This window comes from Dendrobates tinctorius, unplaced genomic scaffold (genome assembly GCF_039654945.1).
Source record: "Dendrobates tinctorius isolate UK_male_01 unplaced genomic scaffold, ASM3965494v1 ptg000070l, whole genome shotgun sequence".
Lineage (NCBI taxonomy): Eukaryota > Metazoa > Chordata > Amphibia > Anura > Dendrobatidae > Dendrobates > Dendrobates tinctorius.
Window position 1 is genome coordinate 7,976,771 of NW_027361738.1, and position 144,179 is coordinate 8,120,949.

A 144,179-nucleotide genomic window follows, 5' to 3' on the forward strand; every position below is an offset into this window, starting at 1 on the left:
ATCTCCAATTGCTACCGCAATTACAGCCGCTGCGGAGATGCCGCTCCACAATCCCCTTCCGTCAGTGGGCACGAGGCCTCAGGCTTTATCCAGACAAGCTGGATTTACAGGCGTATTCCGTGCTGTGTTTCCTGCCTGAAACCCGCCCTTTCATGTCTATGGTGCGGGTTACGGGCGGATTCCGGCCGGGGCCGGAAAACGCCCCACCGGAAAATAGCTTCAAAGCTATTTTCCGGCGGATCCCGGAAGGAATGGGAATGGGCAAGAGGGAAACCTCCTGAAAAATGCCTGCAAACCACGCCAAATACGCTCGGTTTAGGCCATAGCAGGGCATGGCCACGCCCATAGCAGAGCTTGGCCACGTCCCCTATTTGCAGAAGCGTTTTGCCAAAGCGCTTGCAAAGTGCTTAAAAAGTGCTTGGAAGCAGCAGGCAAAACGCATCTGCAAATCATGGCGTATCTCACCTGAGCTCCGGAGTTCAGCCCGACCTGTCCACGGATCTGCAGGACTGAACTACGAGAGCCGAGGAATCAGCCGGCGATGGCAGTTCAGTCCGTGCATGCCGCAGACAGGCGAGGCTGAACTCCGGGGCAGCATCCAGGACAGGTATGGCCAGTACAATGCTGCATATTTGGAATTAGTGTTGGCCGGTCCGATCACTGAAGATCGTAATTTATTACGATTTTCAGGCTGATCGTTATTTTAAATTACGATCCGATTTGTAGCCAGATCATGATGATGATCTGAAATAGAAATCGGAATCCTCCGTAATCTGAAAACACTGTCCGGGCATACACTCCCGAACAGTGTGCGCATATATATATATATACACACACACACACACACACACTATACAGGTGTACAGCGTGTGTGCATATTTAGCTTTAGTAAATGGCTCCAGGCTGCGCTGTTAAAAAATAAACAAACCCAGTTACTCACCTCTTTCTCCAGTGTCCAGTACTGGCTCCGGCTCCTAGCCCAGCAGTGCAGGGAATCCCGAAATCCAGGCGGCGCATCGCCGCCTCTGTGCCTGCCGTACTATAACTACAGTGGAGAGTGATCCCAGGACCGCTCACTAGATGGTCCTGGGAAAGCACCACATCACGTCACAGAACAGCCCGGCACATGTGCAGAGGTGGTGATGCACAACCCAGAATGCATAGCATTGGGATTTCGGAATTCCCTGCACCGCCGGAGACAGCGCTGGACACCGGAGAGAGAGTTGAATAACTGGGTTTGTTTATTTTTTAACAGCGCAGCTTGGGGCCATTATATATATGCAAGAAAGCTGGAAGAAGAGTGGCTCAACTGAGATTGTTGCTGAGGACTCAGTGTGCTGCTAGAGCAGGGGTTGGCTTCCGCCCGTACTTAACATGCATCCATGAAGAAAGACCTCCGCGCTCCTGAAGTCCTATACAAATCCTTTATTGCATTTCAAAGTTCCAAAAGTGCCAGACCACCATCACCCACCCACATATATGCATATATATACACACTGTTCGGGCGTACAGTGTGCATATATATATATATATATATCTACATCTAGCTCTGGAGATTGGATCTGAATTAATTCCAATCTTTCGGTATGATCAGCCCGATCTGATCCTATCTTTCCAGTGATCGGCCAACACTAGTTGGAATCAGTAGGCCTCACTACATTATATTACCCTCAAAGTTTCCCTTGAAGGCAAAAATCACATAGTATTTTATATCAGCACCTTATAGTGTAGCATTTTTCACATTTGTGCAAAATAAACTTTGCAATAATTATGCATAATGGAATTGTTTTAATACAATGTTAAATGGTTAAGTAGCTTACCAGAGTCATGCAGAAGGAACTGCTGCTGGACACCATCAATACTGATCTCCTGGAACTCGAGGGGGATAACAAGTTGATCAAGGGTTTGAGGTAACCTTGGGATATTGCCAAGTTGCCTTGCTAATCGTATTGTCCTCTTCAGTGATGCTTTCCTTGGGAGAAGTGCTGCAACATTAGAATGGGCTCCTGAAACGACGTCTGTGAGAATCTGTTGTGGTGTCTCCTGTGTTGTCCTTGCCCTGGTCACAGCCTCATTAACAAGTCGGATTGCTTCAGGTCTTGCAGCTTGTGCTGCGTGATTGTGAAGATTGACTACTTTCACAACTTCGCCAGATTCTTCATTGGTCCAAACACGTCCCTTGCAAGTCGACCGTTTTTCACATACCCAGATGGAATGAACATCGTCAGCGGTTCGTTTGGAAAATAAGTAAATGTGATTCTCATGGACCAACTTGCTCCTTCCACGTTTGGACAGAACTGAATTCATAGTTGTAGAAAGTGAATTGCTGTGGAAGCTGACTGATTTTTTGTGGCAGTACACTTCTCTCTTTGTGGAGATTTCAGACACTGCTATATTCTGATATACAGATGGAATAAAAGCTAGTCTAATGTAACTTGCAGGACATGTGACCATGCTACTTGTTACATCTGCAACAAAACTTGCAACAAAGCAGGTCAGTGCTGGGTCAGGTAAAAGTTCAAAATTGTTTAGATTTTAGGCCTCTTGCACACTACAATTTTAGAGTGGTTTCACACTTGTGTTTGTGGCCGCCAGAGGTCGATCCGCTCTGGATCTGACATCCAGCTGACCCCAGGGCAATGCTGGCTGAATGCTGGCATTCCGCTTGCATTGCCCATAGAAGTGAACGGCTGGGTTCCGCGATCTGCAGACGCCCGTTCGCTTTCGTAATGCCGCATTCCGCTATCAGTGTCAGAACAAAAAGAAGAGCATTTTCTTCTTTTCGTTCCGCTGCAGGTTAGCGGAATGCGGCATTACAGAAGCGAACGGGCGGCCTGTAGTGCATATGTAGCGGAAGTGTGAAAGCACCCTTATGCTGCCACTGTTTTAGAACTCCAAAGCACGTGCTTTACTGGCATTTTTCAGATGGCTTTTGTGAGCGCTCTCGGTAATGACCCATAAGATACAGGCTATTGTTGAACGCTAAATGCTCAAAAATAGCTCCTGTAATAAAATAAAAAGAGCTGGCCGAAACAACACCTCGCTTTTCTAGCCATTGACTTATCTACTATATAATTGTCTAAGGGTAACTTTCGTCTTTCTGTCTGTAACGTTTTATTCGTATATTCATTGGTCGCGGCGTCTGTCTGTCATGTAAATCCAAGTCGCTGATTGGTCTTGGCAAAACGCCCACGACCAATCAGCGACGGTCACAGTCTGCCATAAAAATGGCCGCTGCTTCACTGCCCTGCACTCACCGCTGACCGCTCACACAGGGTTAATGCCAGCGTTAACGGATCGTGGTGTACCGCACTCCGTTAACGCTGCTATTAACCCTGTGTGAGCGGCGAACTGCTGGGGGCGAAACATCCGGGGGCAAACTGCTGGGGGCGAAACATCCGGGGGCGAACTGCTGGGGGCGAAACATCCGGGGGCGAACTGCTGGGGGTGAATCATCCGGGGGCGAAACATCCGGGGGCGAACTGCTGGGGGCGAAACATCCGGGGGCGAACTGCTGGGGGCGAAACATCCGGGTACGAACTGCTGGGGGCGAACTGCTGGGGGCGAAACATCCAGGGGTGAACTGCTGGAGGCGAACTGCTGGGGGCGAAACATCCGGGGGCGAACTGCTGGGGGCGAAACATCCGGGGGCGAACTGCTGGGGGCGAAACATCCGGGGGCGAACTGCTGGGGGCAAAACAACCGGGGGCGAACTGCTGGGGGCGAAACATTCGGGGGCGAAACATCCGGGGGCGAAACATCCGGGGGCGAACTGCTGGGGGCGAAACATCCGGGGGCGAACTGCTGGGGGCGAAACATCTGGGGGCGAAATATCCGGGGGTGAACTGCTGGGGGCGAAACATCCAGGGGCGAACTGCTGGGGGCGAAACATCCGGGGGCGAACTGCTGGGGGCGAAACATCCGGAGGCGAAACATCCGGGGGCGAACTGCTGGGGGCGAAATGTGCGGGGGCGAAATGTGCGGGGGCGAAACAACCTGGGGGCGAAATGCTGGGGGCGAAATATTCGGGGGCGAAGTGTACCTGGGGCGAACTGCTGGGGGCGAACTGCTGGGGGCGAAATGCTGGGGGTGAACTGCTGGGGGCGAAACTTCCTAAAACCGTTATATGTATGTAGTAAGTATGTAGTATGTATGTATGTATGTTGTATGTATGTAGTAAGTATGTAGTATGTAGCATGTATGTATGTTGTATGAATGAAGTATATATGTAGTATGTATGTTGTATGAATGTAATATATATGTAGTATGTATGTATTATGTAGTATGTATGTATGTTGTATGAATGTAGTATATATGTAGTATGTATGTAGTATGTAGTATGTATGTTGTATGAATGTAGTATATATGTAGTATGTATGTATTATGTAGTATGTATGCTGTATGAATGTAGTATATATGTAGTACGTATGTAGTATGTATGTATGTTGTATGAATGTAGTATATATGAAGTATGTATGTATGTTGTATGAATGTAGTATATATGTAGTATGTATGTAGTATGTATGTTTTTTTTTGTTTGTTTGTTTTTTTACATTCAACACATTAGCCGGTTGATGGGACTACTACTGTCCCATAGAGTTGAGCGAAACGGGTCGAAAAATTTCAAAAAGTCGGGTTTCATGAAACGAAACCCGACCCTAGGATGAGGTCGGCCACGAGGTCGGCGACTTACGCGCCAAAGTCGTGTTTCAAAAGTTTGTTTTGCGCTCTTTTTCAGCCAATCAGGATCCACGGACACTGTGGGCAACGTGATGACATAGGCACGGGTCACCACCATCTTTCAGAAGGGAATGCAAGTGATTGGCTTGCTTTGGGGGGCGTCACAGGGGGTATAAAAGGGCGTGCACGCCGACCGCCATGTTACTCATGCTGATCTCAGAATAGGGAGAGCTGCTGCTGATGATGATTTTGTAGGGAGAGCGTTAGGCAGGGAAGAAGACACCAAAAACTGCTTCTGCTGTTAGCGATTTTGCCTGTACAACACACCAGTCACTGTGTGTGCAGTGCAAGGGGAGGCTATATAGTGGTGTATCAGTGGTGTTGGTTGTTGGGCTGCCTTCTAAGGCTTCCTGAAATTCCTGCATTGCTGTTTACCCACTGCTCCGCAAACTGCTTTTTTAAAAGCAATCCCAATTTTTTTTTTTGTCCTGCTGAGAAGAAAAAAAAACTGCTTCTGCTGCTAGCGATTTTGCCTGTACAACACATCAGTCACTGTGTGTGCAGTGCAAGGGGAGGCTATATAGTGGTGTATCAGTGGTGTTGGTTGTTGGGCTGCCTTCTAAGGCTTCCTGACATTCCTGCATTGCTGTTTACCCACTGCTCCGCAAACTGCTTTTTTAAAAGCAATCCCAATTTTTTTTTTTGTCCTGCTGAGAAGAAAATAAAACTGCTTCTGCTGCTAGCGATTTTGCCTGTACAACACATCAGTCACTGTGTGTGCAGCGCAAGGGGAGGCTATATAGTGGTGTATCAGTGGTGTTGGTTGTTGGGCTGCCTTCTAAGGCTTCCTGACATTCCTGCATTGCTGTTTACCCACTGCTCCGCAAACTGCTTTTTTAAAAGCAATCCCAATTTTTTTTTTTTGTCCTGCTGAGGTACTGAGCGTGCATTTTTTCACACCATACAGCGGTGTACGCTCCTCACACAGTACTGTGTAACGGCTGTTATCACAGCCACAGTGAAGCTATCAGTGTGTCACTCTGTGAGAATAAAACGAGGACATGTTCCGTTCTTACAGACCTGCACTCTAGGGAGATTCCTATTCTGCCCAATTCTACATACACCTTGTAGTTTGTGATACACTAGCCAATTTCTGCCTGTGACATAGCGCTGTGATATTCAGTGGGCCTCACACAATCCATAAGTGTCCAGTGTCCACAAGTGTGTGCAGAAATTCAAAATCTCCCATATCCTCTAGTCACTTTGGTCACGGCTGTGCCATCGAGCCTGTCACATAGCGCTCAGATATTCATTGGGCCTCACACAATCCAAAAGTGTCCAGTGTCCACAAGTGTCTGCTGAAATTCAAAATCTCCCTTATCCTCTAGTCACTTTTGTCACAGCTGTGCCATCGAGCCTGTGACATAGCGCTCAGATATCAGTGGGCCTCACACAATCCAAAAGTGTCCAGTGTCCACAAGTGTCTGCTGAAATTCAAAATCTCCTTTATCCTCTAGTCACTTTTGTCACAGCTGTGCCATCAAGCCTGTGACATAGTGCTCAGATATCAGTGGGCCTCACACAATCCAAAAGTGTCCAGTGTCCACAAGTGTCTGCTGAAATTCAAAATCTCCCTTATCCTCTAGTCACTTTGGTCACAGCTGTGCCATCGAGCCTGTCACATAGCGCTCAGATATCAGTGGGCCTCACACAATCCAAAAGTGTCCAGTGTCCACAAGTGTCTGCAGAAATTCAAAATCTCCCTTATCCTCTCGTCACTTTTGTCACAGCTGTGCCATCGAGCCTGTCACATAGCGCTCAGATATTCATTGGGCCTCACACAATCCAAAAGTGTCCAGTGTCCACAAGTGTCTGCTGAAATTCAAAATCTCCCTTATCCTCTAGTCACTTTGGTCACAGCTGTGCCATCGAGCCTGTGACATAGCGCTCAGATATCAGTGGGCCTCACACAATCCAAAAGTGTCCAGTGTCCACAAGTGTCTGCAGAAATTCAAAATCTCCCTTATCCTCTAGTCACTTTTGTCACAGCTGTGCCATCGAGCCTGTCACATAGCGCTCAGATATTCATTGGGCCTCACACAATCCAAAAGTGTCCAGTGTCCACAAGTGTCTGCTGAAATTCAAAATCTCACTTATCCTCTAGTCACTTTTGTCACAGCTGTGCCATCGAGCCTGTGACATAGCGCTCAGATATCAGTGGGCCTCACACAATCCAAAAGTGTCCAGTGTCCACAAGTGTGTGCAGAAATTCAAAATCTCCCTTATCCTCTAGTCACTTTGGTCACAGCTGTGCCATCGAGCCTGTGACAGAGCGCTCACATATTCAGTGGGCCTCACACAATCCAAAAGTGTCCAGTGTCCACAAGTGTGTGCAGAAATTCAAAATCTCCCTTATCCTCTAGTCACTTTGGTCACAGCTGTGCCATCGAGCCTGTGACAGAGCGCTCAGATATTCAGTGGGCCTCACACAATCCAAAAGTGTCCAGTGTCCACAAGTGTGTGCAGAAATTCAAAATCTCCCTTATCCTCTAGTCACTTTGGTCACAGCTGTGCCATCGAGCCTGTGACAGAGCGCTCAGATATTCAGTGGGCCTCACACAATCCAAAAGTGTCCAGTGTCCACAAGTGTCTGCAGAAACTCAAAATCTCCCCTGTCCTATAGACACCTTGTACCTTGTTTTACATTACTATATAGTTTGTTGGATTTTGTCTACATTTCTACCAAAAATGAGGAATGCTGGTGGAAGAGGCCGTGGAATTGGGCGGGGGTTGGCAGCTGGTAATGATGGTGTTGGTGGTGGATCTGATGGTAGTGGCAAGAGCAAAATAGGACCGAATGCAGGAGGTGTTGAGCCTGCGTCATCGTCTGGCTACATAAGGCCTCGAACGCTTAGTTTTCTAGGAGTTGGCAAACCGCTTTTAAAGCCAGAGCATCAGGAAAAAGTTTTGTCTTACATTTCTGACTCAGCCTCCAGCTCTATCGCCTCCTCTTCTTCAGTTGTAAAAAGTAAAAGCACTGAGTCGTCATTGGAGGCTCATGTTCATGAACCACACCTTTCCTTGTGTCCTTCACCCCAACCAAGATTGAAGGATGACGCAGGCCATACTACTGATTACTCCATGGAGCTGTTTTCACATACCATGCCTGGATTATCAAGTGAAATGGTGAATTACCCAGGCCAAGATGAATCTGACATGGAGTGCACTGATGCACAGCCGCTGATGGATGATTCTGCTGGTACATTCACTCAGAGCACTACATTGTCCTCGCAGTGTACAGAGCCAGATTCTGACCCTGATGAGACTCAGGTGCCCCTTCCCGCACACTATACCACCATACACGGTGACACAGAGGAAGGTGCACATGACATTGAAGAGGAGGTGATGGATGACCCAGTTGTTGACCCAGATTGGCATCCATTGGGGGAAGAGGGTGCTGCTTCCAATAGCTCAGATGAGGAGCATCCACAGCCGACATCGACATCGCAACAGCTGTTATCTGGCAGGCCCAGAGCACTCCAAAGACAGGTTCCAAACATCAAAAGAGTTGCTGGACAGCTTGTCCAGAGGGTCAAAAGATCACAGTGTGCTAGGCCGCAAAATGTCTGCCAAAGTAGGAAGAGTGCAGTGTGGCACTTTTTTGAACAAAATCCTCATGATCAGGCCAAGGTTATCTGTAAGAAGTGCGCAAAGACCTTTAGCCGAGGGAAAAATCTGAAAAATTTGAATACCAGTTGCATGCTTAGACATTTAACCAGCATGCACTTGCAAGCGTGGACACAACACCAAACCTCAAGTGCCACATGTGCAACTGATCACAACGAAGGTAGTCATCAACGCTACATTGTTTCCCCCACTGTAAGCCCACCGGTTAGCACAGCAGCAAATGTTGAGGTGTCGTTGCAAGGCCACAGCAGTCAGGGAATCCCACTGTTATATCAACGAAAGACTGATTCTAGGCCATCAGAAAGAACACCAACTCCATCACCATCATCAACCCTCTCTCAGTCCGCCCTGTCCACCGCTACTTCCACCATATGCAGCTCTCAAGTCCAGCTCACCCTCCCAGACACTATGAGTAGGTCAAGAAAGTACTCAGTCTCTCATCCGCGTACACTGGGTTTGAACGCCCACATTGCCAAACTAATCTCGTTTGAGATGATGCCCTTTCGGTTGGTGGAAAGCGCAGCTCTCCGCGAACTCATGGCCTATGCAGTACCACGCTATGACCTACCCAGTCGCCACTACTTCTCTCGAAAAGCCATCCCAGCCCTCCACCATCATGTGAAAGACCACATTGTCCATGCACTCAAGCAGTCAGTGAGCGGAAAGGTGCACCTCACAACTGATGCATGGCCAGGGCCGTTACGTGTCCATCACTGCGCACTGGGTTAATGTGGTGGATGCAGGGTCCACAGGGGACAGCGGTGGTGGGACAGTTCTGCCTAGCCCACGGTATAGGAAACAGTTGGCTGAAGGCGTTCGACCCTCCTCCTCCTCCTCCTCCAGAAGCGAAAGCTCGTCCACAGAGCGCAGTCGTACGAGCACTCCATCTGCAGCTGCCACTGTTGCACACGAGGTGTCCCCCTATCGAGCAGCTAGTGGAAAGCGTCAGCAGGCAGTGTTGCAGATGATGTGTTTGGGCGACAGACACACCGCCGAGGTGCTGGCCGAGTACTTTCATTGACAAACTGAGTCAAGGCTGGGCAGTGTACATCTTGAGGCAGGCAAGGTAGTTAGTGATAACGGGCGTAATTTTGTGGCAGCCATAGCCCTTTCAAAACTCAGCCACATACCTTGCTTGGCTCACACCTTGAACCTTGGTGGTGCAGTGCTTCCTCAAAAATTATCCGGAGTTAACAGCCGTGCTCCAGAAGGTGCGAAGACTGTGCGCGCACATCCGCCGGTCGCCTGTACACTCCGTTCGTATGCAGAAGCTGCAGCGATTGCTCCACCTTCCCAACCACCGCCTCATTATCGACATTGCAACAAGGTGGAACTCCACCCTGCACATGGTGGAGCGGCTGTGCGAGCAGAGGCAGGCCATAATGCATTTGTGGGAGGATACACGGCCAGGCACTTTGAGAGCAGACATGAAGTTGACCGGTGTGCAGTGGTCGAAGCTGAAAGACCTCTGTAAAGTCCTTCAGTGTTTTGAGGAATGCACACGGCTGGTAAGTGCAGACGACGCCATCCTAAGCATGAGCATCCCACTTATGCGTCTGCTCATGCAAACTTTGACGCACCTTAAGGAGCAGGCTTCTGCAGCCAATGTTGATGAGGAGGAAGAGGAGGAGGGAATCCTTGATGACATTCAGCCATTGTCTGCTCAGGGACCTCTCCTGGACGAGGTGGAGGAAGAAGAGGAGGAGGAGGAGGATGATGGGGATGATTACTTAGGGGAGGAGGATGCATCTCGTGGGGCAAGTGAAAATGTTGGCGTGGCAAGGTCTGGTACAGGGTTTGTGCGTGACTGGAGGGATGTGGATTTGCCAGAAAGTGCTCCTCCAACCAGCACTCGCAGAGCATCATTGACACCGGGAACATTGGCCCACATGTCAGATTATGCCTTGCAGATCCTAAAAAGGGACCCCCGCATTGCCAAAATGATGAACGATGATGACTACTGGTTGGCCAGCATCCTGGATCCACGCTATAAAGGCAAATTACAAAACATCATGCCACAGGAGAACCTTGACCTAATATTGGCTAATAAACAAGCAACTCTGGTAAATCGGTTGCTTGAGGCATTCCCAGCACACAGCAGCGGTGATGGTTCTCACACGAGCCGTACGGGCCGGGGGCAGCTTGGCAGAGGTGTTCGTGGTGCACACAGCAGAAGTGGCGTTGGAGACAGGGGTTTCATGACAATGTTGTGGACTGATTTTTCAAGTACCGCTCACACAACTGGTAATACTGCATCGATGGAAAGTGACAGGAGACAGCAGTTGTCAACTATGGTTACAAACTACTTTTCCTCCCATATCGATGTTCTCCCACACAGGTCATTCCCCTTTGACTATTGGGCCGCTAAACTGGACACCTGGCCTGAATTGGCACAATATGCCTTACAGGAGCTCGCTTGCCCAGCTGCAAGTGTGCTATCGGAAAGAGTCTTCAGTGCAGCTGGATCAATCCTGACAGAAAAAAGGACCCGTCTGTCAACCCAAAATGTGGATGATCTAACCTTCATTAAAATGAACCACGCATGGGTTTCCAAGGATTTTGTCCCACCTTCCCCTGATGACACATAGGGTGACAGAAAAATGGCTTGCTTTGGTCCACCTCTTCCTGGGACTTGACCTATTTCACCTTTTGCATCAGCTGAATGTCCAACATCAACATATGCCACTTTCTAAAACTCCCTAACTGTGCTGCCCCCCCCCATGGCCGGGGTCACCACCTAGCGCATGACACCGTGCGAGTGCCGTTGCCCTGGACAGGTGGGTAGGCCGACTCTTGGGCGCGGGCACTGGCACAGGGTCCTTCATAGTGCAATCAAGTGTCTCTGACGGTGGTGGTGCACACCCGCCGTCAGACACACTGCCATACTATGAGGGGCCCAGTGCCAGTACCGACGCCCACGAGTGGGCCCCCCTTGCTTGGGCAGGGCCCCAGCATTTGCAATCTTTACCTCTCCCTGCTCCTCCGCTGTGTAGTCTGGGCCGTCAAATCCATACTGTGCCTGACACCGTCTGAGCCTGCCTCCTGATGTATAGACATATATTTTGACTGTGTACGCTATCCATACATGTTATCCGGGGAAACGGTACCCTTTCTAACCTTTGTGCAATCACGTGCAATCCATACTGGGCCTAACACCGTCTGAGCCTGCCTCCTGATGTATAGACATATATTTTGAATGTGTACGCTATCCATACATGTTATCTGGGGATGCGGTACCCTTTCTAACCTTTGTGCAATCACGTGCAATCCATACTGGGCCTAACACCGTCTGAGCCTGCCTCCTGATGTATAGACATATATTTTGAATGTGTACGCTATCCATACATGTTATCCGGGGATACGGTACCCTTTCTAACCTTTGTGCAATCACGTGCAATCCATACTGGGCCTAACACCGTCTGAGCCTGCCTCCTGATGTATAGACATATATTTTGAATGTGTACGCTATCCATACATGTTATCCGGGGATACGGTACCCTTTCTAACCTTTGTGCAATCACGTGCAATCCATACTGGGTCTAACACCGTTTGAGCCTGCCTCCTGATGTATAGACATATATTTTGAATGTGTACGCTATCCATACATGTTATCTGGGGATACGGTACCCTTTCTCACCTTTGTGCAATCACGTGTAATCCATACTGGGCGTGAGAACGGCTGGCGAGCTGTTAAGCAAGCTACAGCACCTGTGGTTTGCACACGTAAGTTTTTCATTTTTTCAGGAATGACGGTTAGGCATAATTCCGGAACTTCCGTTGACCTGCACTTACTGGGAAATCATTGTTCGCGGGTAATAATTGTAATCAGTGATCCCCATCACTAACGTTGTTCAGCGGGTTATCTGCACCTGTAAGCGACAAACGCTGGCCTTTTCAGTGTAGCGCACATGCAGCCACGGACATGTAAGGGCATGACACACCAGTTATTGGCCAATCTCATGTGCCAGAGCCTCACGTGTCCCTCTAGTAAGCCGGACTTGGACCGCGGGGCATGACGGAGTCTCGTTCGTTAACGGAATTAAGCTTGCAATGTGTGCATCTGTTCTGTAGCTGGCATGGTTGAGGTTTCCCAGGTGGAGTCGAATTTAACCGTAGGCTCCACTCCTGGTGGTGCCCTTCTGGACATTCCTTTAAGGTTCAGCTTTGCAACCATACTGCCCACGTAAAACAAACACTTTGCCTTCATGAACGCTGTTTGGAGGGTCATGACTCGTGGGAATAACGCCGCCCAATCAGTTAACCTGCTAGAGAGATCGTTCGTTGCTCCCAAGCATGACATCACACTCCCTAGGAAGAAGGTAATGCCACTGTGGCGACCGTACTCCTGGGGGCGACACAAGTGCACTGATGCCCAGCCACTGCTCGATGAATCTGCTGGTACATTGACCCAGACCACTACATTCCCCTCGCACGCTACACGACCTGAATCTGACCCTGATGAAACTCAGGTTACCCTTCCCATATACAGTTCCATCTTACACGGTGACAAAGAGGAAGCTGCAGATGAAAGTGCAGGTTCGGCCCACCCGCCATCAGACACACCACCGTACTATCAGGGGCCCTGTGCCAGTGCCGTCGCCAACGAGTGGGCCCCCCCTGCTTGCTCAGGATCACAGCACTTGCAAAGTTGAAATACTGTGCAGTGAGATGGAAGATGGGGACGACGAGGAGTCCAGACAAGTACAGGGATTCCCTAGCGAGGAGACTTATTTGATTGTTTTCAATGTTGGGACAGCAATTTTTGGGGAGCACTATACTCTGGAGAATGATAGATGGGGCCCACCATACACTGGAACATTCCAAAGGTGGACATCAGACACTGGAGCAGCATTTACAGGGCCCATTATACACTAGAGCATTAGAAATGGGGCCCATTATGTTTGGAGCATTATTTGGGCCCATAAGACAGTGGAGCTTGATCCATGGGGACCAACATATACTGTAGCATTATGTGGAGCTCATCATATACTGTTTCAAACATTATATGGGACCAATGATTCTGTATGGAGAAATAGATGGGCCTCGTCATGAGATGTAAAAAGTGAAGCATTTTTCATTGTACTATACCGCTATTTCTCTGCCGTATCGGAGCATGATGAGTTGTGGTATGTGTTAAAGGGGCGCTCTTTCGCCCAGGGCACATGAAAACCTGCAGCGAGCCCTCCCCCCCCCCACAACTTTAGCCAAATAACCCCCATTTTTCAGTGCGTAACTTGTATTATGAAGTTAATTAAGGTTGACAAGCTTAAGTAAGAAGAATTGATGCTTTTGGCATTCAAATGGGCACTGTAGGTGTGTTTCCTGTCCTCCTCTCACTGCCGACTTTTATTCACCATTGACTTACATTGGGTTTCGTGTTTTGGGACGACCCCGACTTTTCCCTATAATCGGCGGATCTTGCTCGACCCGACTTTTGGAAAAGTCGGGTTTCACGAAACGAAACTCGACCCTAAAAAACCAAAAGTCGCTCAACTCTACTGTCCCATCATTGGCTAATGTGTCAATCGCTGTCATTGTAGCAGGCATAGCCCGATGGAACTTGTAGTCCCATCGGACGATGCCTGCACACACACACAACCCCTGGCAGCCCGCACAGACCCCCGGCAGGCCCGTACAGACCCCCGGCAGCCCGCACAGACCTCCGGCAGCCCGCACAGACCCCCGGCAGGCCTGCACAGACCCCCAGCAGGCCCGCACAGACCCCCGGCAGGTCCGTACAGACCCCTGGCAGCCCGCACAGATTCCCGGCAGGCCCGCACAGACCCGCTGCAGCCCGCAAAGACCCCCGGCAGGCCCGTACAGACCCCCGGCAGGCCCGCACAGACCCCCGGCAGGCCCGCACAGACCGCGCATCATGATGACATCATTTCAGCAGCCCGCACAGACCCCCGGCAGGTCCGTACAGACCCCCGGCAGCCCGCACAGATCCCCAGCAGGCCCGCACAGACCCCTAGCAGCCCGCACAGACCCCCGGCAGACCCGTACAGACCCCCGGCAGGCTCGCACAGACCCACAGCAGGCCCGCACAGACCGCGCATCATGATGACATCATTTCAGCAGCCAATCACAGCCATGCCATTAGTTAACATGGCTAACACAACTGGCTGATAGCTTATGGGAACTTCCGATTCCGGTATTCGATATTGTAAAAATATCGGTACTCGGTATCGGAATTCCAATACCGCGAATATCAGCCGATACCCGATATTTGTGGTATCGAAATGCTCAACACTACAGGTGACTTTACACTTAGTGTTCATCACAGCGAGCACTTTAGGAACTGAATGTTAATCCCACAGAAATCCTTTAATCCCTATAACTAATATATTTTTCATAGATTATCAAGATCTAGTGAGTAAATTCCAAAAATAACTGTCTTCCCTCTTAGCCTACATTTTCTCGTGCGAGTAGTTTTACCGTCTTGAAATTTACTTAGCAGAATTCTTAATACTTCCTAAACATCCCTCAAAAACCACAAAAGTGCAAATGTTGATACAGTAGCTAATTATGCTAAATGATTCTCCCCCAGAAAAAACGAGTGAATAGAAAGCTTCCAGTTAGCAAGTGATGACCACCGAGTAATCCCTTAATCTCCAGTTTGTTTTTAGATGTCTTTACAGTATGCTAACGATTTTATAATCTAAGACGTAATAACTAAACCAGCAAACAGCGAACTGCTCCGTCTCTTGGCATTACATTTTATATGCTCATTTGCTGAAATAAATAACCATTCATTAAATAGTATAAAATGTTTATATGATTTTGTTTTTTCAAAATAACGTAAAATCTACAGAATAGCCGTCCTGAAATGTAATAATTATTTAATTTTCTCTATTAAAAAACAAATTTTCAATTTAAATTTTACAAATATTTTGATACTGTTGTTTTGTACTCACTATGGCACCCCCTTGAGTTATTTTAATTTCCTCAAAGAACATCTAATTTATTATATAATTTCTGGTGGACACATATGTACAGTAGCCAGAGGTGTAGCTAAAGTTTTAGCTTAGGGGAGATGAAACATCTGAGTGAAATCCTAAACAGGTAACCATGTTTACAACTATGGTGGTGCACCCTAATCGTGGGTATAAGGGAACCTGAGCAGATGACCGCGCTGTTACTGAAAATAGATCACTATACGAAGGCCAACACTGATATTACCTCCATAATGTGACCCTTCAGTGCTAGATACCAGTCTGTCAGAAAACCTAAGAGATACAGTACAGTTACAGGGGACTCACAGGTGCCAAGACTCATCTGCAGAGTTTTCAACAAAGACACATACGACTTCTTAAATTTTGAGCACTGTCCCCATTTATTCCAACCCTGCACAAACACCTCAATTTGTGTAGATGTCAGCCCAATAGTCACCCTAATTTTGAGCCACAGCTGCTATATTTTTCTATCTTACGGGAATTATCTGAAACAGAAAACAGTGCTCCTCTTAGTGTCCAACTTAATAATGCCCACCACTGTGCCCCTTACAAAGTAAAATGCATCGTTTGTGCCCTCTATATTGTAACATTTCCCCTTAGAAAATATTAGTACTCTAGAAAACAGTGCCCACAATTTGCCTTTAGAAAGTAGTAATGCCCTATGTGCACCTTTGATGGCCCTGAGTATCCCTATAACAAAAATACTTCTTAAGTGCACACTTAATATGTAAAAATGTCAACTTTATCCAAAAGCTCCTCTTTACACAGCATGATGAGCCCACAGCTCTCCTTTATATGGTCTGATGTCCCCACAACTTTCTATACACAGTATGATGTCCCCACAGATCCCCTATACTCAGCATGATGTCCTCTCAGCTTATCTATACATTGCCTGATGTTTCCACAGCTCCCCTATACACAGTATGATGTCCCCGCAGCTCACCTATACATACATGGCATGATGTTCCCACAGCTCCCCTATACACAGCATGATGTCCGCACAGCTCCCCTATGCACAGTATGATGTCCCCACAGCTCACCTATACATACATGGCATGATGTTCCCACAGCTCCCCTATACACAGCATGATGTCCGCACAGCTCCCCTATGCACAGTATGATGTTCCCAGAGCTCCCCTGTACACAGTATGATGTCCCCACATCTCACCTATACATAGTATGATGTTCTCACAGCTTCACAATAAATACAGTATGATGTCCCCACATCTCACCTATGCATAGTATGATGTTCTCATAGCTCCCCAATATACAGTATGATGTCCCCACAGCTCCGCTATACACAATATGATGTCCCTGCAACTCCACTTTACACAGTATGATGTCCTTCCAGCTACCCTATACACAGTATAATGCACGTCACACTGTATGATGGCCCCCACAGTAGAGCCACAGTGAATGATGGACCTCAAACTGTATGATGGCCACAACAATAGTACCCACCTGTATAATGACCCACCCATTAGTCCCCTGATGTCAGCGTTGCAGACAAAAACAGACATTAAGAATCAGAACAGCATCATAGAATGAGCGTTGAACCCAGGGATTTTAAGTAAAGCATGGTTTCTTTAAAACAAACTGCAGCTGGAATAAGAGGTTTCTGATTATGGAAAGCCCCCTTTAATGGACAAATCTAAATATTTTATTGATTTCCATAGCTTTTTTTTCACTTTAAAAAAATTAAATTCTTTGTGTGAACTCAGACATAAATATAACATTAGTAGTTATTGTTGTTCTTACACAGTTTTTAAATAGCTGGAAGTAAGCGGGTTTACAAATCCCATATTTCCTTGTAAGAACCGAGTAGACATTGTGTTGTAAGGAAATCTACATATTGTATTTTGGCTCTCTCATACTCTCCAACATTTCTAAATCTGAAATATGTACAACCTGTCAAATAATATAAACTAGGAATGTCACACATGTTTTCCTGAGCTGTCTATACCAACTGTAAGTGTTCTCATAGCATGCCATGCATACTGCCATAATGGGGTAATTTAACAGTATGCCTGCTACAGATGGGGTATTTTCAGTGTTGTATTTGCGCTACAGATGAAGACCTATAGATTGAAGACCAAATGTTTTCATTATTTCTCATTCCAGAATACATGGGAAATTTCCAAATTAGGCAACAGAATGCACTCCACATTGGGAGGATACAGACAGGGCTGTCACTAGGAATTTCGGGGCCCCATACTGGCAAAATTTTCAGGGCCCCCTTGAGACTCCGTCCAGGCTCCACCCCAGCCCCGCCTCCACCCCTCAAACTGTCCACACTCACACTGCTCTCTCTTGGAAAAACTCTACTTTTCACCAATCACACATTAACAGTTCCCATCACCAGATTACACATATAGCCAGCAGATTTTATTTTGGCCAAAAGATTTTTTTAAGCCGCCATCATGACAAGTTAGACTCTTTTGGCCGGGCCCTACTCTACTCTAACATATTAAACATTTGTTAAAATATCCAATACAATTTAGGTATATTTTTATTCATTTTTCAATTTTTAATGTGACCAATAATACCATATACAAGGAACAAATACCGCCACACCATGTCCAGACCACTTATTACCACCACAGTGACCGAACAATATCACATACAAGGGACAAATACCACCACACCATGACCTGACCACATATTACCACCACATAGTGACCAAATAATAGCACATACAAGGAACAAATATCACCACACCATGGCTGGACAACATTTTACCACCACATAATGACTGAATACTACAATACTGATCATTAATAAAAAACACAATACTAATATCACCATAAGTGCCATTATATACAGGAGATCTGTACTTAGTATGCAGTGTCTGCGTACAGGTAATAGTGATTACCAGTGACATTGTACACAGAAGCTCTGTATCAGTGTACAGGTAATACAGTTATCAACGATGACATCATACACAGGATTTCTGTATATATTGTACAAGTTATGCAGTGATCAATGACATTATACACAGAAGCTCTGTATATAGTGTCAGTGTAAAGGTAATACAGTGATCACCGGTGACATTGTACACAAGACTGCTGTATATAGTATACATTGTATAGTGTCAGTATACAGGTGACACACTGACTCACCAGTGACGTCTCTAGGTGAAGTCCTTCTTCTTCGCTTTTTATCGTCACCCATCACAGACCATCATCACTTCTTCCAGCCAGGGCTTGTCTCTGCAGGAATAACAGTTATCTACAGCACCACTTGCAGAACACATTATTTCATTTTATCCCAACTTCTAAACTACACCAGATGAAGAAAAAAAGGTGACATAGTGTCGCTCTGCACAGTAACAGGACCGGCTCCCCCATTTAAAACAGTATCCTCAAAAAATAAAATAAATACGTCACTGCAGTAATAATATCCCTTAATTAGCCCCTATGGTAATAATATCCCCCATCCTGGCCCCCATGTGTCTCATTCCTGGCTCCAGCCATATGTTCTCCCATCTTGGCCTCATATGTTCTCCCACCCTGCCCTCATGAGTATCCATTCTGCCCCCATGTGATGTCCCATCCTGCCCCATATGATCTTCTCATCCTGCCCCATCTGCCCCATGATCCTGCCCCATCTGCCCCATGATCTTGCCCCATCTCCCCCATAATCCTTCCCCATCTGCCCCATGATCCTACCCCATCTGTCTCCATCGTATTCATCCTGCCCCATGATCCTACACCATGTGTCTCCATCCTGCCCCATGTCTCCATCCTGCCCCATGATCCTGCACCATGTGTCTCCATCCTGCCCCATGATTCTGCCTCATCTGTCTCCATCCTGCCCTATGATCCTGCACCATCTGTCTCCATCCTGCCCAATATTCCTGCCCCATCTGTCTCCATCCTGCACCATATTCCTGCCCCATGTGTCTCCCTCCTGCCCCATGTCTCCATCCTGCCCCCTGTGTCTCAATCCTGCCCCTGTGTCTCCATCCTGCCCTTGTCTCTCCCATCCTGCCCCTGTGTCTCCCATCCTACCCTGTGTCTCCCATCCTACCCTGTGTCTCCATTCCACCCCTGTGTCTCCACGTCAGCTGCCAGCCTCTGATTGGCTGGTGGCTTTTAACTATTGCCGTGCAGGCCCGCACGGCAATAGACATTAACTGAACCTGCGTTTCGGAAGCAGGTTCAGTTTCTGCACCGGCAGAAGCCTGCCGCTGGGGCCCGATGATCAGAAGAGAGGGGGCCCAATGCTGCTCATCGGGCCCCATACGCCAGTCAGGGCAGTAATGCCCTGATGGCGGCCCTGGATACAGAAAAGAGGAGTATAAGCCTTTCCATTATACATTCTTATCATTATCATCCATCCATCCAATCCATGATTGTATTAGTCAAGAAAGCATTAAAGACTGTATCAAACTTTCCTATGTGATCTCGATGCTTTTCAACTTTTCCCATAAAGGAAAAAAATTATAGTATTACATTACTTGAAATGATATTACAAACCGAAATTACTTCCCTACCATAGAAGCAAAAATTAAAACAGAATTTTATAAACTTTTGGCTAATTTTAATCTCTTCCTGAAAAAAAGAATCACTTTTAGGGAATGTTCACGTGAGTGCCCTGTTGCATGGATTCTATGTGTTACCTAAGCATTGTCCAACAGGCTCCCATGGGGAACAAATGTGCAAAAGTATTCTCACTCACAATACTTCCATACATATTGAGAGAAATTCATCATGAGAGAATGTTTGAAGTAAGTTTTGCTTGCAGTTGCATTGTTTTTTATCTGCATCAAATTTATCAACATATTACACAATGTTTGATAAATTTGGCCCAACTTTAGAAACAGTTCTAGAGATGTTACTCCATTTTTTACATATATTCCCTACTAGTCTGAAATTTTTTGCTGAGATTTTTCATAAATTTTGCATAAAGGGGTTGTCCACCCTTGGGGACATTTTTGTATTTGGAACTAAAAGTCACTTTTGCTATTGGATTTCATTCAAAATTTTGCACCCTTTGGCTTTTATAGTTTTTTTTGCATCCCAGCATATTCAACTTTGTTGTGGCCTGTGGTCATAAATCAGCTCAGAGTAGCGAAAATAAAAAACTCTAAAACTCCGTGTCAGACCATAATAGCAGATTGGCTGATCGATTCTCAGTTAACTTATTCTGCAGCCAGCAATAGACAGTGCGAACCAGAGACTATAGAAATCAAAAGATGCAAAATTTTTAATTGAACCCAACTGAAACAAATATTTTTAGCCCCAATTGCATGTTTTTAGTAAGAAAAGAAATTATACCCAAATATGGATTACCCTATTTAGCCTATTTATCTAGCTAACCACATCCACTTTCCCATCCACTATTCAGTGTGACATGGAGCAAAGGAATATGGGAAAAAGTCACAACATATTGCTTTAAAAGAAGGTGTAAACGAATGTCAAGCCTTGCACATTTATCAAAGTTGCATCATAGTATAGCTCTTGACCAAATGAAGCTATAGTATGGCTTGGTACCATAGTAAATGGATTTACATGCACCCCAAGGTTATAACGGCAGCTAGCATCGAAGGTAATCCCATTTTCTAATGTGTAGCAATGAAGGCATAAAACAATGTACATTTATGTACTAATTTGTATATTTATAAACCCTGCGTTCATATAAAGATCCTGTCTTTTAATTAAAAAGGGGACAGCGATTGACTTTACAATTTATAAACAATGATGTGTTTATTCTCACACGGGCATTCCAGCGAGAAGCGAGCCTGCGAAAAACACTATAAAATAAAATAGAAAGTCAAAACAAAATGTTGAGCTAACTATCTAAAAGTTTTAAGAGGTAATAATTGAACGTTTTTTTGCTTCATGAAAATGTTGTGAAATAAAACACACCTGACTCTGGCGGGAGGACTGAATAGCTCTATTACTTGTTCCATATTTAAGTGGGATCGTTTGTGAAAACACATGTACATCTGGTCTGAAAAAATAAAACACAACCACTTTGTGGATTGCATAACAGAATTTATGGCTTTAAGATTAGCACCGTATCGGAAAATGAACCTCATGTTACCTGAAACACTCCGTTCAATTTAATTTGCCTCTGTAGTATCATGTTGTGGAGGCCGCATAAAACCAGCAAGCGAGGACGAGGGTCATAAAATGATAACAAGAAATACAAATACAGATTCATTTGAAAGAGTTTGGAATTTTTTTTATTTTTTAACTCATGAATCATGACAATTTTAGAGTGGTAGTCACGTTGATCATTTTAGATCGCTCCTACAACTAGAATAAAGAAATTTCCGGAAATAGCATGAGTTTAAAGCGAACCTCTCAGCAGGATTTTGCAAAGTAAACTACAGACATTGTCATGTTGCCGCTGTTATACTGATTAAAATGATACATAGGGTGAAGAAATCCACCTTGTAGTTCTTGTGTAATCAGGGTTAGAAGTTTTCAGTTAATGAATCATAGAATCATGGAATGATAGAATTGGAAGGGACCTCATCATCTGGTCCAACCCCCTGCTCAAACCAGGATTCACTAAATCATCCCAGACATCTGCCAGCCTCTGAAGACTTCCATGGAAGGAGAACTCAGGGAAAAATGTAAAGTATGATACATGATGCACCCCCGATGCACCCCTTCTGAGGAAGAGATTCTCAAAATGCGCGTCAAGGGGTACATTGCAGCAGTCTGGACCCTGGGTAATTATGTGCACTTTATAAACAATATACATCTTGTACCTTTTTTGCTGGTATTATTATTCACTATGTTCTATCTTATGATCAGCTCTGGTATGCAAAAGACCTTTCTGTTCTCTTGGCTCCTCATTAAATTTTGATTTTCATATATCATACTTTGCATTTTTCCTATGAATTTCTTGGAGTCTTTTTACTGAGACAAAAATAACCGAGTGTAGTCCTGTTGGATTTGTTTATGTCCTTATTTTCATTATGCATTTCTCCCTGGTCTATTTGAACATTGTGCTCTCATTTATTCATTCAGGGACTTACAATTTCTGGACAAAATTCATGCTTCTGCTCAATGTTAGCTTGTTTTAAACATAGTTTAATAAAATTACATTTTACATGAATTTGTTGGAGGACTTTTTTCTGTAGGTTCCTTCTGTTCTCACGGTCCTCCTTGTTTATATTTAGGGGCAATCTTTTTGTGCATGTGCAGGAGTGTCCAGACTTTTGACTGGTTCTATATTTATAGTAAATATTGTTAGTTATTTCGATACCACATACGTGAACTATTTTATTAATATAAGGCTTTATTGTAATTTTCTTTTTTGATCCCTTAGTGACAGAGCCAATTTACAGCGATATTATGTGCGATCACATCAGAGGAGAGAAAAATTAAATGACACATCGGACTTTTTTGCTTTTTGGGGTTGCCGTTATACTGTTAATAACGGCAATCACAACACCGGGGTCAGTAAAAACCGATCCCAATCATGTTCTCTGGGGTCTCGGCCACTCTGGCAGCCGAGACCCCAGAGAAATTCTGACTCTGGGGGGTGCTATACACTTTTTCCACAGCGCCGTGAATTCATAGCACTGGGGTTTAAGTACTCTTATCTACCGCCATTAAAAGGCATAGCGGCGGTCTTTAAGGGGTTAAATGAACCTATCAGGAAAAATTTCTACATTAAACTAAAGGTATTGTAAGGTTTTACTCACTCGGCTGCAGGTTGAGGTAAGCACAGGAAGCGGTTTTCATACAATGTTCCATCAGGTTTATTCGCTCCATAAATCTGCTTAAGTTTAAGCAAACAAAAGATAGCCTTCTGTGGCACAAAATTAAAACAAACAGAAAAACAAACAGTTCATATAGCACTGCAGGTCCTTCCGCTCAGGTCAGTGTCTTAGCAAGCACACACTGGAGGTCTCCACACCTCCAGTCACAGACCATGTGCCATACAACAGCCTCCATTATATAAGCTGGAACCACACCCAGATGGATAGCTAGACCTGCCCATCTCTCATAGCTACCTGCAACCCGGTCCTAGGTGCACTAAACGAGCCTCTCAGTGCTTACGTGCACTAAAGAAAATACTCTGGGTTACATCACATACATCCCATCCACTATGCGGCGATTAGCCTCTTTACATACAGTATCTCCCCCTCTGCCTAAAGCCGTGCGGTTCTACTACCAGACAAGGGATTCTTGAGAGGGAATCGGCATTACCAAGTAGCTTCCCTGCTCTATGTTCTACATGGAAGTTGAATTCTTGCAGGGCTAAGAATCAGTGGCTGACCCTAGCATTTTTACCATTTGCTTCCCCCATCTGAGTAGGGCATGGTTGGATACCAATCTAAACTTACGTCCTACCAGATAGTACCGTAATGTGTCCGCTGCCCACTTTTTGGCCAAGCTCACCTTTATGTCCGAATAATTCCCCTCACATGAGGAAAGCTTTCTACTCAGGTAGAGAACAGGGTGCTCCTCCTCGTGTATCTCCTGAGAAAGGACTGCTCCTAAACCAACATTGAGGGGTCTGTTTGGAGTACAAACTTTTTATTAAAGTCGGGGGCCACCAAAACCGGCTGTTTACACAGAGCTCCTTTCATTTATTGAAATGCCGTCTCTGCCTCTTCAGACCATTTGACCATTACTTATTTCGTCCATTTAAAGAGGTCAGTCAGGGGCGTGTCCATCATGGTGAAGTTCGAGATGAACCTCCTGTAGTATCCCACGATCCCCAGTAGGCTCTAACTTGCTTTTTTGACAGTGGTCTCGGTCATGTTTGTATTGCCTCCACTTTACTGAATTGGGGTTTTATCTCGCCTCTCCACACTACATATCCCAGATATTTTGCTTTTTCTTTCCCCAAGGCACACTTCTGGTTGATTTAAAATCCTGCCTTCCTTAGAGCATCAAATACCACCTGGACCTTTTCCAGATGACTCTCCCAATCCATCCTGAAGACTACAATATAGTCCAGGTATTGCTTATGGGGTGAAAGAATTCTATCCACAGCTCTCTGGAAGGTTGCCGGGGCACCCTGCAGTCCAAACGGCATCCAGATATACTGGAAGCATCCGTCCAGTGTAGAAAACGCAGTCTTATCCTTGGCTCCCTGTGCCATGGGGATCTGCCAATAGCCCTTCATCAAATCCAAGGTGGTTATATACCTTGTAGGCCAAGTCTCTCAATCAACTCATCAACGCGTGGCATGGGATATGCGTCGACCTTGGAGACCTCATTCAACTTCCGATAGTCATTGCAGAACCTCCATTCCCCATCCGGCTTTGGGACCAGGACAGTTGGGCTTGACCAACCATTCTTAGATTCCTCAATGATGCCAAGTTTCCACATACGCTCCACCTAGTTGGGAATCACTTCTCGACAGGCCTCTGGAATCTGATAAGGTTTCACGTTTACACACACATGTGGCTCCATCAGAACTTTGTGTTCTACAACCTTTATGCACCCCGGCAATTCCGAGAACAGGTCCCTGTTCTTCTGGAGCAACTCCCGGCACTGCTGTGTTTTGGACCTTCGATAGCGTCTCTGCTATGGCGACATCTCCAACCTCTCCTTCTGACTGGCCCAGCAAACATGGAGTTTCAGCTGTCTCTCTGTCTTGCTATGGCTTGATGAGGTTCACATGGTAGACCTGCTATGGTTTCCGTCTTCCTGGTTGATGAATTCTATAGTTTACATCACCAAGCTTCTCCACCACCGCATACGGCCCTTGCCATGTGGCAAAAAACTTGCTTTTCTCAGTAGGAATTAGCACAAGGACTCGGTCTCCTGGATTGAAATGCCTTACTCTGGCTGACCGGTTGTAGACCCTGGCCTGAGCTTCTTGTGTCTGGAGGAGATGTCCTTTTACAATGGGCATCACCTTTGCAATCCTCTGCTGCATCAGTGGCACGCGTTCGATGACACTTCTGTGGGGCGTGACCTCGGCTTCCCAGGTTTCTTTGGCTATATCCAGGAGACCTTGCAGATGTGGGTCATACAGGAGTTCGAATGACGGGAGCCCTGTAGAGGCCTGTGGAACCTCATGGATGGAGAACAACAGATATGGTAAGAGACAGTCCCAGTCTCTACCGTCCTTTTCTATGGCTTTCCTCAGCATGCTCTTCAGCATTTTATTAAACCATTCAACAAGGATATCTGTCTGAGGATGGTACAAATATGCAAATAAAGTCCATGGAGCCTCATTTAAGAGTCTCAAACACAGGACTAGCCAGATCTTCCTCCAGGGAAGGACCCAGCCAAGGGGTGGCTCCTTTCAGAAACCACCATTGCCACCATATTAAGTGGCCCTTTAAGTCAATATCCAGCTCTTTACGAGTTTACAGATATGACAAGGGAAATACCAAGGCCAGGTATCCATCCACAGACAGCTGTTTCGGGGTGTTGCCCCTCATCAGTGTGGAGTAGGATTCTGGCTAGGTGGGAGCTATGCCTAGTAGACCAACATCACGAAACAATCACTGACCTCAGGGAGACCAGTCAAAGAAAACACTGCAGCAGCCGGCAAAGGCGCTCAATCAGTGAAATCCTAGGTGCAATGCTCCCTGGGAAATACGAATATGCAAATAAAGTCCAAGGAGCCTCATTTAAGGGTCTCAAACACAGGACTAGCCAGATCTTCCTCCAGGGAAGGACACAGCCAAGGGGTGGCTCCTTTCGGAATCCACCATTACCACCATATTAAGTGGCCCTTTAAGTCAATATCCAGCTCTTTACGAGTTTACAGATATGACAAGGGAAATACCAAGGCCAAGTATCCTGCCACAGGATGGTACAATGAAGTCCACAACTGGGAGATTGGCAGGATCTTGCATAACTCCCTCATCGCCTTACTCATAAAAGGTGTTCCCTGGTGGGTCAGGATCTCCTTTGGCAAACCTGTCCGGGAAAAAAAAAGGACCAACTCGCAGGCTATAGTCTTTGCAGAGGAGTTTCTCAGGGGAATTGCCTTAGGATAGCATGTGGCATACTCCAGGATGACCAATATGTATTGATACCCACGAGCAGATTTCACCAGGGGGCCGACCAGGTATATAGCAATTCTCTCAAACGGTACTTCAATAATGGGCAATGGCATGAGGGGACTTCGAAAGTGAGAGGAGAGGTCGGTTAACTTCCACGTAGGGTAGGACCTGAAATGATTTACAATTTCCCAGTGACACCCAGGCCAATAGAACCAATGCACGATCCATTCATGCATTTTTTCCACTCCTAGATGTCTTCCCAAGATGTGTGAATGGGCCATATCCAACACCTTCCGTTTATAGGGGCCCGGCACTATTAGCTGTTCCACCAGCTCCTCCCTCACTTTCGTGACCTGATACAACTCCGCACTCATCATAAAATAGGGAACTTGTGTCAGCCCCCGACTCCTGTGCAACCCCATTTATGACAGTGACATTATTAAAGGCTTCGCTTAGAGTTAGGTCCCTATGTTGAGCAAACCCCAAATTCTCATTGGTTACCCTTAACTCCGGAATGTCAGTGTCACAATCCATGTTTGGATCTGTGGCAGATCTGGGCTCACATATAACCTTTTTTTTTTCCTTCAAGCCTCTGGCTTAATGTTAGTTTTTACCCCCGGTGGCCGCCAGTATTACTACAACCTAGTTGCTGCTAATGGGTTTTGCCTCCGGTGGCCGCTGGGGTTACTACACGTTAAATTGTCCAGCAGGTGTTAACCCTCCCCTCCTTCCTATAAAAGGGTGTCAGGTGCTCTGAATCACTGTTGGAGATAATGATCATTTCCTAACCAACCTTGGAGGAGAGAAGAGCTATTGGGAGCAGTGCTTTGCAGCTCATCCAGAGCTTTGGTGTTTCAGCTGTTCAGTTGGAAGCTGTATCCGGGTGCCGTACTCTGTTGCCTCAGGAGCATTAGCAACAGAGAAAGCTAAGTTGTTTGTTTTCCCTGTTTGTTGTTTTCCCTAATGTTGTATTAGTACAGCGGTGGGACCAGTGTGCCCACTAGCCAGTTCTCTAGTAAGGGATAGGTGCGGGGCTAGTGAGGGATTCAGGTATCCTGGTCGGCGACAGGTGAAGAGCCTGTATAGGGAACGTTAGAAGTATTCAGGGACACAGCCTCAGGAGAGTGCAGGAGGTGTCCACATCCCTGTTCCCTATTGTAGGGCCCACCGTTGTAACTGTGTCCCCAGCGTTCCCTTGTTTGTCTTGTTGTTTTAGTTACCGACCTGCTGGTCGCGTCACACAGGGCAAGTCACTTCATGACAGTCAGATTCAGGGGACATTTCTTCCTCAATCCCCACAAGGACACAAAAGGGAAACCCATCTGCCTCTGGATGTAGTGATACCTTACTAGGGTTCACTCGTTCTCTATTCGTGCCAGCAAACTTAGAACCCTTCCCCCACAGATCCCAAAATAAACAAAAGCCCTGGACTATAGTCATAGGGTGAAACAAGTCCCGAACAACGCTGACCTCATGGGACTCAGTACCGTGGGCCATTTCAATGTCCACTTTTGTCAAAGCATAGTCCTTAGCATCACCATGAATGCACCGCACGCGTGCTTTTTTCCCCGGGATCAGATGGAGCGGAAGGGTGGCCCTCACAAGGGTCACTAAACTCCAGGAGTTTAGCAGTGGCGTTACTGCCCACCCGTTCACCATCACTGGACACGCTTGAGGCCCTTACTGGGTGGACAGTTCATACTACAGGCTGGATACGCATAATATGAACATCAGCGTCCTATGCTGCAGTCCTTCTGGTCAGGGGACAATGGGCGGCTATCTGGCCTGGGATGTGCCACCTCCAGCAAACAATATCACCCATAGGGACTTTGGGCACCACCTCCCCATCCCTTTGGACCTTGGACGCCCCACCCCCTTTTGGGCCTCTGCTCCCTATTGGGAATCCCCAGTATGGAGTGGGCTGCCTTCCCACGGAACCTTCAACTTCCTGGTATCTTTTGAACAGTCCGACCAGTTCATAGGCATTTCGGGGATCACCCTGGGCAACCCAAGTCTGTATGGGTCTCGGCAGGGAGTGCACAAACCGGTCCATCACCACTTGCTCTACCATCTGCGCAGGTGTAGAGGATTCCGGCTGCAGCCACTTCTTGACCAGGTGCAACAGGTCAAACATTTGGGAGAGATGTGGTTTGTCCCGGTGATATGCCCAGCAGTGAACTCGCTGTGCCCTGAGAGTCATTGTCACCTCCAAGCACTCAAGAATATGTTTTTAACTTGCCATACTCTTTGGCATCCTGCAGAGGTAAATCATAGAACACTTTCTGGGGTTCTCCCGTTAAGTATGGCGTCAGTAGCTCTGCCCACTGCTCTGGCGGGAGTTTCTCCCTCTCGGTGACCCTTTCAAACACCATCAGGAAGGCCTCAACATCATCCCCGGGAGTCATTTTCTGCAAAGCGCATCCTACCGCCATTTGGACGTGGACATCATCAGCCGAACGTGAGGTTGGGACCATCGTCCTGCCCTGGATGGCAGTTGCCAGAGGCTGCATCTGCTGCTGCTCCTGCTGGCTCTGCTGGATCTGCTGTAATAACAGCATGTTGGTCTCTTGTTGTTGCTGCTGCAACTGGACCAAGTGTTTCAGCAGGTTCTCCATTTTGTCTGGCGATGCTTGCTGGCTTGCAACAGAATTAACCCAGGACATGTAGTCCTTCCTGCAGCAGTCACACGTCTCTGCTGAAACGCTGCCCACATGTCTATCACCACTTGTAAGGCTTTACTCACTCGGCTGCGGGTTGAGGTAAGCACAGGAAGCTGTTTTCTTAAAATGTTCCATCAGTTTATTCGCTCCATAAACCTGCTAAGTTTAAGCGAACAAAAGCTATGTTAGGGACGGCAGAACGCACTAAATAATAAATAATAGAAAGTGCGTTCACCGCCCGGGGTCCACCGTGCAGAGGTGTTACACTGCTGCTATGTAATGGCAGACGCACAATATGGCGGTATTGCGCACTCGGATTGAACGTCACCCGGAGTGCGCTGGATGGACTCTGTTAATTCACAGAGACGCCAAGGCGTTAAACACAAATGTTGAGCCTGTTGAACTCACAGGTCTCAGCAGAATGCACGCACGGTATATGGTCACAGGACTCGGGCCCAAGACACAGGGTCAGCGTCCCTCTAGACGTTGTTTGTTTTTCTTATTGTGCTTCATTTTGTTCTATCAATCTGGATAAAGAGTCCAGTTGATGGATCAAAAAACGTTGCAATTATGAATAAAATCAACCTTTTCATGAAGATATCATTTGAAGCCATGAATGTCAGCACTGCCAGCTAACAACCGACATTTTTTCATTTTTCATTTTCTATGAAGATTACACTCACACACAGATTTGAAATTATGAGGGTCATCTGAATAGAACTTGCAGAAATCCATGTTGTGATACAGTTCTAATAGTTTTTCTGTGTGGATTTTCAGCTTTGTGATTATAACCTTAGAGTTTGAGATCCCTGGTCAAACTCAAATACACAAAGGGCCAAAATTAAAAGCTTGGAAAAAGTCACAGGTCAATATTGATATTTATTTAAAAATATGTCTACAATTGATGAAATTTTTCCTTATCAAATATAACGATGAACTTTTTCATATGGAAACAAACTTAATGGGGTTGCCCCACGAACAAAGTACATTTTAATTAATATATCTTAGAATAAAATATTGGAATAACATAATATACTATATGTTATGTTAGAACAGTAAAAAGCATATGGCCCACTGACCTAATTTAAATATGTAATAACAAAATATAAAAAACCTTGAATAATACAGATAATAAAGTATGATGCCAAAAAAGTACCCCCAAACAGGGTATGATACCCCCACAGTGATTTCCTCCTTAGTACTCTCCACACGCACGGTATGATGATCTTACTGTAACCCAGTTCATTAACACCCCTGATAAACAATGGTGACCCCATCACAGTATGATTCTCTAACTGTAATCACCACAAAGCCCTTCATACAGTATAATGGCCACAATAGTGCTCCATACAGTATAATGGCCCCACATAGTACACCATACAGTATAGTGACCCCCACATAGTCCTACATAAAATATAATAGGCCCTACATAGTGCTTCAAACAGTATAATGGCCTCACATAGTGCTCCATACAGTATAATGGGTCCCAAATAGTGCTCCATACAGTGTAATGGCCCACATTGTGCTCCGTATAGTATAATGGGCCCCATAAAGTGCTCCATACAGTATAGTGCATCCCACATGGTGCTCCATACAGTATAATGTGCCCCACATAGTGCTCCCTGTAGTATAATGTGCCCCACATAGGGCTCCATACAGTATAATGGCCCCACCTAGTGCTACAAAAAATATAATAGGCCCCACATAGTGCTTCAAACAGTATAATTGTTAGGCATCTGGTTTCTGCGTCTGCGCTGCAGAAATCCAGAGCCTCACATCCTGCGGTCTCCTGCTGTCTATCTACTGCAGAGATTACTTTGCAGCAGACCGCTCCAGAGTTCCTCTGTGCTCCTACTGGGCATGCTCACAAGGCAGTATAATGGCCCACTGTCCTGTCTTCAGCTAAATGAATGGGATTCATACAGCTTAACAAGCAGCTAAACCACTATACCGGGGTCCAATAAGGGAGACTATAGTTGAATCTGTGGTTTATTGAACGTAGGCATATAGATGGTGCAACTACAATACAAGACAGATACATAGAATCAGTGCTGTGTCCATAGGAATACACAATATACATAGGCATACACAATCTGCACTACTAGCTGAACGGGGAGAACTAACTAAGCTGACTAATGTGGGAGATAGGAATATACAGAGGGAACATGTCACCTACCGGCGATGCTACCGCAGGGGGAGAAGAGGAATGAGGTGCTTCCAGTATGCAGACTTGATAGAAAATGGCAGACTGAAGAGAAAAAGGGGGCTGGAATAGACCATGGCACTTACCCAGGATACATTGTGGATTGGAGGGAAAATGAATCAGGAAGTACAATGTATAATAACATGCAGTTATGACTTTGGCCACTAGATGGAGCCAAAAACACTAAACATTAAACTATGGAAATCTGAACATTCTATACATACAGCAATCATTGTACGTTATCAAAATAGACAGTTCAGGAGTAATTAATTATGTCAGAGACAGAACACACACATTGTGCTCCATATAGTATAATTGGCCCCATAGAGTGCTCCATACAGTGTAGTGCGCCCCACAAAGTGCTCCATACAGTATAATGGCCCCACATAGTGCATCACAAAATATAATAGGTCCCACATAGTGCTTCAAACAGTATAATGGCCCCACATAGTGCTCCGTACAGTATAATGCTCCCACATAGTGCTCCATACAGTATAATGGACACACATAGTGCTCCATACAGTATAATGGGTCCCACATAGTGCTCCAAACAGTGTAGTGTGCCCTACATAGTGATCCTTACAGTAAAATGAGCCTCACATAGTGCTCCATAATAATAATAATCTTTATTTTTATATAGCGCTAACATACAGTATAATGGGCCCCACAAACTGCTCCATACAGTATAATGGGCACCATATATATAGTCATCCATACAGTATAATAGGCTCCACATGGAAAAAAGTAAAATACTCATATCTGCCTGTTCCCCTGATGCGCTCTTCATGGTGTCTTCAGATCCTCTGCATATCTCGACGCATTGAAATTATGTTATTGCGCTTGCTGCACTGAGACAACAGATACAGAGGGGGGAATGATGGGAGAGGGATCATCAGCTGACGTTCCTTCCTCCATTATTGCTTTCAACTGTATCAACATCCAGGATGCCAATTTAGTTGAAAATGTGATACCGGGTGAAAGTGCGTTGAGGGCCAAATATACTTGCGGGACTTGCCCGGCATTGTGGGCTACATATAGTCACCCTGTGTCCAGATTTGGCCCACAGACCTGAGTTTGGCATATGTGGCTTGTAGAAATGACTGGTTTGCAGCAAAAACTGAGCAGACTTCAAAATTAGAATATTTACTTTCATGGAAGAAAAATTGTTTTTGAAGATGAGATATTGTGACCACATTTCTACTGATTGAATTCATGCTTGTGTGTCTTTATAGAACTTGTTAGCTTTAATTAAGACTGTCAGATCCAATATGCCTTTTCCCTCTATATATAAGGCCAAACATTGCAAAACCATTAGCGTATGTTCTAACTTTGATTTTTAGAAGAAATTCTTTGTAAGCAAAGTACCACATAGTGAATTCTAATATACACTGACAGCATCAATGCGCAGATCTTTGCAGATCGGCATATAGATGCATTGAAATTCTTGTTTAGCAGTTTATTATTAGAGATCTTGGCGCTGGTTTGTACATTAAATGATTTCATATGGTGCTCCACTTGACATGTTTAGTATGCAGTTTCATTTGGTGACAAGAGCAAAAAGTCAGCTCTATATAGACATTTCACAACATTTCATTAAATATATTTTGTTAATAAATTGACACAGAAGAAAAAATTGGGAGTGTCATTGCATTGTGATGGGATAATATCAGCCTCCTGCTTTGAAAATAAATGCTCCAGTTTTTGCCTCAGCATCTTTTATTCCGCAAATACCACAGCAGGAGTCCATTAAGTTGTCACTGGGCTCTCTTCAGCCGGTATTATCTCTGAATTCTTCCAGGTGTGGGATTTGGCTCCATGTCAATAAATTCAGTGTCCAAGTGGTTGGAACATTATACATTGTATTCTAACCATAAACTCATAGAAAATGTAAAAGTATACCTAAAACAAGCTTATCAGTTCCAGGGGGAAATAATATCATGTTCTCAATGATAAAAAAAAAAAACCACAAGGAAATGATTGTTAATTTCTTAAACACAGAAATAGTGTTCAGAGTAATTTCGGATTTTCTTCAGATTTCCATATTGAGAAATATTTAAAGGAATAATGAGGGATAGATTAGGTAGGAAGGGGTTTATTGATCAAGAGTGAGCCCATACTTAGTATGTTGGAAGGTTTCATGCCAAATACCAAACAGACAATGCAAAGAAAAGTTCTTGACTTTGTGCCAAAGTGCAAAGTAATGAGAATTTTCTCTGTCTATATTTTAATACCACATAATATATTCTAACTTTTCCATCATCTCCAATGTGACTCAGTCAATGTCATACTGCTCCACTGAATAGTGCTCCATTGAATACCTTTAAAGTAAACTTCTTCTAGGAGGGAATTGGGTAACGGAAAGACACACCGTAAAGTGGCACACAACAAAGGCTCTGGAATGCTCTTATTCTATCTAATTTTCAGATATCCAGTTGATTTTATACGATCAGAGCAGCTTTAACATTTCTTATCAAAATGTGATAGATTGGGGTGGGGGTATAGAGACAAGGCAAGGATACATTGGTAACCACTCCGCAGACTGATGGCCCAGCAAATACATACAAGAAGCACAGGTCATGCAACAAGACTCCTCAAATGCAGACAGCCTTGATGGCTACAAAAAGGCATGGGCATCAATTCTTCAAGACTGGCAATTTTCTCACCGGTCTTGGTGAGGGGGCAGGGTGGAGTCGCACCAGATTCATTAATGAATGAGGTGCTTCTGACAAGTAGCATGGACCTCTGTGTGTAAGGGGGTGAGATCAAGACGCTGAGTCAAGAAGAGTTAATGTTTTATTGCCTGAATATACCGCATATACTCGTGTATAAACCGAGTTTTTCAGCACTTTTTTGTGCTGCAAATGCCCCCCTCGGCTTATACATGAGTCATTGTCCCAGAAAGCCGGCGGGGGAGCGTCGGAGCAGCGGGTCACAGAGGCAGAAACCGGCGGCTGTGGCTAAAGCCTGTGCCACTGCTGAAGTGAAATGAATATTCATTTCTCTTATAGCGCGCATAGTGACAGCCGCTGTCGCCAGCTTCCAGAAGACATCTTTCGGGCCATTTATGGTAACTTACGTTACATTCACAAGCCAAAAACTGAGCTAATAAGGGCTACAGACTGTTCTTTGAAGGCAGGCACAAAAATGAGTGAATTTATATTGTACATTACAGTGTTCTCAATAGATTTCAACACAGATTTATTTTTCAACAATACAAATTAAATACAAAATACAGTGTTATTACTTGGTAACTTACGTTACACAAAAAGGAAAGGCAATTGTCCATATCATGAGACTGCCAAATTTTCTGTTCTGGTAAACAGGAGAGAAGCACTTTTTTATTGTATTAAAACACCATAATCCAAGCAACTTTAACAAATTTATTTTAACCTCTCAAGTTAAATGCAACAGTTTTTATTACAATAAATGTAGGTAACTTACGTTACAGCACACTATAGTAATTTACGTTACAAAACAAAGAATGTGTTCAACTTTGTCAGTGTTCATATTTGAGAAGGCAAACTGACTTTATTTAGACAAAACATAGGCTGCATGTGAATTCATTGGTGTGAACTACATATGTAGACTAAAATTTAGTATAAAATTGTAATGAATCAATATTCATACTTCAGTTGTCAATATTTTTGCAGAGTGGAAATTTTGATTACAAAATATGACCTTTGATCAATTACATAATGTAAACTAAATTTTAATCTAGGCCTACATTTGTGGTCCAGTCCAATGAATTCAGGCACAGTCGGATCACTGATCACTACTGAGCATGTCCATAAAGAGCAGCACAGATTCATCTCAACTACGACTCCACAGCACTGATCACTACTGAGCATGTACATAAAGAGCAGCACAGATTCATCTGAACTATGACTCCACAGCGCTGATCACTACTGAGCATGTACATAAAGAGCAGCACAAATTCATCTCAGCTACGACTCCACAGCACTGATCACTACTGAGCATGTACATAAAGTGTAGCACAGATTCATCTCAACTACAACTCCACAGCACTGATCGCTACTGAGCATGTACATAACGTGCAGCACAGATTCATCTGAACTATGACTCCACAGCACTGATCACTACTGAGCATGTACATAAAGTGCAGCACAGATTCATCTCAACTCCGAAGTGCAGCACAGATTCATCTCATCTACAACTCCACAGCACTGATCACTACTGAACATGTATATAAAGTGCAGCACAGATTCATCTCAAGTACGACTCCACAGCACTGATCACTACTGAGCATGTACATAAAGAGCAGCACAGATTCATCTGAACTATGACTCCACAGCACTGATCACTACTGAGCATGTACATAAAGTGCAGCACAGATTCATCTCAACTCCGAAGTGCAGCACAGATTCATCTCATCTACAACTCCACAGCACTGATCACTACTGAACATGTATATAAAGTGCAGCACAGATTCATCTCAAGTACGACTCCACAGCACTGATCACTACTGAGCATGTACATAAAGAGCAGCACAGATTCATCTCAAGTACGACTCCACAGCACTGATCACTACTGAGCATGTACATAAAGAGCAGCACAGATTCATCTCAACTCCGACTCCACAGCACTGATCACTACTGAGCATGCACATAAAGTGCAGCACAGATTCATCTCAACTCCGACTCCACAGCACTGATCACTACTGAGCATGCACATAAAGTGCAGCACAGATTCATCTCAACTCCGAATCCACAGCACTGGTCACTACTGAGCATGTACATAAAGAGCAGCACAGATTCATCTCAAGTACGACTCCACAGCACTGATCACTACTGAGCATGTACTTAAAGAGCAGCACAAATTCATCTCAACTCCGACTCCACAGCACTGATCACTACTGAGCATGCACATAAAGTGCAGCACAGATTCATCTCAACTATGACTCCACAGCACTGATCACTACTGAGCATGTACATAAAGAGCAGCACAGATTCATCTCATCTATGACTCCACATCACTGGTCACTACTGAGCATGTACATAAAGAGCAGCACAGATTCACCTCAAGTACGACTCCACAGCACTGATCACTACTGAGCATGTACATAAAGAGCAGCACAGATTTATCTCAACTCCGACTCCACAGCGCTGATCACTACTGAGCATGCACATAAAGTGCAGCACAGATTCATCTCAACTACGACTCCACAGCACTGATCACTACTGAGCATGCACATAAAGTGCAGCACAGATTCATCTCAACTCCGACTCCACAGCGCTGATCACTACTGAGCATGCACATAAAGTGCAGCACAGATTCATCTCAACTCCGACTCCACAGCACTGGTCACTACTGAGCATGTACATAAAGTGCAGCACAGATTCATCTCATCTACGACCCAACAGCACTGATCACTACTGAGCATGCACATAAAGTGCAGCACAGATTCATCTCATCTATGACTCCACAGCACTGGTCACTACTGAGCATGCACATAAAGTGCAGCACAGATTCATCTCATCTACGACCCAACAGCACTGGTCACTACTGAGCATGTACATAAAGTGCAGCACAGATTCATCTCCACTAAAAGCCGAGATCCTCATATCAGAAACAGAACAGACATTTATAAGACATTTCATAACTTTCCCAAATTCTTATGAAAATATTTACAGCACATCTTGCATTTAATACTGTCGTCTCTTCATCTTTTCAGCTGGCGTTAATGGCATTGTGACTCTAAAAAAACAAAGAATTGACCTTATAATATAAAGTAAAATGAACATCAAAATTATGATAGTGTAGGTAATAGCAGATACGCAGGATGCAGTGACGAGACGCGAGACTGAGTTGTACTTTGAGAAGTAACTTTTATAAATTAAAGCCGCTAGGACTATACTAAGCAACCAAAACAAAGTAACAACAATTGTCCTCACAGAGACTCAGTACAACCAAACACTATTAAAGAGAACACGAATAACCAGGCAAAGGCCGGTTACTATAGGGCCGCGGTATGGCCAACTACAGGTCCTTATTTCCTATAATGTCACTTATCCGTCCTGACGTCCCTCGGCGTCTCTGATGAAGCTGCTTTGGCGTCGCAGTCGCTGGGCCCGCTGCTGAAGATCTGGCGTAGTCTATGGGCGCCCCAGCGCCCAGGAGGGGTTGGGGCGCGACAGGCCCTGGGTAAGTCCTCTGATGAGGTAACCCCCTGTAAAGACAGCGGGGTTCCACTCGTTAGCAGGTTCAGGGAGACTCCAGTCCCCAAGCAGGGGTGTGTCGCAGTTACCAGGAGTGGCGGTTGGTAGGCCACGTGCACGCCCTGGGGCTGTGCAAAGAGTCTCTCGGTTGGTGAGGAGCAGGCCCCAACTGCCGACTGCAGCGGGGTGATGGCAGCTGCGGGCGGTGATGGACAGGCCGCAGCCGCGGGCTGAAACGGGGTGGCAGCGTCCGCGGGCGGCAGCGGTCAGGCCGCAACTGCGTTCTGTAGTGAAGCGGCCACGAGAGGCAGTGGGCAGGCTGCAACGGGCTGGAGCACAGCGGAACGGCCGCCGACGACCGTGGTCAGGTCGTGATCCCGGAATGGAGTGAATCGGCAGTCTCTTGTCGGTAAGCTCGGCACCTCCTCCCCGAAGGCCACTGTAAATCTCCCATCTGTTGCTGGTCTCCTCTCTGGTCACTGTTTGTCACTCTGGCTCTCTCACGCCCCCACAGTCTCTTGCTTCGTGTCTGCCGTTCTGCTAACTGACTCACAAGGGGACATTCTCTGCGTCTGGAGGAGAAAAGGTTTTTCCACCAACATAGAAGCGGATTCTTTACTGTTAGGGCAGTGAGAATCTGGAATTCCCTGCCTGAGGAGGTGGTGATGGCGAACTCAGTTGAAGGGTTCAAGAGGCCTGGATGTCTTCCTGGAGCGTAACAATATTGTATCTTACAGTTATTGTTAGGTTCTTTAGAAGGACGTAGATCTGGGGCTTTATTCTGACAGAATTTTATAGGCTTAACTGGAAGGACTAATGTCTTTTTTCGGCCTTACTAACTATATTACTATGTTACTATGACTCCCTTGCACGCTCCCTGCCCCTTTTATACTCGCCCCTCCCCTTGCTGTCCTGTCACTCTCAGCCGTCCACCTTCCTCCTCCGTTCCCCGGGTACAGTTCCCTTAGGAACCTAGATGGTGGTCCCCTTGGTTCCGGCCCGGACACTCTGCGGGTCCCTCCTCCCCACAATAGTATTTAATTATTTCAAAAAAGTGACTGTAAGTGTTGTCCAAAAATTGAAAGGCAGGTAACTTACATTGAAAAGTTGAAGTAACTTACGTTACAAAGCTGATGGTAACTTATGTTACAAAAAGTTTACTTCATACAGAAACTGTGAAACTTTTAGCAGCAACATGAAACTTAGTGAATAGTTAACACATTATGCAATATAAGAACTCTGCAAGTTACAACTTAATTAATGCTTAGTTCTCAATCCCACAAAAACTTTTTATCTTTTTGGTAACTTACGTTACAGAGAAAATGTCTACAATGGATATGTGCAAAATTTCTAGTAAACAATAATCTTACAGAACTAAAGATGTTATTGTATTTTGGCTTCCTAACAGTACTTCTTTTATAGTTACTGAACTTGAGTTATGCATGTTGCTAGTTAATAGTAATCCACTTACCAATATAGCCTGTTACTGTATGATTCCAGTAAGAACAGTAGGTGTTCACATGCAACGCTCTGCCATCTTGGAAATATGTGGAATTTGAAAGAAACAGTGTTGCCACCTTATGCCATGTGTAATGAAGTACCAACTTACTAAAAATTATCTATTTCCAAAATATTTGAAAATTTTGAAAATATTCCTTCTCAGCATGGAACTGCCCTTACTCACCTTCCTCCAGCATACCCTCGCAGCATCTCATTGGTGCTGGCTTCAGCAACTCTTCCTGTACAGAGCAATCACGAGGCACCGCTAATTAAGGTAATGAATATGCACGTGTCTCAACTCCCATTGGCGTAATAATCATTACCTTAATGAGCAGTTCCACATGATCTCTCAGCACAGGAAGAGCTGCTGCAAGCCGGCACCACCGAGATGCTGCAAGGGCATGCTGGAGGAGGTTGAGTAGTAGCCACACATGCCAGGAAAGCGACAGGGGGAGCCACGCATACCAGAACAGAATGGGGGAGTCACGCATACCAGGACAGGGATGAGGGGACAATGCTTATACTCGAGTCAATAAGCTTGCCCAGTTTTCCGTGGCAAAATTAGGTGCCTCGGCTTCTACTCGAATATACGGTATATAAAACTATATTTTATTGTTATAGCCAGTTTGTTTTTCAGCTTTCCTGGAGGTTTTACCTCAAGGCTGTCCCCAGGGATTGTGGAGGGCTGTCCATAAGAGAACCTTTGGAAGGCACAGGGATATAGTTAACAGTGGTTAACAGCGGTAAGATATAGTTAACAGCTTGGGAAAAGCCCACATATTAGGAGGTGTTAGATCAGATAAAAAGGCGAAGCACTTCCTAGTTCAGAAAGTGGAGAGTAGGGAAGTCTCAGAGAGTGTTAGGAGTGACAGGCTAAGAGTCACCGGATGCATAGGTGGAGAAGTGTCCTGTCAGTTTCAAGTCTCGTAAACAGCATGAAGACACATCTGAAGTTTCTTGCAGATCCAGGAGCAAAGAGAATATCAACCCGGAGGGGACTCTGTTTCATTTTGTATACCGCAGCTTTATGTATCTGAATCACACAATAAAGATGAAGCTGTTGAACCCGACCGAATGTCTCCTGTTATGTGTACAGCTGTATCCGATCCCAAGGATGGGGAGGTAACAAGGACGCCCGACTTCCAAGTGAGTACAGAACGAATCCTACAGCACAACATCCATATAACAGATTCCTCTTTAGAAGCAGGGTTACAAGGTGACGAGAAGTCAGTACCGGCCCACAGCACTGGCCCTGGCCTCTCCTTCATGTGTGCCATGCCAGAAATCTTACTCCGGTCCAGGAGTGAAGTAAGATTTCTGATGTAGAGAACACCACAGCTGGTCATGAATTAGATGAACTGTAACGTCACTCTCCCGACACACCACAATCGTGCTCCAGACTTATCAAAGTGTTTGGAAAGCCGGCCCTCATGTACCTAAACAGGGGAAATCCCCCACAAGTGACCCCATTTTAGAAAATAGACCCTTCATGGAATGTATGTAGATGTGTGGTGAGCTTTTTAAACCACCAGGTGCTTCTCACAAGTTTATAACATAGATATAAAAAAATAAAAAATCATATTTTTCCCATAGAAATGTTCTTTTAGCCCCCAGTTTTTTATTTTCACAAGGGTAACAGGAGAAAATAGACCCCAAAATTTGTTGTGTCATGTTGCGTTTGGAGAGCCTAAAAGGTGGAAACTCCCAATAACTAGACCCCTCTAGGAATTTATCTAGGCCTTTCAGATGTTTAGCAAAGCAGCATTAATGAATAAAAAATGCTCAATGTTTATTAAAAAAGTAAAAGAAAGCAAAGCCCTGACCTTAATTATTCCAGAACGGCAAAGCTGAACAAGTTGTTGATGTATTGCACTAAAGATGAATAACAGTGACCAGTGAAGCAGCCAGCAACATTTGGCTTAGCTTCCCCTTATTAAATCCTAAGATGTACCCTCACGTTGCTTGCTGAAACTTTATAGGGCCTTGGTTTTTATGCACTTGCAACTCCCACCACTGGCTGTTTACACAAGGAGGGGAACATCTGTTCTGCTACTTTTCATTTCTTATGTTGTATTATTGTAAGTACTTTTTGTTTAGCACATTCAACCCAATGAGATTTATTGATTCGCTGACCGGGCAAAGCAATAAAATAAAATGCATGTATTCCAATTTAAAAATTCTGAATAGTTATTCTAGTAGCAGTCTTGTGGATTTTCTCCAATAAGAAAAAAAAATAAACAATTCAATGCAGAAATCTTTTCAATATGAAAAATAGGTACATAAATACCCCGAACAAAAGAACATAAAGAATATTGGAAAGCCAAATTAAAAAGCAAAGTATCATAACAGACAGCAATGGGAGCCGCTTACTGTGCCCCCGGTGTGAACCTGCACAAGACACCCCCTCACCACCTGCCCTGCTCTAAACAAGGGAGAAAGGTGTTAGTTTCTAAAGCTCCAGATGCTTGTGTCCTTGGGAGTGGAGGTCACAGTGGGGACCCTGCTCCTCTGTATATGATTACATCTATGGCCAAAAGTTGTAAAAGGGCATTCAGCTATTCTATAATTGTTTTCCGCCATGAAAACAATATATTCTACCATGGAATTATTTGTTGAGCAATAAACATAACTGCTTTTGTTGCATATACTCTACCAACATTGTACCTATTGAGGGGGAGGGTATTATTTACACAGTTAATCTTCATTAAAAGGGATGTCCAATTTGTATAAAATTTGAATCTGTGCTAAAATGTGCCATACAACTCCATCACACAAATGGTACAATAATCCTGAATATATAATGTAGATAGGCGTAAGGATGAATATATTATCTAAGATGAATAAAGGTCCAACTTGTGAAAATGTCCCAGAGAAGTCCAATGAGTCAATAATCCAATTTCCAAAATAAGAGGAGGGAGATAAGATATTCGCTCATTGACTGTCGGCTTCCTGGCATGTTGACTACAAGCGTATGTAGTCTGGGGATGATAGGCTTACACGGTTCCTATGCAGTATTCCGGCTGGCAGCACTAATACAAGCTCAATACAGCTCAGAGCGCTATATAGCAATACTGCACGACTATTATTCACTTACCAGGAAGCTGACAGACGAATAATAACTTCTCTCCCTTCCCTTATTGGAAATTGGATTATTGCCATATTGGACTTCCCTGGGGTATTTTCACAAGGTAGACCTTTATCGAACTTAGGATATACATCTTTACACCTACCTACATTATATATTCAGGATTATTATTCCATTTGGTTGATGATGGAGTTGTATGATGCACTTTAGCGCACTTAGCAATTTTATATTGAGTTTTTCATTTTGATTACTAGCTAGCAAGTTTTAGCAGATAACTTGCTGCTCACTGCAGCTGTGTGTTCATAGGGTTGGAAGCGGCAATATTTTTTGTATATGTATATATATAACTTGATGTCTAACGTATCCATCTCGGGTTGGATGAGGGCTTATTTTTTGCGCGCCGGACTGACGTTTTTAATTATATCATTTTGGTGCAGATATGATCTTTTGATCGCCCGTTATTGCATTTTAATGCAATGTTGCGGTGACCAAAAAACATAATTCTGGCGTTTTGACTTTTTTTTTCTCACTATGCCGTTCAGCAATCAGGTTAATCCTTTTTTTTATTGATCGGGCGATTCTGAACGCGGCAATACCAAATATGTGTATGTTTGATTTTATTTTTATTGTTTTATTTTGAATGGGGCGAAAGGGGTGTGATTTGAAACTTTTATTTTTTTATATTTTTAAAAACTTTTTTTACTTTTTGCGTGCTTCAATAGTCTCCATAGGAGACTAGAAGCTGCCATAGCCCGATCGGCTCTCCTACATAGAGGTGATGGTCAGATCGCCTCTATGTAGTAGAATTGCTGACTTGCTATGAGCGCCGACCACTGGGTGGCGCTCAGAGCAATCCAGCACTGACAACCATAGAGGTCTCCAGGAGACCTCGGGTTGTCATGCCAACACACCGGTGACCTGCAATCACGTGACACGGGTCTCCGGTGTTCATATTTCCAGCACGATTGCCGGAAGCGCCATTTAAATGCCGCTGTCAGTGTTTGACAGCGGCATTTAACTAGTTAATAACCGCGGGTGGATTGCGATTCCACCCGCGGCTATTGCGGGCACATGTCAGGTAGTCAAAACAACTGACATGTTCCTGGAAAGATGTGGGCTCACCACCGAAGCCCACATCAAAGGAAGGGAGGCCAACATCGGCGTACCATTACGCCTGATGTCGGAAAGGGGTTAAAAATGTAAAAGCCATCCAACCACATCAAGGTGTACCTAAATATGGATGGTCCCTATCACTAATGTCTTACCTCTCCACGTGCCAAGCTAGGCCTCATGTGAACTTGGAAAGTGAAAGGAAACCAGGCACACAGTTCGCAATTAATAACTTGCCTGGGAAGGATGTGTAGATGAGGGTGCTGAGCCATTTAGAGGTTCCCTCAACCACCCCACAGACACACATGTACTATATAAAAGAAAAATGTAGGGCCCGCACACTATCAGTATTAATTTATTGCACACAAGCACAAATACACTATCTGTCCAATATACTGCATCTTGGCCTCAGAGTACATTTGAGCATTTGTACATTAATTCAATACTAAAGGTGTGCAGGCCATATTTTTTCTTTGTTGTAACTCTTCTAATGTCATCACAAAGTTAAAATTTGCTGAAGGAAGGGAAATAATTCACATCCATTTAAATGGGTTGTACGGATTTGAAAAAATCTACTGAACAGAAGGAAAAGCGATAGCATTATAATATAACCAAAACACAATCTTAAAATCCACAACCATTCCATCAGGTATCAGATGTCAGGTATCAGGGTCAGGTATCAGGGTCAGGTATCAGAGTCAGGTATCAGAGTCAGGTATCAGGTATCAGAATCAAGTATCAGAGTCAGGTACCAGGTATCAGAATCAGGTATCAGACAGAGTATTTCTGATGTTTGATTTTGATATATGATCATGTCCTAAAATGGACACTATACCGGTGGTTCCTGCTGACCATCACTGATGCAAGTGATTGGCTGAAATAGTTATTTGCAATATACACACAATCATTGCAGGACTGGTGAAAGCCACATGTATTATGTTATCTAATTGTCTGCTGAAAATTTCATTAATTTGTAAGGTTGCCTGATGAAGGGGCATTTGTACTCCAAAAGCTTGCAAATATCATTTTCTTTTCAGTCAATAAAGTTATTATTACTCCAAGAATACTTTTGGCTTTTTTAAACAAAAAGTATTTACATAGATTCTAGCTAACCGCAATACCACAATATATTTTTTTTGTACATCGTTGAAAATCACAGAAAAACCTTTTTACCTTTTTAGTAATGCATTACAGTTTATTCACACAGCAGAATTATTGCAGACATTACTGCGACTCAAAATAAGTTCTAATCCTCTCAATGAGGTTTTTCCAGTTGGAGCCACATGGATTTCAGGAACAGTTACAAATACTTCTAAACTCCATCATTATGATACATGGGGAAAATAAGTATTTGATACACTGCCAAGTTCTGTTTTTCTATTGTATCAAATACTTATTTCGTGCAATAAAATGCAAATTTATTATGTAAACATCATACAAAGTGATATTATGGCTTTTATTTTTAGATTCTGTCTTTCACAGTTGAAGTGTACCTATGATAAAAATTACAGACCTCTCCGTTCTTTGTAGGAGGGAAAACTTGCAAAATCGTCAATGTATCAAATACTTGTTTATGTCCACGATCAGTTCACATTGTACCCAGCTATATAACAAAACTGATATATCAACACGAGTTCCTCAGACGAAAGAATTCAGGTTCGAATCCGATGAGCACAAATCTTGATCTTAAGAGACACTCGGTAGATGCTCCAACACTCAGACTCCAGAAATGATATAACCAGCATGCGCAAGCAGTTCTTAGTCATGCATGTGATGCCATGACCAAGAACTGTTTACACATGTTGGTTTGAAAGCATAGGAAAATGTTGCTGTCTTGTCAAAATGTTCTGTTTTTAAAGTGAACCTGACAGTTGATACATATGTTGCCAAATCCATGGGCAGCATGTACTGGGCATTGGCTGTATGAACTCAGCTAGGTATGTTTGACTCTGAAACGCTGCGGTGCTTCAGGGAAAAAAATACTTTGATAGCTGCTGAGGATCGACCCACTCTGGAGATAAGTGGACATGCGGGTCCTTGGTGGCTTCTCCCCGCCTGCTGCCCTTGATTGACAGATCTCTGTCTATATATGTACATAGCCAGAAATCTGTAACTCCAAGGCAACGGGTGAGGAGAAACCTGCAGTGACCCACCTGTTCGACTAGCTCGGCTCAGTTCCTGATAGCTATTAATGTATGTTTTTCTCTGAATCGCCACAGCATTGATTATACCTGGCTGAGTTCATACAGTCAGTGTCTATTACATGATGACCGTGGATGTTTCAGCTGTCAGGTTCACTTTTACTTGTTTGGATTTTTTTAGCTTCATATGGATCAATAAAGTATCATGGTTTTTTATTATATAATTTCTGAAGTGTACTGAACTGTCCACCCCTTGTCTTTTGGAAAGAAATGTAATGTTCTTGGTATGCATGTGTGCAGCACACCATTAGAAAATGTATTTTTACCTCATCTCTACTCTTCACCTGATGTGACTTTTTGAGTGGTATACAGTGTTAAATTTACTTTCCTTATTTTTTCAGACTTCTCTGAGCTACTTCCATTTCTGTAGAAACAAAATAAGAGAGAGGAGGGGGCGTTCCTGGTGTGATACCCGGTGGTCAAGTGGAGGAGGTTAAGAGCAAAGTACACTAACCTGCTGTGGTAATGCTGCCGGCATAACCACATTTGCAGAGTCTGCGATGCTTATCCTGCACCATTCGCTGTCCTGGCTTCCGGTTCGGAGGTTAACCGGTGACATGAAATGTTATGTGATGCTGATGTCACTGCAGGTCATCCGTCTTTCAGGTCCTGCAGGATGATTGATAGTCTGCTGGGACCGTGCTGCACCAAGCCGCTCACCCAGAAGGGTGTAAAATGCAAGGAAGGAAAAGTACGGTGATTAGGGTGCTCATACCAAGACAGACACTTGTTTTAGATAGAAAAGAAACTTCTTTACTTAGTCATTATCTCAACACTGAAATAGCACAGAAAGAGGACTTAAAAATCCTCCAATAATAGAAAACAGCAAAAAAGCAAAAAGGTTTACCCGTACAGACCTCCAGACAAATGCACTATCAGGATGCAGTGGACCCATATAGTTAAGATGGCAACACAGGTGCAAGAATACCAATGAAACAACCGCTCACAGCCTACCAATACATGGAGGGGGCGGTTGCCTGGTATGTTAATGCACAATAAAAAACTTGTATGCGGCGCTGTTCACACTATGGCCATGCACAGCATCCAGGCCAGCCTAGTAGTGACACCCTTCTATTAGCTCAGGCGGGCTGCCCAGCGCTATCAAAATGCATGCCATGTGAACAGACACCGCACTTTACAAGACCAAATGGGCCCAACTGCACCCTGAATAAAAAGTGCAAAAAAACACATAAAAAATGTGGAGTATTAGCTGATATTTTGGCCAAAATACATGAGCCCGTAACCTGCGCCAAAGGTCTCCACGTTTACGGGTACCTAACACTAAATCCTAACACTGAAATAGCACAGAAAGAGGACTTAAAAATCCTCCAATAATAGAAAACAGCAAAAGAGCAAAAAGGTTTACCCGTCCTGGCCTCCAGACAAATGCACTATCAGGATGCAGTGGACCCATATAGTTAAGATGGCACCTGTGTTGCCATCTTAACTATATGGGCCCACTGCATCCTGTGCATTTGTCTGGAGGCCTGTATGGGTAAACCTTTTTGCTTTTTTGCTGTTAGTCATTATCTCCTCACAAAGCTTTTCGGTGGTGAATTCGCCTTCATCAGGCGTTGTCCAGTGTAATAAACAAGGGGTATTTAAAGAGAGCTAAATCAATGATCAAATTTGGACAAATTAACTCCGTCCCAGCTTGAAATCAAATAGGCTGATAACTGCATACAATCGCTGGTTGAGAAAAGAGAATGTTTCAGTTCATGATAATGGGGTATTAAATGGGTAGGAGTATATTTATTTAATCTAAGAAACAATACAAAATAAACGGCAAATGAACATTAAAAATGATAAAAGAATAAAATTTTAGAACTTTTTTCTCTTTCCTTTATTATTTTTTAATAAAAAAACTCTTAGCTTTTTTAATATGTAATTTTAACTTCCCAGCTTTTTCTTGCTACATCAGCAGAAAAGTTTTTAAACAATAAAAACACAAAAATAAAGGGGAAAAAATTAAAATGTTATTCTTTTATAATTTTTAATGTTCATTTACCTTTTATTTTGTATTGTTTCTTAGATGTAATAAATATACTTCTACCCATTTAATACCCCATTATCCTGAATTGAAATATTCTCTTTTCTCAACCAGCTAGTGCATGCAGTTATCAACCTTTTTTATTTCAAGCAGGGAAGAGGTTAATTTCTCCAAGTTAGATCTTTGATTTAGCTCTCTTTAAATACCCCTTGTTTGTTACACTGGTCAACACCTGATGAAGGTGGATTCACCACCAAAAAGCTTTGTGAGGAGATAATGACTAAGTAAAGAAGTTTCTTTTCTATCTAAAACAAGTGTCTGTCTTGGTCAGAGCGCCCTAGTCAGCCGTACTTTTCCTTAGGGCGAAGTCACACTAGCGTTGAATACAGATGAGTGCTATGTGATAAAACGTTGCATAGCACTCGGACCACTGTTACTCTATGGGGCAGCTTCCATCACCGTTTTTTTTCTCAGGCGTATTTTACGTGCAAGAGAAATCACAGCATGCTGTGATTGTACGCGTATGTCGGTCAAGTCTCGCCAATGCAAGTCTATGGGTGCGAGAAAAAATCGCACACCACACAGACCATCAGTGTGACTTGCGAGAAATATGCAAGCATTTTCCAGATGACAGGAAATTTCCTCATCCATTATCAGGAAGCTTTGGCATGCAAATTTCACTGGCAACCTCTAGAAAAATCCCGGAACATGCCTCCACGTAGTCCAAAGAAGAATATTTAGAATTGAGAGTCCTCAATGGTTGATACCTTTTAATGGCTAACTGAAAAGATGATAACAAATTGCAAGCTTTTGAGACTACGCAGGTCTCTTCGTCAGGCTAGACTAATACAAAATCTGAAGAATCACATATTTATACACAAGATAGCACAGAAATAACTCAATAGATAAGACAAGTGATGTGAAGCGGAATAGTCATTATGTGAGAGAGATAATGATAAATATTGGAGCAGTTCATAGATAAGCAGTGTGAAGGTTTTATTGCCCTCTGACTGCCGGTCTGGTTCTGTGTTGTGATGACCCCAAAATGTCTGAGGAGCAAATTCCTTAATTGATGTAAAAAGACATAAATCCATGCGACACATTAATACTTGCACTGAATGTGTTGAAAGTTTTCATAAATTTGTACTCAGAGATTCTTCTGTCTCTCTGCGACTTGAAGTTACCTTTTAATACAAGTAATTTAATGTCCATCATGCTATGACCAGGGATACAAAAATGTTTTGCCACAGGTAGATCCATTATTTTTTCGCTTATTGTGTGGCGATGAGAATTCATCCTTGTTCTCAGTTTTTGCCCTGTCTCCCTCACATACAGACCCCCAGTAGGACATTTAGTGCAAATAATTAAGTACACCACATTAGATGTGATGCAGCTGAACATACCTGAGATCTTGTAGTCCTGATGTGAGTTGGGGATCTTTATCTTGTCCGTGGTCATTATAAATGGACAGGTTTTACATTTTTTCTGGTTGCAAGGAAAGGTTCCTGCAGCTGTTGGAGAGGACAGGGAGCTTCTGACAATTATGCTACTTAAATTTGGGGGCTGCCTAAAACACAGCAGTGGGGGGTCTGGAAATATGGATTGTAATCGGGCATCTTTTTACAGTAAAGGTTGTAATTTCCGTGCAGCTCCCCTTAGAACCTCCAGATTTGCTTTGTAGGTGACCACTAGAGGCACCCGGTTATTCTCTTCTTTAGCTTTGTAATGTAGCAGGGGATTCCTTGATATTCTGGTGGTCCTTGTAATTTGCTTTTCAATTGTTCTTGGATGGTAGCCCTGATTCAAAAAGGTTTTTCTGAGGCGACCAAGGTGTTCATCTCTATCCACGGAGTCCAGCAGCATGGCCAGACAATGTGGAGATGCTCATAGTTCTGGTTCAGGAGAGGCCAGAAATATGGGACCAGGGTGACGCATATTATTCTGACCGTGCACGAAAGGATGCCACATAGAGGCGAATCTGCACCCAAATGTTCCCCAAATATGAGGAAAGTAATCGTGAGGTGCCGCATGAAATCAGTACGTACAATCATATAAAAAATTTTAAAAAAGTACAAATGAAGCAACAAAAGGAACATAACATCATATGTGATGTTGTTTGCAATATCCTGCCTATTTCACACTATACACTTGGCAAGAAGCATGCCACATTACACTATAGCCTACATTTGGCAAGGCAAACACTGTGATTGAAAGTTAAAACATTTATTGTGGTAACTTTGCAGTGTCTGATGTCACTAGATGATGGCGCAGCTGCCGTGACCAGTTCCAGCCGTGAGCGCCAGCAGCGGGCCAGGGGTTGTGCTGAGGAAGCAAAAAAAAGGAAATACATTTATTATGACCGATTAAATTTTCTGGCTCCCATTATGGATCTACATCCGTAAGTGTATGCGTGACCCCACATTTTACACATGACCTTAGAGGAAAATCTTAATATTTTTTTGTTTCATCTTTGTGCTAAAATCAGAACTGACTCGAACTTTACCGAGCGGGAAACTGCTTCGGACTCCGAGGTCAACATTGACCCTGTTGGTTAAGCTGAAGAGGTGGCTGGCCCATCTTCAGCAGCATCATCAACCGCCCAACCATCATCACCAGCAGCGCCTTCTGCACGACAGGAGGGCAATCCAGAAGACGAGGACCGGGGCCACAGTAGTAGTCCAACAGTACCCCTGGATACTTCACCCCAGACTGCCGCCATCCCACGCCATGGCCGGCGCAGGAGGGAGCTTACCACCACTGGTAACAGGTGACAAGTAGACACTTGGGTTTTGAACTACCTTTCACACAGTGTGAACGACAACGGTGAGGAAGCATATGCACGCAGTCTTGCACGCTATCTGTGTAGAATTCCCCGTGAGGTGAGGCTGCGGGCCAGAGGTGCCATACAAATTTTAATTGATGCATGCACCCCACCAAATAATCCAAATCTGGTATTTTTATACCTAGAAAGGTGGCAAATGTCCAGCAACAACCAACTCCAAATGCCTGTATTCCAGGATGAGCAGGCATTATCAGTTGCTGAACCACCTCCAACATCAATGCCATCACCATAGCCACATCACGCCCCAAACCAACATTGGTCACAACATGTCCAATTTTTGGCTCCAGCTGCACCTGCCCAATATGGCCACTTGAGCCGACCCACTGTTGGAGAGTGGTCACAACATGGGCATGCTCGACATGGCCATTCTGGGGGGTATGAACAATTGGACCATGCCAATACACAGGATTACCTACATCCTTACCAAATTGCACAGTACCATGCTCCACAACAGGTCCCTTCCTTGGTCCATAATCCTGGCTCATCATCCACTTCTCAGGGTCACACTCAGGTTGCCACACAAAATAGCCAAACCTCGGGGGCGTGGCTATGTAGCCGAGGAGAGAGGACGCACGCTGAGGGAGCTCCTGCATATCCTGCCTTATCCCACACCAGATCTTCTTACTGTGACATATTTGGCAGCGTTCGGGACCCTCCTGGACACCGGGACCCCCCTGGACCCCCGCAGGAGGACATAGAGTGACTCTGGTGTGCTGGTGGCCGGAGGGACCGGGCTGGATGGCGGGGCCTGCATGAGGTGGCGGCCATCTTAGACGCACGCTCTGTCAGTGAGAGCTGCGGCGTCCAGTCTTCACCGCTGTAGCGTTGCTCGACAGTGGCCTATATCTGGAAAACTTAGGGGATATGAGGTGAGTACCCTGGAAAATTGGGCCCCTCGTTCCCCTTCTCACTAATAGACCCACTTGCTGGTTGGCGCCATTACTGTGGGGACTTCTACTCCCCTCACCGCTGCTGTCTTTGCGGGGGCTGCCTGCTTCTCCCCTCTCTGGTCACAGGAGGCTTCATCGATACAGCACCAGATACTGTGCCTATTAATCTGTGTGACACCCCCCTGCGTGGGAGCTGCTCCTGGGACATAATTATTTAACATCAGCTCTGCTGTACTTATAACTGGAGGGGAAACCCTCCGGAGTATATACCTCTGGTCATCCTGCTGTGTTACATTAATAATGACCATGAATCGGTCTAAAGGATCAGGAGCGGCAGAAAAGTTAAAAGAGTTTGTCAGACCAGACCCCTCTGAAAGTGTCAGTTTGACAAAAAACTGCTCATCTGGTAGTAGGTATTCAAAGCATGTATAGATAAGGGCTGCTGCAGATCCACAAGTCTGTCACCAACTATCTGAAACAGAGCTCTGCAAAGGAATATGTGGATTTCATCCGCGCTGCCCAAATTATGAAATTCCAGAAGGTTAATAAAGTTTGACAGTGGTTTATTCTACGCGTTTCAAGGCTTTTTGCAACCTCTTCTTCAGTAAATACCACATGAAGCATACATAGGTGGTGCATTAAGTAAGCTCATTTTTTTTAAATCTGGAATTTCATCATTTGGGCAGCGCGGGACGAAATCCACGTATTCCTTTGCAGAGATCTTTTATATGGGGGAAGACCAGACTCAAGCTCAGGCTGTCCACTCAGCAGAGGCCTAAGGGGGGGGCAGCATTACCGGATTTTTTTCTGTATTATCTGGCTGGGCAGGCCAGAGCTATAAGTGAATGGATGCCCGGGGGTCACCTTCCTAATTATGAACATCATTTGCTTCATGCTTCACGGGCGGATTGTCCGCTGGGTTTTTTGGAATTGGAGAAAATAAATGTCTCTCGTTTGCTACTCCTACTTCGCCTGGCACGAACAGTATGCAACAGATTAAAAAGGTGATCGGATTTAGAGGTATTATAGCTGAGATGCCCCTATGGAATAATGGCTATTTTCCGGCATTGCATAAACACCCATCTACAGAATTCTGGACTCAATATAATGTTTATACGATAAGTGATTTACATGACCATGGATCTCTGATATCTTTTGAACAACTACAGGTTAAATGCAATGTTCCGAGATCCCAGTTCTTTCGTTATATACAGTTAAGGTCAGCCTTTCAGTCACATATGAGATCAGTAGGTGTAGACAATGCTATCTCGTCTTTACCCTTGATAGGAATTCTTAAATCTCCCCAGGGTCTTATCTCCTCTCTGTATACATACATGCTATCGGTGGGCTCAAAGTTTGCCATAGATATGGTTAAGGGGAAATGGGAAAGGCTCATCCCTGATGTACAGTGAGTGGAGTGGGAGGAAATCTTGGAGACTCCATCAAGGTATTTCTGTCTGTTAATAATGGGATGATACAATTATATATTATTAACCAATCATATTTGACTCCGACTTGACTCTTTAAGATGGGCCGATTCCAATCATCGGAATGTTTGAGATGCTATTCTTTGGATGCAGATTTTATTCACATGATCTGACAGTGTCCCATTATTACACAATATTGGAGGGAGGTGACTTCATTGTTAACATCCCTGGTGCAAGTCCCCGTTCCCCTTGAACCAGTGGTTTGTTTAATTGGAGTATGGGATGAGGAGACATGGGATCAATATACTGGGATTTTCTTACGGGTGACGCTGTTTATGGCACGAAAGGTACTGGCACTGTGGTGGATGGGAGGTGCATCCCCCTCTCTTGGGTTCTGGATCAATTTAGTAAACTCTATCGTCCCATATGAACGCATGCTGTATCAAAATAGAGGATGCCCGGGTAAATTCGTGAAGATTTGGGAGAGATGGAACTCCTCTCACCTCACCTTGTAGAGTGGAGGTGTCACATAACAGATGGTTAAATGTGTGGAACTAGGCTGGGAAATAGTAGTTGTTCTTGTAGATATACTGTATGTTTAGTCTAGAAGTTAGATAGGTATTACCATTTGAGCAATAACATAAATACCAGTGTGCTTTAATTGACATTGCTTTATTCTGTACTACAATTGGTATGCATAAGTATGTTCTGTATTTTATGTCATAATGAAATGTGTATATTCTGTATATTGTTTTATATACCATTTACAAGTATGTATATTGTGTACCCTGCTTATGGTTTAATAAACGAATTAAAAATAAAAAAGATAGCCAAACCTCTCATGCTGTCCTCCCGCCTTCACCACTACCAACATACCAGAATATGTAAAGCAAAATGTCATCACAAGAAACCTTTTGGCTTTGTTAGCAAATTTTTTGTAGGCCCAGTTATACTGGCCCAATATGCCATATGCTTAAAATATGGTTATTTTTGTCAAAAAAAAAAATGTTTTAATTAAAGCAAGTTAATTCCATTTGTGTGGTTTGTGCTGTATAGATGATGTGTTTAATATCAGTTTTAGATCATTATTAGGCTAACACATTACACACTTCAAACATTAACATAACTTTATTTTTTCTTTTTAGAAATTAAAACATCATAACACAGAAACAGAATTGTCTTGCCATGGAGTATAGCCCTCTGGTGAAATAAAATAATTTGAAAACACATCCCACACTTTAAGTCCAGAGGGCTGACGACGTGCATGAAGTACATGTGTATTAGCCCTGCCATTATTTCCAACCGCCACATCATCACCATCATTTGATGTACAGTCATGGATTCTGGTGAAGTTGTGAACTATCACACAGGCTTTAATAACCTCATTCACATTTCCTTCACTAAGTTGAATGGCTGACTGCAGGACCCGCCATTTGGCACAGAGAATGTCAAAGGCACACTCCACCAGTCATCGTGCATTGGATAGGTGGAAATTAAATACTCTGCGCGGGTGGTCCAGGGCTCTACGTAGATATGGCCTCGTGACGTTGCGGTTTAATTGAAAGGCCTCATCAGCAACCATCACATAAGACACTGCTTCCATAGCAGACCATGGTAGCTGACATGGAGGTGGGAGGTCCAAGTCATTAGTACACAGCCACCGACCCATTATGGAAGAATTGAAGACTCTAGATTTTCCAGTTCTTACATAGGCCCCAATATCTACAATTATAAACCTGTATGCACTGTCGATCAGGGCCAACAGCACTACAGAAAAAAACTGTTTATAATTATAATATTGGGACCCTGAGTTTGGCGGCTTACGAACACGGATGTGCTTCCCATCCAAGGATCCAGTACAGTTTGGAAACTGGCACGTTTCCTCAAAGCCACGGGCTATCCGCAGCCAGTCTTGTTTTTTGGACTCAGGCATTACCGATTGATGTAGTCGGGACCATATTTCTGAGCACGTAGACCGGACAATGCCTGAGATGCTGATTTCCCAATTAAAAACTTAAGATGAAAAGCTGCATAGGAGAGCCCAGTGGATAGGAATCTATAAGGGAAATGGAAAAAAAATGAGAAAATAACAAATCCATGCCTCATCTAAACAGTTTAGGACATCAAAAAAGTTATGGCCAGAGCAAAACTGCGGTTTGTTGTCAACTCTTTTCAACATTTCCAAACCTCTCCATCAGGACCAAACCACAGTGAACCACAAGCATCACCTTTGTGTGTAATGATATCTTTAAACCTTGGGCAGCGTGGATTCAGAACAACCATATTCCTCACTCATTGCAACGTATATCCTTGGTGGTCTTGCTGCAGCCTTTACTTTCTTCTATAGGAGATGTGACTCTCACCACCCTATCAGGTGAGCATACCTAAAATATTTTACAGCACTTGGTTATCAGATTAGACCCTTTTTTGTTTCTCCAGCTTTCCCATTTTATAAACAATTTGCTAACACTCATGTTATATGGGTGGCTGATCTGCTTGATCTGATGGAGGAGGAGTGGAAGGAGGTGGAAGGCACATTTTACCCTTCAGTTATGACTGTGATCAGAATTGCTTGATCCAATCTAAATTCCTTTTAAGGTTTACTTCTCATGGAATGCTAAAATGGATTGGATCGTTTTTGTGTGGGTTGTGTTTTTGGTGCGCTACAGAGATAGGGGTCCTTTTTACACTTGGTTTGGTCATGCCCTACAGTAGTTCCTCTTTGGTCTTAGATAGTCTTGTTTATTCATGAGCAATTCGAGCTCCTTAGAATTTAATTCCATCAAATCTGTTTATTGAGATTTATGAATGACCTAAACACTGGATCCTATGATTTTTTTTTCCTGAAAATATACTGATATTAAGAATATATTTTACTGGAGTAAATTAGTTAGTAATATGTTCAAATGTAAAAAATCTTATATATTAATTGGAAATGTGCTTACAAATTTGAAAAAGTATGACAGGTGTTTGACAACAATACAAACAGCTCTATAAGAGTATTAGTAGGGCATTTTGTCACAGAACCTGACTGTGCATAGTTTAGCTCCTTCGAGCATGTTAAGGTCTTAGGGTTGGAAGTGATGAACGCTGAGGGCATGGCTTGAGCTCTGCCAATGTAGGAGGCAAGAGTTCGGAGCTCCTGAATAAGACATCAACAAGCGACTCCTAAATATACAAGAGGATGTTACTTTATTAATAACCAGTGTTTTGACCCACTCCTGAATATGGCTGGTCATATTTGACACAATATAAGACTTTAATTCCAGAATTTTTATTCATTTGCCTCAGCTGAGGTAAACCGCGGCTTTACAAGGGCTAGCGGCAGGATATTTACCCCTTAGTTATACACTAGCAAAGATAAAAAAAAATTTGGGTTAGTGTTGGGTTTTTCTGAACAGAAAATTTATATACTGGACCCTCAGTCATTTTCTGTACTATTATCTAATATTTACAACGGGTCACAAAGAATATTTAAGCCCTAAAACTTGGTTATTAACGGGACCATAAGAGTGGGGTTACCGCATAGGAGGAAAAATAATCCCGGTTTTGTGTCTCCCTATCTACATATTGGCACAACAATTTGGAGGCAGGTGTTTTTTATTTGCGGGCTTGGTTGTCCGACCCATTTTGCATTGCCAAAGTTAAATAAGGGCACTACACTGTTTTTCAAAGTTACCTCAGGTGGGAACCGGGCGCATTGATACCGGTGACAGTGCTTGAGTTCCGGCTGTTTCTCATCTCCATAGACACTCCATTAACAAGCAGACTGCGCCTCTGAGCGAGGGAGGATTATGGAAAACCTATCTTCACAGCCATCTGCCTTATCATTTTCTTTTACAGGGATTTGATGGTCTCCTCAGGAAAAAGGTTTGTAACTGTGTCTTTATAGTGTTGAGCATTCCGATACTCCAAATATCGGGTATCGGCCAATATTCGCGGTATCGGAATTCCAATACTGAGTTCCGATACTTTTTGCATATCGAATACCGGAATTGGAAGTTCCCATAATGCAATGAGCCAGTTTGATTTTATTCAGCCAATGAGGAATCCTAAGAAGTGTGGGCACATCCTGTTATGCATGTTAGGCATGTTAACTAATGGCATGGCTGTGATTGGATGCGAGCAGACCACCTAGCTGCTCCTCCCCCAGACACACGCTGAACAGTGATCTATGCAAATTGAAACTAGTGACGGAGGAGAAAACAACCAGTTCTCATTTCAATGCCAGAACACACACCCCCGGACGTTTATCTTAGAAGCAAGAGATGATATCTTGGAAACTGTGCAGACTAGCCACAGAAGGTAAATTACTTATTGTCAGCATTCTGCAGCCTAGATATGCACTGAAATTATGTGAAAAGCCCGGACAACCTGTTCTGTTATGTATTTCCGCCAATTTGGATCGCCCGCCAGGGCTGGTGGGGTACTCGGTACCGGGCCCGTTGGTTTCAATGGGAGATGTCACGGTAGCTGTGACCCGGTCCATGGCACTGGGCGTCCATTGTAAAAGGGAAATGTTGAACGTGTGGATGATGATTAAAGTTTATGAGTGAATGATTCGTGATGCCACCTGTGGTGTTCGGCAATGAAGATGTTAAGCCAACACTGCAGACAGATCCTCTGGGACAGATGGTGTGGTGCAGCTTTGATGTTGAGGCCCTCCACAGGTAGGGCTGTAGTCCCAGGGCAGTGTAGATGGAGAGGTAGTGCAGAGACGTAGATGGTGCAGTGCTAGGCACAGAGATGTAGCAGTGCTGAGTGTGTTGGCGCAGGAATAACTGGAGGACACCAGGGCACGTAGTTACAAAGCTTTACTCACAGTATGTTGTGCATACAGGTGCCCGCATCCGTGCCGTGTCCCCCGGGTCAGGGGCTCAGTCAACCTCCAAGCGAGATGAAGCACTCTATTCCAACACTCCACCAACATGTGCCTTTTCTGAATGTCTCCCCCTATTGCTACACAACCCCTTTAACATAGTCAATATCTTTGTAACTCCGAACGTCTTAAAAAAAATTAATTCCTGCTATTCCATTTGATTGGGCTAAACCTCTATGCCTTTAATGTCTACTCCACCTCCCCCAATACATTCTAAATTATTCTTAGCTGTTTTCCTTCATGTAGAATTAACCTACAAGGAAAGTAAAGGTTTATTTTCATTCCGGCGATATCCAATATTTTTTGGGTATCAGTCCGATCCAATCCGATCCGATATTTCGCGATATCGGAAGGTATCGCTTAACACTACAGTTGTGGCCAAAAGTATTGACACCCCTGCAATTCTGTCAGATAATACTCAGTTTCTTACTGAATATGATTGCAAACACAAATTCTTTGGTATTATTGTCTTCATTTAATTTGTCTTAAATGAAAAAACACAAAAAGAATTGTCCTAAAGCCAAATTGGATATAATTCCACACCAAACATAAAAAAGAGGGTGGACAAAAGTATTGGCACTGTTCGAAAAATCATGTGATGCTTCTCTAATTTTCATAATTAACAGCACCTGTAACTTACCTGTGGCACCTAACAAGTGTTGGCAATAACTAAATCACACTTGCAGCCAGTTGACATGGATTAAAGTTGACTCAACCTCTGTCCTGTGTCCTTGTGTGTACCACATTGAACATGGAGAAAAGAAAGAAGACCAAAGAACTGTCTGAGGACTTGAGAAACCAAATTGTGAGGAAGCATGAGCAATCTCAAGGCTACAAGTCCATCTCCAAAGACCTGAATGTTCCTGTGCCTACCGTGTGCAGTGTCATCAAGAAGTTTAAAGCCCATGGCACTGTGGCTAACCTCCCTAGATGTGGGCGGAAAAGAAAAATTGACAAGAGATTTCAACGCAAGATTGTGCGGATGTTGGATAAAGAACCTCGACTAACATCCAGACAAGTTCAACCTGCCCTGCAGTCCGAGGGTACAACAGTGTCAACCTGTACTATCCGTCGGCATCTGAATGAAAAGGGACTGTATGGTAGGAGACCCGGGAAGACCCCACTTCTTACCCCGAGACATAAAAAAGCCAGGCAGGAGTTTGCCAAAACTTACCTGAAAAAGCCTAAAACGTTTTGGAAGAATGTTCTCTGGTCAGATAAGACAAAAGTAGAGCTTTTTGGGCAAAGGCATCAACATAGAGTTTACAGGAGAAAAAAGAGGCATTCAAGGAAAAGAACACGGTCCCTACAGTCAAACATGGAGGAGGTCCCCTGATGTTTTGGGGTTGCTTTGCTGCCTCTGGCACTGGACTGCTTGACCGTGTGCATGGCATTATGAAGTCTGAAGACTACCAACATATTTTGCAGCATAATGTAGGGCCCAGTGTGAGAAAGCTGGGTCTCCCTCAGAGGTCATGGGTCTTCCAGCAGGACAATGACCCAAAACACACTTAAAAAAGCACTAGAAAATGGTTTGAGAGGAAGCACTGGAGACTTCTAAGGTGGCCAGCAATGAGTCCAGACCTGAATCCCATAGAACACCTGTGGAGAGATCTAAAAATGTCAGTTTGGAGAAGGCACCCTTCAGATATCAGGGACCTGGAGCAGTGCCAAAGAAGAATGGTCTAAAATTCCAGCAGAGCATTGTAAGAAACTCATTGATGGTTACCGGAAGCGGCTGGTCGCAGCTATTTTGGCTAAAGGTTGTGCAAGCAAGTATTAGGCTGAGGGTGCCAATACTTTTGTTTTGTGTGAAATGATCAATGTTTTGCTTTTTGCTTCATTCTCTTTTGTGTTTTTTCATTTAAGACAAATTAAATGAAGATAATAATACCAAAGAATTTGTGTTTGCAATCATTTTCAGGAAGAAACTGAGTATTATCTGACAGAATTGCAGGGGTGTCAATACTTTTGGCCACAACTGTATGTCTTTATTAATATAAAGCATTCAGCAACACCGCAGAAGAAGAATTGAGACTTGGATCTGGTGGTGATATTCATCTATTTTCTTTTCTAGTTTTTGTTTTTTGTGTGGCTTCTCTCCTGGAAACTATTAAATAATCTTTTAGAACTTTCATTGACTTACTACTACAACAATGGAAATAAGATTATTACCTGGGCACAGGTTTGGTGTACATTCATCTCTAAACCCGCAAAATAGAATTTGTACTCCAATTCTTCACAAGTGTAATTGTTTTCAGCTTTACTGTTTGGAATATATTTTAATGATAAGAGACTTATACATATACCTCCTTGGGTAAATCCATACAAGTTAACATCTGCTATATTAATATCATATATTGTGCTTCTTTCAATTCCTTAGGTTACCCTATAAGTTACAAGGTATATTGTATTTAATTGTACTGTATTATCTCGTGATACTCTAATTATACACCTCATTTTTTTACTAAACTCATTTTGGAAGTATTCTAATCCAAAATGGAGTCATCAGGGAGAAGAGCAAGTGTTAAACATTACAACAATACTCAGTCAAGATCAAGTGAGGATATGTCAAATCAACATAGTCCTGAAAAATCTAGATCTCCCCATAGAAAGGGGGAACAAAATTTCATGTCTGTAAGATCTTTCCATAACCCTTCATACAGCAATTCTGTTAAAGGGGGGGTTAGCCAGAAATCTTTACCTTCCAATTCTCAATCTAACATTCCCCCCAAAAAGGGAATAATAAAGGGGTGTCCAAACCACCAATATTGAATACTCCACAAACAGAGGAAATAGATATGTCCTGTTCCTTTAAAAGAAAGGGTTCAGTCAGTCAGGAAAGCAAATTAGACTCTTTCCTCGAGGACTCGGTAATTCCGCTGGATGATCGCTCACCCAACGGCAGCCCTGATAGGCAGAGGTTTCATAGAATCATAGAATCATAGAATCGTAGAGTTGGAAGGGACCTCCTGGGCCATCTGGTCCAACCCCCTGCTCAAAGCAGGATTCGCTAAATCATCCCAGTTAGATGTCTGTCCAGCCTCTGTTTGAAGACTTCCATTGAAGGAGAACTCACCACTTCTCGTGGCAGCCTGTTCCACTCATTGATCACTCTAACTGTCAAAAAGTTTTTTCTAATATCTAATCTGTGTCTCCTCCCATTCAGCTTCATCCCATTGCTTCTAGTCTTTCCTTGTGCAAATGAGAATAAAGTTGATCCTTCTACAATGTGACAGCCCTTTAGATATTTGTAGACAGCTATTAAGTCTCCTCTCAGTCTTCTCTTTTGCAAACTAAGGTTTAAGAAAGATCATATTGAACCTCCTTTACCAATAAAGATTTCGCCTCCAGCTATTAATTTAGACAATTACATTAATTCCAACAGGCAAGCTCATTAGGGTTTTTTTGCCACTCTTTTTAAATCTTTTAGTGAATCCATTACGATAGGATTCGAGACGCAAAACAAAACCCTCCCAGAATCCTAAGATATGGAAAAAACGAAAAACGAATCACCCTTATAGAAAAAGACACCTCTTTTCTTTCTAAACAGAATGCTTCTCTCCAAACCACCAGACCACCAGAGACCCCATCTGCCTGTATGTCCTTATCCATACTTTTTTCTGTTCTATTTTAAGAATTTACAATAAATGATGTATTTTTAACTGAAGTCCAGCGCTGGAGATTCCATCCTTTATTTTGCTTCAGTCAACACCCCTGATCAAGGTGACTCCGTGCGCAGGAGGATTATGGATCGCAACCGAGACTGGTGAGCTGACCTCCCTTCATTTTCCCTATCCTTCTATAATTATAGAAAAAGACACCTCTTTTCTTTCTAAACAGAATGCTTCTCTCCAAACCAAAATTTTATCCCTCAAGAATAAACTAACTGATCTTGAGGATCGGAATAGAAGAAATCATTTGAAATTGAGAGGTGTACCTGAAAGTGTTCTCCAGAATGATCTTATGGGATACTCTAAAAATTTGTTTAAACCACTGATCCCAAACGTTACTGATTTTGAGTTGAATATAGATCGAATACATCATCTTCCTCATCCTCAGGAGTTTCCCAGGGATAAACCTAGAGATGTCATCCTCAGGATACATTTTTTTAGATGAAATAAAAGATTCTTAAAATCATCAGAGAAAGAGGGTCTTTCCCAGAGCCATTTAATAATATTAAATTATTTTCAGATTTCTCAAAGGCCACAATGGACATAAGACGTTATAGAGAGAAAACATCTAAACTGAGAGAATTACACATCCCATATAGGTGGGGGTGTCCTACTAAATTAATGGTTGGGTATAATAGTAAAAACTATCAAATCAGCTCTCCTCAAGAGGGTTCTAGATTTATTAACTCCCTCCTTGGGGAGATGGCCCTCAAGGACAAAGACTGAAAAGGGTCCCTTTTTCCAAATTAAAATATAAAATTTGCCTTTTAATATTAAGAATAATTATTGTCCTCAACACCAGTGATGTCTTTTGAGGATCTCTGCCACAAATTTTGTGTTTAAACCCCCTCGTAGGTGAGACCAATTTACTTGGTGTCCTCCAGGAGAGCCTTTAAGGTTCATATTTTTTGGAAAATTTTGACAGGTTATAGTGAGGTTAACTATTCCCTGCTTAGTTTTGTATTTATATGTATTTAAATACCAATGAAGATTCTTTCATACAACATTCGGGGCATTAATAGCCCGAACAAAAGATTTTCTATTTGGAAGGAAATTAATCTTCTAATGCAGAGATTATTTGTTTACAGGAGGTAAGACTAATAGAAGATAATCACCAGATCTTCCATCATAAGAAGTTTCCCCATACTTTTAAGTCGCTGCATTAAAAAAAAAAAGCCGGAGTCATTACAATGGTAAGTAGCGTTGTTCCTTTTCAGCTAGTGAAAGAAATAATAGACCATCTTGGCAGGTTCCACATCTAGGCTTGCTTAGTGAATAATTAGCCTTGCACAGTGGTAAATGTGACAAACAAGAGACCAAAAAAAGATCAAATAGTCCATATTATATTCAGAAAATTAATAGCGAAATACTTTATTGATAAATAAATATACAGGTTTAAAAAGGCAAAAAACACCACAAAGTGAGTACACCTAGAAAACACAGGGCGCTGGTGTAGTGACACCATCTCCCCACATAATTATAATACATTCTTTGCTGGCAAATACCAATTAAAACTAGTAAGTACTCCCCATACAACCAATCCCCAAATATTAGAACATGGCATTACCCAAATTAAGGGCATGTCCCATCACAAGCAGAGTGTATACAAGTAAAAACAAAATAAGTAATATACACACTGATGAGCTTATCACTGATTGTCAGGGAGGCCCAGGGGGAGAGAGATGTGGGCTGTCAGTACACGAGCGTCACCCCGACGCGCGTTTTGGCAAAGCCTTCGTCAGGGGGCGCAATGTGCACTGAAGTGAGGGGTTTAAAAAGGGAGCTGGAACCAATCGCATCCAAAACCGGAATTTTCTGAATATAATATGGACTATTTGATCGTTTTTTTTGTTTCTTGTTTGTCATTGGTTATTTGCGATCAGTCCACATTTATGTCCGTTATTACAGTATCATTATTTTGTTACTTTATTTGTATTATTTTTTCTTCAATCTTCTTTTCAAATAATTTTATTGGTTTTCAGTAATTAAACAGGGTAAGGGAAGGAAGGTAGGTTACTGATATTTTTGCTGAGTTGTTTTTTCACAGTGGTAAATGTGTACACTCCTAATAAGAATCAAATTTCCTTCTTAAATAAATTATTTAAAAAAGTTGATACAGTCAAAATAGGAGACGCTATTTGGGTAGGCAATTTTAACATCGTTCCAGATCGTTCCATGGACTCTTCATCTTTAGTCCATCATAAAGCACTGTTTTTTTAAAACAAATGGCTGATCGATAATGAACTACACATTTTTAAATGTTTTAATTCTTCCTCTCATGAATTCTCACACTTTTCTAACGTACATCAGACGTCCTCATGTATGGATTTGGTCTTATCAAATATCTTCAACCTCCCTAAATTTAAGAGTATTCAATTCCTTTAAAAAATCCTTATCTGATCATACCCCAGTGTTAGTGGAATTTTTACTTGGTCCTTCCCTTGGCAACAGATATTTATGGAAGTGCAACCCAACCTTATTCAAGACACCTGAAAATAAACAAGAAATAGAAATTCTTCTATCCAATTACTTCAAAGAAAATACGACTAATAATATAGACCCTTTCACTTTATGGAATGCCCACAAGGCCGTCCTAAGAGGCGGACTTATTCAATTGGCAGCTAGGCATAAAAGAAAAAACAGGGAAAAAAATAGTAGATTTGCAGAACCAAATATACCTTAAAGAATTGCAGCAAAATAATTTGCAAGTTCCCTCCCCAAGTTTACAAAAATAAATTCTAGAATTAAGGCAAAAACTAAAATCTGAAATCCTACAAGAATATGACTGTCATAAAAGCTTCAAAGTTCAAGGTGTACACCTCCTTGAATAAACAGGTACATGTTAGCAAAAATAAAAAAGGATCGTATTAACAATAGAATTTCTAAGATTATTGCTCCCTCAGGTAAGGTTTTGATTCATCCAAAAGACATCATTAAATCTTTTTGCTGATTTTTTTAATAGTCTGTATAACCTAAAAAATGATCCAAATTCCCCTTGTATTGATCCGGATTCTATAAACTCTATTCTATCTAGTATTAGCCTGCTTATGATTGCGCCATCTGATTTGGAATCCATCAACTGACCATTCAAAGAAAAAGAAATAATCGACACTATCAATAAACTAAAATCCCCCAAAACTCCTGGCCCAAATGGCTTTTCTAATGATTATTATAAATCCTTCTCAACAATTTTAGCCCCTCACTTAGTCCCCATTTTTAATGAAGCCTCAGCCCAAGGTTCCTTCCCTAAGGAAATGCAGGAAGCAGTAATCATAATGATTCCTAAGAGTTGGGGGATCCTGAGAGGATTCAGAATTATTGCCCAATTTCTTTAATTAATAGTGACTCTAATATATACTCTAAAATATTAGCTGACAGGCTAAAATCTATCCTCCCACATTTACTAGTAGATGACTAAATTGGGTTCACCGAGGGTCGCCAGGCCTCGGATGGGACCAGAAGAGTAATCAACATAATGAATATTATCAACAATACGAATTCACAAGCTGTTTTTCTGGCACTGGATGCCGAGAAAGCCTTGATAGGCTAAACTGGTCATACCTGAGAGCAATTCTTGAAAAGTTTGACATTGACTCCAGATTTTTGTCCACTGTATTTGGTCTATACTCAGCACCCAGTGCCAGGATATACTCTAATAATTTTTGTCTGACCAATTTACCATCTCCAATGGAACGCGACAGGGGTGCCCTCTGTCCCCTCTGTTTTTCATCCATGCAATGGAACCTTTTGCAAAAAAATAAGATCAAATATGGATATTTTGGGAGTCAGTCTGAAGTCTCGATATTTTAAAATCTGGTTATTTGCCGACTACTTATTTTTCATGCTACTGGACCCTATAACCTCAATTAAAGCTTTATCTTTGGAACTAGAGGCTTTTGCTGATATATCTTACTTTAAGATTAATCCCCAGAAATCAAAATATCTTACCTTCAATATGAAGGACTCTGATTTAAGGGAGTTAAGAAAACAGGCGAACTTCGGTAGGAGTGATGATGAAATACTATATTTGGGAATAACTATTTCTAATAAGCTACAAAATATAATTAAAGTCAACTTAGAAAAAACTCTCAAATCAATCACTAGTGAGATTACACATTTTGCTCATTCTGAATTGTCCTTATTTGGGAGAATAATGACTATTAAATCTTTTGTTTTGCCAAAGGTTTTGTATCTTTTTAGGACCCTCCCTCTAACTTTTTCATATCAATCTATTTATAAATTCCAAAACTTGGTACATTCACTTTTATGGAGCGGGGAAAAAGGCTAGGATTTCCTTAGCTATTCTATGTAAACATAAACGTAATGGTGGGGCTGGGTTACCAAAATTCTATGCTTATTATTTAGCCTCATTAGTTAAACAAACTTGATATTGGTTTGAAGGGAGATCTTATCCAGCCTGGTTTCAAATTGAAAATGAAATGAACAGCCCCCAGTCTATTCAGAACATTATTTTCAGCTTCTTTTTTCACAGACCACAGAGGGAATCCTCTCATCCTATTTTTAGGGCTGTTATTCAGGCTTGGAGGTTATTGCTCAAACCTTCAAGTAAGAATTTTAACAGAACAGAACAATTCTTGAAGTTTCCTATTCAACTATTATCCACAATTTATTATTTTTCACTATCCGATTCTTGGAGCAAGACGGGAATTAAAAAGATTGGTAATATATATGATGGAATTAAATTTCTCACTTTTAGTGAGTTAAAAATAAAATTTAACCTTCCCTCTTCTGAATTAATTCCTTATATAATTTTAAAAGAAGGTATTCAGAAACTATTACCGTATTTTTCCGACCATAAGACGCACTTTTTTCCCCCAAAATTTTTGGGGAAAGTGGGGGGTGCGTCTTATGGTCGCAATATACTGGTGGCAGCGGGTGGGGCTCTGCGGTGCGGTGGTGGCAGCGGGCGGGGCTCTGCGGTGCGGGGGTGGCGGCGGGCTGTGCTCCAGTGCAGGGGCGGTGGCTCCGCCGGCATTTCCTTGCAGCCCGAGATCTCGGGATGAGATCTGAACCCGCGCATGCGCCGTCCCCGGACCGGCGGCCATCTTTCCGGCGTCCATGTTCCTGGAGGCCACTGCAACATGGCGGCGGCCAGCAAGGGATGTGTGGGGGCCTCCGGGCTGCGAGGAAATGCCGGCGGAGCCGCCGCCCCTGCACCGGAGCACAGCCCGCCACCACCCTCACCCCGCAGAGCCCACCTACCCCAGCTCAGCACAGGCCACCTGTCCCAGCACAGCTGCCCCAGCACAGCTGCCCCAGCCCCAGCACAGCTGCCCCAGCCCCAGCCGCCCCAGCACAGCTGCCCCTGCCCCAGCACAGCTGCCCCAGCACAGCTCACCTGCCCCAGCGCAGCTGCCCCAGCACAACCAACTTGCCCCAGCACAGAGCCACCACCGCACGAGCCTGGACCACTGAATGACCCTTGTGACTACTCCTCCACCTGTGCTGGATCCCTTCCCAGGTAAGCTGAATTCGGACTGTAAGATGGACCCCCATTTGACACATTATTATTTTTTTCCCTATTTTCCTTCTGAAAATTGGGGTGCGTCTTATGGTCCGGTGCGTCTTATAGTTCAAAAAATACGGTAGATAGCAAACCTCTTAACCTAGTTATTCTCGTTTTACTACTGTTCAAAGTTAAAAATAGAAATATGGAGCCTAAACAACATCTATAGAATTTTCAGTAAAGATGGTGTTGGTTTCAAAAACGTTTACTTAAAAAGGTGGGAATCTGACCTTAATGAATCCTTTCAGGCTGAGAATTGGGACAATGCTATTAAGACCACTTACAAATCCACCATTTTGTTAGCTCTACGAGTCCTATTTTAAGGTAATTACTAGGTGGTATTATACCCCAATTAGATTAGCACACATAATTCCGGATTATTCCCCAACATGCTGGAGGAAATGCGGCCACCAAGGTAACTTATGTCATCTTTTATGGAGATGCCCGAAGGTAAAACTTCTATGGTCAAAAGTTTCTAATTATATTAATTCATTCACTGATAATTTTGTGATTACACCACAAAGAGCTCTTTTTTCCCTGGAAATAGAAATAATTGACTCTCAGGTTAAATTCATTATCATTCATATATTTCTTGTCAAATATAAGTTAGCGCTTTGGTGGAATAAGCCAGATCTCCCTAAATTTGAAGACGTTATAGATCAAATCCACCAACACAATTTTTTAGAGTGAAGATTTGCTGTAAATAATAGTGGTATTAAAAATTTCTTGAAAAAATGGAAGATTTGGACTGATACATTCTATACTCCTTAACCTCCTGATAGATTTTAAAATAAAAGAAATAATTTTAATTTACTTGTCCTTCCAAAATATCGCACTCATTTATATGCATTTATGCATTTTGTTACTGATGAACTATTGTATTACATTTGGTTCTCTAGTTTTTTATTGTATCCCTTTCCATTTCCTTTCCCCATTCCTCACTGTTATAGTTTTCCTTTCCTATTCCCATCTCCTGGTTTTTATTCAAAAACTTAATAAAAATATTTAAACAGGAAGTGATGAATGCTGGTGTGTCAGATCAGTTCTATATGTACAGTATTCTATTGAATGTTGTGAGTGAATGGTTGTCTGTTGTTTGTGGTCGAGATTCCTAAATTTCCATTCTTTTAAGGATTTTTGCAATTATATTAAAGCTCTGCATTAACAGTTGCTTGTATATTACATATATATGAAAGTCTATCAAACACCCTTGGATCGTTTAATAAGTCGTTTTATTGCTTATTCATAAAAAAAAAAATGCTTGTGAAAAAGTATAAGAATCATGGTGTTTTTACAAGCTTGAAAAAAAAACTCTGAGGAAAGAAGCTTTACTGATTTCTTCATTTTTCAAATTACTATGTCTCACTCATCCTTCCTAAGTGGGACACAGACTTTATATTGTCTTAAAATAACAAATACGGTGCTGAAGGGCAGGAAAAAAATCCTAATGGCTCCATCCTGTATTATCAGTGGTTTCGGTGCTGTAGAATCAATTCTAATAGCTTTATTAAAGGGATTTTCACTAATAGCAATTTGATTATATTCAGTGCCTAGAAAAAGTGTTCATACCCTATGAACTTTTCCATATTTTCTCACGTTACACCCACAAACGTAAAAGTTTTTTATTTGAAGTTTATGTGATATACCAACACAAACTAGCAAGTATTTGTTAAGTGTAAAGGAAATAATACATGGTTTTCTAAAGTGTTTCTAAATATTTTAAAAATATAAATCTGTAAATTGTGATGTGCATTTGTATTCAGCCCCTTTGAGTCAACACTTTTTAGGACCACCTTTTGTTCCAATCTTCTGCTAGTCTTTTGGAGTCTGTCTCTACCAGCCTTACACATCTAGAGGCTGAAATTTTTGCCCATTTTTCTTTGCAAACTAGCTTTTGTTCAATGAGATGGATGGAGGCGTTTGTGAACAGCAATTTTCAAGTCTTGCCACAAATTCTCAGGGGATTTAGGTCTAGACTGTGACTGGGCCATTCACACCATGAATATGCGTTGATCTAAACATTTCCATTGTAGCTCTGGCAGTATTTTTAGGGTCATTGTCTTCCTGGAGGATTAACCTACACACCAGTCTTAAGTCTTTTGCAGCCCCTAACAGGTTTTCCTCCAGGACTGCCCTGTATTTAGCTCTATCCATCTTCCCATCAACTATGCCTAGATTCCCTGTCTTATGCAGAAGAAAAGCATCCCTACAGCATGATAGTTTCACCGCATCTGATAGTGGAGATGGTATTTTCAAGGTAATGTGCAGTGTTAGTTTTCTGCCACACATAGCGTTTTGCATTTAGCCTAAAACGTTCCACTTTGGTCTCATATGACCAAAGAACCCTCTTCCACATACTAGCTGTGTCCCCTACATGCCTTTTTAAAACTGAAAATTGGACTTTTTATAGCTTGGTTTAAAAAATGAATTATTCCTTCTAACCACTCTGCAATGAAGGCCAGATTTATGGAGTTTACAGCTACTGTATTTTTCGGACTATAAAACGCACTTTATTCCTCCAAAAATGTGGAGGAAAATGGGGAGGATGCATCTTATAGTCAAGATGTACCGGCTCTGGCTGTGGTGGGAAGGTGGGGAAGCGGCATCGGTAGAGCAGCGGGTCACAGGAGGCTGTAGCTGGCGGCTGCGGTTAACTTCTGTGCCCACTGCTAAAGAGAAATGATTATTCTCTGCATTCCATGCCAATGGGCATAGAGGGCAATGAATATTAATTTCTCTTTAATAGCATCTTGGTATGATTGGCCCCCAGCCCCGGTCCATTCTTATGATTGGCCCCCACCAATGAATAGTCACCTCTCTCAAGTAGCGGCACACGTGTCCGCCTTCACTGACATAAAGCTAGACCCTAAAATGTTTAGACAGTGACACAAGTTTTGGAATTCAAGATACAGTTATTTAATCAGTATGGGTTTAAAATGCAGACTCTCTGCTTTAATTTGAGGGTATTCACATGCGAATTGGAAGAGTTTAGGAATGATGTTGAGAAGGCCGAACTTTTAAATTCCTATTTTTCATATGTGTTTTCTCAGGAAGCAAATATAACATCAACTGATCTTTGCTGTGCTATCAAAGGACTAAAAGAATCCACACTATCTATATAGAAACCAAAATAGGATTATGCAATCAAGCCACCAAAAATTTGTATATAACAATAGATCAAATTTATTAGTACACAATCGACCTTTTAATGGTCTTGACTCTTTGCACTATAACTTAGGATAAAATGAAACCAGAATCTCAATTTGCAGACATTGTGTTTCAGGATATTGCCCCTCGTCAGTGCAAAGTACGAGATCTGATTTTGCTATGTGAGAGGCTAAGACTGGGATCGAAGGGGTAAGGTTTCTCCTTGTGGAGGGTGACAAGCCAGATCTGGCATGCCAATAAAGCATGTCTGCAAATTATGATTCTGGTATGGCTTTTATCCTAAGTCATATTGCAAGATTCGTTAAAAGGTCGATATTGACTTGTAGGATTGCAGCTTCCAACAGGTGGCACTAGAGTTCAAGTTAAAGTGAATCCTGCATTGAGCAGGGGGTTGGACATTATGATCCTGGAGGTCCCTTCCAACTCTAACATACTATGATTCTATGATTCTAATTACAGCTCATTAAAATGTAGCTGCCTTTTTTTTTTAAAGGGAACAAAAGTAATTGGACAATATCTCAAAAGCTATTTAAAGGGAACCTGTCACCAGAAATAACTCTGTTAACCTGCAGATATGCAGTTAATCTGCAGATTAAGAGCATTATTATGCTCTTCAGCGCCTGCACATAGCCAAATGCAGAGGAGTGAAAATGGGGTGGCGCCGGTCCAGTCACTGCTCTGAGAATATAGAGCAGCCGTTGTAACCGCACCCCGGCCCTGACTGACAGCCGGCCTCAATGTAGAGCTAGTTTCAGTTAGGGCAGGAATGGGGTTACAGTGGCAGCGCTATATAATCTGAGATGTGACTGAACCGGCGGCGCCCTTATGACTGAATACCGAATGCTGGCGGGGAGAATAAGATCATTTTCTCTCCTCTACAATCGGCTGCGTGCACATGCCGAACAGCATAATAACGATGTTAACTTGCAGAGTAACCGTATATCTACAAGTTAACAGCATTAATTTATGGTGACAGGTTCCCTTTAATGAGCTACATGGGCTATTTCCTCATGAATTCATCATCAATTAAGCAAATAAAAGGTTCGGTGCTCATTCCAGGTGTTGTATTTGCATTTTGAAGCTGCTGCTTTGAACACACAACATCCAGTCAAAGGAGCTCTCAATGGAAGAGAGACAGACCTTAATTAGGCTGGAAAAAAAAGAAGAAATCCATCATGGACCTGGCATAAATGTTAGAAGTAGCTGTGACACAAGTCACAGTAGTAAATAAATATACTACTTACTGTTAGTAAAGGGAGGTCAAACAATCCGAGGTCAGGTCCAGGAAATGGCGCAGTATGACAAAGGGAAGTCAGAGACGAAGTCCATTTCACGAGCCGAGGTCAGGAAGCCAGAGAGACAAAACAGTTTGCAGGGAGCAGGCACAAGCAAAGTCAGGTCATAAGCAAAGGGTCTGAGTACGGGAAGAGAATCAAGTCAAGCTGGGTCAGGCACAGAGCGCAGAGGGATCAGTGTTCCACAGGCAACAGAAAGTGTACGATTGACACTGGGGGGAGGAACTAGCATGCTTAAATAGAAGCCTGATTAAGGAAAATGAACACAGGTGATTGCAGTGTAAATGGAAGAGATTCGTTGGATGCAGTGAAGAGCCGGAGGCAGAGAAGGGGTTAACAGGATTTACTAGAACAAGGAAAACTCCACGCAGGGAGACGAGATCAGTAATGGCAACATCGGGAATTGCACACAAACACAATGCTTGAGAAAAAGGTATACAAAGCAAGGTAATTTATCATTTGCAGTTCTTGTTCGGGAAAAGCTGGAATATCTCCCGGTGGCATCGCAGATCATGGACAATGTCTCTGGCTCTGTCACAGAGGAATGAAAAACACCATCTCCCGACGGTGCTGATGTATCCGGTCCCATTTGGCTTGGGTGTCCTGGAATGTAGAAATAGTCCTTTATGTAGATTCCTCTGGAATGGCGCCGAACATGAACTGTGGGCACACTCGCAGTTTTCAGCAGCGTGTAGTACTCTGGAGTAGTGTCTAAGAGCGGAGAAAGTCAGCGTATCTGGAACTGCAGGCGGGAAGGAGCCATCCAGCAAGGAAGGGTCCGAAGACAGCTCGGTAGTGACACAGTCAATTTGAAAGTCAGAACGTTGGGGGATGGAAGACATGGAGTAAGCAGTCGGAGCAGTGAGGAGGGAGTCAACCTTCTCCTTGTTCTGTCACTTTCCCGCCATGTCTACCCCGTTCCCACGCTCAGTCCCTTTTATCTCCCCCGCGCCCCCTGCTGTCCAGTGCAAAAGTCCTCACCTCCCAGAAGAACCTTCTCTCGGCAACAGTGGTGACAGTCCCGATAGTTCCAGCCCCAAAATCCACTGAAAACTACTGACTCTGTCTCGGCTCATCTTCTTACACCCCCCTCTTTTCACTCGCCATTCCATGGGCGAGGCATCCTGAGAACAGAGCGCTGCTTGCCTGCCTTAGCTATTTGCTGCCAAGGTCCTGGTTGTAACGATTGGGGGGTTGTCCAGCCATTGTGCGTTCAGAGCGACGTAGATTGGAAGGAATAGTGGAGTCTTCTAGTGGAGGCAAAGGTAGTTCTGTACCTGCCGTGATGCTTTATTCCAGGGTCCCAGGGCCTTTACCAACAGACGTATTCTGGGTAGCTTCTCAGGACTTTCTTCCTCTTCATCTTCTACAGTCATGGGAGGCACCTCTTCAAGAACCTCAGGTGTTTCTTCCCTTTGCATGGGGTCCTCTGAGAGGCATGGCCGAAGCATACTTCTATGTACCACTCTACTGGGAGCATTCTTCTCTCCTCCCGGAGAAATCTCATATACGGGTCTTTCTATACCAACCCGACGCTTCACTCTATATGGCCTACTCTCCCACTGGTTTTCCAGCTTGTCACGTGGACATTTTTTCCGGACCAACACTCGATCACCAACCTCAAGATCTGCCCCCCGCAGAGGAAGCTTCTCAGGGTTTTCCATCTCCCGGAGCCAGGTCTGGACTAGACGATGTAAGGTCTGCAGACGGTGGTGAATTTCTCGGACCCAGGTAGACACCCCTCTCCGTGGGTAGTCCTCCCCTGGATCCAGCTCCTGTTCCGTGACTTCTCTCCCCGTTCCGCCGAACAGTAAGGAGCAAGGTGTGTAACCAGTGGTTTGATGGACTCGATTGTTGTAGAACCACACGAATTTAGAGACATACTCCGGCCACCTAGCCTACCTATCATCTTCCAGGGTCCTTAACATCTGGATTAGAGTACGGTTAAACTGCTCACATGCCCTGTTTCCCTGAGAGTGGTACAGTGTGGTGTGCGACCGGTCAAACTGATAGATCTGCTGTAACTCATCCATTATTCTTCCCAAGAAACAGGCTCCTTGATCAGAATGGATCCGCTGTGGGCATCAATATACTTGAATGAAATTTCTACAGATGGCATATGCAGTGGACTCAGCCATTTGGTCCCGGGTGGGCATCACCACCGCAAATTTCGTGAAATGATTTACCATCACTAGACAGTGGTCGTATCCTTGGTGTGCCAGCCCGTTGGTCAAATAGTTGATGGTCAACAGCTCCAGGGGGGTCGAGGTCACTATTATTTGAGTAGGAGCTCTTTGTTCCGGGGATTTGACCAACACACAGGCCTGACAGAGTCTACAAGCCTCCTCAACTGCTGCTTTTAGCCGAGGGTGGTAGACAAACCGTTGTAGCCACTGGAAGTTTTTTCGAGACTGAAGTGAGCCCCCTTTTCGTGAGCTTCAGTTACCATGGTAGACAGCACTGTCTCTGGAATCACCACCTGCCAGGAGGCTCCCAACTATGTCTGTAGTTGAACCTTCCGATATAACAGCCCGTTTCTCATCTGGAGGCGCTCGCACTTCCTGACTAGGCAGCTTCTTCAGTGTCACCCATTGTCTAAACAGAGCAAGTTCACAATCTTCCTGCTGCAACTAGACCCACTCATCCTGAGATTTTCCCAGCACTCCTTCATTATGGAGGGTTCAAAGTTGTTCCAGTGTGGCAGCAATCGTCCCAGCGGTCTTTCAGAACCGGGGAAGCTCCTCCCCTCCAGCATCTCATTTTTACTCTTTCCATGTGGCCCATGTCTTGCTCTGAATAGGGTGTCGGCATGGGTGTTCTCTGCCCCCCTTTTGTAAGCAATTCTGTATCAAAAATTCGCCATCCGGGCCACCCAGTGTTGTTCCAGGGCCCCTAACTTGGCATTCTCCAGATGCGCTAATGGGCTGTTATCAGTGCGCACCAGCATCTCTAAGCTGGATAGGTATTCTGTGAATCTCTTCATCATGGCCCACACCAACGCGAGAAACTCCAGCTGTGAAAAAACTGTAGTTGTCCGGGTTGCACTCAGAATCGAGAAGGGACAAACTAGCATAGGCAATCACCCTCTCTGTCCCGTCCTGCTGCTGCGACAACACAGCCGCAAGTCCATGCAAGCTTCCATGTGGAGAATGAATGGAATAGAGAAGTCTGAATAAGCCAGTACCCGAGCTTCGGTCAGTGACTTCTTTATGTCACAAAATGCCTTTTCCTGCCTTCCCTCCCAACGGATGGATCGACCCTTGGCAATTGGGGGCACCCCTTTCAGGAGTTCGAGTAAAGGTTGCACCACCGAGGCAAAGTTCTTCACGAAGCGACGATAGTACCCTGTCATTCCCAGGAACACTCGGACATCTTTACGGTCACCGAGGTCGGCCAATCTCGAATCACCGCAATTTTCTCCTGTGATGGCTTTACTCCCTCAGTGGAAATGACATGACCTAGGTACTCGATCTGAGTCCGGAACAAGTGACATTTCTGGGGTTTCACCTTTACCCCATACTTCTGCAAACAGCTCAGCACTTGCTCTAGTCTCCGCAGATGATCTTCTGACCTTGCATCTCTCTCACTTCCTGATATAACTGAGGGGGAATCTGCCGATAATACCCTCAAATGGGTGCTGTATCCCCCCGTTGGTATCTCGTGAGTGATCGTTGTGGTGAAGCCAAAGTCATCCTCATTAGAGTTGAGCGAAACGGGTTGAAAAATTTCAAAAGTCGCCGACTTTTGGCAAAGTCGGGTTTCATGAAACGAAACCCGACCCTAGGATGAGGTCGGCCATGAGGTGGGCGACTTACGCGCCAAAGTCACGTTTCAAAAGTTTGTTTTGCGCTCTTTTTCAGCCAATCAGGATCCACGGACACTGTGTGCAACGTGATGACATAGGCAGGGGTCACCACCATCTTTCAGAAGGGCATGCAAGTGATTGGCTTGCTTTGGTGGGCGTCACAGGGGTTATAAAAGGGCGTGCATGCCGACCGCCATCTTACTTCTGCCGATCTTAGCATAGGGAGAGGTTGCTGCTGCTGATTCTGTAGGGAGAGCGTTAGGCAGGGAAGAAGAAAAAAAAACTGCTTCTGCTGCTAGCGATTTTGCCTGTACAACACACCAGTCACTGTGTGTGCAGTGCAAGGGGAGGCTATATTGTGGTGGATCAGCGGTGTTGGTTGTTAGGCTGCCTTCTAAGGCTTCCTGACAGCTGCATTGCTGTTTACCCACTGCTCTGCAAACTGCTTTTTTAAAAGCAATCCCAATTTTTTTTTTGTCCTGCTGAGGTACTGAGCGTGCATTTTTTCACACCATACAGCGGTGTACGCTCCTCACACAGTACCGTGTAACGGCTGTTATCACAGCCACAGTGAAGATATCTGTGTGTCACTCTGTGAGAATAAATCGAGGACATGTTCCGTTCTTACAGACCTGCCCCTACTAGTTTTGTCTAGCTTTCAAACAGTTAAATATATTTGCTGTTTGATCACATTCAAAACTATAGAGAGACAGCGTGTGTCAGTCCGTATACTTAAAAAACACGGAGCTTGACAATTTTACGTACACCGGACAGCCGTGTACGTGCACGCTCCTCTCAGTACCGTGTAACAGCTGTTTTCACGGCCACAGTGAAGCTATCTGTGTGTCACTCTGTGAGAATAAGTCGAGGACATGTTCCGTTCTTACAGACCTGCACCTACTAGTTTTGTCTAGCTTTCAAACAGTTAAATATATTTGCTGTTTGATCACATTCAAAACCATAGAGAGACAGCGTGTGTCAGTCCGTATACTTAAAAAACACGGAGCTTGACAATTTTACGTACATCGGACAGCCGTGTACGTGCACGCTCCTCTCAGTACCGTGTAACGGCTGTTATCACGGCCACAGTGAAGCTATCTGTGTGTCACTGTGGAAGGATAAGTGGAGGACTTGTTCTGTTCTTACAGACCTACACTCTAGGGAGATTCCTATTCTGCCCAATTCTACATACACCTTGTAGTTTGTGATACACTAGCCAATTTCTGCCTGTGACATAGCGCTCTGATATTCAGTGGGCCTCACACAATCCAAAAGTGTCCAGTGTCCACTAGTGTGTGCAGAAATTCAAAATCTCCCTTATCCTGTAGTCACTTTTTTCACACCTGTGCCATCGAGCCTGTGACATAGCGCTCTGATATTCAGTGGGCCTCACACAATCCAAAAGTGTCCAGTGTCCACTAGTGTGTGCAGAAATTCAAAATCTCCCTTATCCTGTAGTCACTTTTTTCACACCTGTGCCATCGAGCCTGTGACATAGCGCTCTGATATTCAGTGGGCCTCACACAATCCAAAAGTGTCCAGTGTCCACTAGTGTGTGCAGAAATTCAAAATCTCCTTTATCCTGTAGTCACTTTTTTCACACCTGTGCCATCGAGCCTGTGACATAGCGCTCTGATATTCAGTGGGCCTCACACAATCCAAAAGTGTCCAGTGTCCACTAGTGTGTGCAGAAATTCAAAATCTCCCTTATCCTGTAGTCACTTTTTTCACACCTGTGCCATCGAGCCTGTGACATAGCGCTCTGATATTCAGTGGGCCTCACACAATCCAAAAGTGTCCAGTGTCCACTAGTGTGTGCAGAAATTCAAAATCTCCCTTATCCTGTAGTCACTTTTTTCACACATGTGCCATCGAGCCTGTGACATAGCGCTCTGATATTCAGTGGGCCTCACACAATCCAAAAGTGTCCAGTGTCCACTAGTGTGTGCAGAAATTCAAAATCTCCCTTATCCTGTAGTCACTTTTTTCACACCTGTGCCATCGAGCCTGTGACATAGCGCTCTGATATTCAGTGGGCCTCACACAATCCAAAAGTGTCCAGTGTCCAATAGTGTGTGCAGAAATTCAAAATCTCCCTTATCCTGTAGTAACTTTTTTCACACCTGTGCCATCGAGCCTGTGACATAGCGCTCTGATATTCAGTGGGTCTCACACAATCCATAAGTGTCCAGTGTCCACAAGTGTGTGCAGAAATTCAAAATCTCTGTGATCCTGTAGTCACTTTTTTCACACCTGTGCCATCGAGCCTGTGACATAGCGCTCTGATATTCAGTGGGCCTCACACAATCCAAAAGTGTCCAGTGTCCACTAGTGTGTGCAGAAATTCAAAATCTCCCTTATCCTGTAGTCACTTTTTTCACACCTGTGCCATCGAGCCTGTGACATAGCGCTCTGATATTCAGTGGGCCTCACACAATCCAAAGTGTCCAGTGTCCACTAGTGTGTGCAGAAATTCAAAATCTCCCCTGTCCTATAGACACCTTGTACCTTGTTTTACATTACTATATAGTTTGTTGGATTTTGTCTACATTTCTACCAAAAATGAGGAAGGCTGGTGGAAGAGGCCGTGGAATTGGGCGGGGGTTGGCAGCTGGTAATGATGGTGTTGGTGGTGGATCTGATGGTAGTGGCAAAAGCAAAATAGGACCGAATGCAGGAGGTGTTGAGCCTGCATCATCGTCTGGCTCCACAAGGCCTCGAAGGCTTAGTATTCTAGGAGTTGGCAAACCGCTTTTAAAGCCAGAGCTTCAGGAAAAAGTTTTGTCTTACATTGCTGACTCAGCCTCTAGCTCTATCGCCTCCTCTTCTGAAGTTGTAAAAAATAAAAGCACTGAGTCGTCATTGGAGGCTCATGTTCATGAACCACATCTTTCCTTGTGTCTTTCACCCCAACCAAGATTGAAGGATGACGCAGGCCATACTACTGATCACTCCATGGAGCTGTTTTCACATACCATGCCTGGATTATCAAGTGAAATGGTGAATTATCCAGGCCAAGATGAATCTGACATAGAGTGCAGTGATGCACAGCCGCTGATAGATGATTCTGCTGGTACATTCACTCAGAGCACTACATTGTCCTTGCAGTGTACAGAGCCAGATTCTGACCCTGATGAGACTCAGGTGCCCCTTCCCGCACACTATACCACCATACACGGTGACACAGAGGAAGGTGCACATGACATTGAAGAGGAGGTGATGGATGACCCAGTTGTTGACCCAGATTGGCATCCATTGGGGGAAGAGGGTGCTGCTTCCAATAGCTCAGATGAGGAGCATCCACAGCAGACATCGACATTGCAACAGCTGTTATCTGGCAGGCCCGGAGCACTCCAAAGACAGGTTCCAAAAATCAAAAGAGTTACTGGACAGCTTGTCCAGAGGGTCAAAAGATCACAGTGTGCTAGGCCGCAAAATGTCTGCCAAAGTAGGAAGAGTGCAGTGTGGCACTTTTTTGAACAAAATCCTCATGATCAGGCCAAGGTTATCTGTAAGAAGTGCGCAAAGACCTTTAGCCGAGGGAAAAATCTGAAAAATTTGAATACCAGTTGCATGCTTAGACATTTAACCAGCATGCACTTGCAAGCGTGGACACAACACCAAACCTCAAGTGCCACATGTGCAACTGATCACAAAGAAGGTAGTCAGCAACGCTACATTGTTTCCCCCACTGTAAGCCCACCAGTCAGCACAGCAGCAAATGTTGAGGTGTCGTTGCAAGGCCACAGCAGTCAGGGAATCCCACTGTTATATCAGCGAAATACTGAATCTAGGCCATCAGAAAGAACACCAACTTCATCACCATCATCAACCCTCTCTCAGTCCGCCCTGTCCACCGCTACTTCCACCATATGCAGCTCTCAAGTCCAGCTCACCCTCCCAGACACTATGAGTAGGTCAAGAAAGTACTCAGTATCTCATCCGCGTACACTGGGTTTGAACGCCCACATTGCCAAACTAATCTCGTTTGAGATGATGCCCTATCGGTTGGTGGAAAGCGCAGCTTTCCGCGAACTCATGACCTATGCAGTACCACGCTATGACCTACCCAGTCACCACTTCTTCTCTCGCAAAGCCATCCCAGCCCTCCACCATCATGTAAAAGACCGCATTGTCCATGCACTCAAGCAGTCAGTGAGTGGAAAGGTGCACCTCACAACTGATGCATGGTCCAGTCGGCATGGCCAGGGCCGTTACGTGTCCATCACTGCGCACTGGGTTAATGTGGTGGATGCAGGGTCCACAGGGGACAGCGGTGGTGGGACAGTGCTGCCTAGCCCACGGTATAGGAAACAGTTGGCTGTAGGCGTTCGACCCTCCTCCTCCTCCAGAAGCGAAAGCTCGTCCACAGAGCGCAGTCGTACGAGCACTCCATCTGCAGCTGCCACTGTTGCACACGAGGTGTCCCCCTATCGAGCAGCTAGTGGAAAGCGTCAGCAGGCTGTGTTGCAGATAATGTGTTTGGGCGACAGACACACCGCCGAGGTGCTGGCCGAGTACTTGAAGCTCAAACTGAGTCATGGCTGGGCAGTGTACATCTTGAGGCAGGGAAGGTAGTTAGTGATAACGGCCGTAATTTTGTGGCAGCCATAGCCCTTTCAAAACTCAGCCACATACCTTGCTTGGCTCACACCTTGAACCTGGTGGTGCAGTGCTTCCTCAAAAATTATCCGGAGTTAACAGCCCTGCTCCAGAAGGTGCGAAGACTGTGCGCGCACATCCGCCGGTCGCCTGAACACTCCGTTCGTATGCAGAAGCTGCAGAGATTGCTCCACCTTCCCAACCACCACCTCATTATCGACATTGCAACAAGGTGGAACTCCACCCTGCACATTGTGGAGCGGCTGTGCGAGCAGAGGCAGGCCATAATGCATTTGTGGGAGGATACACGGCCAGGCACTTTGAGAGCAGACATGGAGTTGACAGGTGTGCAGTGGTCGAAGCTGAAAGACCTCTGTAAAGTCCTTCAGTGTTTTGAGGAATGCACACGGCTGGTAAGCGCAGACGACGCCATCCTAAGCATGAGCATCCCACTTATGCGTCTGCTCATGCAAACTTTGACGCACCTTAAGGAGCAGGCGTCTGCAGCCAATGTTGATGAGGAGGAAGAGGAGGAGGGAATCCTTGATGACATTCAGCCATTGTCTGCTCAGGGACCTCTCCTGGACGAGGTGGAGGAAGAAGAGGAGGAGGAGGATGATGATGGGGATGATTACCTAGGGGCGTAGGATGCATCTCATGGGGCAAGTGAAAATGTTGGCGTGGCAAGGTCTGGTACAGGGTTTGTGCGTGACTGGAGGGATGTGGATTTGCCAGAAAGTGCTCCTCCAAAAAGCACTCGCAGTGCATCATTGACACTGGGAACATTGGCCCACATGTCAGATTATGCCTTGCAGATCCTAAAAAGGGACCCCCGCATTGCCAAAATGATGAACGATGACGACTACTGGTTAGCCAGCATCCTGGATCCACGCTATAAAGGCAAATTACAAAACATCATTCCACAGGAGAACCTTGACCTAATATTGGCTAATAAACAAACAACTCTGGTAAATCGGTTGCTTGAGGCATTCCCAGCACACAGCAGCGGTGATGGTTCTCACACGAGCCGTACGGACCGGGGGCAGCTTGGCAGAGGTGTTCGTGGTGCACACAGCAGAAGTGGCGTTGGAGACAGGGGTTTCATGACAATGTTGTGGACTGATTTTTCAAGTACCGCTCACACAACTGGTAATACTGCATCGATGAAAAGTGACAGGAGACAGCAGTTGTCAACTATGGTTACAAAATACTTTTCCTCCCATATCGATGTTCTCCCACACAGGTCATTCCCCTTTGACTATTGGGCCGCTAAACTGGACACCTGGCCTGAATTGGCACAATATGCCTTACAGGAGCTCGCTTGCCCAGCTGCAAGTGTGCTATCGGAAAGAGTCTTCAGTGCAGCTGGATCAATCCTGACAGAAAAAAGGACCCGTCTGTCAACCCAAAATGTGGATGATCTAACCTTCATTAAAATGAACCATGCATGGGTTTCCAAGGATTTTGTCCCAACTTCCCCTGATGACACATAGGGTGACAGAAAAATGACTTGCTTTGGTCCACCTCTTCCTGGGACTTTACCTATTTCGCCTTTTGCATCAGCTGAATGTCCAACATCAACATATGCCACTTTCTAAAACTCCCTAACTGTGCTGCCTCCCCCCCCATGGCCGGGGTCACCACCTAGCGCACGACACCGTGCAAGTGCCGTTGCCCTGGACAGGTGGGTAGGCCGACTCTTGGGCGCGGGCACTGGCACAGGGTCCCTCATAGTGCAATCAAGTGTCTCTGATGGTGGTGGTGCACACCCGCCGTCAGACACACCGCCGTACTATGAGGGGCCCAGTGCCAGTACCGACGCCCACGAGTGGGCCTCCCTTGCTTGGGCAGGGCCCCAGCATTTGCAATCTTTACCTCTCCCTGCTCCTCCGCTGTGTAGTCTGGGCCGTCAAATCCATACTGTGCCTGACACCTTCTGAGCCTGCCTCCTGATGTATAGACATATATTTTGAATGTGTACGCTATCCATACATGTTATCCGGGGATACGGTACCCTTTCTCACCTTTGTGCAATCATGTGCAATCCATACTGGGCCTAACACCGTCTGAGCCTGCCTCCTGATGTATAGACATATATTTTGAATGTGTACGCTATCCATACATGTTATCCGGGGATACGGTACCCTTTCTCACCTTTGTGCAATCACGTGCAAGCCATACTGGGCCTAACACCGTCTGAGCCTGCCTCCTGATGTATAGACATATATTTTGAATGTGTACGCTATCCATACATGTTATCCGGGGATACGGTACCCTTTCTCACCTTTGTGCAATCACGTGCAAGCCATACTGGGCCTAACACCGTCTGAGCCTGCCTCCTGATGTATAGACATATATTTTGAATGTGTACGCTATCCATACATGTTATCCGGGGATACGGTACCCTTTCTCACCTTTGTGCAATCACGTGCAATCCATACTGGGCCTAACACCGTTTGAGCCTGCCTCCTGATGTATAGACATATATTTTGAATGTGTACGCTATCCATACATGTTATCCGGGGATACGGTACCCTTTCTCACCTTTGTGCAATCACGTGTAATCCATACTGGGCGTGAGAACGGCTGGCGAGCTGTTAAGCAAGCTACAGCACCTGTGGTTTGCACACGTAAGTTTTTCATTTTTTCAGGAATGACGGTTAGGCCTAATTCCGGAACTGCGGTTGACCTGCACTTACTGGGAAATCATCGTTCGAGGGTAATAATTGTAATCAGTGATCCCCATCACTAACGTTGTTCAGCGGGTTATCTGCACCTGTAAGCGACAAACGCTGGCCTTTTCAGTGTAGCGCACATGCAGCCACGGACATGTAAGGGCATGACACACCAGTTATTGGCCAATCTCATGTGCCAGAGCCTCACGTGTCCCTCTAGTAAGCCGGACTCGGACCGCGGGGCATGACGGAGTCTCGTTCGTTAACGGAATTAAGCTTGCAATGTGTGCATCTTTTCTGTAGCTGGCATGGTTGAGGTTTCCCAGGTGGAGTAGAATTTAACCGTAGGCTCCACTCCTGGTGGTGCCCTTCTGGACATTCCTTTAAGGTTCAGCTTTGCAACCATACTGCCCACGTAAAACAAACACTTTGCCTTCATGAACGCTGTTTGGAGGGTCATGACTCATGGGAATAACGCCGCCCAATCAGTTAACCTGCTAGAGAGATCCTTCGTTGCTCCCAAGCATGACATCACACTCCTTAGGAGGAAGGTAATGCCACTGTGGCGACCGTACTCCTGGAGGCGACACAAGTGCACTGATGCCTAGCCACTGCTCGATGAATCTGCTGGCACATTGACCCAGACCACTACATTCCCCTCGCACCATACACGGCCTGAATCTGACCCTGATGAAACTCAGGTTACCCTTCCCATATACAGTTCCATCTTACACGGTGACAAAGAGGAAGCTGCAGATGAAAGTGCAGGTTCGGCCCACCCGCCATCAGACACACCACCGTACTATCAGGGGCCCTGTGCCAGTGCCGTCGCCAATGAGTGGGCCCCCCCTGCTTGCTCAGGATCACAGCACTTGCAAGGTTGAAATACTGTGCAGTGAGATGGAAGATGGGGACGACGAGGAGTCCAGACTAGTACAGGGATTCCCTAGCGAGGAGAGTTATTTGATTGTTTTCAATGTTGGGACAGCAATTTTTGGGGAGCACTATACTCTGGAGAATGATAGATGATAGATGTTCCACCATACACTGGAACATTCCAAAGGTGGACATCAGACACTGGAGCAGCATTTACAGGGACCATTATACACTAGAGCATTAGAAATGGGGCCCATTATGTTTGGAGCATTATTTGGGCCCATAAGACAGTGGAGCTTCATCCATGGGGACCAACATATACTGTAGCATTATGTGGAGCTCATCATATACTGTTTCAAACATTATATGGGACCAATGATTCTGTATGGAGAAATAGATGGGCCTTGTCATGAGATGTAAAAAGTGAAGTATTTTTCATTGTACTATACCGCTATTTCTCTGCCGTATCGGAGCATGATGAGTTGTGGTATGTGTTAAAGGGGCGCTCTTTCGCCCAGGGCACATGAAAACTTGGAGCCAGCCCTACCCCCCCACAACTTTAGCCACATAACCCCCATTTTTCAGTGAGTAACTTGTATTATGAAGTTAATTAAGGTTGACAAGCTTAAGTAAGAAGAATTGATGCTTTTGACATTCAAATGGGCACTGTAGGTGTGTTTCCTGTCCTCCTCTCACTGCCCACTTTTATTCCCCATTGACTTACATTGGGTTTCGTGTTTCGGGACGACCCCGACTTTTCCCTATAATCGGCGGATCTTGCTTGACCCGACTTTTGGAAAAGTCGGGTTTCACGAAACGAAACTCGACCCTAAAAAACCAAAAGTCGCTCAACTCTAATCCTCATGATTCGCAAAAATGGATTGATATCACCCCAGTACCACTTCCACTTGTTGTATCTGGGTGGGCGTGAGTTTAGACAGTTCAGCGCGCATCTGTTCCAGTATGCGCAGACCCTCTTGGATATATTGAGGATCGGCTGTATGAGAAGTGGTGACTTTTACCGACCACGGGTCTTCTGGATTCACCGCCAACTTTATGACCTGAGGCGGTATGACTTCTTCGGGTATGTCCACTACCCGCTCCACTTCACCCCTGTCTGGAATGACAATATCTTGATCTGTCAAATTTACGCAGCGTGCAAGCACCGTCTCTTCTCGTACCACAGCCAGTGTTTGGGCAACTAAGAGTCCTGCAGGCAGTTGTTCCGTTACCGAAGGTTCCAATTGTACTTCCACCCCCACCAGCGGGGCATGTGCTCGGACGGGCAGGGTCAGTGCGGTTTGTGGTAGAGTGAGTTGAGTGGAGGCTGGCACAACCACTTTTCCTAACGTATCTCCCTGACTGGAGACCTCCTGCACCTGAGCTGTTGAAACACCTGTCTTCTTACACCAGCACAGACCCAGCATAGACTGACAGCCGCGACACAAAGTAACAAAATGACAGAAACAGAGTGGAGATAGTGACAGCAGCCAAAGCAACAGAGTGGTACATTCTGAAAAAACTAGAGCGCACTCATGAGCTTGGGAATCTAAAAAGGCCTGGACGTCGATGGAAAACAACAGTGTTAGATGATTGCAGAGTCTTTTCCATGGTGAAGAAAACCCCCTTCACAACATCTACCCAAATAATGAACACTTCCAGGAAGTAGGTTTTTTATTATATAAGTGTCACGTCGCCGTCAGACACAGGGACTGCTGTTCCTGCCTCGGCCACTGGGAGGCGCTGGAATGTCATGTTGCCGTCAGACACAGGGACTGCTGTTCCTGCTTCGGCCACTGGGAGGCACTGGACTGTCACATCGCCGTCAGACTCGAGGACTGCTGTTCCGGTCTCGGCCACTGGGAGGCGCCGGACTGTCACGTCGCCGTCAGACTTGGGGATGGCTGTTCCTGCCTCGACAACTAGGAGGTGCCGTGGTTCACCCGTGGGTGGTGGTGACAGAGAAGGGACTCCTGCACAGGCATCTAGTGGACGCATGCTCCGCTCCTCTGTCAGTCATGAAGGGGTTGGTGCATCACCATCTGGCCTGGTCCTGGGGGCGGTCCAAATGACATCATCAGACTGTGAGCCTGTGAGGGATAGCCTGATCCTTCAAATACCTTGGGGCCTGTCTTGCAGGCCGCCAGATATAGTCTTGATTTCCCTAGTGTGCTAGTTGTTATTAGCTATTGCTGACTCTGACCTTAGCCTGGATTTTGACTCTGATACTGCCTGCTGATTTTGTACCTCTGTTGCCATCCTGGTTTAAGACTCTGACCTTGGCCTGGATTTTTGACTCTGCTACTGTCTGCCGATTTTGTACCTCTATTGCCCTCCTGGTTTAAGACTCTGACCTTGGCCTGGATTTTGACTCTGCTACTGTCTGCCGATTTTGTACCTTTGCCGCCCGCCTGGTTTAGATCTGGACTCCTGACTACTGCTTCGGTTCCGTTAATTTATCCCTTTCTGGTGACCATCCTGCTCTGGTCCACTGCTCTTATACAGACAGCTACCTCCTGGGCTCTGCTGTAATTCCTGATCCCTGTATAGGGGTAAAGGGTCTTGGGGTTGATCGGGGTGCTGTCTCGATTGCGGTCCAGACTCACACCAGACGGTTGTCACAATAAATCTACCATGAAAAAGACTTCATGAGAGCAAATACAGAAGGTCCACCACAAGGTGCAAACCATTAATCAGCATTTAAAAAAGGCCAGATTAGACTTTGCCAAAAAACAACATCTAAAGAAGCAAGCCAGTTCTGAAAAAGCATTTTTTGGACAGATGAAACTAATATTAACCTGTACAAGAATGGTGAGAAGAAGAAAGTATGGAGAAGGCTTGGAACAGTTCATGATCCACAGCACACCACATGCTCTATAACATGGTGAAGGCAGTGTGATGGCATGGGCATGCATGGGGTCACTAGTGTTTATTGATGATGTGACTGAAGACAGAAGCACCCGGATGAATTCTGTAGTGTATAGTGTGATACTTTCTGCTCAGATTCAACCAAATGCAGCAAGATTTATTGGACGGTACTTCACAGTTATATCCGTCCTTTGCAGACCGGATATAACTTCAAGAGAAATGTGCTGTCTTCCAGGTGCAAAAATTAAAGATGTGTCTGACAGGATTTCAGGACTCTTCAGATCTACAGATGACTACCCATTAGGGTGACCGCAAAAAATCGATGTCGGAATTTTGTCCGTCTGGACCCCACAAAACGATTCCCCTTTCCAGATATTGAGATAGCCAAAATTTGAGCTCGATCAAACGACGTTAACCCGTGCCGCTCATCGCTCAAAGTTTGAAAAAATCCAAATTGAGGTATTTTAAGATTTAGGTATTTTGCATAGTCTGTTAGACTATAAAGAATGTGACAACAACATTGCAGAAATAGCCCTGACCAAATTTTCGAACCATTTGTGGTATTTGAATGCAGAGTTGGTGGGATTATCGTTTTTTGATCCCACCATTACAGACAATGAAAAGTTGTTAATGGCTAATAAATTGCTCAGTAGCACAGATGAACCATCAGAGCACGCTAGGGTTGTAAATCCAAAAGTTAGGAAAGAAAAATTAAAAGAGGTAGGAAGTAACCGACTTTAACGACCTTCTGACAAAAGATGAAGAACAAAAGCAATATGTCCTGCAAGTTGTAAGCAAATGCCGAGCATTATATTCTGATGTTTCAAAAACTACTTTAACAAAAGCTCTAGAATAGATTAGATAACTATGTAAAAATATCAACTGATGTAGGTTAGTGTGCTCTGATGGTTCATCTGTGCTACTGAGCAATTTATTAGCCATTAACAACTTTTCATTGTCTGTAATGGTGGGATCAAAAACCGATAATCCCACCAACTCTGCATTCAAATACCACAAATGGTTCGAAAATTTGGTCAGGGCTATTTCTGCAATGTTGTTGTCACATTCTTTATAGTCTAACAGACTATGCAAAATACCTAAATCTTAAAATACCTCAATTTGGATTTTTTCAAACTTTGAGCGACGAGCGGCACGGGTTAACGTTGTTTGATCGAGCTCAAATTTTGGCTCTCTCAATATCTGGAAAGGGGAATCGTTTTGTGGGGTCCAGACGAACAAGATTCTGACATTTTTTCCCCCCATATGAGATCCGGTCACCCTATTACCCATTCCTGCTACTACATGTGGGGACAAATGACACCGCAAGAAACGACCTGGAAACCATCTGCAGAGACTTTGAAGACTTAGGCAAGAAAGTGAAAGAACTGGGAGCGCAGGTGGTCTTTTCTTCCATCCTCCCAGTGGATGGCCAAGGAACGAGGAGGTGGAATAAGATTCTGCAGGTGAACAACTGGCTACGTCGATGGTGTCGTCAGCAACGATTTGGATTTATGGATCACGGAGTGAATTACCTTTACGATGGACTACTTGCTAGAGATGGGGTGCACCTTACGAAGACTGGAAAACATGTATTTGGAAGTCACCATGCTACACTTGTAAGGAGAGCTTTAAACTAGAACAACATGGGAAGGGAAGCAAAAGACCAGAAAAAGCCATACACCTGACAAATGCTATTGAGAACTCTGCTATTAGAAGTGTAAAGGAAGAACAAAGACAAAAGAATCTAATTAATAAAAATATTGGAGAAAGAGAAACCAATCACAAACTAAAATGTTTCTATACTAATACACAAAGCATGGGCAACAAACAAGGAGAATTGGAACTACTAACACAGGAACAGAAATATGATGTCATTGGAATCACTGAAACTTGGTGGGACAATACACATGATTGGAATACAAGACTAGAAGGATACAACTTATTTGCAAGAAACAGACTTGATAAACGAGGAGGAGGTGTCGCATTGTATATTAGAAACGCATATATCTGCACAGAGATTGAAGCTTCAGTGACTGGGAGTTCTGTGGAAACTGTTTGGGTAAGAATACAAGGACAGAACAATGGAAAGGACACCATTGTAGCCATTTACTACAGGCCGCCTGTGCAAGCTGAAGATATGGATGAACTCTTTATGCATCAAATGGCCAAGTTCTCCAAAAAATATGACATAGTTGTCATGGGAGATTTCAACTATCCAGACATTTGTTGGGAATCTCTCTCAGGCAAAACTAACAGGTCAAGGAAATTCTTATCCTCGCTTGCTGACAACTTTATCTTCCAAAAGGTAGGGGAGAAAACAAGGGGAACTGCTACCTTGGATCTAATCCTTATAAACAGGGAGGAAATGGTTGAGGAGGTAAAAGTGGCTGGGACCCTAGGAGGTAGCGACCATGCTATTTTAGAATTTTGGATAACTAGAGGAGGAAGACCTGTGAAGACTCAGACGTCAAGGTTAGATTTCAGAAAGGCAGATTTTAAGGGATTCAGAAAGAGAATTGGAGGGATCCAATGGCTGGATATCCTTAAAGACAAAAATGTCCAGGAAGGATAGGAAATCTTGAAAAATGAAATTCTCAAAGCACAATTGTTAACAATTCCGAAAAGAGGGAAGAATAGAAAGCATTTAAGGAAGCCAGGATGGATGAACACAGAACTTAAGCACCTGCTAAAAAGGAAGAAAAAAATGTTTATAAAATGGAAAGAGGGAGGCATATCTAAAGAAGAATATAATGCTGTCTGCAGAACCTGCAGGGCACAAATCAGATTATCTAAAGCTGACAATGAATTGAGGCTTGCAAGAGATGTCAAAAGCAATAATAAAGGATTTTGGGGATATGTCAAAAGTAAAAGAAAAGTCAAAGATGCTATATGATTTTTACAGGATGAAAATGATGAAATGGTAAGACAGGATGTTGAGAAGGTCGAACTTCTAAATTCCTATTTTGCATCTGTTTTCTCTCAGAAAGGAAATGTAACATCAACTGTTCTTCACTGTCCTATTAAGGGAATAGAAGAATCCAGGATATCTATAAACAGAAAGATAGTGAGGAAACACTTAGCTAACCTAAATGAATTCAAGTCTCCAGGTCCAGATGAATTACACCCCAGAGTACTGAAGGAGATAGCAGAAGAAATTTTTGAACCCCTCTCCATAATCTTTGAAATTTCTTGGAGAACAGGAGAAGTCCCAGAAGACTGGAGAAGAGCAAATGTTGTTCCTATCTTCAAAAAAGGGGAAGAAGGTGGACCCAGGCAACTATAGGCCGGTGAGTCTGGCTTCTATACCAGGAAAGATCTTTGAACAAATTATTAAACAACATGTATGTCAGTACCTGGATAAGAATGAAGTGATTAAACAGAGTCAGCATGGGTTTGTAACTAATAAGTCATGTCAGACTAACTTAATTTCCTTCTATGACAGAATCACTGATTGGGTGGATCAAGGAAATGCTGTAGATATAGTATATCTTGACTTCAGCAAAGCATTTGACAAAGTATCTCATACAATCCTTATTGAAAAAATTACTAAGTATGGAATGGACAAGGCAACTGTTAGGTGGATTCATAACTGGCTTAGTGATCGGACCCAAAGAGTGGTCATAAATGGCTGCACATCCAGTTGGAAGAATGTCTCAAGTGGGGTACCACAGGGCTCTGTCCTGGGCCCTGTATTGTTCAACATCTTTATCAACGATTCAGATGAAGGAATTGAGGGTAAACTGATTAAATTTGCTGATGACACAAAGCTAGGAGGGATAGCTAATACTAGAGAAGAGAGAGAGAGGATTCAAAAAGATATAAATAAACTGGAGAAGTGGGCAGCAGCTAACAGAATGGTTTTTAACAGGGAAAAATGCAAAGTACTACATCTGGGCAATAAAAAAAGCATATACAGAATGGGAGGAATAGGGCTAAGCAACAGCACATGTGAAAAAGACTTGGGTATACTAATAGATCACAGACTGAATATGAGTCAACAGTGTGATGCAGCAGCAAATAAGGCAAATGCATTTCTAGGATGTATTAACAGAAGCATACAGTCTAGATCCCGTGAAGTCATTATTTCCCTCTACTCCTCTTTGGTCAGACCTCATCTGGAATATTGTGTCCAGTTTTGGGCACCACATTTTAAAAAAGACATCAACAAACTGGAGCAAGTTCAAAAAAGAGCGACCAGAATGGTGACCGGTCTGCAAACCCTGTCTTATGAGGAAAGGTTGAAGGATTTGGGAATGTTTAGTTTGCAAAAGAGAAGACTGAGTGGAGACTTAATAGCTGTCTACAAATATCTAAAGGGCTGTCACATTGTAGAAGGATCAACTTTATTCTCATTTGCACAAGGAAAGACTAGAAGCAATGGGATGAAACTGAATGGGAGGAGACACAGATTAGATATTAGAAAAAACTTTTTGACAGTTAGAGTGATCAATGAGTGGAACAAGCTGCCACGAGAAGTGGTGAGTTCTCCTTCAATGGAAGTCTTCAAACAGAGGCTGGACAGACATCTGACTGGGATGATTTAGCGAATCCTGCTTTGAGCAGGGGGTTGGACCAGATGGCCCAGGAGGTCCCTTCCAACTCTACGATTCTATGATTCTATGAGTACAGATAGACAATGATCCAAAGCATACTGCGAAAGCAACCCAGGAGTTTTTTTTAAATAATAATAATCTTTATTTATATAGCACCAACATATTCCGTAGAGCTTTACAGTTTAACAGTTTCAAACCACAAGTCATAAGTAGCAACGTTTACAATACAATAATTAAAGCAAAATAAGACGACCCTGCTAGTGAGAGCTTACAATCCACAATGAGGTGGGGGAGATACAAAGTTCAGGTGTGTATTTACAGTGATGTATTTACAATGATGGTCCAGCCATCTTGAATGGAATGAGGAATAGATGGAGATAGTCAAGGGGCTACACATGCACACTTGCACATAAAATGGCTTTTATTAGTGAACGTGATAGGCCTCTCTGAACAGATGCTTTTTGAGGGAGTGCCTAATACTGTGCAAATTGTGGCTAGTCTTAATTTCTTGGGGTAGAGCATTCCAGAGGATTGGCGCAGCGCGGGAGAAGTCTTGGAGTCGGGAGTGGGAGGTGTGGATTAGTGCAGAGGTTAGTCGAAGGTCGTTTGCAGAGCGCAGTGGTTGGTTAGGTCGATATACAGAAATGAGGGAGCAGATGCAGGGGGTTCCACTCTGTGGAGAGCTTTATGGGCAAGAACAAGTACTTTGAATTGGATCCTATATTGAATGGGCAGCCAGTGTAACGATTGGCGAAGAGCGGACACGTCCCAGTACCGATTAGCTAGATGGATGACCCTGGCTGCTGCATTAAGTATGAACTATAGAGGGGAAAGTTGAGTAACGGGGAGGCCAATTAATAAAACGTTGCAGTAGTCCAGGCGGGAGTGGATCAATGCGACAGTGAGGGGGTTTTGTTGTTTCCATGGTGAGAAAAGGGCGGATTCTGGAGATGATCTTTAGGTGTAAGCGGCAAGAGCAGGCAAGAGATTGTATATGGGATGTGAAGGAGAGGTTGGTGTCAAACATAACACCCAGACAGTGCGCCTGCTGCCGGGGTGTTATTATGGTGCCACCCATGGAAAGGGAAATGTCAGATTAAGGGAGGTTAGTAGACAGCAGGAGCAGAAGAAGTTCAGTTTTTGAGAGGTTAAGTTTCAGATAGAGAGCGGACATGATGTTGGAGACTGACAGTCACTGGTGTTCTGTAGTACCGCGGGGGTAAGCTCAGGGGATGACGTGTATAGTTGTGTGTCATCAGCATAAAGGTGGCATTGAAAGCCAAATCTGCTGATGGTCTGTCCAATTGGGGCCGTGTAGAGAGAGAAGAGAAGGGGGCCAAGGACTGAGCCCTGAGGTACCCCAACAGAGAGAGGAAGAGGAGATGACGTGGAGCCAGTGAACAAAACACTGAAGGAGCGGTCAGAAAGATAGGAAGAGAACCAGGAGAGAGCAGTGTCCTTAATGCCTAGTGACTGGAGCCTAGAGAGTAGGAGACAGTGGTCAACAGTGTCAAAAGCTGCAGAAAGATCGAGAAGAATTAGCAGAGAGTGTTCACCGTTACATTTTGCTGTCAGAAGGTCATTGATAACTTTGATGAGTGCAGTTTCAGTCGAATGGAGGGGGCGGAAGCCGGAATGTGAAGGGTCTAGGAGGGAGTGGAGAGGTAACGGATAAGGCACTCCAAAAGTTTAGAGATGAAGGGGAGATTGGAGATTGGTCTGTAGTTGTTTGTGCAGTATGGGTCGAGAGCAGATTTCTTTAGTAATGGAATAACAATAGAGTGTTTGAAGGAGGATGAGAAAATGCCCGAGGAAAGGAAGAGATTAAAGATTGTAGTAAGGTGAGTTGTGACGATTGGAGGAAATGTGAGGGAATGGGGTCGGTAGTGCATGTAGTCAGACGAGAAGAAGAGAGGAGTCTGAAGACTTCTTCTTCTGTGATAGGATCAAATGTGGAAAGTGAGCAAGGGGAAATGCAGGGAGGGATGGGAGTCACAGTACTTTTAAAGCAAAAAAGCAGAATTTTCAGCAATGGCCAGTCAATTATCAGATCTGAACCTCATCAAGCATGCATTTTAGATGCTTGTTACAAAACTTATGGCAGAAAAACCCACAAACAAGCAACAACTGAAGTCAGCTTCATTAAAGACCTGGCAAACCATCACAAAGGACGAAACCTAGAGTTTGGTGACATCCATGTCTTCCAGACTTTAAGCAGTCATACCCTGCAATGGATTCTCTAAAAAGTAAAAAAAAAAATAACATTATATTTGTGGTAAAGGTAATTTGTCCAATTACTTTTGAGCCCCTGAAATGAGGAGGCTTTGTAGAAAAATGGTTGCAATTCCTAAATGTTTCACAGATTCAAACCAAACAGGAAGAAAACAATGATTTTCGAGCGATGCGACAGAGTCAAGACGAGGGTGTATGCCTAATAATGTAACATGTAATTGTAGTTCATTTAAACCCCATATATACATGGAAACAATTAATATTACAAAGTTTAACTGCCTCTTCACAATGAAACATAATATAGAAAGTTGTAGTTTTGTCTGTGATTTCTACCTCTCCCTTGCTATGTCAGTATTTACTGTGCACATGTATTTTGTCTCAGCTATTTACACAAGTGGTGGAGAAAGAAGCTAGAATGGGGCTATGACAGAAAGAGACTGCAAGCCTGACATTTATAACAGTACTCTGACAGGCAACGCATTTCAAGTCATGTCTTACAGTGTCCGTGTTCCCGCTTGCTCTGTATATAGCGTGCCGGTGATATTTTGTTTAACCTTGGTTAACACTGATGTATCAGCCATTTTCGTATTCAGTGTGAGGTTTGTTTTCAATCATTGAGTCTCCGCTCACGCTGAGTACACCTGGCATGAAGCTCTCTATTCATGAAAACATTCTTGCTAATGTGAAAATGATATGGTTAATGACCCTCCATTGATTGCAGCATTTCATGAACGACTCTAGCACTTTGAACATCATTCTGTACATTTATAAAATTTTTAGCAAAGTTATAAAAAGGCAACTCTGACTTTTCATTAGGGCTTTTTTTTAAAACATCTAGATATAAAAATCTCAATTACATTTTGCATTTCAGAACGGCATGTGTTTTAGGGCTTTAAAGTCTTCCTGCAGATATTCTGGCCAAAAATACAGAATTTATGAAACAGTTATTGCTAAATTTGTCTTTACATTTCAGCCATATACTGTATGTACATATTTGTGCTCCATGTTACCTAATCACTAACAGTTATTGATATATTTGGATAATTTTTGAATAAGATGAATTCAATTTGAGATTTAAAGGGAAACTTTACTTTCAAATAATTTTTCAGAATAAAGGGTTCAAGAATTCGGCACATCCATCCAGAAGTATTAAAAAGAATTGGTCTTTATTTGGAATCCATTAAAAGTAAATGAACATGTTAGTTTCCTTTTAATGGATTCCAAATAAAGACCAATTCTTTTTAATACTTCTGGATGGACGTGCCAAATTCTTGAACCTTTTATTCTGAAAAGTTAATTTAAAGTAAAGTTTCTCTTTAAATCACAAAATGAACCTTTTGTTATGAATGTGCTGTGTTACACCAGCAGAATTCAAGGTGCTCAAAGTGATATATCCTGAACCCAGCTACAATACCAGAGAAGGGGGTGAGTGCCCTCTTTTTTCTCCTATAATTAACTTTTCAGAATTGGCTGTCATGTGAGTATATGTAGAACAGCACCATGTTGGGTGATTACATGGCTTATGTCCTGAAGTTTCACCAGTTCTCCCTTTTGCAAGCTCAACTTTTTAATTTGCAATTGAATCTGAGCAGATAAAAGAATATCTGCTATAATGTCTTCCCTACACATCACTGCAGTCAGGGGTAGTCCTACTGTTTATTCACTAGTCAGTACAAAGAAACAGCAGCAGCATGGAGGAAATTACACAGTTGTGAGCTGTGTAGACGTGAATCCCAGATCTGGGGTGAGGTAAAAGACATGCAAAAAAATCTCAGCACAATCTTTCTTTGTCTCTCTCTGGCAATTTTCTTGCTGTACTCCTTAGTCCACTAATAAATGGGCCGCGAATTAGCTCAAGATCAAGAACAGGCTTTGAAAGGTTTAATATACATCAGAATCTTTTCTATATGTTAGGCTCACCTGATGAGGTGGATCCACACAACCACAGATCAGAAAGGAGACATGGACCTCTGGGACAGCGCAACAGTCTAGTCCCTTGTGTTATCTATAGTGTGGAATCAGCTCTAGCATGGACACGACCAACTTTGTCAAATGTTTTACAGAGGGCAGATGCGAAGGATTGTAGGGAATGCATCAAAGGGTCATCCCGCTCACACAATTGTGCAGCTCACGCCAAAGGATCACCAGACAGAAAAATATATGCCGCTTTAGTATGGTCATTAAAAAATTATTTATTGTGTACGGTGCATTGGTTCTCAAAACTCTGACATCTTAGGATCGTCATTACAACATGTAGCAGTAGGCAAATGTGGAGAAGTTTCCCAAGCAGTATGTGCCAGGTGAGTATTTGTCTGTGGCAGCTGTTGAGGAGCTGGTGGTGGAACTACTAGAGTCTGAGGCAGTGCATCTATACATGCTGAGAGGTCCTGCCCAGCCAGCACAAGCTCCCGTTGACTAATAGCAAGTTGCAAAACCACTCCTGGCCACTTTTCTGGCTTAGAAAAGTGTCAAACTTGGACGCACAACACATATGCATGTAACCAACGTTTTATTTTTATCACAAAAAATTTGTGTAAATTAAATTACAAATCTAATTAAATTTAAAATTTCAGCATAAAATTTATCACAAATTTTTCACCTCTTAATACATTTGGTGCATTTTACTTCACCGTACTTTGGTTTATTACTGGTGAAAGAAATGCTAAACTTAGTAAGTTTCCCAAATCAGTGTCACTGCTATAGCTGTACTAAGGTAAAAAGCCAAAACACATGTACATTCTCACACAACCTCACAAAAGTACTTGGAATTTTTATTGTACTTTTTTTTTTTATACATGGGGAACCATAACAAAAACAGGTTAACCTCCAATATTTTTTTACATGCCTATTTGTTGTACATTTGGCCTTTGCAGTCATATATAAGAAACTGACCCTAAACCCTCACACCTTATAACATTAAAGTAAACATGCACAGCCTAACCTCAAGTAACTTTATGATAACTTCTGTAAAGCTGGTTTTCATCACTACGAATCTGAATGAAATTAATGGGGTATTAAAAGGACTATAATTCATAAACATTTTGTTCCTTCCAGTTATGGTATGTTTTCCATATGTCCCTCCGCAATTACAGCTCAACCAGTTAATTATGCAGCAGAAAAGACTGTTCTCAAAGATTAAAGTGAAAAGTAACTGTTTTCCAACCCATGCGTTTAATGTCGGGTCTTAGGAATTTATTTGTATGTTTCCGAAATACTAAAGAAAAAACAAATATAAATAAGAACTTTAATTAGCATATTTAACATATATTTTATGTTTCCATAAACTTACCATGGTCTTGTTACCATTGCAGATAAATTCCATGTATAGCTTTTAACAATCTGTAGTTAGTAACTATTATGATATTGTCATATATATGTTTTCTGCTACCTTAGTGCATTTTAATTGGTAACTAGTTTTTTTCTATTATTTTTGATGTTATGCGTTAGTTTCTTTATAACCTTCACAGGGGTATGTGTATGATCATGCACAATTTTTAATACATTTTATATACAGCTTTGCTTCTTTGGTTTTATAGGTTTATAGAACCTATGGTTTGGATGCCTTGGAGTGTGGTGATTTTTGTTGTAGGCTACTTATACCACACTATATATGTTCATTTGAAAAAAAAATTACTTAATCTTCAGCTTTATGAGACTATATCAAATTATTTATTATTTAAAGAACCACTCTGGTGTTTTCTTATTGACCCCTTTTTTCAGTAATGTGTGTGCATTAAAATACTTACCAATTACTGTTTTCTGCCGTTTCTTCTTTGGTCCTTTCCTGCATCATGTGACGACAGTTGTGACCAGCTGGCTCACAGGAGCGTTTCTGTATGGACCACAACTCACTTTCTAAGGCAACATTCACAATTCAGAATTTGATCAGTATTTTACATCAGTATTTGAAAGCCAAAACGAGGATTAGAACAATCCGAGGAAAAGTATAATAGAAGCACGTGCACCACTTCTTCATTTTTCCCCATGTCTGGTTTTGACTTACAAATACAGATGTGAAACACTGACCAAATACTGAACGTGTGTACATGGGTAGTGATGGCTGAACCAGCGGATGTTCGGGTACGGCCAAGCAGCTAAAAAAAGTTTGGTTTGGGTACCAGAACAGTATCCAAACCTGGACCCCATTCAAACAAATGAGAGACCCGAACATCCATTGTTTGCCACACTGTCATCTGCATGACAGCATGGCAAACACTGCCTCTGATCAGCGGTAAGATCAGGAAGTTAGTGTTACTGCCCGAGTCCGGCCCCCTAACAATGGGTGTTTCTCGCACTGTCATCTGCATGACAGCATGAGAAAAACCAGCTGCTCTGATTGGCGGTAATATTAATACCACCAGTCAGAGCATTGCGGCTCCCTTGTCACTTGAGAGCGTGAGCTTGCAACTATTCCGGGCTCACAGGCATCACAGGCGTCAGCTGATGTGACTGCTACTCCCAACAGCCTGCTGATGCTAATAACAGTGAGAGCAGGCGTGACTGATGGGAGTATTCATCAGCTGATTCCTGCATGATAAAAAAATAAATAAAAAATCCAGCATGGCTTCCCCTCTATTTCTGATAACCAGCATTGCACAACTGACAACTACGGGCTGCAGCCCTCAGCTGTCAGCTTTATCATGGCTGGTTATCAAGAATAGAGGGGTCCCCATGTCATTTTTTTAAATTATTTAAATGAATAATTGCAAAAAACTGAGTTGGGCCTCCCCCCATTTTTGACAACCAGCCAAGCTAAAGCAGACAGCTGGGGGCTGATATTACCAGACTGCCCCAGAAAAGGCGCATCTATTACATATGCCAGTTCTGGCGCTTTGCGCAGCAGTCCTCTGACTGGTGGTTATAATCTTACTGCCGATCAGAGCTAATGGTGTTTCTCACACAGTCACACACATTACTGACTGCTAACAAATGGGGTGATATAAAAAAAACTGCAGAAGTTGTCTTTTAAATCAGGTTTTTATTATCAATCGCGATATTTTTTTTATTTGCTTTCTCACATGAATTGAAAATCTTGAAATATCCAGTTCTCACACTGAAACAGTCACAATAAGCTAGCATATTAGCATATCCTGTTTCTGCAATTCACTTATTAGCTTTGCTGTATAGACTGGAACACAACCAGCAGACTGTGAGGGATTTATTAACAGCTTAATTATACCACTGGAGCTCTAAACAATGCAGAATAGTAATACAGGTCTTCTCACAAAATTACAATATCATCAAGAAGTTAATTTATTTCAGTTCTTCAATACAAAAAGTGAATCTCATATAGTCACAACAAACAGAGCAATTGGTTCAAAACATGAAAAACAATTTATTTTATTTTTTTTCCGAAAAATACTGTGTAAATCCATCCTAAAGGGATATTTGTATCTTTAACCATCATCTGATGTGGGTCCATATATATACCTGTTTCACATGTGTTGCTTTTACCTATCATTTCTAAATACTGTAATGTGTTCGAGGCCTAATAGTGCTTACACTGAAGCCACCACACTTAAATGGGTTAAACCACCCTTTCAGTTCATTGGTTTGACATCCATGTGCAATTAGATGTATTTTCTAAATATCATTGAGGAATAAATAGGATGAAAGTTAACTATTCTTTACAGTCGATAGCCTGTAGCTCACTTTTATGAATTGAATTAAAAACTACATACAAATGTTATTTCAGCTTTATGTTTATAAAAAAATATATTTTTCCAACAATTATCTAAAAATTGGTTAATCACGACAAGATAACTGATCAAAGACCTTGTAAATGTGACTCAGTTGGAGCAGCTGGTGTTTAGCAGTCCAATGTGTCAGATACCAAGGAAACCAAAAAAAAACAGGAAATATCAACCACAACTCGAGAGAGCATTACTGCGATGAATTTGTACTCCACTGATTCTCACAATGATTTGCAGATGTCTTCTCTAGAGTGTAGCCAAACAAGCATTGGCTTCAGCCATCCCAACCTTGATGTAAAGCTGACCTGGTTGGGTGATTAAGTGGGGATCGATCATCAGTGCTATAGCTCCCTCTGCTTCCATACAGTACATGGAGCCGTCGAAGTAATGATTTGTAGGATTATTTACTATGTTTCACATAAAGTACGCAGTGATTTATTATGTGTTCTTTCCTTTGCATTTTCATTCCCAAGAAAGTAATACCTATAGCATATCCATTAATCACCAAGGTGTGATGATGAGAAGTATATACATTTCTTCTTTATCTTTGTGTTGTGTTGGAAAATAAGAAAATAATTGTGAATCTTGGAAATGGATAATAATGGACTTATATGTCCAAACTTTTTCAGATATCAAAAGATCCAAAGCATTTACCAAACATCAGTAAAATTCTTCTTTATTTGAACAATGAAACAGCTTCATCATAAGATCTGGAGCAGGCTCCGTTGTTTTTATTCAGCAAGAAGATCATTTTGCATCACATGTGTCGCTTCATTCAGGCACCTGAAGCATCACGTGTGAGGCGAAACGATCGCAGTGCTGAAAAGGATAAAGAAGCCTACTCTAGGCTTTAGGCTGAAGATATTTTAGTGTTAAAATAGAGAAGTGTCTGGACTTTTGGACAGTAGCATTTAATGAATCTCTTATCACCAGAACTTTGTTTGAAGAGCTGCACCAAGTCTCCGCTTTCTTTTTGTCATGGGGCAGTTGCTGGGAAACAGGAGACGTGGAACCAGGGCCCCTGAACTGCCCCTAAGACTAAGGGGGTGCCCTGACTTCCTTAACTTGGGGGTACTGTTGTGAATTCACTTTCTGGTCTACCTCTGGTTACTGGTGAAGGTAGTGGAGATGGTTATATTGACAGAGGGGTCGCGAGTTCTCTTTCCGGGCTCCCTCTGGTGGTTACAGGAGGTAATGAAGCTGATTTAATTAACAGAGGCCTGCCACCTGATAATGAGGAGGACGATTGGACATTGGGAGTTTCTGACTGGATTTAAGACAGCCGACTCCCTCTATCCCTGCTGGTGATTTTTTCCTGCATCCTGAGGTTTTAGTTTCCAGCTCAGTCCCTGCATGCTCAAGCTAAGTGTTCTTTTGCTATTGTTCACATTTGATTTGGTTTTGTCTATTTCTGTTTTGTGTGGTCAGCCAGCCCCGGCTGGGGCTGTGCTGAATTTCCATCATTGTGTTACTGTTTGTGCCAGTTTGTTTTTGTCGCTTATTAGATTGGCCTCTCTTTGCTCTGCTTTCAGAATATACCAGAGTGCTGATATAGTGGGCGAAGTCTAGTGACTTCAGTATTTTTTCTATCAGACATGTTGGGCATTTTTTGCAGGGTTTTTTGCGTGATTGCAGACAGTGTCTTTCCTTTCCTGTCCTGTCTAGTTAGTTTGGGCCCCATCGTTTGCTCAGCCTATTTTCCTACCTGCGTTTGTGTTTTCATCTTGTCTCACTGACAATATATGTTTGGGGGCTATCTATTCCTTTGGGGTCTGCTCTGGGGCATTTTAGATATCCCCTTTCTTGCTTTAGGCTTATTTAGTTCTCCGACTGTGTCGAGGCATCTAGAATCATCGTAGGTACGCTCCACGGCTACTGCTAGTTGTGTGGATAGGATCAGGGGTCTGCAATCCGCTTAGTTAACAACCTCTCTGGTTTACTGTGGCTTAGCTTGGTCTTGCTTTCCTCCTCGGTGACCCAATCATAACAGGGTACACTTAAAGGTAGTGAGGCCCAAGTCTCCGACCTGTCCCTATCTCCTGTTCAGCCCTGAGCTAAACACCCAACCCCCTCCCCAGGGGGTGAGACAGGGAATAAAGTAAACTGCACCAAAATCCAGCCAAAGGGTAATACAGACACCTCGGGGTTAAATAAATTGAAAGACAAGACTTCGCTTGCTCTGCGGCAATGCTCCAGGATACCAGAGCTAGCCACTTGAAAACAGCAGACAACTGAAGATCCACAGAACTCTGTCAGCTCCTGAACTCCAGCTTGGTTGGTCTCCAAAGAGAAACAAGATCACCAACAGTTAGTTGGTGCACCTGATGAGCTATGTAGGAAGGTGGGAGTGGTTTCCGCCTTCATAGATAATTAATCACAATGCAGTAACACCAGCAGCCACTGGGGGCAAAAAGTAATAACCCCTGATGGCCTGAAAGGAAAAAAGTTTTAATATGAGAGCCGGGATCTGCCACAGATCCAAAAATGGATCGTGACACTTTTGTTGTAACTCTAATAACCGAATGTATTACCGCTATACTATTTGAAGATGAAGAATAGACATTCATTTCCTTATATGTATGTATCAGGTTTGTGAGAACATAGCAGGGTTTTTAAAATGCATTTTGCAGAGGAAACGTCTGCTACAATCAATGGCAAAGGTACTTCCCAGATTATATATCAAAGGTCTGTCTAAAAAACACTTGTCCCCATTCAGTTATGCCTGGGGTAAAGATAAACTGACTATTTCTCATATAGGAAGTGAATACTACAAAGTATGCTAAAATTAAAGTAATATATGGTAATATTTTGTGTGTTGCTAAGTAAGTTTTTTCTTATTGATGATCTTTTTAGCATCATATATTAATTTACTGTAAATTAAACAGTTTTAAAAGCTGTTGCCATAAGTGAAAAATTTGTGAGATTGATATCCATAACAAGACATGTTGTGTTTTCAAGGTGGCAATGGCATGAATGTGGGTTATAGGTGGCACCGGAGCAGAGGTACACAACTCTGGAAAGAGACAGTGATTTGTCTAAGCATTACTACCCCTCTGTGACAATGCAAGGAGTAAGAGCTTGCAATTTTAGAAAAAGAATGAAAAAATTAACAATGAATAATTTACATACCTACAGGGGAAACCTGCTAACTAGGTACTTCTTACAGGCTATGTCTATTCAACAGGCACCTGCATAAACTACCCGGCAAACTTCATTGTTTCCGGCGTGTCATCTACTAACCAATTGAAGTCGGTGTGCTATCCATACATGGTGGGTAAATTGATCAGTGAATGGAGAATGGGTAAGGTATAAGATGGAGTACAACGCACCCTCCAATAACAGAGCCAGCAAAAAGTTACTCTTAATAGTGCTGCCATAGTGCCCCTTATTAGTGAAGGTAGATTTTCCCCAATATTAGTGCCAGAAGAATTTGTCCCATAGTCATAGCAGAGTCTCTTCTCTTAAAACATTCTGAATTATTCCCCTCAGTAGTATCAAAAGGGTGTTTACTTGTTTGTACCAGCAGAGTTCCACATTAAGAATGAAATGAAGAATTGTTTGAGTGGGCTTACCCTCCGAATACAATATTTGTTGGGAAAAAGTTGCTATATTTTATTGGGAAACTTTAACTCCATTGCACACATGACATTACTGCCGATGCCCTTGAGCCAGCTCCCATTGGTCTCCCGGTACATGTTTGCAGGCCCCAATCGCTCCTCGCTTGGTCCTCCTTTGAAGCACAGCTAAATGCTAAATGCTGAGCTTCAAGGGAGACAGCTATTTCCATATTGAAAACGGAGAAAAAACTTGCTTAAAACATAACAATTTTCTTATCACAAATGAATTAAAAAATAATCAAAAAAATTGTTAAAAAGATAGTGACAACAAGAAGCAGGGTTGATGTTCCTATACAGTGCAAATAAATAGCATAAAAGATGGACAACAATAGTCGCGTATAGCGCAAAAACTGGCAAGAACATGTTAGCAGTTAGTTAAATCAATGCAAGAGCTAAAGTGCAACATGGAATACAGTATATCCACACAGATAATAAACAGAAAACAAGACATACCAGATAGAAAGCAAAATAGGGATTTTCAACCCGGCATATGAAACCCCCTTGAGTCCCCAATGCGTGTTTTGCTTTTTTCAGTAATACTGCTTCATCATGCGGAATAACTTGCTTCCAACCTGACAGGACCTTTTATTGTCAAGGCAACCAGTCGTGTGACCGCAATATCAACCAAAGTAAGTGATACAAGTGGCATAAGTGCACCTGATGTGTCCACGTCATATCCCCCATCCTGATGACATCATACGCTGGGCGCTGGAGTGCATACGCGTAACCATTGCTCCCAGACATGTGCAGCGCCCCACAGTTACGCCGTGAGTATGTAGGACAACGGACAAAGAGGCAAACGTACACACACATCCCAACCATAGGTATATAACATCAGATGCATAGAAGATGCGCAGGGACAGGTATTGTTGCAACAAACAATCAATAATGTCACTTTCACGTGCCCAGTCCTGTGTGACACGGCCAGTAGGCCGGTAACTAATACAACAGGACACGGCACGTGTAATTGTCCAGTGTGACGCGGCCCGCAGGCCGGTAACTAATACAACCAGACACAGGGGATAGGGAAACATTTTCAACGGTGGGCCCTGTGATAGGGAACGGGGGACGTGGAGACCTCCTGCACTCCCATGAGTTAGTGTCCCTAACGCTCCTAACGTTCCCTATGCCGGTTCTGCCCCGGGCGCCGCTCAGGATACCTGTCGTCCTAGCACACTCTACACCTATCCCTTGCTAGGGAGCTGGGTGGTGAAGGCACTGGCCACACAGCTGTACTAACACCAACATGAAGAAAAGTGACAAACAGGGAAACACTTAGCTTTGCTCTGATGCACTTGCTCCAGGCAACAGAGTCCAACACCTGAGTGCATCTTCCTCCCACCGTGTCCAACACCTGGGTTCAGCTGTCCAGCATGGAGTCCAGCACCTGAGTGCAGCTGTCCAGCAATGGAGTCCTGCACCTGAGTGCAGCTGTCCATCAATGGAGTCCAGCACCTGAGTGCAGCTTCCAGCAAAAGAGTCAAGCAACTGAGTGCAGCTCTACACCATAGCTGCCACTCCACCAAGCTTTGCAAGAATTCTTCACTGGCACCATAGCTGCCACTCCACCATGCTTTACATGAACTCCCCGCTGACATCATAGTTGCCACTCCAGGACTCGAGTGCAGCAGTCCAGCAACAGTGTCCAGCACCTGAGTGCAGCTGTCCAGCAACAGAGTCCAGCATCTGAGTGCAGCTTCCAGCAAAAGAGTCCAGCAACTGAGTGCAGCTCTACACCATAGCTGCCACTCCACCAAGCCTTGCAAGAATTCTTCACTGACACCATAGCTGCCACTCCACCATGCTTTACACAAACTCCTCGCTGACACCATAGCTGCCACTCCAGGACTCTGACCGAGCTGTCCTGGACTCTCCTCAGCTCCTTCCTTCACCCAGCATGGTTGGAAAAGACTAACAATATCACCAACGTGAGTCAGAACAACACACACCTTTATTGAGTAAACACACCTGTTAGTGAGTCCCTTGCAATTCCACTAACCACCACCGGGGGAAAACTATCTCTAAAAACACCAGTGCAATGACCATACTGGCCACCGGGGCAAAACTATCTCTAAGCACACAGTGCAATGACCACACTGGCCACCAGGGGCAAAACCACCTTTAGCACAGCTAAAGGAAAAAAAAAAGTTACATGAACATTTAATCTGTCAGATCCAACCTGGATCATGACAGTCACATGAATCCATACAACTACTTGTAAATAGTCCAATAAAGGAATTTTTTGCTTGAATGATGTTGTAAATCATATTCAGTAACTTCACACATTATTGTAGTGCAGCCTGAAACGTCATAAAAGCACAATTTCATCCATTCTTAGATTCAAAGTCTATGATACTTCCAATATCAATATCAAAAAATAAAAATCACTGTCAAAAAAAGAAAGATATGTCAAAACACAAGAAAAATATTATCAAACACAATATACAGAAAAACAAATCCATAATAAAACACAAAAGAAAAAATAGAAAGAAGTGGATGCAGTGGTGAATGTCTACAAGAATGGTGCAAAGGTAACTGTTTCATTTAACCCCTGGGGGACCATAGTCCCCAATAATAACAATAATCTTTATTATTTTTATATCGCCAACATATTCCCCAGCGCTTTACAATACAACAGTTCATATACAAGTCATAAGCAACAACTTTCAAAGTAATACAATAATTAAAGCAAAATAATGATGACCCTGCCCATAAGATCTTACAGTCTACAATGAGGAGGGGGAGATACAACATACAGGGGCTTATTTACAATGATGGTCCAGCCATCTTGAGGGAATGGGGATGGATCAAGGCTACATAAGATAGTCACCAGCCAGTTTTTGTGGTGCTGTTGGGTGCAATGGAGTTTGATGGAGGGTTATTCTCAGATAGATGGTGAATGGGCTACACACACACACACATAAAAGAACTTTGGTTAGGGAAAATGATAGGCTGCTCTGAGCAGATGTATTTTAACCCCTTCCTGACATGAGACGTACTATCCCGTCCACGGTACCCGGGCCCGTATGACCGGGGACGGGATAGTACGTCTACCGCGATCAGCGGCGCCCACGTGGTGAGCGCCGCTGATCGCGGCCGGGTGTCAGCTGATTATCACAGCTGACACCCGGCACAATGTGTCAGGGGCGGTCACGGACCGCCCCCGACACGTTAACCCCTTGCACACCGCGATCAAACGCGATCGCGGTGTACCGGGAGTTAAAGGGAAGCATCGGCAGGGAGGGGGCTCCCTCCGTGTTTCCCTGAGCCCCCCACGGCAGCGCAATGTGCAGCGCTGCTGCGGGGGACTCCTATCCTCCAGGCCCCCAAATCCAAGATGGCGACGGGGGCCTTCGGGGGCCTGGGGAAGCTGGCTTCCTCAGTGCCTGCAAAGCGCAGGCATGAGGAAGCCTTGTGCACTGCCTGTGACAGATTGCTGATCTGTCACAGTGATCTGTGATGTGACAGATCAGCGATCTGTCACAGGACAGTGATGTCCCACCTGGGACTATGTAATAAAGTAAAAAAAAATTTAAAAAAAAGTGTAAAAATAAATTAAAAAAAATCGCCAAATAAATTAGTAAAAAAAAAAAAAAATATTCCCCAATAAATTCATTTTTTTAAAATAATTAAAAAAAACAACAATAAATGTACACATATTAGGTATCGCCGCGTCCGTAACGACCTGCCCTATAAAACTGTCCCATTAGTTAACCCCTTTAGCGAACCCCTTAAAAAATAAAAATAAAAAACGAAGCAAAAAATAATGATTTATTATCATACCGCCAAACAAAAAGTGCAATAATGCGCGATCAAAAAGACGCATATAAATATCCATGGTACCGCTGAAAACGTCATCTTGTCCCGCAAAAAACAAGCCGCCACACAGCATCATCAGCAAAAAAATAAAAAAGTTATAACTCGCAGAATAAAGCGATGCAAAAATAATTATTTTTTATATAAAATAGTTTTCATTGCATAAAACCGACAAAAACATAAAAAAACGACCTAAATGAGGTATCGCTGTAACCGTGCTGACCCGAAGAATAAAACCGCTTTATCAATTTTACCGCACGCGGAACGGTGTAAACGCACCCCCCCAAAAGAAATTCATGAAACGCTGGTTTTTGTTCATTCTGCGTCCCAAAAATCGGAATAAAAAGCGATCAAAAAATTTCACATGCCCGAAAATGGTACCAATAAAAACGTCAACTCGTCCCGCAAAAAATAAGACCTCACATGACTCGGTGGGTCAAAATACGGAAAAATTATAGCTCTCAATATGTGGTGATGCAAAAACTATTTTTACAATAAAAAGCGTCTTTTAGCGTGCGACAGCCGCCAAACATAAAAACCGCCATAAATAGTAAATCAAACCCCCCGTTATCACCCCTTTAGTTAGGGAAAAATAATAAAATAAAAAAAATGTATTTATTTCCATTTTTCCATTAGGGTTAGGGCTAGGGTTAGGGCTAGGGGTGTGTTGGGGTAGGGTTAGGTTAGGGTTAGGGCTAGGGTTAGGGTTAGGGTTAGGGCTAGGGCTAGGGTTAGGGCTAGGGTTAGGGCTAGGGTTAGGGCTAGGGTTAGGGCTAGGGTTAGGGGCGTGTTGGGGTTCGGGTTGGAGTTAGAATTGGGGGTTTCCACTGTTTGGGCACATCAGGGGCTCTCCAAATGCAACATGGCGTCTGATCTCAATTCCAGCCAATTCTGAGTTGAAAAAGTCAAATGGTGCTCCTTCCCTTCCAAGCTCTGCTATGCGCCCAAACAGTGTTTTACCCCCTCATGTAGGGTATCAGCCTACTCAGGACAAATTGCAAAACAATTTTTGGGGTCCAATTTCTCCTGTTACCCTTAGGAAAATAAAAAATTGGGGGCAAAAATATCATTTTTGTGGAAAAAAAATGATTTTTTTATTTTCACGTCCGAGTGTTATAAACTTCTGTGAAGCACTTGGGGGTTCAAAGTGCTCACCACACATCTAGATAAGTTCCGTGGGGGGTCTAGTGTCAAAAATGGGGTCACTTGTGGGGAGTTTCAATAGTTTAGGTACATCAGGGGCTCTCCAAACGCACATGACACCCGCAGACCATTCCATCAAAGTCTGCATTCCAAAACGTCACTACTTCCCTTCCGAGCCCTGACGTGTGCCCATACAGTAGTTTTCTCCCACATGTGGGGTAGCAGCGTACTCAGGACAAATTGGAAAACAACTTTTGGGGTCCAATTTATCCTGGTACCCTTGGGAAAATAAAAAAATGGTGACTAAAAGATCATGTTTGTGGAAAAAATACGAATTTTTTATTTTCACGCCCGGGCGTTGTAAACTTCTGTGAAGCACTGGGGGGGTCAAAGTGCTCACCACACATCTAGATAAGTTCCTTGGGGGGTCTAGTTTACAAAATGGTGTCATTTGTGGGGGGTTTCCACTGTTTAGGTACATTAGGGGCTCTCCAAAGGCAACATGACACCCGCAGACCATTCCATCAAAGTCTGCATTCCAAAGCGTCACTACTTCCCTTCCGAGCCCTGACGTGTGCCCATACAGTAGTTTTCTCCCACATATGGGGTAGCAGCGTACTCAGGACAAATTGGAAAACAACTTTTGGGGTCCAATTTATCCTGGTACCCTTGGGAAAATAAAAAAATGGTGACTAAAAGATCATGTTTGTTGAAAAAATACGAATTTTTTATTTTCACGCCCGGGCGTTGTAAACTTCTGTGAAGCACTGGGGGGGTCAAAGTGCTCACCACACATCTAGATAAGTTCCTTGGGGGGTCTAGTTTACAAAATGGTGTCATTTGTGGGGGGTTTCCACTGTTTAGGTACATTAGGGGCTCTCCAAAGGCAATATGACACCCGCAGACCATTCCATCAAAGTCTGCATTCCAAAACGTCACTACTTCCCTTCCGAGCCCCGACATGTGCCCATACAGTAGTTTTCTCCCACATATGGGGTATCAGCATACTCAGGACAAATTGGACAACAACTTTTGGGGTCCAATTTCTCCTGGTACCCTTGGGAAAATAAAAAAATGGTGACTAAAAGATCATGTTTGTGGAAAAAATACGAATTTTTTATTTTCACGCCCGGGCGTTGTAAACTTCTGTGAAGCACTGGGGGGGTCAAAGTGCTCACCACACATCTAGATAAGTTCCTTAGGGGGTCTAGTTTCCAAAATGGTGTCATTTGTGGGGGGTTCCACTGTTTTGGTACATCAGGAGTTTTCCAAACGCGACATGGTGTCCGATCTCAATTCCAGCCAAAAACGTCAAATGGCGCCGCTTCCCTTCCGAGCTCTGCCATGCCCCCAAATAGTGGTTTACCCCCACATGTGGGGTATGAGCGTACTCAGGACAAATTGCACAATAACTTTTAGGGTCCTGTTACCCTTGGAAAAATAAGAATTGAGGGTGAAAAGATCATTTTTGTGGAAAAAATATGATTTTTTAATTGTATGGCTTTATGTTATAAACTTCTGTGAAGCCCATGGGGGTTCAAAGTTCTCACCACACATCTAGATAAGTTCCTTAGGGTGTCTAGTTTCCAAAATGGTGTCATTTGTGGGGGGTTTCCACTGTTTTGGTACATCAGGGGTTTTCCAAACGCGACATGGTGTCCGATCTCAATTCCAGCCAAAAACGTCAAATGGCGCTGCTTCCCTTCCGAGCTCTGCCATGCGCCCAAATAGTGGTTTACCCCCACATGTGGGGTATCAGCGTACTCAGGACAAATTGCACAATAACTTTTAGGGTCCTGTTACCCTTGGAAAAATAAGAATTGAGGGTGAAAAGATCATTTTTGTTGAAAAAATATGATTTTTTAATTGTATGGCTTTATGTTATAAACTTCTGTGAAGCCCATGGGGGTTCAAAGTTCTCACCACACATCTAGATAAGTTCCTTAGGGGGTCTAGTTTCCAAAATGGTGTCATTTGTGGGGGGTTTCCACTGTTTTGGTACATCAGGGGTTTTCCAAACGCGACATGGTGTCCGATCTCAATTCCAGCCAAAAACGTCAAATGGCGCTGCTTCCCTTCCGAGCTCTGCCATGCGCCCAAATAGTGGTTTACCCCCACATGTGGGGTATCAGCGTACTCAGGACAAATTGCACAATAACTTTTAGGGTCCTGTTACCCTTGGGAAAATAAAAATTGGGGTGAAAAGATCATTTTTGTGGAAAAAATATGATTTTTTAATTGTACCGCTGTACGTTATAAACTTCTGTAAAGCCCTTGTGGGTTCAAAGTTCTCACCACATATCTAGATAAGTTCCTTGGGGGGTCTAGTTTCCAAAATGGGGTCACTTGTAGGGGGTTTCCACTGTTTAGGTACATCAGGGACTCTCCAAACGTGACATGGCGTCCAATCTGAATTCCAGCCAATTTTGCATTGAAAAAGTCAAACGGCGCTCCTTCCATTCTGAGCTCTGCCATGCGCCGAAACAGTCGTTCCCCCCCACATATCAGGTATCTGCGTACTCAGGACAAATTGCACAATAACTTTTGCAGTTCAATTTCTCCTGTTACCCTTGGTAAAATAAAAAAAATTGAACCTGAAGTATTTTTTTTATGAAAAAAAGTTAGATGTTCATTTTTTTTTAAATATTCAAAAAAATTCCTGTGACGCACCTAAAGGGTTAATAAACTTCTTGAATGTGGTTTTGAGCACCTTAAGGGGTGCAGTTTTTAGAATGGTGTCACTTTTGTGTATTTTCTATCATATAGACCCCTCAAAGTGGCTTCAAATGTGATGTGGTCCTAAAAATAAAATGGTGTTGTAAAAATGAGAAATCGCTGGTCAACTTTTAACCCTTATAACTTCCTAACAAAAAAAAATTTTGGTTCCAAAATTGTGCTGATGTAAAATAAACATGTGGGAAATGTTAGTTATCAAGTTTTTTGTGTGCCGTATCTCTGTGATTTAAGGGCATAAAAATTCAAAGTTGGAAAATTGCGAAATTTTCAAAATTTTCGCCAAATTTCCGTTTTTCTCACAAATAAACGCAAGTTATTTGAATGAAATTTTACCACTAACATGAAGTACAATATGTCACGAGAAAACAATGTCAGAATCACCGGGATCCATGGAAGCGTTCGAGAGTTATGACCTCATAAAGGTACAGTGGTCAGAATTGTAAAAATTGGCCCGGTCATGAACGTGCAAACCACCCTTGGGGGTGAAGGGGTTAAGGGAGCACCTAAAGCTGTGTAAGTTGTGGATAGTCCTAATTTCTTGGGATAGAGCATTCCAGAGGAATGGCGCAACGCGGGAGAAGTCTTGGAGCCAGGAGTGGGAGGTACAGATTAGTGAAGAGGCTAGTCAAAAGTCGTTTGCAGAGTGGAACGAGTGGGTATGCCGATAAACAGAAATGAGGGAGATGTAGGGGTGGTGCCTTACTGTGGAGAGCTTTGTGGGTGAGGTCAAGAAGTTTGAGTTGGATTCTATAATGAATGGGCAGCCAGTGCAATGACTCGCACAGTGCGGACGTGTCCGAGTACTGATAAGGCAGATAGATGATCCAGGCTGCTGCATTAAGGATGGACTGGAGAGGGGAAAGTCGAGGGAGGGGGAGGCCAATTAATTGAGCATTATAGTAGTCCAGGCGAGAGTGGATCAGGGCAAAAGTGAAGGTTTTTGTTGTTTCCATGGTGAGAAAGGGGCGTATTCTAGAGATGATCATTAGATGCAAGCAGCAAGAGCGGGCAAGAGATTGTATATGGGATGTGAAGGAGAGATTGGTGTCAAACATAACACCCAGACAGCCCGCCTGCTGCTTAGGCGTTATTATGGTGCCATCCACGGAGAGGAAGATGTCAAATTTAGGGAGGTCAGTAGACAGCGGGAACAGAAGAAATTCAGTTTTGGACAGGTTGAGTTTCAAATAGAGAGCAGACATGATGTTGGAAAATGCGGACAGACAGTCACTGGCGTTCTGTAGTACAGCGGGGTAAGTTCAAGGGATGACGTGTATATTTGTGTGTCATCAGCATAAAGATGGTACTGATGAAAGCCAAATCTGCTGATGGTCTGTCCAATTGGGGCTGTGTAGATAGAGAAGAGAAGGGGGTAAGTACTGAGCCCTGAGGGACCCCAACAGTGAGATGAAGAGGTGCCACTGAACGAAACATTGAAGGAGGGGTCAGAAAGATAGAAAGTGAACCAGGAGAGAGCAGTGTCCTTTATGCCTATTGACTGAAGCATAGAGAGTAGGAGATGGTGGCAACAGTGTGGAAAGCTGCAGAGAGGTCGAGAAGAATGAGAAGAGAGTGGTCACCATTACATTTTGCTGTCAGAAGGTCGTTCATCACTTTGATGAGTGCAGATTCTGTTGAATGTAGGGGGCGGAAGCCAGACTGTGAAGGGTCTAGGAGAGAGTGAATGGAGAGGAAATGGGTAAGGCATGAATACACCAGGCACTCCAAGAGTTTAGAGATGAAAGGGAGATTGGAGACTGGTCTGTAGTTATTTGTGCAGGATGCATCAAGGGAGGGTTTTTTTTAATAATGGAGTAATGATAGATAGTAATCCATCGTGTTTCTTTCTGGGCAAGGATCTTTTTCAGTTTTTCCCTAAAATACCCCCGTGTATCACATCAATACCACGTACTGACAGTGACTTAGCACTGCAGTCATGAAAAGTTCTAAAGTTTTATGACAATCTTTTCAAGGATATGTCCTCTATTGACCTGGCTGTGCCAATGTCTCCCACAAGCTCCCTAATACAAATTTTCAGCTCCCTGGAAGTCAGTACAAAATATATCCTGGGGAAGCCACACGTGGCATAATATACCACAATAGTGGTGCCATAGGATATATATACTGATGCTGAACTGTTGATGGTCATCAGCAGTGCTAAAGGTGTTGGAATGGGAGACATTGGCATAAGCCAGGCAGTGATCACAGTGGAAACAGCCCTGCAATTGGCGTTGAGATCCAAATGGATTGGCGGTAGAAGGGTAGATGACAGCGAACAAAAAGGTCAATCAACTCAACTCTCTCAAACAATACAATAAAAGTGATAAAAACATCTTATGGACCCTAAAATAGTATCAATACAATCTTCATCTTGCCAAGCCAAAAAAACCCTAGCACAGCTCAGTCTGTGAATGGGTATCCGAAAATAGCAACACAATCCTATTTTTTTACCAACTTCGACAATCTTTTGACCACTAAAAAAATATGCAAGTTTGGTATTGCCATAATCGTGGAGAATGACATTACTAGATTGACTTAAAAAAATGCAGACCATGCTTCAAAAGTTTGGAGGAATATTATTATCAGAAATTAAGCCAACCACAAGTTGGTATATTGTTTACTTATAATATAATGACACACCAAATTTATCAAACAACATGAACCACTTTGTACTGTCGAAAAATGAGACAGGATTAGTAAATCTACCCAAATGTGTGTTCTATTTCTGACAGTCTAGTCTGGAAATTTTACCAACTGGGATAATTATGCTCCAGATTGTCTGGAACATCTTATGAGCATCTTGGTATATGACCGTGATTATGGGACCTGCCATGTCCTGTTCATTGTGTTTTGATATAACTAAAAAAACGAAAAACTGTCTCCTGATTTTGTAGGCCAATTACTAGGATGTCAGATGTCACCTAAAATAAAATGTCAGCTATCGCTCACACGTGCGAGAGAAAACACCAGCTGTGTTTCCATATTGATAGCTTCCAGATTAACACCTAAGTATTCTGAGGCGTTATTCAATGTAGAACAGCCTGCCTGGTCATTTCAATTTCATCTCGTAACTCCTGTGAGAAGGGCGTGAAACAGCATCTAACATTGAGATTTCAGACAAGGAAAGTGATATTGTTTTTTTTTTCTAGAGAATGAAGCTTACCTAATTAATCATTGTTTTAGGTGGAATTGGTTGATATACAGTGAATCTTCTTGTTGGAACATCAGCTGAAAAAATTTTAAAAAAACAACGTAAGAAAAAAGGGGACAGGCATTACATGTCATACAGACAAACATCAAGGTCAAAAGTTGCATTTTAGACTACCTATTTTTATTTTTTATTTATTGTTTACAGATGTCTGAAATTATTTAATTAATTAGATAGTCTAATTGATGGTTTATGCTCACATCCTGATTCACCCTACATTCAGGTTTATGTCCGAACCCACGCAAAGCGAGATTCGGGCTTATGCGTTGATGGGACCATTGACTATAATGATGCAGAGGGAGTCACAGTGTGCTCTGTCATGCATCATCTTCAACTGTATAGGCCTAGTTGAGGTTGACATCAAGATATAATATGCTACACGGCTGAAAATTATTTACGACAGAGCACACAGTGACTGCGTCTGCATCATTATAGTCAATGGCCCCATGAGCAAATCCTGTTTTGTAAGGTTTGGTTGTAAGTCCCAACGGACACTGGATGTAGGTTAAAATTTTACATAAACCCTGCACACATTAATAAATTAACTAATCTACATGAGAATTTATACGTGCTACTGAATTTACTTGAATTTATCAATGCTAACCATACCCATAAGATCAAGCCCTGGGTCTGTTTCTTCTGTACTGTGCTACCAGTACAAGCCAATCTTATGTAACTTCAGATTTCATTCAAAACCTTAATTTTCAGGAGTGCAAAAAAGATTCTGCTCAGGTCTTGATTCTTAAAGCCTCCATACATTTTAGACCAGTGATCCCCAACTCCAGTTCTCAAGAGCAACCAATAGATCATGTGTTCAAGATTTCCTTAGTATTGCACTGATAGTGGATTTATCAACTGTGCAATATAAAAGAAATCCAGAAAACATGATCTGTTAGTGGCTTTTAAGAACTGGAATTGGGGAACACTGCCTTAGATTAATGTCAGCCAAACCTGCTGATATTGACAATTTTGTCCGATAATCTATATATGAGGGATACCGACACACTTTTCTAAGGACCCAACGTGTCCAATTTAGGTTTGCCAATACTTTTGTTTTCTATGGAATATACTGCCACCAGAGATGTTTGGCAGAGGCTCTATCATAAAGAACACAAAAGATTAGCAGAGCGAGCACTTGTACGTGTGGTACAGTTGGGTGAGATAGATGCCTGACTAATAATCAGGTGAACCGTTGTTCATCCAACAGCTATATAAAGTGTATTAGGGGCTTAAGAGTTCCACTTTCCTATACAATCTACTATGGTTTATTCAGAGTGATTTTAACTTTCAGTTTATTGCATAGTGTAAAAAAGCGACAGGTCTTATTTAATATTTTACATTGACTAATGCAGTCTTTATAGAATATATCAATCTATATTTTATCTAATAATAAGAAAAGCAATGTAAATATACATCTCTGTTATGATTAGGTAACCGAGGAGGATAGCAGGTGAATAGGCTAGTTTACCAGACAACCAGAGAGGTTGGTAGCTTAGCGGATTGCAGACCCCTAAACTGACGACACAATTAGAATTAGCCGTGGGACGTACCTACGATGTCCCAGATGCCTTGGCACAGCCAAAGAATTAACTAAGCCTATAGAGAGAAATGGGAAAGCTAAACTGCCCCGGAGTAGAACCCCAAAGGAATAGATAGCCACCGAACATATATTGCCGGTGAGACAAAATGAGGCACAAAACACAGGCAGAAAATAGAGTCAGCAAATGATGGGGCCCAAACTGTCGAGATAGAACAGGACAGGAAAGATACTGTCTGCAATCATGCAAAAAACCCTAAGAAAAATCCAACACGTCTGATATGCAAAAATACTGAGGCCACACGCCCTCTCCCCCACTAAATCAGAACTCTGGTGTGAACTGGGTGCAAAACAAAGATACTGATATGGCAGGTGACTAGAGATACAGAAAAGACGGACACAAGCTGTGGCATATGAAACAGAGTCCAGCACAGGTTCCAACAGGGAACCCGGCTGAACTCACACCAGCAGAGCAAACATCAGAGAACAGCAAAAATGAATCAAAATGCAAAAAAGATTCAAGCAGACAAATAACTTATCTGAAAGATGCAGGACGGAGCAGGAGGCAACAGACTTCCAAAATGCTCAGGAAGCAAACCAAATCACCGGCAACAACTGAGGGAAGGTTGCTCACTTAAATCTCTCCAGTCAATAACACCTGACCTCCAATCATCATCCTCAGGTGATTGACTTCTGTCAGCCAGACCAGCTCCATTACCAGCAGCAACCACCAGAGGGAGCCCACACTCAGAAGCCAGGTCAAAGGTGTTCACAACACATCTCTGGCAAAAATTAAGCGACCACTGTACAGTTTTATAAAAATCAGCTTCTCTACATGTCTGACAGCCATTCCATTTCAGTGTCAGTTGAATTCCAACAAGAGTACACCTCATTCTACTTAATGTGCTTCTGATTAGGTGATCACCTGAACCAAATCTTATTTAACGAAAGAAAGTATAAAAAAAAACCCTGCTGTGGTGTTCACAATCCTCTTGCAATAGGACAAGCTGGATGGCAAAACAAGTGCTAGTAATATCCCAAAAGTAATAGGAATGAAAAAATAGCTTTTAACCATGCCAAAGGAGTTGAAAAGAAAAGTCTTGAGTGAGGAAAAGAAGGGTTCAATTCTGGCTTTACTAGCAGAGGGATACAGTGAGCGTCATGTTGTCTACATCCTTAAAATTTCTAAGATGGCAGTCCATTGCAACAAGACCAAGCAGCAGACATTGGGGACAACAAAGCTACAGACCGACAGAGGGCGAAAACGACTCCCCACTGACCGAACGACCCACGGGCGAGCTGACCAAGTGGACCACCCCCTATACAGGAAGCGTTAGGGGCAGACCCACGGGAGACTATCACCACGGCAGCTGGTACCCAGGGAAAGGACACAGGAGTCACAGCGGGAGACCGGAGCGGCTGGCGGACAAAACAAGGACAGGAACACGGATGGCGGGCAGGACTGGAAACACAGACAAGGCAGCAGGGTCAAGGCACAGGCTGGAGGACACAGCAGGAACATCAGAACAAGACAGGATGGAACCACGGACTGCCAGGCACTAGGAGAGCTGAAAACAGAGAGAGCGGAAAAGATACAGGCAGGGGAGCAGAATCTGCAAGCAGGGACACGCGCAGCGGGATGTGGGGCCAGAATCACTTGTTAGGCACAAATGATAATCAGGCACCATCAGGAGGGAGAGGCGGCCTGATATAGGGAATATGCCAAGGGCTTCCGGGTCATGACCCCCACAGGGCAGAGTGACAGGAGCGCGCACCCTCAGGAAGGACGGAGTGCACGCGCGCTCCTGAATACAGTGTGAGTGCGCGCCCGTCGGGGAGCAGGAAGCAGAGCAGGAATGCGCGCCTGTCGGAGAGCAGGAGACAGAGCGGGAGCGTGCGACAGGTAAGTGTGCCGGGGAGCGGGGAGCAGCGATGAGGCCGGCGGCACCCGTGGCAGCGGCGTGAGAGCCGGCGGGGATCGCGGCAGTGACCGTGGCATGACATCAGTAACCGCAGGTTAAGTGACCTACAAAAGGAATGGCAAATGGAAGCTGGGGTGAAGTGCATGGCCTCAACTCATGTAAAGGTAGGAAAAGCTTATCATCAATGATAAGCAAAGGAGAGCCAGGCTGAAGTTTGCCAAAGACCGTAAGGATTGGACCAAAGAGGACTGGAGTAAGGTAATCTTCTCTGATGAGTCTAATTTTCAGATTTGACCAACACCTGGTCATCTAATGGTTAGACAGAGACCTGAAGAGGGGCACAAGCCACAGTGTCTTGCACCCACTGTTATATTTGGTGGAGGATCGGTGATGATCTGGGGATGCTTCAGCAAGGCTGGAATTGGGCAGGTTAATCTTTGCGAAGGACTTATATGAATCAAGCCGCATACAAGGTTATCCTGGAAAAACAGTTGATTCCTTCTGCTCAGGCAATGTTCTCCAACTCTGAGGACTGTTTTTTCCAGCATGACAATGCGCCATGCCAAATAGCTAGGTCAATCAATGTGTGGATGAAGGACCACCACATCAAATCCCTGTCATGGCCAGCCCAATCTCCAGACCTGAACCCCATTGAAAACCTCTGGAATTTAATCAAGAGGATGATGGATAGTCACAAGCCATCAAACAAAGAAGGACTGCTTAAATTTTTGTACCAGGAGTGGCATAAGGTCAACCAAAAGCAGTGTGAAAGACTGGTGGAAAGCATGCCAAGACGCATGAAAGCTGTGATTAAAAATCATGGTTATTCCACAAAATATTGATTTCTGAACTCTTCCTGAGTTAAAACATTAGTATTATTGTTTCAAAATGATTATGAACTTGTTTTCTTAGCATTATTTGAGGTCAGCAAGCACTGCATATTTTTGTTATTTTGAACATTTATCATTTTCTGAAAATAAATACAAAATTTAGTGCTTGGAAATTCGAAGACATGTTGTCAGTAATTTATAGAATAAAAGAGCAATTTACAATCTCTATATATTGTAACGGGGTCTACCCAAGCTGGGGTACCTCTTCCAGTACCACCCCGTGTTTTCGGAGGTCCACTCTGCGTTGGCTGGAGTCTGAATGAATGGCGCTGGCTGGAATTCCTTGGTTACATGGGCGCATATAAAAGATCACTGCTTCTCCATGTATTTCCAGTCTGACAACACTTTACTCACGGGACACAGAATATATCACACAGATACAGAGAGCAGGCCAATAGAAAAGCAGCAGACCAGACATGCATTACAAAAGCCGCAGGTGGCCGGAGCCTGCCGATGTTTACTGTGGGAATTACAAAGGTGGGGGGAGGGCCGACAAAAGGAGAATATCGTGTCCCCTCTGCCCAGGGGCGCAGCCTGTGGGCTAATGCATTAGGGACATGCATCTCACATAGAACCTATTATACATACATATAACTGCACAACATATTCTGGGTGCTGAGTGGTTCTGTAACACGTAACATATATAAAATTGAATGTATGTGTGTGTGTATCACCAACCAATCACGAAGCATCTTTCATTTCACCAGAGCTGTTTAAGAGAAGCTGAGCTGTGATTGGTTGCTATGAGAAACAGCTTTCCCACTCCACAACACCTCAGCAGACGCTGACCGGGTGGGAGAAATTTAGCATCCCCGGAAACATAAGCTCCCAGCCATTGTCTGCCCCCCCAAAAGGAGCAGAGAGCACATGACAGAAATGAATCACCCCCTCCCGTACCCATATACCCATCACACATCCTCCATCCCATAGGCACATCTTCCCTCTTAAAGGGATCTCTGGTATGGAAGTTAGGGCAAATCCCTCATCGCTCTGATTCTGACCCCAGGCTTCTATTAAAGGACTCATTGGTATGGAAGTCAGGGCAAATCCATCCAGCACTCTAATTCTGACCCCAAGCCTCTCTTAAAGGGATCCCTAGTATGGAAGTTAGGACCGTTCCACTCAGCGCTGTGGTTCTGACCCCAGGGTCTCTTAAAGGGATCATTGGTATGGAAGTTAGAGCAATTCCACTAAGCGCACTGGTTCTGACCTGAGGCCTCTCTTAAAAGGAATCCCCAGTACAGAAGTGAGGGCAAATCCACTCTGCGCTATGGTACTGACCCAAGGCCTCTCTTAAAGGGATCTCCGGTATGGAAGTTAGGGCAAATCCCTCAGCACTCTGATTCTGACCCCAGGCTTCTATTAAAGGGATCATTGGTATGAAAGTCAGGGCAAATCCATCTAGTGCTTTGGTTCTGACCCCAGGCCTCTCTTAAAGGGATCCCCGGTATGGAAGTTATGGCAATTCCACTCAGCGTTCTGGTTCTGACCCCAGGCTTTCTTAAAGAGATCCTCGGTATGGAAGTCATGGCAATTGCCTTCAAATGCTCTGGTACTGACCCCAGGCTCTCTTAAAGGGATCTCCTGTATGGAAGTTAGGGCAAATCCCTCAGCACTCTGATTCTGACCCCAGGATTCTATTAAATGGACCATTGGTATGCAAGTCAGGGCAAATCCACTCAGCGCTTTGGTTCTGATCCCAGGCTCTCTTAAAGGGATGCCCGGTATGGAAGTTAGGGCAATTCCACTCTGCGCTCTGATTCTGACCCCAGGCCCCTCTTAGGCTATGTGCCCACGTAGCGTTTAAATCCAGACACTGAAAACCAGATTTCTTCCCAGAAATCGCGTTTTTTTCCCACGCGATTTTACCGCAATTATGATCGCGATTTTGCCGCGATTTTCGCATGCGATATTCAAGCACTTTCCAAGCGATTTGAAGCATCGCTTGGAAAGTGATTGACAGGTTGGTCACACTCGTCAAACAACGTGTTTGACAAGTGTGACCAGATTTTTACTATTGAAGCCGCCTATGCGGCATCAATATTAAAAGATAGAATATTAAAAATGATAAAAAAATAAAAAATCGAGGTATATTTACCTTCCGACAGTCTCCTCTCCTCCACACAGTGGGTACCAACCGCACATGAGACGCTTAACTTCACGGATGGTGGGCATAGCCACCAGGGTAGGGCAGCACGGTGGCTCAGTGGTTAGCGCTGCAGCCTTGCAGCGCTGAGGTCCTGGGTTCGAATCCCACCAAGGACAACATCTCCAAGGAGTTTGTATGTTCTCCCCGTGTTTGCGTGGGTTTCCTCCGGGCACTCCGGTTTCCTCCCACATTCTAAAGACATACTGATAGGGAATTTAGATTGTGAGCCCCATCGGGGACAGTGATGATAATATGTGCAAATTGTAAAGCGCTGTGGAATATGTTAGCGCTAAATAAAGATTATTATTATTAGCGATTCTCATGCATTCCTATGGGTGCGGAATCGCGGCAATTCTTTGCGATTCCACACAAAAGAATGAGCATGCTGCGATTTTTTCCGTGATGCAATTCCGCCACAGAAAAAAGCGCAGCATTAGCACAGCATGTGCGGAATGCCATAGGAATGCATGGGGTGAGTTCTGTACATAATTTTTAAACGTTTTTGCCGCGTTTTCGCGCTGAAAATCGCGGCAAAAACGCTTAAAAATCACATCGTGGGCACACAGCCTTAAAGGGATCCCCGGTATGGAAGTGAGGGCAAATCCACTACACTTTGGTACTGACCCCAGGCCTCTCTTAAAGGGATCTCCGGTATGGAAATCAGGGCAAATCCACTCAGCGCTCTGGTTCTGATGCCAGGCCTCTCTTAAAGGGATCCCCGGTATGGAAGTTATGACTATTCCACCCAGCGCTCTGGTTCTGACCCCAGGCTGACGGGATGATGTGGAATATTAGGGGTAGTTGTCCAGTGGCTCTGGCTGACGGGACAATGTGGGATATTAGGGGTAGTAGTCTGGTAGCTCTGGCTGACAGGATGATGTGGGATATTATAGTGAATGTGGCTATGCGGAGTAGGCGGGGCTCTACACTCAGCTTTATATGCCTGGGCAACGCCGGGCTCTTCAGCTAGTTTACCTATAAAGAGAAAAATCAGACAAACTGAAAATTTTGCAGTGGTCTCTTAATTTTTGCCAGAGCTGTATATACAAATATATGCAAAGTAAAATATAACATGGACATATAAAACATAGTTACATACTTACATACAGTTGTGTGAAAGTGTTGGACCCCTTCCTGATTTTCTATTCTTTTGCAAGTTTGTCACAGTTAACTGTTTCAGATCACCAAACAAAATTTAAATATTAGACAAAGATAACACAAGTAATCACAAAATGCAGTTTTTAACTGAAGGTCTTTATTATTAGGGGCAAAAGAAATCCAAACACCACAAAGTGATTGCCCTCCTTAAAACATACATTAACTGTGCTTTATCAGATCTTGGGAAGTAAGTTAATATTCCCTAGCCACACCCAGGCCTGATTACTGCCACACCTGTTCTCAATCAAGAAATCACTTAAATAGGCCCTATTAGAAAAAGTGAAAGGATCCTCAAAAGCTAGACATCATGTCAAAATCCAAATACATTTTCGAACAAATTAGAAACAAAGTACCGTATTTTTCGGACTATAAGACGCACCGGACCATAAGACGCACCCCAATTTTCAGAAGGAAAATAGGTGAAAAAATAATAATGTGTCAAATGGGGGTCCGTCTTACAGTCCGAATTCAGCTTACCTGGGAAGGGATCCGGCACAGGTGGAGGAGTGGTCACAGAGGTCATTCAGTGGTCCAGGCTCGTGCGGTGGCGGCTCTGTGCTTGGGCAGGTTGGTTGTGCTGGAGCAGCTGAGCTGTACTGGGGCAGCTGGGCTGGGCTGTGCTGGGGCTGGGGCAGCTGGGCTGGGGCAGCTGGGATGTGCTGGGGCAGCTGGGCTGGGCTGTGCTGGGGCAGCTGGGCTGGGGCTGGGGCAGCTAGGCTGGGGCAGGTGGGCTCTGTGGGGTGAGGGAGCGGCTCTCTGCTCCGATGCAGGGGCGGCGGCTCCGCCGGCATTTCCTCCAAGCCCGGAGGCCCCCGCACATCCCTTGCTGGCCGCCGCCATGTTGCGGTGGCCTCGGGGAACATGGACGCCGGGAAGATGGCTGCCGGTCCGGGGACGGCGCATGCGCAGGTTCAGATCTCGTCCCGAGATCTCAGGGGATGAGATTCAAATCTCGGCAATGAGATCTCGTCCCCCGAGATCTCGGGATCTGCTAAAGTGGCCCAACCAGTTATTAGGTTTAGGGGGAATTCACTTTTTCACACAGGGCCCTGTAGAATTGGATTTTTTTCCCCCTAATAATAGAGTCCTTCATTTAAAAAAAGCATTTTGTGTTTACTTGTGTTATCTTTGTCTAACATTTAATTTTGTTTGGTGATCTGAAACATTTAAGTGTGACAAACATGCAAAAGAATAGGAAATCAGGAAGGGGCACACGTTTGAACACAACTGTAGTTAGTACGGTTGAAAAAAGACAAATGTCCATCATGTTCAACTGAGGGACGTACAATATTTGCGTTATTTACCGTAGTGGCTAAGTCTGGTTTCACATTAGCGTTTTATCGCGCAGCGTATCGTGCGCTATCGTGCGCATGCGCAATGCTCCCCTATCTTTAACATGGCGGGCGCATGGTTTAGCGCTTGCACACGTTCATCTGCGTTTTTGTGCTCTGCACTTTTTCCAGGTGTGCGCCCAGACTCGCCAGACGCTACATGTTGCATTTTTTGATCCGCACAACCTCGTTAAAAAAGCGCATGCGCACACTTGCGCACGGAATGAGCAAAAAAATAACATTACAGTCTATGGGGTCGCTGGCGTGTGCATATACGTGCGTACGTCTGCGCTTTTGAGCGCATGCGATTTTTGAGTAAACAATGTCTAGACACTTATTTAAACCACCTCCTACACAAGCAACATTGTTTGTGAGGAGTGTACATAAAAGAAGGTGTCTGCACTGTCAGACCACTACTCTACAGACAGCCTGGAAGAGACCAGACAGCCTTTCAAATTACAGAGCCCTTTGGATCCAAGCTGCAGCAGCCAGAATGTGAGTATTGTTAAACCTAATGTCTGCCTGTCCTTTCAAATGTATTATGTACTAATGCTTTGTATTTTTTTTAATTGCAGCATGTCTTCTGGATCGGAATACTCACCATCCCGGCAAGAACTGGCCCAAGCAGAGCGTGAGGTCAGTATCTTCCTGCCTTTGGGTAAGTATAGCTGCTGCATCTACAAATGTGTAATAATTTTTGTTCTTTTTCAGACATCATCATTGGGCCCAGCAAGTGAGGCCGAACAGCTGGAGTAGCCAAGACATATCCCGGTAGTGAGACGGAATTTAAGTATAAAATGACTTTGAATGTCCCTTTTTTTTGTTTAAATTTATTTTTTCTCTTCTTTTTTTCTGTCCTGTTTTTCATCTTCTATCTTGCTTTTTTTCTGTATCTTTTTCTAACTTTTTAACATTCACAAATATTTCCAAGATTATAATGTATTTTTTTTTCTAGGTTCCACAACGGGATGAAGAAGACATCTACCTTGACAATGAGCACCTGATCCGCCTGGTCGTGGAGCGTGTCCCGTTGTGGGACAGCCGTGGCCAGCAGTACAAGGACACTGTGGTGACCCGGCAGCTATGGAATGAGGTGGCCGCAGCGTTGATGGATGGCTGGGACAGCGCCACTCCAAGTTCCAAAAAGGCGTTTAGTAAGTATTTCTCTGCTCTGTGATGCCGCAGTCACTATTGTCCCTGATGACACTGTTGTGTTTCCTGCTAGATATATTCTAGCAGGAAACACAACAGTGTTATGAGGATCAACAGTGACTGCATAGGGTATTGTATTGCTGTATTGTATCGCATTGACTATTATTCCTGATGACACTGTTGTTTCCTGGTAGATATATTCTAGCAGGAAACAGTGCTATCAGGATCAACAGTGACTGCATTGTGTATTGTATTGCTGTATTGTGCCGCATTGACTATTGTTCCTGATGACACTGTTGTGTTTCCTGCTAGATATATTCTAGCAGGAAACAACAGTGTTATCAGGATCAACAGTGACTGCATTGGGTATTGTATTACTGTATTGTGCTGCATTGACTATTGTTCCTGATGACACTGTTGTTTCCTGCTAGATATATTCTAGCAGGAAGCACAACAGTGTTATCAGTATCAACAGTGATTGCATTGGGTATTGTATTGCTGTATTGTGCCACATTGACTATTGTTCCTGATGACACTGTTGTTTCCTGCTAGATATATTCTAGCAGGAAACACAGTGCTATAAGGATCAACAGTGACTGCATTGTGTATTGTATTGCTGTATTGTGCCGCATTGACTATTGTCCCTGATGACACTGTTGTGTTTCCTGCTAGATATATTCTAGCAGGAAACACAACAGTGTTATGAGAATCAACAGTGACTGCATAGAGTATTGTATTGCTGTATTGTATCGCATTGACTATTATTCCTGATGACACTGTTGTTTCATGCTAGATATATTCTAGCAGGAAACAGTGTTATCAGGATCAACAGTAACTGCATTGTGTATTGTATTGCTGTATTGTGCCACATTGACTATTGTTCCTGATGACACTGTTGTGCTTCCTGCTAGATATATTCTAGCAGGAAACACAACAGTGTTATCAGGATCAACAGTGACTGCATTGGGTATTGTATTGCTGTATTGTGCCGCATTGACTATTGTTCCTGATGACACTGTTGTTTCCTGCTAGATATATTCTAGCAGGAAACACAACAGTGTTATCAGGATCAACAATGACTGCATTGGGTATTGTATTGCTGTATTGTGCCGCATTGACTATTGTTCCTGATGACACTGTTGTGTTTCCTGCTAGAATATATCTAGCATGAAACACAATTGTGTTATCATGGCCAACAATCAGTGCATTGTCTATTGAATTGTTTTGTGATGCCGCATTGACTGTTTGCCATGTTCACTCAGGTGTGTGTGATGATACAGATTTTGCCATGGGTGCATTGTATAATGTTTTTTCTTTGTTTTTCCAACAGTGAACAAAGTCCGAACACGTTGGTGCTCGATGAAGGACCGCTTCAACACTGATGTTCGTGCTGAGGGATAGGTTCGCAGTGGTTCAGCGGCAAGGACCAGGACCAAATACCATTACCATTGCGAGTTGGCATTCCTAAGACCAGTCCTTGCCACCAGAGCGTAAGTATTTAATTTTTTTTTATTATTATTTATTTATTTTTTTAACCTGTGCTTTTCCATTCCACAGCATTTGGCACTTGTAAATGCAGGAGACTAATGTTTTTCTTTTCTTTCCACAGCACCTGGAGAAGCACCCTGTATTCCAAGCCAAGCCGGACATCACTACACCACCCCAAGTCCGAGTGCTGCTGGACACTCCACCGCCACCACCATGGCAAGCGCTGCTCCTGTCTGGAGCACCACCTCCACCACCACGCCTGCTTGGAGCACCGCCAACACACCCAATCCTACAGCCTGGACCAGCACTGCCGCCATCACTCCTACCGCCTTGACCAGCACTGCCGCCACCACTCCTCATGACTGGACCAGAACTGGCACCACTACTCCTACTGCAAGGACCAGCACTGGCACCGCCACCACCCGGCAGCATCAGTAGCTGCAGCACCATCAGCAGCAGCAACATCAGCAACAGGGGGACCTACACTCTCTTTTTCATGAAACGCAGCAAAGGTCACCCAGCTCCAGGAGGTCAGAAAGTGGAAGGCGGTAAGGCAGCTCGAAGAGGTCCAGGCAGGACACACAAACCGAAAAGAAACACAAAAAAAGGAGAACTTTGAGCGTCTCTCCCCCCTCACCTACCAGTGTGTCTCAAACTGCTGCTCGTTCCATTCTTGATCTCCCTTCCCCCACTACTTTTGTCTCCCCTTCCCCTAGAACCCCTTCCTCGCCTACCAGTTGTTCCTCGTCACTCTACACCCCCAAAGTAGCACAATCTTCCCCCAAACGTCCTTCACAGTAATAAGTTTGTTTTTTTAAATAAATGTGAAATTCTGCTTTCACCTAATACGGTTTAATTAATGTGTCTTTCGCCGCCTACACACACTGCGCCGTACACATACTGCGCTGTACACTTTGCGTTTTTGCCCACACATACCTCCAATAGTGACACATGCTTCTTGTGTCATTCCTGGAGATATGTGTAGTCAAAAACACAAATATATGACTTGTATTTTCCCCACCAGTCTCTTCAGTATGCTGATATTGTGAGACAAGGCCAGGGGATTCTAGATATACCTTGTAATTAACCACATCCTTTGTTCAGTGTGTGATGAATAAACTGAAGAGATGATGGGGAAAATACCCGTCATATATACAATACCCTGGCCTTGTATCATAACTATTTATCACACCTGGGCAGGTGAATACACATATGAGATTTAACCTGCAGCGTTGCTTCAGTCTGCATATATTTCACACAGACTGTAGCGATGCTGCAGTTTAACTCATATGTGTATTCACCTGCCCATGTGTGATAACATTCTGAAGTCAGGTTGCGTTATTATGGGTGTCCTCACTTCAGCGTGACACTAGGCCTGGGGAATGTAGAAGTTGTATAAACTTTATTATCTCTCCAGTCTGCGTTCAAACTCAAGCCACAGTGGTGATCCTACAAATAATATTTATAGTCACATGGTTTGGTGTCATAAAGAGTGACGGATGCTAGTGCATCCCCTAATCACTATTTGTAACATCAGGCCAGGTGGCACAAATATTAATTGTATTATCCCCACCATCGCTGCAAATTGAACACAAATTGTAGAGATGATAAAGGTCATACAACTTGTGTGTGTGTTGTAAAGCAGCGGTGTCCATGATGTAGTTATGAGGCAGTGACCCAAGCAAGTTCAAAAAACAAAAAGGTTTTTAATGTCCAACAAAACTCACTCAGTGCACAGCACGCTGTATCTTCTGGATCGCAGCCGGGAAGCAACAAAACAGTCTGTGGCCAGTTGCCGCGAGCGACCGCGTTGCCCGGGTATGAAAGGGGTGCCAGACCTTGGCTCAGCTTGGCCCTGTGTTGCCTCACACAGGGAGCTCTGCAGACCACTGCTCTGTCTCTATCCAAGTCAGAACTGACACACCCAAACCCTTTCTGCAAGGTTTTTTTTTTCCTTTCTCCAATCTGTGGCCATAGACCACTTATAAGACCTGGGCTGGGGAAAACGAACCAGACCCCACTACCTTCCTGCAGTCCGTTTAAAAAATAAAAGCCCATACTGGGTTTTCCTGAATAAACTCCTTGGTCCAAATAACTTGACCAGGCTCAAACTTACTTTTATTCTGCCCTGTGAGTCACAGGCACACTGCTGCGACGAAAGGGCACTCCAGCAGATCTAATACGCTTCTGAGCGCATTCTGGGAACACATAGAGACCCTCACATATGACTCCGGTCACTGCCTCACATACCCCCCCTCTGTTCAAGCTTGTGGGGTTGAACATTTGTCACCATACATGGGGCTTTCACATTTACCTGTGCCTTCCCCGCCCTATGTTCCACTGAGAAACTGAAGTTTTGTAGGGACAGGAGCCATCTGGTAACTTGGGCATTCAGCTCTTTTGCGTTTCTCATCCAGACAAGGGGGGAATGGTCTGTTACCAAACGAAACTGACGCCCGAGCAAATAATAGCATAAAGACTCCAAGGCCCATTTAATCACCAAGCACTCCTCCACTACGCTATAATTTTTCTCTGCTGGGGTCAGTTTCCTGCCCAAGTAGGTGACTGGATGCTCATCCCCGTTCACCTCTTGCGACAGCACCGCTCCTAGACCTACCTCCGAGGCATCGGTTTGTATAATAAAGGTCTTTTTGAAGTCGGGGCTGATGAGGACTGGCTGTCCACACAACGCCAACTTCAGGGACTCAAATGCTTTTTCCGCTTGAGGATTCCATTGAACCATCACTGTCCTTTTACCTTTTAAGAGGTCCGTTAGGGGTGCTGATTCCTCCGCAAAATTGGGTATAAACCGGCGGTAGTAACCAGTGATGCCAAGGAATGCCCTCACCTGCTTAGTACTTAAGGGCTTGGGCCAGTTTTGGATAGCCTCAATCTTGTTTACTTGGGGTTTGATCACCCCGCAACCGATCACGTAACCCAAGTACCGAGCTTCCGTGAGCCCTATCGCACATTTCTTTGGGTTTGCTGTTAACTCCGTGACTCGGAGCGAGTCTAACACGGCTTGTACCTGGGACAAGTGGGTCTCCCAGTTGGTACTAAAGATGACTATGCCATCTAAATAGGCTGATGCGTATTTCCGATGAGGTTCTAATACTATGTCCATCAGCCTCTGGAATGTAGCCGGAGCCCCATGTAACCCAAAGGGTAAAACAACATAGTGAAACAGACCCTCTGGCATGATAAATGCGGTTTTCTCTTTAGCCGATTCTGTCAGGGGAACCTGCCAGTACCCTTTAGTGAGGTAAATCGTGGTGAAGTACTGGGCCTTTCCCAGTCTTTCATTTAGCTCGTCCACCCGAGGCATTGGGTAGAGGTCAAATTTTGACACCTCATTTAACTTCCTGAAGTCATTACAGAAGCGTAACGACCCATCCAGTTTTGGTATTAGCACAATGGGGCTAGCCCACTCACTCCGGGATTCTTCAATGACTCCCAACTGGAGCATTTGCTTCACCTCGGCTGCGATGGCTTTCCTTTGGGCTTCTGGTACTCGGTACGGTTTCATTCGCACTCTTACCTGGGGCTCAGTGATAATGTCATGTTGTATCACCGAGGTCCGACCTGGCAGCTCTGAGAATAAATCCATATTCCTCTGCACGAAGGCCCGAGCCTCCCGCCGCTGCTGTTTGGTGAGCGAGTCATTTATTTTAACCTGTCCCATGACTGTGTCCTTGGCCAGTGCCAGAGGGCCCTCTGTTGGTACGACCGGAATCACCTCCATGACCAAACATTCCTGGTCCTTCCAGGCTTTTAGCAGGTTTACATGGTACAGCTGCTTGGGTTTCCTTTTTCCGGGTTGGTAAACTTTATAGTTCACTTCCCTCACTTTCCCCCATATCTCATAAGGCCCTTGCCACTTGGCCATGAGTTTACTCTCTGGGGTGGGTACTAGTACCAACACCCGGTCCCCTTCTTTAAAGGTCCTGACCGTGGCCCTTTTATTATACGTGAGTGGCCTGCACATCCAACAGATGCTCCTTTACTATGGGCCGCACGACCGCAATCCGATCCTGCACTTTTGCCACATACTCGATGACACTCTTATGGGGAGTGGGCTCCTGTTCCCATGTCTATTTGGCTACATCCAGCAGTCCCCTCAGGTGCCTGCCATACAGTAGCTCAAATGGGGAAAACCCCATGGACGCCTGCGGTACCTCGCGGATGGCGAACATGAGATAGGGCAGTAACATATCCCAATCCCTTCCATCCTTGGTGACCACCTTTTTTAGCATGGCTTTGAGGGTCTTATTAAACCTCTCCACCAACCCGTCGGTTTGTGGATGATACACCGATGTATGTAGCTGTTTAATTTGGAGCAACTTGCACAGCTCCTTGGTCACTTTAGACATAAAAGGATTCCCTGATCTGTCAAGATCTACTTGGGTAGCCCAAGGTGACAAAACATGGCAAACAGTTCCCTGGCTATTAATTTAGCCGAGGTGTGGCGGAGTGGTATTGCCTCTGGATACCGGGTGGCGTAGTCTTCGACTACCAATATGTGTTGGTGCCCCGGGTGTATTTTACTACTGGCCCTACCAGATCCATCGCAATCTGGTCAAAAGGTACTTCTATAATGGGCAGAGGCACCAATGGGCTCCGGTAGTTCGTGGTGGGTGAGGTCAGTTGGCATTCCGGACACGTCTCACAATACCTTTGTACCTCAGCATAGACACCTGGCCAGAAGAACCGCTGCAGTATGTGCTCCTGAGTCTTTTTGGCTCCCAAATGCTCTCTCAGCATGTGAGTGTGAGCCATGTTGAGCACCACCCGGGGGTAGGGCTGGGGCACTACCAGCTGCTCTACCACCTCAACACTGATTTTATCCACCCTGTACAGTAGCTCCTGGTTGATTACCATCCGTGGGAACTCCATCTCTGCACCCAGTTGCTGAGTCACCCATTTATCTCAACTACTCTTTCCCGTGCCAAAGTGGGATCCTGAAGCTGAGCTGTCCAACTTACCAGAGGACAACTCTAGTTCAGGGATCGGTAGGGTCTCCTCGACCTCTCCTGCCAATACCTCTAAGGGAAAACCTATAAGGGTTACATCCTGTCCCTAGGTTGGCAACCCCTATGGCAGGTATCCCTGACTCGGAGTCTTCAGGTTCCTGAGAGGGTTAACTCTGGTCTCCCACAGGGACCAGAACAGGGGCAAGTCTCTTCCCAATATAGTCCCATATGGAAGTCTTTACTTCTCCCACCACATGTTTTACTTCCCCACACGGGGTGGAGAACGTGACCTCCGCATTCGGGTACTCTCGGGGGTCCCCATGTATGCACACCACCCCCACCTTACGCCCATCAGGACTGTCCCCAGCAACCAGGGACCCATGCACCATAGTTACCAAACCCCTGAGTACAAGAGAGTGTCCGTCTGGTACCCATTAATGAGTACCTGGCACAGATGACGTTCAGTACCAGCAGGGTTTGTAGAAGCAGTGCAGACTGGCTGGGCATACATAGATACCCGGCGGGTATACCCGCAGTCCATGGGTTCGGTTGTTAGGGGCAGTTAGCAACCACATGTCCAAGCTCTTGGCATCGCCAACACTTAAGAACTGGGGCACGAGGGAACCTTGGGGCCACGTTCGGGGACAAGGGGTGGTTGACACTCTCTTTCCGAGATATCCCCTCAGTTCAGGCACGATCCATATGGGCCTTGGTGGAGGGTTGTGGATTTTTCCCAGGCTCCTGAGCTGATGGAGCCTTACGCGACAGCCGAAGTGGGGCAGTGTCCTGTATAAAGTCTTGTGTGGCTGTATACCTCTCAACCAGTCCTACCACCTGGTCCAGAGTGCCCGGGTCCCTTTTCCCCACCCAAGCTGTATGGCAGCTGGCAGGGCCCTCATCAGCCGGTCGACCACCACCCTCTCTACCAACTGGATTGGGGATAAAGTCTCAGGCTGTAGCCATTTTTTTACCAGTTGCAGTAAGTCATAAGCTTGAGACCGAGCCGGGCGAGTCTCAGAAAAGGACCACTGGAACACCCGTTGGGCACGCACATATGTATTAACCCCCAGTCGAGCAAGAATCTCACCTTTCAGCTTCCCATAGTCCAGAGCATCATCCCTACTGAGGTCCAGGTAGGCCTTTTGTGCATCTCCCATCAAGAAGTTGGAGACCAGCTCAGCCCACTGAGCCAAATGGTAAGAAAAGCCTCCATGTCGTCCTTAGGTGCCATTTTCCTCAGCGCTGAACAGACCTTGTACCGGGCTTCTGATCGGTATGTGGTGGCTGGGGATCCTGCCTCTTGCAGATCTGCAATCTGCTGCAGAATTAAATTGTTGGTTTGCTGCTGTTCCTCTTGCAGCTTCTGCTGTCGCATTTGCGAGGCGGCCAACTGTCTCAGTTTTTCCTCCATATTATCAGTCGACTTAAACTGCAGCTTTGCAGGCCTAATATACGACATGCAGCACACTTTGGGTATGCCTCAATTCACACTGCCTGCATTCTCCAACCATATGCAAAGCAGCGGTGTCCATGCTGTGCAGTTATGAGGCAGTGACCCAAGCAAGTTCAATAAACAAAAAAGGTTTTTAATGTCCAACAAAACTCACTCAGTGCACAGCACGCTGTATCTTCCGGATTGCAGCCGGGAAGCAACAAAACAGTCCGTAGCCAGTTTCCGTGAGCGACCGCGTAGCCAGACCTTGGCTCAGCTTGGCCCTGTGTTGCCTCACACAGGGAGCTCTGCAGACCACTGCTCTGTCTCTGTCCAAGTCAAAACTGACACACCCAAACCCTTTCTGCAGGATTTTTTTTCCTTTCTCCAATCTGTGGCCATAGGCCACTTATAAGACCCGGGCTGGAGGAAACAGACCGGACCCCACTACCTTCCTGCAGTCCGTTTCAAATATAAAAGCCCATACCAGGTTTTCCTGAATAAACTCCTTGGTCCAAATAACTTGACCAGGCTCAAATTCACTTTTATTCTGCCCTGTGAGTCACAGGCACACTGCTGGGATGACAGGGCACTCCAGCGGATCTAATACACTCTTGAGCGCATTCTGGGGGACACATAGTGACCCTCACATATGACTCCGGTCACTGCCTCACAGTGTATTGTCACCTGGTCAGGAGTGCTAGTAAATTCATGATGCACAAAACACAGCATCATGAATTTACTGGTACACCTGGCCAGTTGATTATTGTATTGAAGTGTAAAAAGACAGAGTGCACTCGGTACAGGTATCAAAACAGGTTTTTTTATTAACATACACACAAGAAAACATTTTTATACCATTTGATCTTGCCATTCCACCCGTCCTACATCTGAGATAAAGTAGGCCGCAAATTGGTCCCTCATTTGGCCAACTTCAACGGATGACCTGAGAGGGTGCTGAGAGAATTCAGGCAATGGGTTTAGAGCTGCATCATTGAGTTCAAAGGTCAAGTACTCTTTAGCCATCACAAAATTATGTAGAACCACACACGCCTTCACCACCTCATCCACTGTTTCCAGTTTCAGATTAATGGCTGTGGTGAGAATGCGCCATGTGGAGACAAGTATACCAAAGGCACACTCTACAGTTCTTCTGGCCCTGGTCAGCCTGTAATTAAAGATTTTTTTTGTGTGGTCCAAGTCCTGGCTGGAGTAGGATTTCAGCAGGTTTGCGCACATTTGAAAGGCCTCATCCCCAACCATTACAAATGGCTGTGGCATGGGGAAATTGAAATGGTTGCCATATAACCTCCAGTCCATGTCCGAGTACTTAAAAGCCTGGGAGTCATTCCCACGGCCAAATGCCCCAATGTGCACTGCTACAAACATACAGTCTGCATCCGCAATGGCCATGAGTACTGTAGAAAAGTACTTTTTGTAGTTATAGTACTCAGAGCCTGTTCTTTTGTGTTTGATTATCCGGATGTGTTTCCCATCAACTGCTCCCAAACAGTTGGGGAAATTGCAGACTGTCCAGAATTTTTCAGCTATTTCAATCCACTTTTCGGCGGTGGGCAGGGGCATAAATTCTGGACAAAGAACGTTCCACTAAGCCCAGCAGGTGTCCGCAACAATTCCCGACAAGGTGGAGATTCCAATCCGGTACTGGAAGTGGAGTGAAGATAGGCTCTCTCCAGCAGCCAGGAATCTGCGAAACAGAGAAAGAACAAAAATTAATATTTATGTATATGGTTTTTTAAAACAATAAAAGAAAAAAAAAATTTAGTACATGACATAAAAATAATTCTGCAGGTCTTTGTTTACTACATGGCAGAAAAACAATTCTGCCAGCTTTGGAATAGTACATGTCACAACAAAGAAAATTATGCAGGCATTGGTTTTGCAATATTACGTACCGTAATGTGACCAGGAGCCGTTCCTCAGGAGGAATCGCACGACGGAGCTGTGTGTCCTGTCTCCGGATGGATTCTTGAACACGAGCAAGCAAATCCATGAAGCTTTCTTGGGACATCCGGGGTATAGTCAGTAAATTTGTCCAGGTTTGCCTGGAACTCGCTGTAGAGGGTGTGTTACGTTCCACGGCTCTCCCGGAGTTCAATAATCGGATGTATCCACAAACGCCCCCGCTGCCGTCTTCGCTGTCTCTCTCTCTCCCTTTGTTGATGGCAAGTAACTACATAAGCCTGAGCGATCACGATGTTCAGATCCAAGTTAAAGTGAAAACTCTTCCAGTGCAGACCCATGTTGACAAAGGAAAAACCAAGAAAATGTGAAGAATTCAGCTGTAAACAGGGTTTATATAAAGAATTCCCATAACACACGCCCACTGATGTCCCACTGGTGGAGTCTGTTGCAAGAATTTTTCAAGGATTTTCCTCCTGTGAAATGTGACACCTAGAAAACCCATGCGCATAAAAAATGCAAACGCTTGAAAACGCATACAAACTCTGCATTTTTTTGACGTAATGCGCACGCTGATGCGACAAAATATCGCAGCGTTTACAAGCGTTTGCAAGCATTTTTTGCATGCGTTTTATGTGCGCTCGAAACGCTGTGCAAAACGGCACAAGTGTGAAACTAGCCTAAAATGTTAATATTCTCCCACTAAAATGCACTGATAATAAAAGATATAATGCAATCCTTTAGTATTGACCATTACTTTAAAGGTTTAACTATCCAACTGGAACACGTGGTTCACTAGTACATTGTATCAAGCGGCTGGGTGACCTATTCATCCTATAAAACTGCTCACATACAGTACTAGAGCTACTTCACACTTGTAGGTCACTTGGATGATTCAGTACCCAGCAAAAATAACCACACTATGTAAGTAATCACTTTTTTAATATTACATAAAATGTAATAATTAAAAAAACTTGTAACATTTGTTTTGCAGTTTGCACCTGCTAGTTTTGGCTATTAGAGGCAACGCTGGACAATGTAGGTGTCCTTCAAAGTAATTGTAGGAAATCTGTTGTTAGGAGACAATGAACCCTATAAATAGCACTTAGGCCGGGATCACACTAACCGACGCAAAATACGGTCAGTATTTTACATGCGTAATACGGATGAATGGCCCCTAAACAGTGCTCCGTATGTCATCCGTTATCAAGGTGTGGTCGCGTATTTTGCGCATGTCAGCATCCGTATGTAATCCGTATGGCATCCGTATGGCGAGATTTTCTCGCAGGCTTGCAAAATGGACATATAATGGAGCCCTATGACAGGGTTTCTAACAGAAACCAAAGAATAGATATAGACACATAGAATATATATATACACTCACTGGCCACTTTATTAGGTACACCATGCTAGTAAGGGGTTGGACCCCCTTTTGACTTCAGAACTGCCTCAATTCTTCGTGGCAGAGATTCAACAAGGTGCTGGAAGCATTCCTCAGAGATTTTGGACCATATTGACATGATGGCATCACACAGTTGGCGCAGATTTGTCGGCTGCACATCCCTGATGCGAATCTCCCGTTCCACCACATCCCAAAGATGCTCTATTGGATTGAGATCTGGTGACTGAGGAGGCCATTTGAGTACAGTGAACTCATTGTCATGTTCAAGAAACCAATCTGAGATGATTCGAGCTTTATGACATGGCGCATTATCCTGCTGAAAGTAGCCATCAGATGTTGGGTACATTGTGGTCATAAAGGGATGGACATGGTCAGCAACAATACTCAGGTAGGCTGTGGCGTTGCAACGATGCTCAATTGGTACCAAGGGGCCCAAAGAGTGCCCAGAAAAAATTCCCCACACCATGACACCACCACCACCAGCCTGAACCGTTGATACAAGGCAGGATGGATCCATGCTTTCATGTTGTTTACGCCAAATTCTGACCCTACCATCCGAATGTCGCAGCAGAAATCGAGACTCATCAGACCAGGCAACGTTTTTCCAATCTTCTACTGTCCAATTTCGATGAGCTTGTGCAAATTGTAGCCTCAGTTTCCTGTTCTTAGCTGAGAGGAGTGGTACCCAGTGTGGTCTTCTGCTGCTGTAGCCCATCTGCCTCAAAGTTCGACGCACTGTGCGTTCAGAGATGCTCTTCTGCCTACCTTGGTTGTAACGGGTGGCAATTTGAGTCACTGTTGCCTTTCTATCAGCTCGAACCAGTCTGCCCATTCTCCTCTGACCTCTGGCATCAACATGGCATTTCCGGCCACAGAACTGCCGCTCACTGGATTTTTTTTCTTTTTCGGACCATTCTCTGTAAACCCTAGAGATGGTTGTGCGTGAAAATCCCAGTAGATCAGCAGTTTCTGAAATACTCAGACCAGCCCTTCTGGCACCAACAATCATGCCACGTTCAAAGGCACTCAAATCACCTTTCTTCCCCATACTGATGCTCGGTTTGAACTGCAGGAGATTGTCTTGACCATGTCTACATGCCTAAATGCACTGAGTTGCCGCCATGTGATTGGCTGATTAGAAATTAAGTCTTAACACACAGTTGGACAGGTGTACCTAATAAAGTGGCCAGTGAGTGTATATATACTGTATATATATATATATATATATATATTCTATGTGTATATATCTATTCTTTCTTTCTTTCTTAAACCTGTCAGTGTGAGTTTACTGTATCGTGCACTGAATTGCCGCCTTTGCTAAAAGACACCTGGTGCGTATTTCTCGCAAGTCACATGTGTGGTCCGTGTGTAATCCGTATTTTTTGCGCACCCATAGACTTGCATTGGCGTACTACGGCCGTAGTATGCTGACAATCGCAGCATGCTGCGATTGGCACGGAGTGTAGAATACGGATAAGAAATATACGGCTGGTGCGAGGGACCCCATAGAGAATCATTGGTCCGTGTCTAATGCGAGCTTTTAGCGCCTCTCACTCGGCCGTATTCCTCGCCAGTGTGACCCCGGCCTTACTAAGAAAGTGAGTTGAAAAAGTGCATACGTCTGTAACTATGAATTTCAGATGACCAAGAAGGACTAAAAAAAGCAATGGAATGTATAGGGTTAGGCCATATTCACACACAGAAGTTTATTCTGGTATTTATGCAGAAGCCAAAAATGCTGCAGCCAGATGTTTGCAGTTACTCACTCTCTAGGAATATATGAATATTTGTGCACTTAGTATTTTGTCCATTTTTTTTACTTTAGTATAAATCAATAATAAAACAGCTGTTTATCAATAAAACAAATTAACCATTTGTATCTAATCATTATTGTCACAACCAAGATATGGAGTAGGTAGAAACCTAGGGAGCCATACGGGGTGCAATTTTGTGCAAATGGGTGTTAGACTATAGGTTTCAGAGTTCTTTTAGTTTAAAGAATAAATACTAAACTTTCAATCATTTTTTACATTTTAATTAGGCCCTTTAACCCCTTCATGACCGGAGGTATTTTTGTTTTTGCGTTTTAGTTTTTTTGCAACCCTTATCTCAGAGCCATAACTTTTTTATTTTTCAGTCAATATGGCCATGTGAGGGCTTGTTTTTTGCAGGACAAGTTGTACTTTTGAAAGACACCATTGGTTTTAACATATCATATACTTGAAAACGGGAAAAAAATTCCAAGTACGGTGAAATTGCAAAAAAAAGTGCAATTACACAACTGTTTTTTTGCTTAGCTTTTTTACTATGCTCACTAAATGATAAAACTGACCTGCTAATATGATTCTTCAGGTCATTACGAGTTCATAGACACCAAACATGCCTAAGTTTTTTTTTTATCTAAGCGGTGAAAAAAAATGGCAAATTTTGTTTAAAAAAATGCACCATTTTCTGATACCCGTAGTGTCTCCATTTTTCGTGATCTCGGGTTGAGTGAGGGCTTATTTTTTGCATGCCAAGCTGTTGTTTTTAATGATACCATCTTGGTGCAGATACGATCTTTTGATAGTCCATTATTGCATTTTAATGCAATGCTGCAGCGACCAAAAAAACGCAATTCTGGCTTTCTGACTTTTTTTCTCGCTACGCCATTTAGCGATCAGGTTAATTCTTTTTATATATTGATATATCGGGTGATTCTGAATGCAGCGATACCAAATATGTGCATGTTTGATTTTCAATTGTTTTATTTTGAACTTTTATATTTTTTTATTTTTGTAATATTTCTAAAAACTTTTTTTTTTTACTTTTGGCATGCTTCAATAGTCTCCATAGGAGACTAGAAGCTGCCTTAATACGATCGGCTCTGCTACATACCAACGATGGCCAGATTGCCTGTATGTTGCAGAATTGCTGACTTGCTATGAGTACCAACTATAAGTGGCGCTCATAGCAATCAGGCAGTGACAACCATAGCCTCCGCTGAGCAGGGACTCACCCGCACTGTAGGGGGGCCCGGGGTCAGGTACGGCCGGAAAATACAGACAAACAGGACCTGGGGACGCTGAAGTTTAGCAAGCAGTGAAGGACCTACAGTCATGTGACTTTAAGGGGTGGGGCTTAGCGTCCTGCTTCCAGAGATTGGCAGGACACTATACAGGAATACTCAGAGTCAGGCAAAACGGAGGTAATACACAGAGATAGCAGTAAAGTACCAGGGATGAGAGAGAACGGAGAGTCGGGGTCAAGCAGGAGTCAAAACCAAACAGACATAGAAGGTACCAAGCAGAATCCAACAAGCAATATCCAGAGAACAGTGTCCGAGTCGTACACAAAGTATCAAGCAACCAGAACACAGCACAAACACACTCAGGGGTCAACACAACACTGCCAAGGGCGAAAGTATAACTGACGGGGATGGGAGCTTCCTGAGGCTATAAGAAGCTTTCCCAGAACCAATGAGAGGCCACAATAATAAGCCCCATGTGTGCAGGTAAGAGTCTGCACTGAGATCAAAACATTAACCCCAGAAGTGCAGGTCCACCAGCACTGGTATCATGACAGGCATTTAACGGGTTAACAGCTGCGGGTGGATCGTGATTTCTCCCGCGACTGTTAGCAAAGCAGCTGACATGTGCCGGAAAAGATGTTGGCTCCGGCAGAGCCCACATCAAAGGTAGGGTGTCCGACATTGACGTATTATTACGCCCGATGTCGGGAAGGGGTTAATTGTGTGCAGATTGGTGTGGGGTCTGGATCCTGAAGCCCACGCTGATTACTCAAATCGCCACAGGGCTATGGAGGAAGGAGTGCACAGCTCTTGCCTAAGCAAGCTCATAGAGTGGAGCATGGATTCCTACACCACTCGAGCTGCACACTTCTCACCAGTCTTTTGAGAGACTGGTGCTGGTGTAAGAGTATGGTCTAGACTGTTACATTCCTACTAGTGATGAGCGAGTATACTCGTTGCTCCGGGTTTCCCAAGCATGCTCGGGTGTCCTCCGAGCATTTTGGCGTGCTCGGAGATTTCGTTTTCGTCGTCTCATCTGCATGATTTGCGACTTGCAGACAGGCTGAATACATGTGGGAATTCCCTAACAAACAGGCATTGTTACAATCTCATGAACTTGAACTGTCCAGTAAACATCTGCTTTTTAAACTGAACTGCATGTCCCCTGAGTTATGTGCGGTGAGTCCTGAAGATGAAGGTCTGGAGAAAGTGGATGCAACTGTCGAGGCTGAAAACCACTGGAGAATGAGCTGCTGTGAGCGCAGCATCAGTGACTATTGGTGGCATCATCAAGGTTACCACAGGCCACTGTGGCTGCATTCCCTGCCGGGCCTCTGAACAGTGGCAAGCTCAGTGAGATCACTTCTCGCACCATGAGAAAAAGTCTCATAGTGCAGCACTGAGTTCAGTGAGTTCACTGCAGTTCACCCTGACAAATATCTTAATGTGAACTGCGGTAAACTAAGTGTGCTCAGTGCTGCAACATGAGACTTTTCTCACGGAGTGAAAGGTGATCTCACTGAGGTGACCACAGTTCATTGGCCTGCCTGGGAATGCAACCTCAGTGACCTGCGGTAACCTCGATGATGCCATCTCTAGTCACTGATGCTGCGCTCGCAGCAGCTCATTCTCCAGTGGTTTTCAAACTGGACAGTCGCAGCTTGGCACTGTCCTGGTTGAAAACTATCGCAAAACAGAGATAATGGCATAGGACAGAACGTCGGACAGGTCAGAAGTATGGTTGTTTTTTATTTTTTACAGGAGACAATGGGTTCAATGGAATGGGCGTTAGTTTAGTATAACCGTGGTTATTATTTTTAAATAAAAAAAGGAAAAGTGTGTTTTTATTATTTCAAATAAAGGACTTTATTCTGGTGGTGTGTTTATTTACCATATAACTATAGGATTAGTAACGAATAGGTGTCTTATAGACGCCACTCCATTACTAAGCCATAGGCTTGATGTCACCGGACAATACAAAGGTGACATCAACCCCACAAATATAAACCCCACTTGCCACCACCACAGGGCAAGTGGAAAGAGCCAGGCAAAGCACCAGAATTGGTGCATTTAACAGATGAGCCTTTTCTGGGGCAGCTGTGGGCTGCTATTTTTATGCTGGGGGTCAATATCAATGGCCCCTTATCAGCCTTAGAATACCAGCCCCAAGCTGTTTGGTTTAGCTTGGCTAATAGTCAAAATGGGGGGAACCCACGCCATTTCTTAAAATTATATAAATAATTTTTAAAAACGGTGTGGGGACCTCTTTATTCTTGATATACAACCTTGCTAAAGCTGACACGCCATTTTAAAAAAAAATTATTTATGCAGATGACAGAGTGAGAAACACCCGGTGTTCGGGGGGACGAACCCAAACAGTAAGATGGACTTCCTGGTGAAGTCTGTGTTCAGGTCCATGCCTGAACAGTAGATGTTCTGTATGAACTCCGAACTTTACTGATCGGGTTTGCCCATCTCTACTCAGGATCCAAACCCCAACCAATCTGTTTTGTTTTTTTAAATTTGGTTAAAAGTTTAGTTATTCATTATTTTAAATGAATGCTTGTCCTTGTGGCAGCTATAATTATGAAAAAAGTGTGTTCAGTAAGAGTGACATATGAACAATGATTGCAAAGAGGGAAATATCCCAGTAATAATTTGTCAAATCACTGATTCAAAAAACTGTCCTTCCTTAAGGTTATAACTAATTTGGAATCAATCATATAGCTTAATTTCTTTACTTGTAGCTGAAAAAAGTATCCTTATGCTCAAAAAAAATCACAGAAAGTATGTATTACATCATAGAGAAATACAAATATGCAAATAAAGTCCGTGGAGCCTCATTTAAGAGTCTCAAACACGGGACTAGCCAGATCTTCCTCAAGGGAAGGACCCAGCAAAGGGGTGGCTCCTTTCGGAAACCACCATTACCACCATATTAAGTGGCCTGTTAAGTCAATATCCAGCTCTTTACGAGTTTACAGATATGCCAAGGGAAATACCAAGGCCAGGTATCCATCCACAGACAGCTGTTTTGGGGTGTTGCCCCTCATCAGTGTGGAGTAGGATTCTAGCTAGGTGGGAGCAATGCCTAGTAGACCAACATCACAAAACAATCAATGACCTCAGGGAGACCAGTCAAAGAAAACACTGCGGCAGCCAGCAAAGGTGGTCAATCACAGTGAAATCCTAGGTGCATTGCTCCCTGGGAAATACGAATATGCAAATAAAGTCTGTGGAGCCTCATTTAAGAGTCTCAAACACGGGACTAGCCAGATCTTCCTCCAGGGAAGGATCCAGCCAAGGGGTGGCTCCTTTTGGAAACCACCAATACCGTCGTATTAAGTGGCCCTTAAAGTCAATATCCAGCTCTTTACGAGTTTACAGATATGACAAGGGAAATACCAAGGCCAGGTATGCATCCACAGAAAGCTGTTTCGGGGTGTTGCGCCTCATAGAGAAATACACATATATACAGTGGTTGCAATGAGTATTGAATAAGTCAACAATTTTCTAAGTAAATGTATTTCTAAAGGTCCTATTGACATGAAATTCTCACCAGTTGTCGGTGACAACCTTTCCAATCTACACATGTAAATTAATGAAATCATAGATGTTATGTGTTATGTGTGTATTATATGTATTATATGTATTATGTGTTATGTGTGTATTATATGTATTATGTGTATTATATGTATTATATGTTATGTGTGTTATGTGTGTATTTTGGAATCCAAAGAGTTAAAAACTGGTTTCGTCTGACCAGACTATATTCTCCCAGTATTTCACAGGCTTGTCTAAATGTTGTCGAGCAAACTTTGAACGCACTTGAACATGCTTTTTGTTCAGCAGTTTAGTCTTGCATGGTGAGAATGCATTCAGGCCATGGAAATTGAGTGCATTACTTATAGTTGTACCTTATATTATACTTATATTGTACCTGCTGATTCCAGGTCTTTCTGCAGCTCTCCATAGGTGGTGTTTAGCTGTTGAACAACACTTTTGAAAATTCTTTTCACTCTTCTGTCTGAACTCTTGCGGGGAGCACCTGGTCGTGGCCAGTTGATGGTGAAATTATGTTCTTTCTACTTCTAGATTATGGCAACAACAATGCTCACTGGGACCTACAGTAGATTAGAAATTCTTCTGTAACAAATGCCATCAGTATGTCTTGCAACAATAAGATTGTGAAGGACTTGAGACAGCTCACTGGTTTTACCCATCATGAAATATTTTTTTTGTGTGGTACCTTGGTAGTGAGACACCTTTTTATAGGCCAGCAGTTGAACCAGCTGATATTATTTTTCACTAAGTGGCAGGTTTGCCACTTAGTTCAATACTGTTCAATACTTAATTCAACCGCTGTTTATATTCAATTCACCGAAAGCTAACAAGACCCTATTAAAAAGTTATTTTATTAAATAAACATTAAAATCCAGGTAGAACAAAAATTCTTAAAATTCCTTAAGTACAACAGTAGAGTCCCTACAAACTGTAAATGTCTGTGAATCTGGCGGGAAAGATATGTATCTTTGTACCGTGTTAGCCAGTAGATAGAATACTATTAGATTCTATCTACTGTGAATCTGGCACTAAGTTATAGATCACACATTTACTCCTCTCAGAGATACCAAATCTAATGTATTCAGATAAAACTGAACATATGAACTGTAAAGTGGTTTTAAACTGGTCACTCAAATTTTTTGTGACAATTTTTAGGCATTTTTTGGAGTGAACCTGATTAGAAAAATTCTTAAAATCTACATGTGTATATACCCTTACAGTATGTAGGAATTTGGTAAGGGCTCATACACAAAACTATTTTATTCTTCTTTGCCACTCATAGTTGTACTGAGTCATCACCCCTGGATCCTACTGTACCTCTGTAGACATCCAATTTCAAACAGTCATATTGAGTTTTTTCTACTAGATACCACTTATAAATTCAGTGGAGGTCCGAATGTTATATCTGCAATAGTTTAGTGAACATTTTGCAACTGAGACAAAAAAATAACATACCCAATGTTATGGGATCGGGTTCCTGCCTCCGCACAGGAGGAATCCCGAGCATTGCCTTCTGCAGTTCCCCATTCAGTGCCGACTGCAGAGGAGGCTGCTCAGCAAAGGCATCAATCCCGATGTCTTGCTCAAGCTAGAGCTGTCAGGTTGGTTGCTGCTGCCACCTCTGGTTCAGCTTTAGCAATCTGCACTAGCCAGCAGCGAGCAGCTCCAGAGGCTAAGTCCTTTTTGCAGCCTACTGAGCATGCCCGTGGGACGACCTCTCATTGGAGGTCGGAGGTCACATGCTGAGGTCCTCAAGCAGCTCGGATTGGACCATCAGGAAGTTCCCGGAAGGAAGCTGCTATAAAAGGCTCGCATAGCCACTCGGCCATGCGCTAGTATAGACTCTTTATGCTATTTGTGTGAGTGATGATGGATGCATGAAACCAGTGACAGTCTTATTATAACACCCCTCCCTTGCATACGCATGTTTGCAGGGTTTAGGGTTTAGAGTCAGCGTCTAGTAGTAGTATTGTCTATGCGCCACTGTGCACCCAGTTCTATGCACGACTCTTAGCACCAGGTTGTGCAATCCAGCACAAGGCACTATTGTACAGCATCTTCTGCAATGCCTGTCAGAGCGGCGCCGTGCGCACTTCTGTATTATGAAAGTGCGCTTTCCAGTCCTAAGTCTAGGCTGGTTAGTGGCATCCGCCAGTGCGTCACTGTATGCACTTTAGTGCGTTATCTCTTCATTTAGTCCTCCCTGGCACCGCAGCTGCGGTGCTGCATGCTGGTGAGTCTAGAGGGACTCCGACCCTGTGTCTTGGGGCAGAGTCCTGAGACTTTACACCAGTGCTCACTTCCCCGAGCTATGTGAGCTTAACAGGCTTCTGCATCTATATTCAGCCGTAGTGCGGCTCTGTGAAGCAACAGAGTCCGCCCCCATACACACCGGGTGACGTTAACCCGCGTGTGTTCATTTATTATGCCGCCATATAGCGTCTGCCATTACCGAGCAGCAGTTACCATCTCTGCACGGTGGACCCCGGGCTGTGAACGCACCTAAATACCTTTATTATTTGGTGTGTTCCGCCAGCCCATAATACCCAATCCCTGCACAACAAAGCAAATTATTCTAAAATGTAAAGTATAATTGTTTCAATCTAAATTTATATTTAAATTAGTCATACTTTAAATGGTAACTGTTCTTTCAACAAACTTTGCATAAATCAATAGTACAGGTGAATATAAGAACTTTGTAATTTATCTTATCAGAGAAATCTGATCCACGCTGAAAAAAAATCAAATCCATCTTTGTTAATCAAGGAAGGCTTCCAGCACAGTGCGGTGTCATATGACAGAACCCATTATACTCTATAGAGAGGCGAGGGGGGAGCAGGGAGTGGAAACAGGCAGAGAGAGACACAGAATGATCATGCTGAGTGTTCCAACAGGTCTTTTGCCTCAGTCCAGAGCTGAATCTCTATGCTAATGACACACAGATCTACATCTCTGGACCAGATATCACCTCTCTACTAAACAGAATCCATCAATGTCTGTCTGCTATTTCATCCTTCTTCTCCGCTAGATTTATAAAACTTAATATGGACAAAACAGAATTAATCATCTTTCGCCCATCTCACGTGACCCCCCAACGGACCTATCCATTAAAGTAAACAGCTGCCCACTCTCTCCAGTCCCACAAGCTCGCTGCCTCGGGGTAATCCTTGACACTGATCTCTCCTTCAAACCACATATCCAAGCCCTTTCCGCTTCCTGCCGACTTCAACTCAAAAATATTTCACAGATCCGTACATTCCTCAACAAAGAATCTGCAAAAACCCTAGTCCATGCCCTCATCATCTCCCGTCTTGACTACTGCAACCTCCTGCTCTGTGGCCTCCCCTCTAACACTCTCGCACCCCTCCAATCTATTCTTAACTCTGCTGCCCGACTAATCCACCTGTCCCCCCGCTATTCCCTGGCCTCTCCCCTCTGTCAATCCCTGCACTGGCTCCCCTTTACCCAAAGACTCCAGTTCAAAACCCTAACCATGACATACAAAGCCATCCACAACCTGAGTCCTCCGTACATCTGT